The sequence below is a fragment of the Erythrolamprus reginae genome, chromosome Z, assembly GCF_031021105.1.
Source record: "Erythrolamprus reginae isolate rEryReg1 chromosome Z, rEryReg1.hap1, whole genome shotgun sequence".
Lineage (NCBI taxonomy): Eukaryota > Metazoa > Chordata > Lepidosauria > Squamata > Dipsadidae > Erythrolamprus > Erythrolamprus reginae.
In genome coordinates this window covers 146967109-147098605 of record NC_091963.1, presented here as the reverse complement: position 1 = coordinate 147098605, position 131497 = coordinate 146967109, and the positions used below count along the sequence as shown (strand labels likewise).

The following is a 131497-nucleotide window of genomic DNA, read 5'->3' as shown; positions in this document are numbered from 1 at the left end:
CGGAGAGGGGCGGCATACAAATCCAATTAAACTTGACGGATTAAATACAAATCCAATTAAACTCACAGGAGGTCTCGCTGAGCAGGAAGGTGGGACTCAATTGTGGTCCTATTTATTTATTTATTTATTTATTCATTTATTCATTCATTCATTGATTCATTCATTCATTCGATTTTTATGCCGCCCTTCTACTTAGACTCAGGGCGGCTTACAACATGTTAGCAATAGCACTTTTTAACACAGCCAGCCTATTGCCCCCACAATCCGTGTCCTCATTTTACCCACCTCAGAAGGATGGAAGGTTGAGTCAACCTTGAGCCCTTGATGAGATTTGAACTGTTGACTTACAGATCTACAGTCAGCTTCAGTGGCCTGCAGTACAGCACTCTACCTGCTGCGCCACCCCAGCTCACTATGCAGTGAAGGGCTCCCCGTCGCGTATGATGTGTGTGCCCACAAGCACTGGCACCACTTTCAGGCTTTGCGCATGTGCGAGAAGTTGGATCTCGTGTGAGGACCCTCATGCGTGAAAGATTTTGCCATTGTTTTGGGCAATTTCTTTGCTTCCATGCATGCCCAGAAGAAAAAACGTTGAAAATTGGCAAAGCAACCGATGATATTTCCTTTCCTGCGCATGCGCAGAAGCTGAATCTCATGCAGGCACATGCGGGCAAGTGTCGGGGACGCGGAGATGCATGAGCATTTCCATTTTTCCTACCAGGACGCCCTAATGGACCGTCCATGCAGCAGCCCACTACTGGTCCTATGTTGAGGATCACCTGTGGGGTGACTGGCAACATTTTTTTTTTTAAATAGTTTTTATTAAATTTCTCTTTTTAAAAAATACATTTATATTTTATGTAAATTTTATTATATAGCTATTGATAATTGTAATAGAGAATGGTTTATTTTTCCTCCTCTTAAAGTATAAGTTCACCTATTATTCTGATTTTGTTTGTTGTTGTTACTTTTGTTGTTTTTGTATTTTTGTACTGTATTGGGTTTTTTTTTTTTGGATATATGTATTTTTTAAAAAGACTGGCAACATTTTCAATGGCTTACGGATGTCCATGAGGTCTAGAGCGGGCGGGTTTTCACTTAAATTTCTATTTATTTATTTTTATTTATTCGATTTTTATGTCCCCCTTCCCCTTAGACTCAGGGCGGCTTACAACATGTTAGCAATAGCACTTTTTAACAGAGCCAGCCTATTGCCCCCACAATCCGGGTCCTCAATTGACCCACCTGGGAAGGATGGAAGGCTGAGTCAACCTTGAGCCGGTGATGAGATTTGAACTGCTGACCTACAGATCTACAGTCAGCTTCAGTGGCCTGCAGTACAGCACTCTACCTGCTGCGCCACCCTGGCTGTTCGCAAACGTGAGGGCACGCAACTCTACGGACGCGGCTTGGTGGAGGTGGCAGGGGAAGGGGTCTGCAAAAATCCCATTCCCACCCCACTGTGGGGCCAGCCGGAGGTGGGATTTGCTGGTTTCTCTGAACTACTCAAGACAACTCAAAGTTTCCTGGTTCTCCAGAACCTGTCAGAACCTCTTGAATTTCACTATTTACTATTGTCTATTCCCTCCCATTCCCTTCCCTTTCCTATATTCTATTCTATTCTATTCTATCTTATTCTCCATTCCATATTTTCTACTCTATTCTACTCTACTCTACTCTACTCCATTCCATTCAGGGATGGGCCCCACCTGATACGGATGGGATCGGTGATCCGTTAGTGTGGGGTTTTTTGTTTTTTGTTTGGATGGGTTCTGGAGGCTGTCCCTACATATGTGCGCCCTACATGTGTGTGCATGTCTCTGTGTGAGATTTCGCCCAAAGTGAAATCTCGCACAAGGACGCTCGTATGTGCGTGTACAGAAGCTAATAAAAGGGCAAAAATTGCCAAAATCCCACCTGCACGAGCATCTTCGCGTGAGATATCAGTTTGGATGCATGCACAGAAGCAAAATCTCACATGGGAGTGCACACATACACATTAGGTGTGCATGCACCAGCCTCAGGATCCCATATTGGTAGGAAAAAGTGGAGCCCTTTGCCCATTCCATTCCATTCCATATCTTCTCTCCTCTCTGCTCTCTTCTCCTCTCCCCCCTTCCATTCCGTATTTCATCTCCTCTCCTCTCCTCTTCTCTTCCCTTCCATATTTTATCTTCTCTTCTCTTCTCTTCCCTTCCATATTTTCTCTTCTCTTCCCTTCCCTTCTCTCCTCTTCTCCTCCCTTTCATTCTATATTTTCTCTTCTCTCCTCTTCTCCTCCCTTTCATTCTATATTTTATCTTCTCTTCCCTTCCCTTCCATTTATATTTTCTCTTCCCTTCTCTCTTCCCTTCCCTTCTACATTTTCTCTTCTCTTCCCTTCTCTTCTCTCTCTTCTCCTCCCTTTCATTCTATATTTTATCTCCTCTCCTCTTGCTTTCCCCTCTACATTTTTTCTTCTCTTCTCTCCCACTCTCTTCCCTTCTATATTTTATCTCCTCTCCTCTTCTCTTCCCTTCCATATTTTCTCTTCCCTTCCCTTCTCTTCTCTCCTCTTCTCCTCCCTTTCATTCTATATTTTATCTTCTCTTCTCTTGCTTTCCCCTCTACATTTTCTCTTCTCTTCTCTTCTCTCCCACTCTCTTCCCTTCTATATTTTCTTTTCTCTCCTCTTCTCTTCCCTTCCATATTTTATCTTCTCTTCCCTTCCCTTCCATTTATATTTTCTCTTCCCTTCTCTCTTCCCTTCCCTTCTACATTTTCTCTTCTCTTCCCTTCTCTTCTCTCTCTTCTCCTCCCTTTCATTCTATATTTTATCTCCTCTCCTCTTGCTTTCCCCTCTACATTTTTTCTTCTCTTCTCTTCTCTCCCACTCTCTTCCCTTCTATATTTTCTTTTCTCTCCTCTTCTCTTCCCTTCCATATTTTATCTTCTCTTCCCTTCCCTTCCATTTATATTTTCTCTTCCCTTCTCTCTTCCCTTCCCTTCTACATTTTCTCTTCTCTTCCCTTCTCTTCTCTCTCTTCTCCTCCCTTTCATTCTATATTTTATCTCCTCTCCTCTTGCTTTCCCCTCTACATTTTCTCTTCTCTTCTCTTCTCTCCCACTCTCTTCCCTTCTATATTTTCTTTTCTCTCCTCTTCTCTTCCCTTCCATATTTTATCTTCTCTTCCCTTCCCTTCCATTTATATTTTCTCTTCCCTTCTCTCTTCCCTTCCCTTCTACATTTTCTCTTCTCTTCCCTTCTCTTCTCTCTCTTCTCCTCCCTTTCATTCTATATTTTATCTCCTCTCCTCTTGCTTTCCCCTCTACATTTTCTCTTCTCTTCTCTTCTCTCCCACTCTCTTCCCTTCTATATTTTCTTTTCTCTCCTCTTCTCTTCCCTTCCATATTTTATCTTCTCTTCCCTTCCCTTCCATTTATATTTTCTCTTCCCTTCTCTCTTCCCTTCCCTTCTACATTTTCTCTTCTCTTCCCTTCTCTTCTCTCTCTTCTCCTCCCTTTCATTCTATATTTTATCTCCTCTCCTCTTGCTTTCCCCTCTACATTTTTTCTTCTCTTCTCTTCTCTCCCACTCTCTTCCCTTCTATATTTTATCTCCTCTCCTCTTCTCTTCCCTTCCATATTTTCTCTTCCCTTCCCTTCTCTTCTCTCCTCTTCTCCTCCCTTTCATTCTATATTTTATCTTCTCTTCTCTTGCTTTCCCCTCTACATTTTCTCTTCTCTTCTCTTCTCTCCCACTCTCTTCCCTTCTATATTTTCTTTTCTCTCCTCTTCTCTTCCCTTCCATATTTTATCTTCTCTTCCCTTCCCTTCCATTTATATTTTCTCTTCCCTTCTCTCTTCCCTTCCCTTCTATATTTTCTCTTCTCTTCTCTTCCCTTCTCCTCCCTTTCATTCTATATTTTTTTTCTCTTCCCTTTTCTTCTCTTCCATTCTCTCTTCCCTTCCCTTCCCTTCTATATTTTCTCTTCTCTTCTCATCTCTTCTCTTCCACTCTCTTCCATTCTATATTTTCTTTTCTCTCCTCTTCTCTTCCCTTCCATATTTTATCTTCTCTTCCCTTCCCTTCCTTTTATATTTTCTCTTCCCTTCTCTCTTCCCTTCCCTTCTACATTTTCTCTTCTCTTCCCTTCTCTTCTCTTCTCTCCTCTTCTCTTCCCTTCCATATTTTATCTTCTCTTCCCTTCCCTTCCATTTATATTTTCTCTTCCCTTCTCTCTTCCCTTCCCTTCTACATTTTCTCTTCCCTTCTCTCTTCCCTTCCCTTCTATATTTTATCTTCTCTTCTCCTCCCTTCCCTTCCATTTATATTTTCTCTTCCCTTCTCTTCTATACTTTCTCTTCTCTTCTCCTCCCTTCCCTTCCATCCCATTCCATTCTATTCTATTCTATTGCAGATTTTCTATCCTATCCTATCCTTCTAACGTCACTGGGTTCTAAACAGTCCCACTTGCTCCAGACTCCCTCGTCCCAACAAGACACAGTGCTAAGATGCTACCTGCTGATCTTCTGCACACAACCAAGTGCAATCCCCCCCCCCCCCGGTGAGCATTCACAGAAATAGTTATGGCCAGCTCTTGAAGGACCGAACAAGACTTCCAGCTCCTCCCTGTTGCGAAGGTTTAAAAAAAGAGTGAGCTCGCCTATGGCTGAAATACAGGCAGTCCTTGAATTAGAACCCTTCGCTTAGCGACCGCTCAGAGTTACAATGGCACCGAAAAGAAATGATGACTTAGGAATGGTTTACACGCAACCACTGCCACGTCCCAGCGACTACGGGATCAAAATTTGAGTTGCTCAGCAACTGACTTAGTATTTACGACGGTTCACGCTGTCACATGAGCCCCCTTAGCAACCTTCTGACAAGCAAAGTAGACGGGGAAAGCCAAATTCGTTTAACAACCTCTAAGGACTGCAGCGAACCAACTAGCAACTATGGCGAGAAAAGTCATAAAACGGGGCAAAATTCACTTAACAACAGTCTCAAGCGATGGAAATCTGAGGCTGTTTTCTTCATAAGCAGAAGACTTCCTGTACATACCGGTATGTTCCTTTTAAAAATATATACATACCTGTATGTTCTTGTTCCTTTCTGTTTGTTCCTTTTTTTAATTTAGGGGGCAGGAAAAGATACCACTGTATTTTTGGCTTTGTGGCGCCCTCTGCAGGGACTGAAGGATACTACATTCCTCCACCGTGAGCCACCATTTAATCAGGTTTTGTTGAATAAACCAGACCACACCAGCCATCATCATTTACCAGCCACAACAGGTGATAGAGTAGAAAGGAATATAATTTTTTAATTGGCCAAGTGTGTTTGGACGAACAAAGAATTAGTGTTGGTGCATATTTTTATTTTTTTTATTTATCAAAACATGTAGAAGATAGCAGGCATTCGTGTGCACATAAACAAAAGCAAAGTAGCTACAGGTACATTTGGACAATAGGACAGTAAGACAGAGACGATATGCAGTGAAGGGCTACCAAACGTTTTACTACCACACTGTGGGCGTGGCTTATGCAGGACGCCCTGCATTTTCTTTCAACATCTTTCAGTGAATAAACAAATTCTCACAGCCAACCCACACTCAATAAAAGACCTTGGAATACTAATATCAAATGACCTAAGTGCTAAAGCCCACTGCAACAATATCGCCAAAAAGGCTTCTAGAGTTGTCATCCTGATCCTACGTAGCTTCTGCTCCGGCAATCTCACACTACTCACAAGAGCCTACAAAACCTTTGCCAGACCCATCCTTGAATACAGCTCATCTGTCTGGAACCCATACCACATCTCGGACATCAACACCCTTGAAAACGTCCAAAGATATTTCACCAGAAGAGCCCTTCACTCCTCCACTCGAAACAGAATATCCTACGAAAATAGACTAACAATCCTGGGCCTAGAAAGCCTAGAACTACGGTGCCTAAAACACGATCTGAGCATTGCCCACAAGATCATATGCTGCAATGTCCTACCGGTCAATGACTACTTCAGCTTCAACTGCAACAACACAAGAGCACGCAACAGATTCAAACTTAATATTAACCGCTCCAAACTTGACTGTAAAAAATATGACTTTAACAATCGAGTTGTTGAAGCATGGAACTCATTACCGGACTCAATAGTGTCAACCCCTAACCCCCAACATTTCTCCCTTAGACTCTCCACGATTGACCTCTCCAGGTTCCTAAGAGGCCAGTAAGGGGCGTACATAAGTGCACTGGTGTGCCTTTTGTCCCCTGTCCAATTGTCTCTCCTTTATCTCATATATCATATATATTTTCTTCCTTTCATATATCTTCTCTTCTATTTTTACATATTATCTTTATATATATTACTTCATGTCTATTCTCTTCCATATGTATTGTGTATTGGACAAATGAATAAATAAAATAAATAAGTGCAAATTGGGTACTCTGGGGTGGAGTCCCATTTTCGCTACCCCACTACGTCTCCTCCACCGTCCAGGCAGTAGCCTATCCCTGGATGGTAAGCACAATGCACACTGCTTACAGACCTCTTAAAAACAGGAGAGGTCGACTAGATAGTCTAAGGTTAAAGTCTAAGGTTAAAGTTTTTGGAGTTTGGGGGGGGAAACCATAGAGCAGAGGTCTTCAAACTTGGCAACTTTCAGATCTGTGGACTTCAATTCCCAGAATTCTCCAGCCAGAGAACTCTGGGAATTGAAGTCCACAGGTCTGAAAGTGTCCAAGTTTGGGAATCCTTGCCATAGAGTCAGGTTCCAGACATAGATCACTCTATTGCTGAAGTCGTGTTTTCTTCAGTCAAGTTTCGAGTGGTTAACCTTGAGTTTGAATCTATTGTATGCTCGTATATTGTTGTGGTTGGAGTTGAAGTATTCATTGACAGGTAGGACATTGTGACAGATTATTTTATGAACTACATATAGGTCAGATCGAAGATGACATAGCTCTCAGTGTACATAAAAGAAAAGATAAGTTGATCAAGAATCATAATCATCTTTCAGCTGTGGCGAGGGGGGGCTGGTGCACCAGTTGCGGCCCTATTTGGACCGGGAGTCATTGCTCACAGTCACTCATGCCCTCATCACCTCGAGGCTCGACTACTGTAACACTCTCTACATGGGGCTACCTTTGAAAAATGTTGGGAAACTTCAGATCGTGCAGAATGCAGCTGCAAGAGCAATCATGGGCTTCCCCAAGTATGCCCATGTTACACCAACACTCCACAGTCTGCATTGGTTGCTGATCAATTTCCGGTCACATTTCAAAGTGTTGGTTATGACCTATAAAGCCCTTCATGGCACCGGACCAGAATACCTCCGGGACCGCCTTCTGCTGCACGAATCCCAGCGACCAGTTAGGTCCCACAGAGTTGGCCTTCTCCGGGTCCCGTCGACTAAACAATGTCGTTTGGCGGGACCCAGGGGAAGAGCCTTCTCTGCGGCGGCCCCAGCCCTCTGGAACCAATTCCCCCCCAGAGATTAGAATTGCCCCCACCCTCCTCGCCTTTCGTAAGCTTCTTAAAACCCACTTCTGCCGTCAGGCATGGGGGAACTGAGCTATTCTTTCAGCCTAGGCCTTTACAATTTACGCATGGTATGTTTGTTTGTATGTATGTTTGGTTTTATAATAAGGTTTTTTTTAATTTTAATTGCTTTCGTATTGAATTGTTACATGCTGTTTTTTATCACTGTTGTTAGCCACCCCGAGTCTGCGGAGAAGGGCGGCATACATATCCAATCAATCAATCAATCAATAAATAAAAAGGTACAACCCTTAATGTTAGTCCGGATACCAGTCAATATAAATCGTAAGGATAAAAAGAACAAAGTTACAGTCATACATCCATTTGTGGGAGGAGGTGGGTGATGGGAATGATGAGAAGATTAATAGTAGTGCAGACTTAATAAATAGTTTGAAAGTGTTGAGGGAATTATTTATTTAGCAGAGTGATGGCGCTCGAGAAAAAACTGTCCTTTTGTCTAGTTGTTCTGGTGTGCAGTGCTCTGTAGCGTCGGTAGGAGTTAAAACAGTTTGTGTCCAGGATGCAAGGGGTCAGTAAATATTTTCCCCGCCCTCTTTTTGAATCGTGCAGTATACAGGTTCTCAATGGAAGGCAGGTTGGCAGCCATTGTTTTTCCTGCAGTTTCTGCAGTTTCTGTAGGTTCATTCAAAGTGATGTTTGGGAAGATCCAGATGACCCAAAACGTAGGTCGAGGGCAGTCCAAGATTCCTGAAGGGCGATGTCCAATTTGGCTAAATTGGTCGAGTGGATGTCTCTAACGATGTCAGCAGATTCAGGCCCTAGCCATGCTACCATATGCATAATGTTCTGCCAGTAGCAGCCTTTTTTGCTGGACAGGATGGAAGAAGTTGTGCTTCCATAGCATGTATCTTCTCCCTGGTATGTCTGAGAATTTCGCCATCCCACTGGCTGCCAGAACCACCTTTGCCCGTCGGGGTGCCCATTCAATGGGTCCATTCCAGGTGGGTGCAGATTGTATATTGGCGGGACCCAGGAGAAGAGTCTTGTCTTCCTTCAACTCTATAGGGTTGGACTTGGGGGTAACGTTCTGGATCTCCTCCTGTAGAGCTGTGGCTCTTGCTATCTTTAGCCTGGCTTCCTTTTCACACTGGAAAAAGTCAAGTTCGGCTTGTGCTCTGACCATCTCTTCCACTCGTTTAGCCTGTACTCTGGCTATTTCTTCCTTTTTAAATTGCTCTTTCTTCGCCAGCTCCAGGGCTACCTTAGCTCCATGTGCTTCAACTCGTGCTGTCACATCTTCGTCAGCCAGACTCTCTGCTCTTGAGGTTTTGGATAGAAACATAGAAACATAGAAGACTGACGGCAGAAAAAGACCTCATGATCCCTTATACTATTTTTTGTATTTTATCTTAGGATGGATCTATGTTTATCCCAGGCATCTTTAAATTCAGTTACAGTGGATTTACCAACCACGTCTGCTGGAAGTTTGTTCCAAGGATCTACTACTCTTTCAGTGAAATAATATTTTCTCATGTTGCTTTTGATCTTTCCCCCAACTAACTTCAGATTGTGTCACCTTGTTCTTGTGTTCCCTTTCCTATTAAAAACACTTCCCTCCTGAACCTTATTTAACCCTTTAACATATTTAAATGTTTCGATCATGTCCTCCCTTTTCCTTCTGTCCTCCAGACTATGCAGATTGAGTTCATCAAGTCTTTCCTGATATGTTTTATGCTTAAGACCCTCCACCATTCTTGTAGCCCGTCTTTCGACCTGTTCAATTTTGTCAATATCTTTTTGATACATAGATACATAGATTGTTATGAGACGCTGCTGCTCACACGAGACCAGGTTGTCTTGGAGTGAAAGGAGGAGGCTTTATTTGGGCGATGGGATGCCTCTGATGTGGGCTTCTCATATGTTGTGCCATGTGGGTGTGCAGATGAGGATGTCTCAGAGACATGTGCAGAGCTCAAAATTGATTAGGGCCGTCAGCTCTTCTTGGGTTAAAGCCTCTGCCAGGCTTTCGGAGGCAGTAGCTGGGAAAGAAGTGAGGGGGAGATTTCCTTTCTCTTATTCTTTTCTAATAGGCTGATTTCTTCTTTAAGGCGGTAGTAATTACTTTGAAGGCTTGCAGTTGTGCCGGGGGAAACTCTTTTTACTATACTCAACCCTTCCCAGTCGGATAACTCAGTACAACTAGATATTGCTGATAATTTTATTGCAGACAACCACACAATAACTTCCCCCAACCCCAAAATCTTCAACCTTACATTATCTACAATTGACCTCTCCCCTTTTCTTAGAGGTCTGTAAGGGGTGTGCATAAGTGCACTTATGTGCCTAATGTCCCTGTCCTACTGTCTTATTATCCTTTTATTTATTTATTTTATTTATTTATTTATTTTGTCCAATACACAATGAGGGTTTTAGTAGGTATATATATATATTCATAGTAAAATACATGATGAAAGTTATAGAGGAGATACTCATAGTAAAATATATCTATGAAAGAATAGAAAAGAAGATATAGTAATAGAACATATGAATGAAAGAATAGAAGAAGAGATATGGTCACCTAACATCAAAAACATCATCAAAAAAGCACAACAAAGAATGTTCTTTCTGCGCCAGCTCAGGAAGCTCAAACTGCCCAAGGAGCTGCTGATTCAGTTCTACAGAGGAATCATTGAGTCTGTCATCTGTACCTCTATAACTGTCTGGTTTGGTGCTGCAACCCAACAGGACCGACACAGACTTCAGAGGAGAATCAGAATTGCAGAAAAAACAATTGCTGCCAATCTGCCTTCCATTGAGGACCTGTATACTGCACGAGTCAAAAAGAGGGCGGGTAAAATATTTACTGACCCCTCACATCCTGGACACAAATTGTTTCAACTCCTACCCTCAAAACGTCGCTACAGAGCACTGCACACCAAGACAACTAGACACAAGAACAGTTTTTCCCCGAACGCCATCACTCTACTAAACAAATAATTCCCTCCACACTGTCAGACTTTCTACTAAATCTGCAGTTCTATTCTACTAGTTTTTCTCATCATTCCTATCACCCATTTCCTCCCATGTTGACTGTATGACTGTAACTTGTTGCGTACAGTATATCCTAAGATTTTTTATTAATATTGCTTCTTCATTGCTTATTTGACCCCTATGACAATCATTAAGTGTTGTACCACATGATTCTTGACAAATGTATATTTTATTTTATGTACGTTGAGAGCATATGCACCAAGACAAATTCCTTGTGTGTCCAATCACACTTGGCCAATAAAAAATCTATTCTATATAGGAATAGAAGAAAGGTATAGGAGATATAGGAGAGCAATAGGACAGGGGACGGAAGGCACTCTACGGCACTTGTACTCGCCCCTTACTGACCTCTTAGGAATCTGGAGAGGTCAACCGTGGATAATCTAAGGGTAAAGTGTTGGGGGTTTGGAGATGACACTATGGAGTCCGGTAATGAGTTCCACGCTTCGAAAACTTGGTTACTGAAGTCATGTTTTTTACAGTCAAGTTTGAAGCGGTTAATATTAAGTTTAAATCTGTTGTGTGCTCTTGTGTTGTTGTGGTTGAAGCTGAAGTAGTCGCCGACAGGCAGGACGTTACAGCATATGATCTTGTGGGCAATACTTAGATCTTGTTTAAGGCGTCTTAGTTCTAAGCTTTCTAGGCTCAGGATTGAAAGTCTAGTCTCGTAGGGTATTCTATTTCGAGTGGAGGAGTGAAGGGCTCTTCTGGTGAAGTATCTTTGGACATTTTCAAGGGTGTTAATGTCTGAGATGCGATATGGGTTCCAAACGGATGAGCTGTATTACTACGTTCTACTTATGCTATGTTATGTTAATATGTACTATAATCCTATACTTGTTTGACAAATAAATAAATAAATAAAAATAAAACTCACGGTTCTTCTGCAACATAAACATTCTCATTGCGCAGGTAAAAAGAGTTTGAATGGACCCCGGCTCTAGGCTTTAGCGTCTACTACAGTTTCCCAACCTTGGCAACTTGAAGATATCAGGACTTCAATTCCCAGAATTCCCCAGTCAGCATTCTACTGTATATGCTGACTGGCTTAGTGAGGGAAAACAAAAGGCCTACAAGAGGCCTGCTGGAATGTTCTCTCCAATTACCCATCATCCTAACTCAAAGCCAATAGTAACACATAGATGTGGTCACATGTGAAGCTACATTACCCAAATTTCTTAAAGAGAGATGTCTAAATACAGTACAGTCTAACTATGCTATTTCTGTGGTGAGAGCACAGGTGTCCATTTTAGATCTTGCGTTATGGCAGAACCTTGAAATTTCAAGGTCTCTACTGTTTGTTTGTTTGTTTGTTTGTTTATAGTTAGTTAGTTAGTTAGTTAGTTAGTTAGTTAGTTAGTTAGTTAGTTAGTTAGTTAGTTAGAGTTGAAAGGGACCATGAAGGCCATCGAGTTCAACCCCCTGCCCAAGCAGGAACCCTATAGCACACCAGTCAAGTGGCAGTTCAATCTTCTCTTAAAAATGTCCAGAGTGTTGGAGTTCACAATGTCCGCTGGTAGGTTGTTCCATTGGTTGATTGCTCTGACCATCAGGAAGTTCCTCCTTATCTCCATGTTGAATCTCTCCTTGGTCAGCTTCCAGCCGTTGTTCCTCGTCCGGCCCTCTGGTGCCCTGAAGAATAAAGTGATCCCCTCCTCTCTGTGACATCCCCTCGTATACTTGTAGACTGCTATCATGTCCGCTCTGGGCCTCCTTTTCTCTAGGCTATCCATGCCCAGTTCCCTCAGTCTCTCTTCGTAAATCTTGGTTTCAAGTCCCCTAATCATCTTGGTTGCTCTTTTTTGCACCTTCTCCAGAGTGTCAATGTCTCTTTTGAAGTGTGGTGACCAGAACTGAATACAGTACTCCAGGTGTGGTCGGACCAGGGCGTAGTAGAGTGGTATTAAGACTTCCCTGGTCTTGGAGTGTATTCCCCTGTTGATGCAGCTTAGGATTGTGTTGGCTTTTTTAGCTGCTGCTGCACATTGTTGGCTCATGTTTAGTTGATTATCCACCAAGACTCCGAGGTCTCTTTCACAGCCGCTACTGCTAAGAGGGGTTTCTCCCAGGTTGTATGTGTGCCCAGGGTTTTTTCTGCCTAGGTGAAGGACTTTGCTCTTGTCGATGTTAAACATCATTTTGTTGATATGGGCCCACTGTGTTAATCTGTCTAGGTCTTTCTGTAATTTTAGCCTGTCTTCTAGGGTATTGGCTACCCCTGCCAGCTTGGTGGTGTTGATATGGTGTTGTCTAGTATTGTAAGAGGTGGTAGGATGGGAGGGTTTCTCCTAAATGATGCGAAAACCAAGCCTCATTATACATCTGTGCAATCTGTGGAGCTAAGCAAGTATGATTAATAGAAGAGAAGAGAAGAGAATTAGAATAGAATGGAATTCTTTATTGGCCAAGTGTGATTGGACACACAAGGAATTTGTCTCTTAATTTAAGAGAAAGACAAGATAACCACAGCAGGCCTTTTCCAAAAAATAAATAAATAAGGACCTCTCTCACTTCCTTGACAAAAAATGAGAATTTGTCAGCCATTGAGATGACTTTGAATTGAGCCGGGGTGGCGCAGCAGGTAGAGTGCTGTACTGCAGGCCACTGAAGCTGACAGTAGATCTGCAGGTCAGCAGTTCAAATCTCACCACTGGCTCAAGGTTGACTCAGTCTTCCATCCTTCCGAGGTGGGTAAAATAAGGACCCGGATTGTGGGGGCAATAGGCTGGCTCTATTAAAAAGTGCTATTGCTAACATGTTGTAAGCTGCCCTGAGTCTAAGGAGAAGGGCGGCATAAAAATCGAATAAATAAATAAATAAATGACTGAATGAATGAATGAATGAACCCCCCAAAACAAATGCAGACAATTTTATTTTATTTATTTATTATTAGAGTTGGAAGGGACCTTGTAGACCATCTAGTCCAACCCCCTAGTGGTGCAGGAAACCCTATGCCACTCTAAACAAATGGCAGTCCAACCTCTTCTTGAAGGTTTCTAGTGTTGGAGCGTTCACAACCTCCGCAGGAAAGCCGTTCCACAGGTTGATCGCTCTGACCGTTCTTCCTTATTTCCAGTTTGAATCTCTGCTTGGTCAGCTTCCACCCACTATTCCTTGTCTGGCCTTCTGGTGCTTTGGAAAATAACATGACCCTCTCCTCCCTGTGGCACCTCTCAAAATATTTGTAGACTGCTATCATCAGTAATGGGCAGCTGAAATTTTTACTGCCACACCGTGGGTGTGGTTTATTTTGTGGGTATGGCTTGATGGTCATGTGACTGGGTAGGAGTGGTTTGTCGACCATGTGACCAGGTGGGAGTGGCTTGAATGATCAGCAGTTTCGCTCTCTGGGGGTGACAATTTGCTTCGCGCTTCCCATGCTCTCTTTCCTGGGTCGTCCCCTGCCTCAGGCTGGGTAGCTAGGCGAATGGGTGCTGATCAGTTGTTCAGAAAAGAAGGGGGGTAGGAAATGGGCCCCTTGCAACTCCTCCTGGTGCTGGTCTCCCTGCCATTTTCTGAGCAGGAGGAGGAGAATGGGAGGGTGGGATGGTCAGCTGGAGCTGGGCACACAGCTTCATTTATGTTGCGAGCCGCCCCGAGTCCTCGGAGAGGGTCGGCATACAAACCCAATAAATAAATAAATACATTTCCGCTGGAGGAACTGCGTTCCACTCTGTCCTGTCTGCTGCCCACCCCTGGCTATCATGGTCCTTCCTGAACCTCCTCATCGCTAAACTATTCATGCCCAGTTCCTGCAACTTCTCTTCATATGTTTAATTTCCAGTCCCCTAATCATCCTGGTTGCTCTCTTATGCACTTTCTCTAGAGTTTCAATGTCTTTTTTGTAGTGTGGTGACCAAAACTGAATGCAGCACTCTTAAATCTGATCTAACTAGGGCTTTATAGAGTGGTATTAGTACCTCCCTAGTCTTAGAATGTATCCCTCTGTTGATGCAATTCAGGATTGTATTGGCTTTTATAGCTGCCGCTGCACATTGCTGGCTCATATTTAGTTGGTTGTCCATCAAGACCTCAAGATCTCTCTCGCAGTCGCTGCTGTTGAGTGTGGGTTCACCCAGTTTACACGTATGTCTTTGGTTTTTCTCACCTAGGCGTGGGATTTTACTTTTCTCTGCGTTGAACTTCATTTTTTTTTTTTTGAGGTAGGCCCTGTTCAGTTCCAGCTTCTCAAAAAAGTCCTTCTTTACATCTTCGTAGATGTAAATTCCCTCCATAGCTGGATTACAGCATTCCTGTCAAACAGACAACAAGTGGTCAAAATAGGAAGCACCATATCCACCCCCGCCCCAGTTAAAAGCGGTGTTCCCCAAGGTAGTGTACTGGGACCAACGCTCTTCATTCTCCTCATCAATGACCTTTGCGATTACATCACAAGCAACTGTGTCCTCTTCGCCGATGATGTAAAAAACTCTTCAACACCACCGATAACACAACTACTTTCCAAAAAGACCTTGATGCTGTTTCTGAGTGATCTAACACATGGCAACTACAAATCTCAACTAGCAAATGCTCTGTCCTACACATTGGGAAGAAGAATCTGAACTCCAAATATGAACTGAATAATCAAATTATCACAGATAATCCCCACTCGGTTAAAGACCTTGGTATACTAATAACAAAAGATTTAAGTGCCAAAGCCCACTGCAACAATATAGCCAAGAACGATTCAAGAGTTGTAAACCTAATCCTATATAGCTTCTGCTGTGGCAATCTCTCACTACTTACCAGAGTTTACAAAATTTTTGCCAGACCCCTCCTTGAATACAGCTCATCTGTTTGGAACTCATATCGCATCTCAGACATTAACACCCTTGAAAATGTCCAAAGATACTTCACCAGAAGAGCCCTTCACTCCTCCACTCGAAACAGAATACCCTACGAGACTACACTTTCAATCCTGGACCTAGAAAGTTTAGAACTAAGACGCCTTAAACAAGATCTAAGTATTGCCCACAAGATCATATGCTGCAACATCGGCAACTACTTCAGCTTCAACCACAACAATACAAGAGCACACAACAGATTTAAACTTAATATTAACCTGCAAGTTATAAATAAAATATAACTTGACTGTAAAAAATATGACTTCAGTAATCGAGTTGTCGAAGCGTGGAACTCATTACCGGACTCCACAGTGTCATCCCCAAACCCCCAACAATTTACCCTTAGATTATCCACGGTTGACCTCTCCAGATTCCTAAGAGGTCAGTAAGGGGCGAGTACAAGTGCACTAGAGTGCCTTCCGTCCCCTGTCCTATTGCTCTCCTATGTCTCCTATACCTTTATTCTATTCCTATAGCTCTTCTTCTATTCTTTCATTGATATGTTCTACTCCTCTATCTTCTCTTCTATTCTTTCTTAGATATATTTTACTATGAGTATCTCCTCTATAACCTTCATCATATAGATATATACCCACTAAAACCCTCATTGTATATTGGACAAAATAAATAAATAAAATAAAATAAATCTTGCAAATTTTTGCTTTGGAGGGCTGGATGTGTGGCGATACTCAACACTCAACCGAGGTAGGATTGAAAAAAAAAATATTGAGACATCTCTGGAGCTTCCCTTGCAAACGGGAACCTGCAAGTTTACCACTTGGCTGGAAGTCACAGTTGTCGAAAAGAGACAAAAAGGTCTCCACCAGGATTCTGAAATGGGGTCAGTGGGTGGGCGTGAGAAGCCAGACAGGGCCTATTAGCCCCAGAAGAACAGCAATGACAATGAAGGATACTTCTTCTTGGGATGTACCTTGCGTGACAGGTTGGGAAGCCAAGAACCTCCAGGTTGAGAAGAAGACACTGCCTGGCTAAATTGGCCTTTTTTGTTTTGTTTGGGGTTTTTTTTTTTACGAGCAGGGCTGGGGTGCAGCATAGAAAGAGGAAGGAAGGGGCAGGCAAACAGAGAAAAAAAGAGGGAACTGAGGCGAGATAGGTAGAGCTAAAGGAAGAAAGGAATTCAGCAGAGACAGGGAGAAGAAGACCCACCACCACCAATCTCCCCAAAAACCCACTTGGACATCTGGAGAATTGGTGCCCTACTGAAACGAGAACAAAGACAAGGCAATCCCACCAGAAGAAAACCAGAAGAAGATCCATCCAGGAGAAGAGAGAGAGAGAGAAATAACGACATCCACGAAAAGAGGTGGCTAACCGAGGAGACGTGGGAAGCGGAGCAGAAGGTGCCCGTAAAGACTTCCGAAGGTCGGGAAAAAAGAGGAACTGGCATTGGGTCTTCTACCATGTCCCAAGGAGGGTACTTTGAAGGCGAGAGGCACTACCAAGCTCTAGAAATGGCTCCCCCCAGATCTGTCGGCACCGACTTGGCTCCTTTGTGCGAATCGGAGTTGGCGACCTACATCGGGGAAGAGCAGCTGCTCTCGGAGTTGCTGCAAGGCAACCAGCAAAGGCTGCCCAAGGGGGCCTCCTTCCCAAACTTCTTCCCCGCCGACCCGTACCCCTTCCTCTCCTTCGGAGGCGAACGCAAAGGCCTGCCCCCCTTTGACCCACGGTCGGTGGCTGTCAAGGAGGAACCTAGAGGGGGAGAAGCTGGACGAGGGGCCTCACGCCACCCATATGGCCCGGTCCACCTCCCAGCTGCCCACTGTGCCCAGGTGACCCTCACTCAACCAGGACCGCGGACCGGACCAGCTCTGAGAGTCCTCAAGGTAAGGATGGAGAAGATCTTCCTGTTATCTTCCTTCTCTAGCCTGGAGACCTTCCCACATTCTACCCTCCAACGAGAAAGAACAGGTGGACTCGCTGGGGAGACCCAATTAGTAGCCTTCCAATATTTGAGGGGCTGCCACAAAGAAGAGGGGGTGCAAGTTATTCTCCAAAGCACCTGAAGGCAGAAAAAGAAGCAACGGATGGAAACTCCAAGACCTCCAAGGTCCCTTCCACCTCCATTCAGATTGAGGTTGGTTCCTAAAGTTGACCTGCTAGAACAGGGGTAGGGAACGTTGGCTCTTCTATGACTTGTGGACTTCAATTCCCAGAATTCCTGAGCCAATCATGTTAGCTCAGGAATTCTGGGAGTTGAAGTCCACATGTCATAGAAGAGCCAACATTCTCTACCCGTGTCCTAAAATGTTACTACTGCAAATAGAGAGAGCCTTTAGAACTCGCCCATGGTCCTCTTCATCCTGGAGAAAAAGAACAGAATAACAAGAGTTGGAAGGGACCTTGGAGGTCTTCTAGTCCAACCCCCAGCTTAGGCAGGAAGCCCTACAGTACAGAAAGATGGTTATCCAATATCTTCTTAAAGGTCTCCGGTTTGGAGCAACCACAACTTCTGGACGCAAGCTGTTCCTCTAATTGATTGTCAGAAAAATCTCCTTAGTTTTAAGTTGCTTTTCTCCTTGTTTAGTTTCCACCCATTGCTTCAGGTGCTTTGGAGCATAGCCTGACTCCCTCTTCTTTGTTGCAGCCCCTGAGATATTGGAAGACTGCCATCATGTCTCCCCTGGTCCTTCTTTTCATTAAACTAGCCAGGCCCACTTCCTGCAACTGTTCTTCATATGTTTTAGCCTCCAGTCTCCTAATCGTCCTTCTCGCTCTCCTCTGCTCTTGCAAAATACTTGGAAAGTGACCTGTTTTGCTTCTAGTTTGACTCATTGACAAACCCATCGCTCAAGGGCAGGTTCAGTAGTAGGTTGCTACCGATGTGGTAGGCGAATCCGCACCAATAGTGGCCATCACATTGCACAAAGTGCACACAATCGCTCCAATGTCAGCCCTTTGGGTGCCACCATCTTTTTTTTCTTGAATTTTTGGTCTTTTTTTGCTTGCGCAGAAGCAAAACCTCACAAGGGAACACTCGTACTCGTGAGATTTCAGCAATTTTTTTCTTCTGCGCATGCGTGAAAGCAAAAAATTCAACAAAATCTCTCAGGCACACATGTCCCCTCGCAAGATTTCAGGGCGTTGCACAGGCACAGAAGCAAAATCACGCTGGGAACATGCCTATGCGCATAGTATGCACACACACGAGAACCCTCATGCTGCATGCACAGCGCACCGGTAGCAGCAGGTAAGAGGAATCTGCCCCTGGGCAAGTAGATCTGTGGGAGAGCAGAAGAAAATAGCTGCCGTTCCCTGAATTGTGCAGACAGGATGGGATGAGAGAGGAGAGGACATGTGTTGTGATCCCTGTGGGTTTTCCACAGCACAATTGATTTCATGGGGGAGGACTGAAAGACAACCTACTCCTGAGCCCATCCTGGTGAACCTATGGCACCCCTGCCAGAGGTGGCACGAGGTGGCACACAAAGCTATTCTTCTGGTTTCCGGCACGATGCACAGCGGGTCTTTGCGGCCGACAGAGTGCCAGAAATCAGCCTGAAAATGACCCAAGAAATGACCCAAAAATGGCCAAAAACCCACCCCCCAAAGTAGGCATGCCCGCGCTGGTCTTTGAATTTCTGGTGTTCTGGCACACACACGTCCTGCTTTGGGCACAGGGGGCAGAAAAGGTTCGCCGTCACTATCCTAAGCTGTCGATGCTCTATCATTGATGATTATCCACAAGAAGATAGAAGAACGGAGGTGAGAAAGTTGTGTTTATCAGTGCTGGTAACTTTAAGATTGGTGGACCTCAACTCCCAGAATCTTGGGAATTGAAGTCTTCTCGTCTTAAAGTGTTTTAAGGTTGAGAAGCACTGGATTAAAGAATTAATTTAGAGGTTATAGCTGTTTGGTAGTGGAGGCAAATGTTTAATAGAAAGATAACATTTCAAGGAGTTTTGAATCCTGATCTGTTTTCTTTTTTCCAGAGTCCCTGTTTTTAATTCCTTTCCCCTAACAATCCAGATTATGTAATGGCCCCATTTTAGGAGAATAGAATGGAATGGAATGGAATAGAATAGAATGGAATGGAGTGGAGTGGAGTGGAGTGGAGTGGAATGGGATGGGATAATGATAATGATAATGATAATAACAACAAACAACAACAGGTCTTCTAGTCTCATATAACTGCACTTTGACTTCCAACTCTGTAAAATTCTTATTTTTTAAAAAAAATATTTGCCTTCTCCTCTCTCTCTCTGTGGGGTTCTCTAGTCTTTCTCCCCTCATCAAAGGAGCCCAGGAAACTATGAAAATAGGACATTTCACACACCGAGGGTAAAACCCTCATGGCTGTTTTGGTTTTTAAAGATAGGTCGGCCAAGCCAAAAAGATAAGCAGAACAACGTAGCACAAAGACCTGCCTAAGAAAAATGGAGGTGCTAAGTGGGCATTTTAAGAAAACTGTGGTGTGTACGTGTTGCTAAGGCCACAAGATCAGGCAAAGAAGTGCTCTGAGAAGCAAATCTTGTCAAGGCTCAGATAAAGATGGCTTGTTCATGGTGGACCTTGACACCACCAGCTTGTCTTGATCACCGTAGATAGCATGACAGTGGCGTCTAATAGCTCATAACAACCCCAATCATGGCTTATCACGGTAGGTGAAGAGGCCCATGATGGGTGATAGATGGAATTCTCAAGAACTTCTCAAGAACTTCTTAAGAACACAACTTGAGCCATTCTTCTCCTATAAAACCACGAAAAGAGGGATTCCCCCCCCCTGTTTCTTTTGAGGGCCACGTTGTAGATGAAATGGGTTGCATATAATTGCAGAAATAGGAGAAACGTGGAGGATTAGAATTAGGGTCCCCAACAGTGCACCTCAACCTGAAGAACCCTTCTTGTATAGCTATCAAAATGTAGCTGTTTCTGCAGGCATTTTGAAGTCTGTAAAGGTAGAACCGGTCCTTTAGGCAGGGAAACGTTAGTCAATTAGAATAGAATAGAATAGAATAGAATTCTTTATTGGCCAAGTGTGATTGGACACACAAGGAATTTGTCTTTAGTGCAGATGCTCTCAGTGTACATAAAAGAAAAGATACATTTGTCAAGAATCGTGAGGTACAACACAATGATTATAGGGGTCAAATAAGCTATGAGGAAACCATCAATATTAATAAAAAATCTTAAGGATACAAGCAACAAGTTGCAGTCATGCAATCATAAGTGGGAGGAAATGGGTGATAGGAATGACAAGGAAAAAACTAGTCGTAATAGTAGTGCAGACTTAGGTAAATAGTTTGACAGTGTTGAGGGAATTATTTGTTTAGCAGAGCGATAGCGTTCAGGGATCAATAAATTATTACATTTTTATGTAATAAATTTTTATTCATTTTTAAAAATATATAGGATTTTCGAACCACCTTTCCCCCCCCCCCCCCCTGGATTAATTATTGCCTCAGCTGTTGTTACAATTTTCCATTTTGGGAACCTGGGAATGAGCGCCAGGAGACGGAAGGGTGGCTCAGATAAATAAACCGGGGCCACAGTCAAATATTTTGTGGTGCGGTCTAGAAGCAGTGCTTGTGTAGATCAAACACAGCAAAAGGATGCCGTTTCGGATGTGATTTTAGACAGATGGAAGAGGGGAAGCCGCGGGCTGCAAAACTAGGTGACACTTCAAGGGGAGAGAGAGAGAGAGCTTGCGAGGGCCAGTTGAGGAAAAACATTCAAACCCCCTTTTGCTGAAGATCTAAAGAAATATTATGAAAATATTTATCAGACATTTTGCAGGCCTGCAAAACATGAGCCAAACGGCCGAGTGGGGAAACGCTAAAATCCAGGACAATGGAAGGAAACTCGACCATTCCTGTAGGAATTAAAAAGTCTAATCCCACATAGTTGAAATTGTGACGTTCAGACCGGGGGGATTTTTCATGTTGGCTTGAGATAAATATAATTTCGGCAACTGTCGGAGGAAGAAAATGCCTACTCTCTCTGATAGTAATTTAACAAAGTCTTGGAATAATTGGAAATAACAGAAGAAGGGACCTTGGAGGTCTTCTAGTCAAAGCCTCTACCATTTCAGACAAATGGTTGTTCAATCTCTTCTTCAAAACCTCTAGTGTTGGAGCACCCACAACTTCTGGAGGCAAGTTGTTCCATTGGTTAATTGCTCTAATCATCAGGAATTTCCCCCCCCTTCATTCTAGGTTGCTTCTCCCCTTGGTTAGTCTTCATCTGATGCTTCTTGTCCTGTCTTCTAGTGTTTTGGAGGATACGTTGACCACCTCTTCTTTGGGAGAGCCCCTCAAATGTTAGAAGACTGCTATCGTGTCAACCCGTAGTCCTTCTTTTCCCCAAACTTTCTAATTTCTGCAACCAAGTTTTCTTTCTCCCCATCTAAGTTGAGTTGCCGTTTAGGAAATGAATTTTCAACAGACTCTTATTTATTTTATTTTATTTTTACATCTGTACTCTTTCCATCTCTCATTTTATCTCTGGAAGTTTTGAAAAATAGAGCAGACAACTATTTGACCAAAATGGCATAAGATTTCCTGCCTCGAATAGGGGGTTGGATTAGAAGACAAAAAGGTCTCTTCTAATCCATAGTATTCTTGGTTGTATGTTCTCTGTTTTTTTAAATTTATTTATTTGTTTATTTGATTGATTGATTGATTTTTTTTAATGCCGCCCTTCTCTGTAGACTCAGGATGGCTTACATGTTAGCAATAGCACTTTTTAACAGAGCCAGCCTATTGCTCCCACAATCCAGGTATTCATTTTACCCACCTCAGAAGGATGGAAGGCTGAGTCAACCTTGGGCCAGTGATGAGATTTGAACCGCTGACCTACAGATCTAAAGTCAGCTTCAGTGGCTTGCAGTACAGCACTCTACCTGCTGCGCCACCCCGGCTCTTTCCATGTCCTTTCCACCCTCTTAGCACTTCTCCTAAAGTTGGAGGAAGGTATGTGGGGGTAAGACCTACATACAAACTGGGTGAAACCACATTCAAAAGCAGTGAATATGAGAGACATCTTGAGTCTTGGTGGACAACCAACTAAATACCGTGTTTCCCCGAAAATAAGACACTGTCTTATATTAATTTTTGCTCCAAAAGTTGTGCTACGTCTTATTTTCGGGGGGTGCCTTATATTTCTCAAATAAGACAAATTCACAGACAGAAAAGCTGACACCCCCAAAGTAAGTGATTACGGTACAGTACCTGTCACTATGGCACCCCCACACACAAACGACGGCACTTATATGGTACAACAGTATACTCCCGCTATTGCAGCTTCCGGCCACCAGAGGAACGACAGTCTACACACTGTAGCGGAGACTGTAATGGCGGTGAGACAGCAGCAGACTGTGTCTGCCGTACTGGACGATACAAAGGGATGGAAGGGGCCAGCAGGGGACGCCACATTATTACAGTACCGCTATGAACAGCTTTGAATGGTACCGTATGTTTTTCCACCGTGCCGTATGTAAACTTGACTACGCCTTATTTTCGGGGGGTGCCTTATATTAGCAAATTCTGCAAAACCTCTAACATGCCTTACTTTCGGGGTACGTCTTATTTTCGGGGAAACAGGGTATGAGGCACCAATATGCAGCAGTGGACAAAAAACCCAATACAATCCTAAATTGCATCAACAGAGGCGTACAATCAAAGACTAAGGAGGTACCACTCTATAAAGCCTTAGAGTACTGCATCCAGTTTTGGTCACCACACTAAAAAAAAAGACATTGAAACTCTGGAGAAAGTGCAGAAAAGAGCAACCAGAATGATAAAGGGACTGGAGACTAAAACATATGAAGAGAGGCTGCAGAAACTGGGCATGGATAGTCTAGTGAAGAGAAGGACCAGAGGAGACATGATAGCAGTCTTCAAATATTTGAGGGGCTGCCGCAGAGAGGAAGGGGTCAGGCTGTTTTCCAAAGCACCAGAAAGCCAGACAAGGAGCAACGGATGGAAGCTGACCAAGGAGAGATGCAACCTGGAAATAAGGAAGAACTTTCTAACGGTGAGAACGATCAACCAGTGGAACGGTTTGCCTGCAGAGGTTGTGAACGCTCCAAAACTAGAGACTTTCAAGAGGAGATTGGGCTGCTATTTATCTGGGGTGGTATAGTGTCTCCTGCACCAGCAGGGGGTTGGACTAGATGACCTACAAGGTCCCTTCCAACTCTAATAATAAATAATACTGAAATTAATTTCCCCATGGCTTTACTGACTACACAACCATAGTTTGAAACTGCACAATTCAAACCTCTTTTGCATGGAATTGGTCTTGCAAGTTTGGGCCAAAGACAGTGGCGGGGTTCAATTTTTTTTTACTACTAGTTCTGTAGGCGTGGCTTGGTGGGCGTGCTGTTACTTGGTGGGTGTGGCTTGGTGGGCGTGGCAAGGGAAGGATACTGTAAAATCCCCATTTCTTCCCCATCAGCTGGATCTAGGGAGGCAGATAATAGATGGGGGCGGGGCCAGTCAGAGGTGGTATTTACCATTTCTCTGAAGTATTCAATATTTCAGCTACCATTTCTCCAGAACTGGTCAGAACCAGGGTTGAAATGCTCCTGGTTCACGTGTGCCTTTCAGTCATTGGAGAGCTGGTCACAAAGGGAGCGCGAGGCTCCACCTACCCACCTGCTTAAATGCCACCATTTAGGGGTTTTTACCCTTCTGCACATGTGCAGACCGTAAAAAAACCCAAATGGGAGTGTCTGGGTGGGTGGGCGGAGCCTCATGTTCCCTTCACGATTGGCTTTCCTACGACTGACAGGCATGAGCAAACCGGGAGCATTTCATCCCCTGGTCAGAACCCGCTGAAACCCACCTCCGGTTCAGATCGAATCTGAAATCCATCCATTAAAAAATAAAATAAAATCACTCTTTAACTTTTTTTCCAGCTGAGTTTATAAAAGAAAAAAAGGAAAAAGAAAGAAATGGTTTTGTATTCTTGAAACTTCTGCTTTTCACAAAGAGCGTTTGGCATTTCAACTTCTCGTCTCCAAAATTTCTGGAAGAAGCCAAGCTTTCCTTATCATAAGCTTTTTTTCCTTTAAATTAAGTCTTGGGGAAGGAGGGGGCAATCTGCTGGGGGGTCTGGGGACCAAAATTAAATTGGATGGGGAACAGGGGCTGTAACAGGTTAGTGAGCAAGAAAAAAACAGAAGAAAAAGACCCAGCTGAATTTGTCTTTTTTCAATGTTTGTTTTATTCTTTATATTTTTATTATTACTTTTTATTTTATTTTTCATTAATTAATTTATCGTTCATGTCAGAAATCTGGACAAAGTCACCCTTGACTGCATATTTCCTGCATTTCAGAGGGAGCTTAAATATATCTTGCTGTGACTTTCAACTCCCTCCCCACCCCCCAAAAAATCTATTTTATTATTTACTTTATTGAATCCGGTTTCTAGGCTGATCCGGTCACTTGCAGATTCCTATTTTTAGGAAGCGTGCTACAGTTTTTGTGTGGTTTGAACATCAAACTGATGAGAAACTGTAGTTATGAGTTTTGAATGCTTTTAAAAGGGGGTCTTTGATGTGTGTATGAAGGGGGGTGAAAGAGAAATAGAGACAGAGAGAGGCAAGAGAAGGGAGAAAGGAAGAGGGAGAGAGAGAAAGAGGAAGGGGAGAGAGAAAGAAAGGGAAGGGAGGAGGGAATGAGGGAGGGAGAGAGAGAGAAAGAGAGAGGGACGGAGGGGAAAAGAGAGGGAAGGAGAGAATGAGAGAGAGGGAGGGAGATAGCGCCGAAGATGGCAGTCTTTCACTGGTCAGAACCTGCTGAAACCCACTTCTGTTCCACAGGCTAATCGTTCAAACTCTCGGGAAAATTTGTTCTCGGTTGCTTCTTTCCTTGACGAGTTTCCATCCCATGCTTCTTGTTCTTCCTACCTTTGGTCAGGGTTCAACCCACGCTTCTCTAATCTCTTATTCTCCCTGCTCTCAGGGTCCGACCTGCAGCCCGTCTCCTTCTTGCGGCACACCCAAGGGAAAGAAATCGGTGAATAAGGACAGCCTGGAATACCGGCTGCGCCGCGAACGCAACAACATTGCAGTGCGCAAGAGCCGCGACAAGGCCAAGCGCCGGGTGATGGAGACGCAGCAGCGCATGGTGGAACTCCTGGGGGAGAACGAGCGGCTGCGCACCCGGGTGGAACAACTGATGCAAGAAACCGAGACCCTTCGGGATATTTTTCGTCAAGTGCCTGAAGCTGCTGGCTTGATCAAGGGTCTCGGGAGCTGCAGTTGAAGCTGGCCAGGCGGGGTTGGCATCCAAGGTGTTTAAAAAAAGGGGGGGTAACTGGAATCTAGAAGAACAAAGCTTTTGCAAGGTGTAAATAAATATTTTTTTTGGCTTGGCTTTAACCATCCTTAAGGTCACTATCCACTTCTGCGCTATCTTCTTCTCTTTTTTTTAATTATATCTTACTCCCTTGGAGTTTTTTCAATTTTTCCAATACTGTGCAAACACAATTCTTGCTGCAATATTAAACACAAATTCCTTTTATTATATTTTTCTGGTACTATCCCTAACGTGAATATTTCTGGCTTACAGGATGTAGCTTTAACATTTTTTTCTAACCATATTTGCATTTTTAGCCAGTAATTCTTTCTTTGCTTTCACACAAGCCCACCTCATGTGACAATATGTGCCTGGTATCAGATTGCATTTCCAGCATTTGGTGGAAATGTTTTAAAAACATCTTTGCTAATCTTGCCATGGTAATTGCTACCTATAAAACATCTTAAATTTTAACACACCCGGGGAGATTTTGCAGGCCAGTTTTAGATTCTTGCAAGCAAAGGATTGAAATCTGGGTGTGAGGAAGATGTGGAGAGACTTGCAAAGGATGTAGAAGCTAACAGTGGCCATGCAGAAATGGTGTGTGTGTGTGTGTTTGTGTGTGTGAGAGAGAGCGAGAGAGAGAGAGTGTGAGTGTGGGAAGGAGGCAACAGTGCTCTGGTGATATCTATGGCCCAGACTTACCTTGGTGACACCGTTCTTCTGTGCTGTTCCTAAACACGGTTCTCCAACCTTGACAACTTGGTGGACTTCAAATCCCAGTATTCCCTAGCCAGCATGACTGGCTGGGGAATTCTGGGAGTTGTAGTCCACATGTCTTAAAAGTCGCCAAGGTCGGAGTCCCGTATCTTAGCTGATAGCTCACACATCCTTAGGAAGTTCCTCCTAAATTCTAAACGCTAGGTTTCTCAACTTTGGAAACTGTCACGTGTCTGGACAGGCTGGGGGATTCTGGGAGTTGATGTCCAAACATCCAAAGCAGGGATGGGTTCTAACTGACCTTGCTGCTGGTTCACTTCCTGGCCGTGCTTCGTAAGTGCACGGGCACTTTTTGCGCATGGGTATGCACAGTGCTGAAAAAATCACCCAAAAATAAAATATTTTTTTTTAAAGCAAAAAGCAAGATGGTGACCACATACACAGTGCCGGAAACTCAGTTTCTGAACATGATCAGGAGAAAAAGAAAATTAAAAAAGGAGAAAGAACCTGAAAACAAGATGGCGACCACCTGCACAGCGCAAGAAACTTGGCTTCTGCACATGCTCAGAAAAAAATAGAAAAAAAGAGAAAAGATGCCGTCAACAAGGTGGAGACCACACGCACGGCGCAAGAAACTTGGCTTCTGCACATGCTCAGAAAAAGAAAAATTTTAAATTAAAAAAAAAATTCAAAAAAATTATTATTACTTTTTTAAAGATGGCGGTGCCAACAGACTGGCACCGACCAAAACCGTTCTGTAACGTCATCGTGACATCACCAGTAGGTCACTACCAGTACTTGCAAACTGCTATGAACCGGGAGAACCAATGATGGGCAGCAGCCGGTGTGGTCAGGTGCTCTGTCCCAGTAGGAAATTCTGGGATGCATGTGCAGCTGTGCACCCCAATGCTTGCACACAGGACCCTGCATGAGATTTGGTTTCTGCGCATGCGCAGCAAGTGAAATCTTGTGTGAAGATTCACTCACATGAGCGAGATTTTGGCAATTTTCGCTTATTTTTTACTTCTGAGCATGCGTGGAAGCAAAGATATTGGCGAAAATTGTCAAAATCTCACTTGTGCGACCATCTTTACAAAAAATTTTGCTTGCTGCACATGCGCAGACTTTGCGCCGATGGCGTGCACGTACCTGGGACGGCTTCGGATGGCGTGCCAGTAGCACCGAAGACGGCAGTCCTACGCTGGGGAGAACCCACCTCTGATAAACACCATCCTAAAAAGATCCGATCTTTTCCTCTCATTTCCGCTGTGGATTTCTACCTGCAAGTTGAACAAGTAGACAAAAGAAAACAGACACACAAACACACTTCCCAGAGGGTGGGGACATTCCCCATTAGCCAAGATAAAGCCTGCAGGTTTTCAAGTCAGCTGATCAATCAGATCTGGAAAGGATGTTGCTATAATGAAGCGAATGATGGTTTAGGCCAGGGGTAGGCAAAGCTGGCTCTTCTATGACATGTGGACTTCAACTCCCAGAATTCCTGAGCTAGCATGATTGGCTCAGGAATTCTGGGAGTTGAAGTCCACAAGTCATAGAAGAGCCAACTTTGCCCACCCCTGGTTTAGACCTTTCTCAAGCTTTGTTTGCTTGGAGAATTGTGTACTTCAACTCCCAGAATTCCCCAGCCGACCATGCGGGTTGGGAATTCTGGAAATTGAAGTCCATGAATTATTTATGCAAATATATCTTTGAGACTGTCTAACAAGCTTTTTTTAATATAAGAAAATGCAATGTAATGGTCAAGGTGATATGAATATGGTATAGATTTTGAGCTCAAGTATTTATGATATATTATTCATATGGAAGATTTCTTGAGAAATTATTTTTGGTTTTTGGTTTATTGTTTTGTTTTTTTTCTCTTCTTGTGCTATAGATGGGTAATTTTTAATTTGATAACTATTAAATTAGAAATGATTTTAATTGATGTGATAAGTAATATATGAAAAATATAATAAATTAATGATGAAGATTATTAATTATGAGAAAAAAATCTAAATGAAATTTGATGGTTGGTTATGTGAAAGCCTGACATTGTACAAATGATTGGTTATTTTAAAAATATGTTTTTAAAATTAAAATGAATGGAATATAATAGATTGGATTATATATTTAAAGGTGGGGTGGAGGTTTTTGGTTACAGTGATAGAGGGAATAAAAGAAAAATAGATATTGAGGAAATTATCAAAGAATGGGCCCAAAAAGGAAGTTATGAGAGATAGCCAATAATGCTGGAAAAATAAGTGATAATGATTAATTAAAAGAACTTATTGATTGGACTAATTTGGTTGGGAAGCCAGATGACAAAATTAGAACTTTTATATTAGAGGTGGGGTTATTTCCACCCCCCTTATATATGCTTTTATATACCGTATGTCGTTTAAAACAGTGGTCCCCAACGTTTTTCCCACCAGGGACCAGTTTCAGCAAGACAATTTTTCTATGGCCCAGTGGGGGCGGAAAGGGGCGTGGTTGGGGGCGGGATTAAGCATGGGGGTGCTGGTCCTCCCCGCCCCTCTTTCCCGCCATCGTCCTGTGGCCGGCAGAACCTGCCTCCCAAGCCCTCTTGCCCAGCGGGAGCTAAGCGCTGGAGAGAGGGGGTCAGGCTGGCCCTCCTGCCTCCCCCCAGCCAAAAACGCAAAAGTGCCCCGCGGCAGAAGCCAAAAGAGGCTTGAGCCTCTCGGTCCTTCCCGCCCCTCTGTCCCATCCATCGTCCTGTGGCCGGCAGAACCTGCCTCCCGAGGCCTCTTGCCCGGCGGGAGGCGAAGCGCTGGAGGGAGGGGGTGGCGGCATGAGGGCCGGCAGCTGCTGACTCCACGGACCGATGCAACATACCCCGCGGCCCGGTACTGGTCCGCGGCCCGGTGGTTGGGGACCCCTGGTTTAAAAGATTTACTGAAGATTTAGAAAGACATAAAGAATAATAACAGTAAAAAAAGAATCTCTTTTATTTTCTTCTTTTGGGGGGAATAGTTAAGGGAATTATATAATACCAGTCTGCAAATTTGAGAGGGGAGATACTCTAGAAAGGCTTAAGAAGGTGAAAGAGGAAGTAGAAAGTGAGGAAGTGATGGAGAGATAGATAGAAGAGGAATGAAGGTACAAGTAGATAGATGGAGGAGTTGATGAAAGATAGAAGGGAGTTTGAGAGAGACTGATGGAAAAAATAGATTGGGGCAGTAAAAGAAGAAGGGAATTTTTGATTAAATGATAAGAAATGTGTTTTTTATGTATGATTTCTGTAATATTGGATGGCATGGTATGTATATATATATATGTATGTATGTATGTATATATGTATATACATATGTATATATATATGTCTGTGTGTATGTGTGTGTGTGTGTGTGTGTGTGTGTATGAATTAGTGTATGATGTAGAAAAAAATAAAAAACATGCCAAAAAACCTTTTTTTTCATCATGATTTTTTTTTTCATTTTCATTTTCAAAATTGAAGGGGTCCAAAGACGGGCTACAAGAATGGTGGAAGGTCTTAAGCATAAAACGTATCAGGAAAGACTTCATGAACTCAATCTGTATAGTCTGGAGGACAGAAAGGAAAGGGGGGACATGATCTAAATATTTAAATATGTGAAAGGGTTAAATAAGGTTCAGGAGGGAAGTGTCTTGATTTTCGAGCTTTCTTATAGTTAATTAGGCATGCTGGTTTCAAAACTGTAGTTAGTTTTCTTTTACCACGTCAGGTTTTTTCTCTACACCTTCTATCAGTGGTTCCCAACATTTTTTAGCCATGTGCCACCTAAGCATCTTTAAAATCCAGAAACCTCCCCACCATGACATATAATTCTTATTATTCAAAAAGTGAACTACTCACACAGAGGAAGCCTAGAAACCCATTAACATGTTTTAAACAAGGTTTCAATTGCTCCCATTAAAAATCAAATTACCTCCCTGTGGGGTGTGGGCCCCAAGTTAGGACCAGGGCCTTATATATATACAGTATATAATATAGTTAATTAGGCAACATGAGCATCAAATTGCATTTTTTACATAGCCATTTTGCTAATTTCCTGGAAAATCTTGGTGCAGTGAATGATGAGCAGGGCAAGCGATTCCACCAAGATTTGAAGGTCATGGCTGACTATTGTTGGAATATTGTTGGAAAAAGCTATAAGCAAAAAATGTTATGTTAATATGTATAATTACCGTGCGGTTAAAAAAACAACTATTTGTATGAACACAATTTAACTTGCATTAACTATTATAGCCTCTGTATGAATAAAATTATTCTTTGTAAACAGTATACTGTATTTGGTAAGTTTCTATTTACTGTATTTTCTTTTATATGCACAATCCTGTTAACAGTGGTGTCCGTCAAGGTAGTGTTTTAGGACCCACACTATTCATACGATACATAAACGATCTTTGCAATTGCATCACTGGCAATTGCATTCTCTTTGCAGACGATGTCACACTATTTAATACCACCGACAATGCTGCTACCCTTCAAAAAAACCTTGACCACGTAATAGAATGGTCTAAAACCTGGCACCACTAAATGCTCTGTCTTATACATTGGTAAAAAGAATCAGAATACTAAATATAAACTTGGAGGAATCGAACTTATTGATAACCCTCAATCTGTCAAAGACCTTGGAGTACTCATATCCATTGACCTAAGTCCTAGAGCCCACTGCAACAACAGTGCCAAAAAGGCTTTAAGAGTTGTTAACCTAATCCTTCGCAGCTTCTTCTCTGGTAATTTTGAACTGCTAACAAGAGTTTACAAAACATTTGTCAGACCAATCCCAGAATACAGCTCACCTGTATGGAACCCACATTGCATATCTGACATCAACACAATTGAGAGAGTCCAGAAATATTTCACAAGAAGAGTCCTTCACTCCTCTTCTCTCAACAAAATATCTTACTCCGCCAGACTTGAAATTCTTGGTTTAGACAACTTACAACCTTGTCTTCTCCGTTCCAACTTAATTATAGTTCATAAAATCATATACCAAAATGTCCTACCCGTTAACAACTACTTCACCTTCAACCGCAACAACACACAGCGACCAATGAGGTCCCACAGAGTTGGTCTCCTTAGTGTCCCGTCAACCAAACAATGTCTGCTGGCGGGACCTAGGGGAAGAGCCTTCTCTGTGGTGGCCCTGGCCCTCTGGAATCAGCTCCCCCCAGAGATTCGCACTGCACCCACCCTCCTTGCCTTCCACCAGAGTTTAAAAACACATATTGCTGCCAGGCCTGGGACATTGGACCTTCCCCTGTCCAGCAAATGTTGTTAGTGTGATTGCTGAATGAATGAAAATGAATGTTTTTAAAGTTAGAATTTCAAGAACTTTTTAGTATATTAATTGGATAACTGTACTGTTGTGTTTTGCTATATGTTGTGAGCCGACCTGAGTCCACGGAGAGGGGCAGCAATCAAGTCCAATTAAAAATAGATAGATAGATAGATAGATAGATAGATAGATAGATAGATAGATAGATAGATAGATAGATAAATAAAATCCAGCTCAATCTTTGGAGTCTGTATTGACTGTTTCCTTATTCCATGGGTGGGTAAAGTTGGCTCTTCAATGATTTATGGACTTCAACTCCCAGAATTCCTGGGCCAATCATGCTAGTCCACATGTCATAGAAGAGCCAACTTTGCCTACCCCATGCTTCTTTCCAAAGACGGTTGGGTGGGCCATCCTTATGAGACGACCACCCAACCATCCAAGAGAAGGTCAAGTAGCAGAAGTCCTAACTTGAAAGATTCCCTGTTACTTTTTCCATGACCCTCCACCACACACAGAGAAAGAGAGAGAGAGACTCGCGCACACACACAAGAGTTGTGCAAGGCAGCGGTTGATGTGACAACCTCCGGAGAACTACTGAGGGATGGAGGTGTTGTGGTGAGGTGAGGAGAAGAACTTTTCTCCTGCTCCTAAGATCTCGTGACCACCTCAGACGCAACCAACAGGCGTTTGAAGAGAATATGCCACTCCAAACCAGGTCCCTCCAGCTTTTGAGTGTCGGCTCCTTTGCTGGCCACGGTTTCCACGTCGGGAAGGTCTACCTTCGAGACAGAGGTAGAAACCAGCTAACTTTTCAAGGTAAGCCACTACCCTTATTGCATTGTCTTGTGAAATCGACTGTTACACCATCAGGAAGGAGAAAGAAGTCTACCGCAAACCACAACGCGCACCCTTCTCTTCTCTTCTCTCCTTGCCCTCTGCAAACTCCATCAACCCATCCCTGGGGGCCCACCTTGCAACCTAGGGCATCTGCTTCGAAGTACAGACCAAGCCCCAGCCCCAGACTCTGAAGAGGTTGGCTGGTACCCTCTTCCACCAGTTCGGTCCTGGAGCAGAAGGCTCCATCGGTGGTCTGAACTCACTCACCAGACCACTTTTGGAGGGTGTGTGTGTGTGTTTCATCATCGTTGCGGTACTTCTCTGTTTCTTGGCCACGGAGGTACACCTTTTCCCGTTCCTCACACAACCTTCTCGGGCACGTCCTGCAACGGGCACATTTGCGCAACTCTTTCTGCCGGTCTGGAAAGCTTCCAGGAGCTGACGGATACGGTCCACCATGACCCAACAAAGGGAGAAGAGGCCCTTTGGTGATGAAGGTCAGGATAGCAACCCTCAAGAAGCTGGGCACCCTAAACGCACACACACACACACACACACACACACATACATATATTATTTTGCCAGACACATCCTCGAATACAGCTCATCAATTTCCGGTCACAATTCAAAGTATTGGTTATGACCTATAAAGCCCTTCATGGCATCGGACCAGAATATCTCCAGGACCGCCTTCTGCCGCACGAATCCCAGCGACCGGTTAGGTCCCACAGAGTTGGCCTTCTCCGGGTCCCGTCGACTAAACAATGTCGTTTGGCGGGACCCAGGAGAAGAGCCTTCTCTGTGGCGGCCCCGACCCTCTGGAACCAGCTCCCCCCCGTAGATTAGAACTGCCCCCACCCTCCTTGCCTTTCATAAAGTTCTTAAGACCCATCTCTACTGTCAGGCATGGGGGAACTGAGACATCTCCCCCGGGCCTATACAGTTCATACATGGTATGTCTGTGTGTATATTTGCTTTTAATAATGGGGTTTTAGTGTTTTTTAAATTATTAGATTTGTTCTTACATTGTCTTTGTTATTGTTGTGAGCCGCCCCGAGTCTACGGAGAGGGGCGGCATACAAATCTAATAAATAAATAATAATAATAATAATAATAATAATAATAATAATAATAATAACCCATATCGCATCTCAGACATCAACACCCTTGAAAATGTCCAAAGATATTTCACCAGAAGATCCCTTCACTCCTCCACTAGAAACAGAATACCCTACGAGACTAGACTTTCAATCCTGGGCCTAGAAAGTCTAGAACTAAGACGCCTTAAACATGATCTAAGTATTGTCCACAAGATCATATGCTGCAACGTCCTGCCTGTCGGCGACTACTTCAGCTTCAACCACAACAACACAAGAGTACACAACAGATTTAAGCTTAATATTAACCGCTCCAAACTTGACTGTAAAAAATATGACTTCAATAACCGAGTTGTCAAAGCATGGAACTCACTACCGGACTCCGTAGTGTCATCCCCAAACCCCCAACACTTTACCCTTAGATTATCCACGGTTGACCTATCCAGATTCCTAAGAGGTCAGTAAGGGGCGAGTACAAGTGCAGTAGAGTGCCTTCCGTCCCCTGTCCTATTGCTCTCCTATATCTCCTATACCTTTCTTCTATTCCTATATCTCTTCTTCTATTCTTTCATTGATATGTTCTATTACTATATCTTCTTTTCTATTCTTTCTTAGATATATTTTACTATGAGTATCTCCTCTATAACCTTCATCATGTATTTTACTATGGGTATACATTCGACACAAAAATACGTAACCCTTCCCTAGTGCAGAGCAGAAGGGATTGGATACTGTAGCCTAAAGGATAATTCTCTGTCTTACAAGGCAAAGGTTGCAGGTTCAAGTCTCAGTGGGTATGGCTAGCTGATGAGGCCAAATTAAGGCCGAAATAGATGTATCCTATTCTCCCTTAATTTTCAAATATGTCTATGCGACGTTTCGGTGAAATCACATTCACCATCATCAGGCTGAAGTTCCAAGCTTCGTGTTGTTGTAAAATGGAATGTTTGCAACTGTCATTTCAGCCTGATGATGGTGGATGTGATTTCACCGAAACATCGCATAGACATGCAAAATATTACACAGGGCAAAACCCGAACTCAGAACAATCTACATACATATACCCGTGAAAATTTACGAATATATATATATATATATATATATATATATATATATATATATATATATATATATATATATATATATTGTTCTGAGTTCGGGTTTTGCCCTGTGTAATATTTTGCATTTTTATGCGACGTTTCGGTGAAATCACATCCACCATCATCAGGCTGAAGTTGTAAGCTTCGTGCTGTTGTAAAATGGGGAGTGTTCGATGCAGGGGGACAAAATACTCCCCAAATCTAGTTTTGTGTTCCCTCCCAAGAAACAGATCTGAGCAGCTGCACTGTTTGCTTGTTTTTAATATATTTTTATTATTTACATATAGATATATTAAATACAGTGTAATTATTCTGGCATTCTACTTGCCATGAAACAAAGATTTTTTAAAAAAAAAAAACTATTTTTAACAGTGCTAGTGTTGTACAGTTATTTATGGGACCGTATTTTGGCTAGTGTTATTACAGTTATTTACGGGACCGTCTTCTGCCTCATGTGTCCCAGCGACCAGTTATGTTTCAGGGAGTCGGACTTCTTTGGATCCCGTCGGCCAATGCCAACTGGCAGGTCCCTGGGGAAGGGCCTTCTCTGTTGCAGCCCCGGTGCTCTAGAACCACTCCCCCCCCAAGATTGGTACCGTCTCCACTCACCTCACCTTCCGAAAGACATCTATGTCAGCAGGTCTGGGGCCATTAGTGATAGTTTCCGCTCTGGACAGTAGTATGAATGAGGGATGATTGATTGTTTTACATTGGGTTTTACATCTACTTTTCTTAATGTTTTAACTGTATTGTCCAATTTTTATCTTTCTTTATATTTTATCCTGTAAACTGCCCTGAGTCCACAAGGAGAAGGGAGGCCTATATATCTCACTGCACACCAAGACAACTAGACACAAGAACAGTTTTTTCCCGAACGCCATCACTCTACTAAACAAATAATTCCCTCAACACTGTCAGACTTTCTACTAAATCTGCACTTCTATTCTACTAGTTTTTCTCATCATTCCTATCACCCATTTCCTCCCATGTTGACTGTATGGCTGTAACTTGTTGCTTATATCCTAAGATTTTTATTAATATTGCTTCTTCATTGCTTATTTGACCCCTATGACAATCATTAAGTGTTGTACCACATGATTCTTGACAAATGTATATTTTATTTTATGTACGTTGAGAGCATATGCACCAAGACACCTTGTGTGTCCAATCACACTTGGCCAATAAAAATTCTATTCTATTCTATTCTATAAACAAACAAACGAACAAATTTTGTACCATCATATTCTAGAGAATGTCAACTTATCTATCTCTCATTCTAATACCTACATTCTAATACATACATAGTATCTCTTTCCATGTCCACCTAACCCAGGGGTCAGCAACCTGCGGCTCAGGAGCCGCATGTGGCTCTCTCATCCCTCTTTTGCGGCTCCCTGTCACTCAAAATGCATGCCAATATGTGATACCTACCAGCACGCAATCTATTGAGCTTTTCGAACCCCCGGTAGGCCAACCATGGATAAATCCCCCCCCCCAAAAAAATTCCGAAGAAAACAGAACATTTAATTCAACTACATATGCTAGTTCTGCGGCCGCTCAGAAAAGAATTAGGCCTAACCTGATTCCAATGTCTACTTTGCGTTTCTAGCTATGGATAGAATCTATTCCATGTAGTCTTCTGTATCTCGTTTATCTTTTATTTTTAGCATTAGTCTGTCCATTTCTGCACAGAATAGAAATAAGATTGACGGCAGAAAAGGACCTCATGGTCCATCCAGCCCTTATACTATTTCCTATATTTTATCTTAGGATGGATCTATGTTTATCCCAGGCATGTTTAAATTCAGTTAGTGGGTTTACCAACAACGTCTTCTGGAAGTTTGTCCAAAGCATCTACTACTCTTTCAGTAAAATAATATTCTCTCACGTTACTTCTAATCTTTCCCCCAACTAACCTCAGATTGTGGCCCCTTGTTCTTGTGTTCACTTTCCTATTAAAAACACTTCCCTCCTGGACCTTATTTAACCCTTTGACATATTTAAATGTTTCCATCATGTCCCCCCTTTTCCTTCTGTCCTCCAGACTATACAGATTGAGTTCATGAAGTCTTTCCTGATAAGTTTTATGCTTAAGATCTTCCACCATTTTTGTAGCCCGTCTCTGGACCCGTTCAATTTTATCAATATCTTTTTGTAGGTGAGGTCTCTAGAGTCTAGAACACAGTATTATTCCAAATGGGGTGTCACCCGCGTTCTATACAGCGGGATCACAATCTCCCTCTTCCTGCTTGTGATACCTCTAGCTATGCAGCCAAGCATTCTACTCGCTTTCCCTACTGCCTGACCGCACTGTTTCCCCATTTTGTGACTGTCAGAAATCACTACCCCTAAATCCTTCTCTGCTGAAGTTTTTGCTAGCACAGAATTGCCAATAGTATCTTCCTTACCATCTCCTCATCTCAAGGGGTGTGTTCACTCTTCCACTGCTACACGTACACAATTCTTGCTGCGTGTCAAGATGTGTAATATTAGGCATATTGTCCCTTTTATCATAACTGTCTGATATAACGCCTAATAAAAATAATTCTAGCTTAACCTCTACATGATGTCCAGTCATTTTTTCAACCACATACGAATTTGTATCCAACATTTCCTTGCCTTTAAACAAGTCCACCACATGTGATAATATGTGCCAGGAATTTGTTTACCTTTCCAACAGTCTGGGGACTAGAGACAGGTTCCACCCGGTTCGGACCGGTCCGTCCGAACCGGTAGCAACCCAATAGTGACATCATAACGACGTCACAGAAGCAGTTCAGTCGGTGCTGGTCCATGGAGGCCGCCATCATTTTTTAAAACAAAATTCTGATTTTTTTGGGAGGGCGGAAAGCAATGATCATTTCAAGGGGCAGAAAAATGTGGACAGGTGTTGGTGTAAACAAGATTTTGCTCCGTCCTTTTTAAAAAAAATTCTGTTCGCCTGGCTTTAATTTCTTTGGCTTAGAATTTCTTTTTTTCTTCTTCTTCTCATGTTTATAAGGAAGTGGTATCAGGTAACTCGTGATGCTACCAGGCAGAGATGACTCTTAGTAGGAGAAGTTACACAATCTATATAATTCATTGCCTTATGATACGGGTGACACAGGGGTGAAAGTCAGCTGGTTCTGACAGATTCTGGAGAACCGGTAACAGAAATTTGGAGAAATTTGGAGAACCATCAAATTCCACTTCAGGTTGGCCCCACAATGGGATAGGAATGGGCATAGAAATAAAATAAATAAACAAATAAACAAATAAATAAATAAACAAATAAATAAAAACAAACAAACAAACAAACAAATTTTGCATTGCCTTTATATATATATATATATAATTTATTTATTCAATTTTTATGCCGCTCTTTTCCTTAGACTCAGGGAGGCTTACAACATGTTAGCAATAGCACTTTTTAACAGAGCCAGCATTATTATTATTATTATTATTATTATTATTATTATTAATAATAATAATTAGACTTGTCTGCTGCCCCTCTCCAAAGACTCGGAGTGGCTCACAACAAGTAATACATGAGATACAAATCCAATATTAAAAACAATTTTAAAAACCCTTATAAAAAAACAGTCATACAATCCAAACAAACCATACATAAAATGGAACAGCTGGGGGAATGTCAGTTTCCCCAGGCCTGGCGACATAGGTGGGTTTTCAGAAGTTTACGAAAGGCAAGGAGGGTGGGGGGCAGTCCTGATCTCCAGGAGGAGTTGATTCCAGAGGGCGGGGGCTGCCACAGAGAAGGCTCTCTCCCTGAGTCCTGCCAGACGACATTGCTTTGTTGATGGGACCCAGAGAAGGCCGACTCTGTGGAACCTAATAAGTCGCTGGGATTCGTGCGGCAGAAGGCGGTCCCAGAGATAGACTGGTCTTTATAGGTCATAACCAACACTTTCCTCCCACCAAGCCATGCTACACCTACCAAGACACATCCAAAGAACCAGTAATACTAATAAATGTCACATAGGCTGGATACAGCCCTCTATCCGAACTCTAGAAACATAGAAGACTGACGGCAGAAAAAGACCTCATGGTCCATCTAGTCTGCCCTTAAACTATTTCCTGTATTTTATCTTAGGATGGATATATGTTTATCCCAGGCATGTTTAAATTCAGTTACTGTGGATTTACCAACCACGTCTTCTGGAAGTTTGTTCCAAGGGTCTACTACTATTTCAGTGAAATAATATTTTCTCACGTTGCTTTTGATCTTTCCCCCAACTAACTTCAGATTGTGTCCCCTTGTTCTTGTGTTCACTTTCCTAACTCTAGATCCAGAAACGTATTCTGAAAGAGAACAAAAAATTGGGTATAGGTAGTATGTGCCGTGAAGGGTTGCCGGCTACTGCTGCTATCAGTGCATTCCGCTCTGTGTTTCCAGCTGGAAAATTCTGGGAATTAAAAGTCCACGAGTTTCAAAACTTTTAGACTTGTGGACTTCGACTCCCAGAATTCCTCAAGCAGCCATGTTGGATGGGTATTTCTGGCATCTAAAGTACACAAGTCTTAAAATTGCAAAAAAACCCATTCTTTTAAGAATTTCCTTGCTAAAGTACAATTTGCACAGGGAATGTCAAAAGAAAAAAAAAGGAGCAGGCTTGGATTACATTTGTGGTGGCCATCTTGACTTTTCTGACCTCTGTGCCTCTAAGAAAGCAGTTTAGTATTTCAGAAACCCAGTCCTGTTGATCAAAGGATCTTGTTCCTTGAACAACTACAAAAATAAGGTAATAACTTGAGTCAGTGTTTGGGTTGAGCTATGCTTTATTATTTATTTATTTATTGGATTTGTATGCCGCCCCTCTCCGGAGACTCGGAGCGGCTAACAGCTACAATAAAATAGTGTACAATAGTAATCTAATACTAAAAACGATTAAAAACCCATTAGTATAAAAACCAGACATACATACATACCATGAATAGAATTGTAAAGGCCTAGGGGGAAAGAGAATCTCAATTCCCCATGCCTGACGACAGAGGTGGGGTTTAAGTAGCTTACGAAAGGCAAGGAGGGTGGGGGCAATTCTAATCTCTGGAGGGGAGTTGGTTCCAGAGGGCCGGGACCATCACAGAGAAGGCTCTTCCCCTGGGTACCGCCAAGCGACATTGTTTAGTTGACGGGACCCGGAGAAGATCCACTCTGTTGGACCTAACTTTAACCATAATGTATCAAATAAACCCCAATTGGCTGGGTTTGCATGAAATCATGATTCACCCAACCTATTAAACCATGATTCGCCCAACATATGCCAAAGGCCAATAAATCCTATGTTGGCTTGATGCGTCTGATTAATCAAATATTCTTTGTAAGAAAGCCCACCCAGCCTCATTCAGCTGGGTGGGAATGGGAGAGATACTCCAGATGTTTACCCTTGGACTAAAATCCCCATAATCCACAGCCAAGGGAGCTATAGTATAAAAGACACCAATAAGTTTGGAAAGGCTGATCTACAGAGCTATGCTCCATGTTGGCTGGTGAGGTTATCAATTAAAGCAGTGTTTTACAAATATGGCTACTCTAAGACGTGTGGACTTCAAGCCCCAGAATTCCCTAGTCAGCTTAGTTGGCTGAAGAATTCTGGGAAATGAAGTCCATTACATCTTACAGCTGCCAAGCTTAAAAAACACTGGGCTGAAGACTCAGTAGGGCCTCTAGTGGCCAGAACTGAATATTACCCACCAGAGGTGAATTTAACCCATATCTAACGCATACATTATTGCCTATGCAGTTTCCCCACCACCACCCCGAACACTGCTAAATAAATAATCCCCTCAACACTGTCAAACTATTTCCTAAATCTGCACTATTATCGTTCTTATCACCCATCTCCTCCCACAAACTATGAGATTAGACTTTCAATCCTGGGCCTAGAAAGTTTAGAACTAAGACGCCTAAAACAAGATCTAAGTATTGCCCACAGCCACAAGATCATATGCTGCAAGGTCCTGCCTGTCGGCGACTACTTCAGCTTCAACCACAACAACACAAGAGCACACAACAGATTTAAACTTAATATTAACCGCTCCAAACCTGACTGTAAAAAATATGACTTCAGTAACCGAGTTGTCGAAGCGTGGAACTCATTACCAGATTCCATAGTGTCATCCCCAAACCCCCAACACTTTACCCTTAGATTATCTATGGTTGACCTATCCAGATTCCTAAGAGGTCAGTAAGGGGCGAGTACAAGTGCACTAAAGTGCCTTCCGTCCCCTGTCCTATTGCTCTCCTATATCTCCTATACCTTTCTTCTATTCCTATATCTCTTCTTCTATTCTTTCATTGATATGTTCTATCGCTATATCTTCTTTTCTATTCTTTCATAGATATATTTTACTATGAGTATCTCCTCTATAACCTTCATCATGTATTTTACTATGTGTATATATATACCCACTAAAACTCTCATTGTGTATTGGACAAAATAAATAAATAAAAATAAATAAAATAACTATATAACTGTAACATTGTTGCTTGTATCCTTACAATTTATATTGACAGGTTCCTAATATGATTTGATTGTTTATTTGTACCTGGACTATCATTAAGGGTTGTACTTTCTGACTCTTGATGAATTTATCTTCTCTTTTATGCACACTGAGAGCATATACATTAAGACAAATTCCTTGTGTCTCCCATCATACTTGGCCAATAAAATTCTATTCCATTCTATTCCATTCCATACAATCTTATTCTCTATTCCATTCCATATGTTCTATTCTGTTCTGTTCTAATTCTATTCTATTCTTTCTAATTCTATTCTATTCTAATTCCATTCTAATTCTATTCTATTCTAATTCCATTCTAATTTTATTCTATTCTAATTCTATTCTATTCTAATTCTATTCCTTCTAATTCTAATTCTGTTCTGCCGGGCTCTCTGGTATGAGCCTCCCGAAAATTCAACGGTACAAATTTCAGACACACACACATTTGAAAATTCAAAACAATGTTCTTTATCAGAAAAGTCAAAATAAACTAAGCACTCTTTTTGTATTACAAAGAGCACTGGTCCCAAAACAACCTGGTAGTCTGTACAATTCCTTTAATCAGTCCTTAAGTACTTAGCTTGCAGCTGTGAAGAAACGTCACAGCCCTCCTTCTTCCACGAAGTTAAACACACACACACACTTTGCTCTGCTTTGGTTTCAAAGTCATGAAAAATCAACAAATAAAGTCTAGAAAACAGCAAAGCATGGTCCTGAAGAACTACGATCAGATAATCTTCCACAACGGCCAAACCCACACGCTGCTATTTATATCAGCAGCCATAATTGCTGGAGCCCCACCCAAACACAGGTGGCCTCTCTTATCTCCTGTAATATGCCCTCAATTGGTCTCTTCTACGCATAATTCTGCAGTTGCGTGTGTCCAAGACTTCTGCATCCGAATCGACCGAAGATAATGGAGATTGGCTTCCTGGGCTGTGTGCCAAGCCCCCCTCTTCCAAGTCACCCCCACCTTCTTCTTCGTCCGAGGAAACTGAACTACCTGACTCTGTCGGCAATAACACAGGCCTGTGACATGTTGAAGTTTCCCCTGCATCCACCTCCACATTCCCTGGGGCAGGAGCTGGGCCAGAGCCAACCACAACAAATTTTAATTCTAATTCTAATTAATTCTAATCCTATCCCATCCTATCTTCTATTCCAGTGGTTCTCAACCTTCCTAATGCCGCGACCCCTTAATACAGTTCCTCATGTTATGGTGACCGCCAATTCTCCCAACAGAGCTTTCGGCTGATTGGCAGGAAGGTCAGAGGGACACCCCCCATTTTAAACGCCTGATTGGTCAGATTGTAAAAACATGTTCCAAGGCGCCAGAATAGAAGCTTCAGTTACTAACACCAGGGGTAATTTGTCTTTTCCCACGGTCTTAGGCGACCCCTGTGAAACGGTTGTTCAACCCACTGCTCTATTCCATACCATTCCATATTTTCTATTCTCCATTCTATTCCATTCCATTCCATACCATGTATTGTACTGTACTGTATTCTATTCTATTCTATTCTATTATGTTCTATAATCTATTCTGTTCTATAAGACAGAAAGTTAAAAGAGACAGTTAATTATTATTATTATTATTATTATTATTATTATTATTATTATTATTTATTAGATTTGTATCCCGCCCCTCTCCATAGACTCGGGGAGGCTCACAGCAATGATAAAAACAATATATAATGACGAATCTAATAGTTAAACTCCAAAATAACAATAATACATTTAAAAAGTCTAAAAAGTTTAAACCTTTTGGCTTCTGATTTCTTAGGGACATTTTGCAAAGGGCAAAATAATGGAGAGGCCTTCTCCAGGCCTTGGGCCTTTAGATCGCTCAGTTCACCTAATTAAACCCTAAAATTGGTTGCTTCCATTGCAAATTTTGTTGGCTTTTTAGGCCATTTAAAAACATAGCGTCTCTCTATAGCTTGCCCACGAAAAGGGGCTATTAGAGACGGCACCCCCCCATGCTTGATTTTTAAATTTTTTTTTTTTTTAGGCTGAGGAAATCCCGGTCAAATCTAAAATTCAATTACAGGGTGTCCTCGACTTATAGTGGTTCATTTAGTGACTGACGGCACTGACAAATGTGGTATTTTTTCACACTTATGACCGTTGCAGCATCCTCGTGATCACGTGATCGAAATTCAGATACTGCGTTTCAACCAATTCGTATTTATGGCGGTTGCACTGTCCCGTAAGTCACGCGACCCCCTTTTTGTAACAAGCCAAGTTGACAAAAGGAAAAAGCCGGATTCCCCAAACCACCATGTAACTCACAATGTCTGCAGTGATCCACTTAATAACTGTGGCAAGGAAGGCCATAAAATGAGGCAAAATTTCTGTCGCCTGGCTTCACAATGTAATTGTCAGGTCGATTGTGGTCGTAAATCAAGGACAATTTGCATTAAACATCTGAAGAAGACGGTTCTAGCATAGCAATGAATGGTTGGCTCTATGATCAGAGTCTGGGGGTTTTGGTTTTGTTTAATTTCACGGGAGGTTGAAACCAGAATAGCGTCTCAATAATTAAGATTTTCTGTGCTGATAAATCTCACTTAGTGATTTATTCTTGATAGATATCTGAGATGACTATTCACCCTTATCTAAAAAGCTAAACTAACAATTTCCAGGCCCCCAAATAATATATCCAACAATTTGTAACTGACTGACACTGAAAAAATATAATTTTCACGGCATTTTAAATCCCTTGCTAATTTGTTCTTGGCTATATTCCTTCACTTACAAAACTTTTGCCAGATCTATCCTTGAATACAGCTCATCTGTCTGGAATCCATACTGCATCTCGGACATCAACACCCTCGAAAATTTTTATTTATTTTATTTTTATTTATTTATTTAGTCCAATACATAATACACATTGAAGAGAATAGATATGTAGTAATATAAAGAAAAGAATGGAAGAAAAGATATAAAAGTATAGGTGAACATATTTGAAAGGAAGAAAAGGTAAATGAGATAAGGAGAGACAATTGGACAGGGTCAATTGTGGATAGTCTAAGGGGAAAATGTTGGGGGTTAGGGGTTGACACTACTGAGTCAGGTAATGAGTTCCACGCTTCGACAACTCGGTTGCTGAAGTTATATTTTTTACAGTCAAGTTTGGAGCAGTTAATATTAAGTTTGAACCTGTTGCGTGCTCTTGTGTTGTTGTGGTTGAATCATTTACCATATTACAAATTGGTAAATGGAAGACAAATTCCTTGTGTGTCCAATCACACTCGGCTCATAAAGAATTCTATTCCATGAACCCAGAATTCTATTTGCTAAACAATATTTTATTTGCACATTATTCAAAGGTTGCAACACAGAAAGACCTTTGGCCAAGCTTTAACAGCAGCTGGCTAAAGACGTCCAGAGAAATCAATATTCCCCCTCCCCAAATAAGTGGGGGTGGAGAGCAGTGACATGGAAAGGAGGGAGCCGCAGCCCGCTTTAGACTTGTCCGGCAGTGGCGGCCACTTCTTGGTAAAACCGTCCGGCCAGCTCCGGTATCTGCTCTTCCATCTGCCGGATAAACTCGTTGCGTTCGGCTTCCGACCAGCTACGGAACCACTGGTCCCAGAGGCGCATCTGACACTCGTAGAGGGACGGCGGCTTCCCGGGGCTCAGCTGGAGCCTGGTTAGGGTCTCCATCAGGGGAAACAGCTTCCAAGGGACGGCCTTGTCCACCAGGTCTCGGAGGAAGTGTTCCCGCTGAGCCAGAGTCCAGCCAGACAGCCAATGCAGAAGGCAGCGCATCTCTTGGGAGGTAACGTACGACAAAGGCATCGGCTCCGACATCCTGCAGGGGGCAGCAGAGAAACAAGGGTGGGTGGGTGGGAATGTCAGCCAGTTCTCAGCTTATGATAATATTTCCCTCCCTCCCATCTTTTCTTCCCTTCCTTTCCCCTCCTTCCTTCTTTTCTTCCCTCCCACTCTTTCTCTCCTCTTTTCCCTCTCCTAATTCCTTCCCTCTATCCTCCCTCCCTTTCCCATATTCTCTTCCTTTCCTTTGTTCCCTGTCCTCTCCTTCCATTCCTTTCTTCCTCCTTCCTCTATTTTCTTCTCTCCCTCCCTTTCTTCCCTTCCTTCTCCCCTTTCTTCCTTTTCTCCCCTCCTTGCTTCCCTTCCCTCCTTCCATTCCTCCTCCCTCTCCCTTTCCTTCTCTCCTCCCTCACTTTCCTATCTTCCTTCCCCTTCTCCCCTCCCTTCTTTCCTCTCCTCCCTTCTCTCCTACCCCCCTCCCTTCCTTTCCCTCTCCTTCCCTCCCCTTTCTCTTTCCAGTTTTCTCTTCTTCCCTTCTTCATTCATCCTTCTGAGCAGGCAGCACCCAAAATCATATAGTATATTGAATAACTTTGGAAAACAAACTTGGAGAGCCGATGGAACGAAGAACTGCTGAAGGTGCAGGAACCAGAAAAGCTAGTTTAGGGAGCAAAAATTTGGGCAAAATCCTATCCTTGCCTGAATATATTATAGGACCAGATTCCTAACTAAAAATATCACAGTGAACATATGTCCTGAAAATAAATCCGTTTATCGGCACATCACATTCGCCAAGGATGGTTTTCATACAGGAAACATCACCAAGAGTTTGGGAGGCCAAACATTTACAATGAAAAGTGCTAAAGGAAAGAAGGAAGGAAAAGGAAGGAAAACAGCAAAGAATGGCAGGGAGAATGAAGAAGGCTAGAAAGGGAAGAAGGAGGGAAGGAAAAAAGGTAGGCAGGAAAGCAAGGACGAAAAAAGAAGGGTTAGCGGAAGAGAGAAATGGAGGAAAGAAGCAAGGAAGGAGGAAGGCAAGAAGGGAAGACAAGAAAGGGAGGGAAAGAAGGAGATGAAGGAAGAAAGAAAGGGAGGGAGAGATGGAGGAAAGGATTAGAAGTCCTTCCTTCCTTTCTTTTCCCTCCCTTTTTTCTTTCTGTCTCTTTCTGTCCTTTGTTGTCCCTTTCCTTCCTCCATCTCCTTCTGTCTATCAGCTCTTCCTCCCTCCCTCAGTCCTCCCTTCTTTTCCTTCCTCCTTCTCCATCCCTTCTTCCCTCATCCCTCCTTCCTATTTCTCCCTCCTTAATAATTTTTCTCTCTCCTTTAGTTCTTCCTTCCAACTCTTCCTTCTCCTTCCTTCCTTAATGACTTTTCCCCTCTCCTTCTGTCCTTCCTTCCGTCTCTCTCCTCCTTTTCTCCCTTCTTCCTTCCCTCTCCTTCCTTAATAACTTTCTCCCTTTCCTTCCATCCTCCTCTTTCCTTCCTTCCATCTTTCCCTTTCTTAATAAATTCCTCCCTTTCCTTCCTCCCATTCTTCATTCCTTCCTCCTTTTCCTACCTTAATAATTTTCTGGCTCTCCTTCTGTCCTTCTCCATCCCTTCTTCCTTCCTTCTTTCCTCCCTCTCCTTCCATCCTCCCCTTCCTTAATAACTTCCTCCCCCTTCTTCCTTCAGTTCTTCCTTCTTTCCTTCTCCTTCCTTAATAACTTTCTGGTTCTAATTCCGTCCCTCTCCTTCTCTTCTCCCGTCCTTCCTTCCCTTCTTCCTTCCTTCCTTCTCTCCCTTCCTTCCATTCTTTTTCTCCTTCCTTCCTTCTTTCCTCCCTCTCCTTCCATCCTCCCCTTCCTCAATAACTTCCTCCCCCTTCTTCCTTCAGTTCTTTCTTCTTTCCTTCTCCTTCCTTAATAACTTTCTGGTTCTAATTCCGTCCCTCTCCTTCTCTTCTCCCGTCCTTCCTTCCCTTCTTCCTTCCTTCCTTCTTTCTTTCTTTCTCCCTCCTTCCTTTCCTTCAACGCTAGCAATTGAAGCCCAACCATCTTGGAAGTTGCCAAAGTTGGGAAAAACCGTCCGAAAAACAACGGGGAAGGCTTTCTTCCAACGGAGCGGATACGTGAGTATACCCCCCCGCAAGCCAGCTTGAGCAGAACTCGGCTGGTGCAAACCCACAATGCTGGCTAGCCCTGCCCCAACCTGGTTTGCACCTGGGTGCGAGCAAGCAGAGCAGAGCCCCTCCAGGCAGGTCATACGGCCACTCCCCGGGCCTGGGTCTCGCCCACTGTCGGAATGCACCCACCCCACTCCGAGGGACATGTCACGAGTTCATTCAGCATGATGGGGCTTGTAGTCCACCATGCCAACGATCGCACCACCTAGCAAAGATAGGCGCGGCATTTTGCAAGCTCAGAAATCCCCTTTTTCCTCGCAACGGGTGGCTGGAGCCGAAGACAAGCCAGCATTTCCGCCTTCTCACCTGCTTGGGCTCAGATCAGGGTTTGTCCCATCGCCGCCAAACAAACTCGGCGTTTTAAGCCGCTCCGCCTTCGGGCGTGGCGACGGAAATCGGCGACGATATCCGGAAAAACCCGAAGACAAACTCAGCCGCCGGGCTTCCGAATGAAGGCGCTTTCACTTTGGCGCTGGGCGGAAGTTGCCCCGATAGTTTCCGTCACCGCCCCCCTCCCCTCCATTCTGATGCCGAAGATCTCCGGAAATTTCCGAATCCTTCTCAGAAATCACTTCCAGGTTGGGAAGCCGCCTCGAAAGACCCGGAAATGCCCGGAGTAGGCCGGAAATAACCGCCCGAGCGAGAGCGACCCCCCCCCGCTCCGCCTCCTTCCGAACGTCAAACGGAAGTCTCCGAAGACGGACGGCGCTTGACGAAGAGCAGCCGGACGTCTGCGTGACGGCGCGAGCGCGGGGCTCGGAGGTGACTTCCGAGCGCCGAGGCCTTCTCCGGAAGTTGCCGAACGTTCATGAAAGCTCCGGGGAGGGCAGGCAGCGGCGCCACACAAGATGGCGGACGGGGAGGAGGTTACTCTGGACGGGCGGCCGCTTCAGGCGTTGAGGGTCGCCGATCTGAAGGCAGCTTTGGAGGAACGGGGCCTGCCTAAGAGCGGACAGAAGAGCGCCTTGATCAAGCGGCTCCGTGGGGTGAGAAAAAAAAAAAGGGCCCGGCGGGAAGGGGGCCCGGGGGCCCTGTGGCTTCGCGCATGCGTAAACCAAGAACGGGCAAAATTTTGCCCCCTCCCATTTCTCAAGCAATGCGGGCCCCTGGCCCTGGGATGCCTCCGCTGCTACGTCTGCGAGGGGCAGTAGCCCGCTACTACCACCAAGCGGAGGGGGAAGGAAGAGATCCCCGTCGGCTAAAGGGAGAAATGCGGGAGGGGGGAGGGGAAAAGGAGAGAGTCCTATTGGCGGGAGAAACTATTTGACATCACTTTGGGGGTTGCCCTATAGAAATAGGGGAAGGGGGGAATCTCCTTTTAAAGTGAGTTGGGGGAAACCCTTGCAGAAGTTTAATAGCCTGTTGCTGCTGTGGGGAAGGGCACTTCCTGGTTCCCAGCAGTGGGGGGGGCATGGGGGCCTAATCCTATCTCCCCCGCCCCCAGTTTGGCAACTTTTGGGATGGGGTGGGTGGGAGAGAGTCTCTCATTCATCTCTTAAGAGCCCCTCCCCCCACTCCTCCAGCCCCATAAGTTTTTCAAACATGTGGATGCAGCAGAGGGATGAAAAAGCTGCATGTGGCTCCAGAGCCCCAGGTTGCTGACCCTTGAGATAGCCAGCTGGGTGGGTTCTGGGTTTAATTCAGATTTCAAAAAGTGTTCAGCTGGGACAATTAGCTCTTTGCACTCATAAGGCTTTGCTTAGTGACCAAAATTATAACAGTGACTGGGGTGGGGGAAAGGGGGAGTGTTTTCCCTTCCTCCCGGTGTTTAATGATCATCACCGTGTTTCTACCCATCTACTCACCAAGGGTCGCAGGGATTTATGTCCAGGTGCCCGACTCATAATTAGGATAGTTTGCAGTATTGAGTGTGTAAATGTGTGACTTTTGGAAAAGCAAAAAAGAACAGTAGGGGCGGGACCCAGATTCGAAACAACCAGGCAGCCTGATTTAAGGACCGGAGTGATTCGCTTGACACGAAGGTGGCCAGAAATGTCATAAAATGGAAGGAGTTCCTTTGAGCAGCTTATGTTTTTTGGTTCCGTCATGATAGGGTGGAGTGGGGGAAGATGGATGAACTCAGGTTCAGGGTAAAGATCCTGCTTTGAATGATTTGGGGGTTGACACTGTTTGTGGGCTGTGGAACAGCTTGCCACTATAAGTTGTGGGTGCTCCAACGCTGGAGGTTTTTAAAGAAGAGACTGGACAGTCGCTTGTCTGAAATGGCAGAGGGTCTCCTGCCTGAGCAGGGGGTTGGGCTAGAAGACCTCCAAGGTCCCTTCCAGATCTGATAGATTGATGTCCCAATCTGGAATTTAGGAATTAACTTCCTAACCATGAGAGCCGTTAACCAGTGGAATGGCCTATTACCAGAAGATTTGGGGGTGCTTCGTCTCGGGATGTTTTTAAGGAGAGATTGGACGACCATTTGTCTGAAATGGGATAGTATCTCCTGCTTGAGCAGGGGGTTGGACTAGAAGACCTCCAAGGGGCCCTTCCAGCTCTGTTCTGATAGCTTGAGCTGGCACGGCCGTGCAGAAGGAGGTGCTTTGAAATCCAGGTCATGCACCGAACTTCATGGCAGGGAAAGCCAGAAAGTGGGGTACAGATAGCCTTCGACTTAACAACTGTTCATTTAGCGTCGTTTGAAGTTACAGCAGCACAGGGGGGGGGGAACTAGACTTGTGACCATTTTTTCACCCATTAAGACTGTTGCAGCATCCCTGTGATCACATGATCAAAATTCAAGATGCTTGGCGACTAGTTCACATTTATGGCGGCCGCAGGCTCATGAGAATCCCCTTTTGCAACCCTCTGACTGACAAAAGTCGACCAGAAAGCCAGATTTGGTTAACAAGCTCTGTGACTAATTTAACAATGTTGGTGATTTGCGTTCCGATAAAGGTGGTAAAATGGTGGCAGAGATTCACGGAACAAGTGTCTTGCTCAATGGTGAAAACCTGGGGATCGATTGAAGTCATCGGTTGACGACTACACGTATGTGGCAGTCTGCAAATGGTGTGGTCCATGCTATGACTGTTGAGGGTTTTTTTGACGGGTGGATTTTGGAAAGCTGGCTCCGCAGAAAAAGTTGTTTATTTGTATATGCCACTTTTATTACTTTTACAAAAAAAACCCCCAGACCTCAAATCTAGTACTCTTTTTTTCTTCTGTTTTCCCAACAGCAACTCTGTGAGGTGGATTGGGCTAAGAGACGTTGACAGGCCCAGGATCACCTGCAGGTAGCTTGGTTGCCATGGTTAGGGCGGTACTAGAACTCCCCATCTCCTGATGATTGGCCGAAAGTCACCCAGTTGTCTTTCATGCTTAAGGCGGGACTAGAATTCATCATTCTCCTATGATTGGGCCAAAGTTCCCATGTCTAAAGAGGGACTTGAAGTCCCTGTCTCCTGGTGGTTGGACCAAAGTCACCCAGCCATCTCTCATGGCTGAGGTACTAGAACTCCCCATCTGTTGCTGATTGGCCCAAAGTCTGTCAATTGTCTTTCATGACTTAAGGCGGGACTAGAACTCTATCTCTTGGGGATTGGTCCAAAGTCACCCAATTGTCTTTTATGACTAAGGCGGGACTAAAACTCACCATCTCCTGTGATAGGGCTAAAGTCATGTCCAAGGTAGAACTTGAACTCACCACCTCCTGCTTTTTAGCCTGTTAGAGCCTTCACCACTAGTCCCAAATTTGCTCAAACGTGAAGTTGTTACCTTCTTGTTTTATAACCAGGTTGTGTTTTTTTGGGTGGTGGTGGTTTGCACTGAACTCCTGTCCTTGCCTGAGGCTGTCATTCCTTCCTCGGGAACGTATGGCTTGGGACGATCAATATTAAATATAATGATAATCAAACGGAATTGAAACTGTCAGTGTAGCATCCTAGTCAGTGGTGATTTTGCACACATGGTAACGAAACCGAACCTTGTCCCTAGACAGTTTCTCTCCAAAGGATACGTTGTACAGGAAGTCCTCAACTTACGGCCGCAACGGAACCCTAGATTTCTGTCGCTAAGCGAGACATTTGCACAGTGAGTTTGGCCCCATTTTACAACCTTCCTTGTGGCAGTGGATAAAGTGAATCACTGTGATGTTAAGTCAGCAACATGATTGTTAAGTGAATCTGGCCTGTCGGAAGGTCGCAAAATGGGCTCATCTGACTCCGGTCCACTGTGACCATCATAAGTATGAACCACTGGCCAAGTGTCGCATCTTGATCAGAACAGAATAGAATTCTTTATCGGCCAAGTGTGATTGGACACATCTTTGGTGCAGATGCTCTCAGTGTACATAAAAGAAAAAGATACATTTCTCATGTGGTACAACACTTAATGATTGTCATAGGGGTCAAATAAGCAGTAAGGAAACAATATTAATAAAAATCTTAAGGATACAAGCAACAAGTTTCAGTCATACAGTCATAAGTGGGAGGAGATGGGTGATAGGAATGAAAAGGGAAAAAAACTAGTAGTAATAATAGTGCAGAATTAGTATACAGTTTGAAAGTGTTGAAGGAATTATTTGTTCAGCAGAGTGGTGCTGTTCACGAAAAAACTGTTCCTGTGTCTAGTTGTTTTGGTGTGCAGTGCTCTATAGCGACGTTTTGAGGGTAGGAGTTGAAAAAGTTTGTGTCCAGCATGCGAGGGGTCAGTAAATATTTTCACGGCCCTCTTTTTGACTTGTGCAGTATACAGGCCCTCAATGAAAGGCAGGTTGGCAGCAATTGTTTTTTTTTCCTGCAGTTCTAATTACCCTCAGAAGTCTGCGTCTGTCTTGTTGGGTTGCAGAACCAACCACACAGTTATAGAGGTGCAGATGACAGACTCAATGATTCCTCTGCAGAACTGGACCAGCAGCTCCTTGGGCAGTTTGAGCTTCCTGAGCTGGCGTAGAAAGAACATTCTTTGTTGTGCTTTTTGGATGACATTTTTTTATGTTAAGTGACCATTTTAGGTCTTGAGATATGATAGAAGCTAAAAATTTGAAGGTCTCTGCTGTTGAAGGTCTCTACTGTTGAAGATATGATTCAACCTAGAAATTTGAAGGTCTCTACTGTCGAAGGTCTCTACTGTTGAAGATATGATACAACCTTGAAATTTTAAGGTCTCTACTGTCTAGTATTGTAAGAGGTGGTAGGATGGGGGAGTTTCTCATAAAATCTCCCACCATTTCTACGGTTTTGAGTGTGTTCAGTTCCAGATTATTCCAGTCGCACCATGAGGCAACTAGACAACTAGTTCAACCTCGTCTGTATGCAGTTTCATTGTTGTCTCGAATGAGACCAATCTCAGTTGTATTATCTGCAAACTTCAGTAGTAAGCCCATCATGGTATAGCTGCAAGTGTGAAAAAAAGGGTTGTAAGTCATTTTTTAAAGGGCCGTGGTAACTTGGGTCACCAGGCGAACTCTTTGAAATTGAGGACTTCCCCATATTAGGGTGGGATTTGAACGCAGATCTTAAAAACATTTGATATCTTGTTTGTGCATCGTTGGCTGCTTATAACGCAATTCTGAAATTATTAAAGTTGTGATGTGGGGGGGCATTGTACTCTTTTTTAATTCTTTTTTTAAAAAAAAAACTTTTTTGGGAAGTAAATTGATTTGGACTCTGAAGGCTGCATAGTTCAGTGGTTAGAGTCTGCACTGAGGCAGGTGGAAAATCTTTGAAAAATAAAATGACCCAGGAAAGGGTGGCATGCTGTTAGTCTAGAACTCTTAAAGAAATAAATAGAAACATTAAAAAATAAGTACAAGTGGCCCTCGATTTAAGACCACCATTGTTCCCAAAAAATTCTGTCTTTAAGCAAGACATGTGTTAAATAGGTTATGCCCCGTTTTACGGCGTTGCTTGCCACAATGGCTAAGTGAAACACAACAGTTGTTCAGTTACCATAATTGATTTTTTTTTCTCATAAGAAAGTCTCAAATATTGATCACGTGACCTCAGGATACTCCAGCCGTCATAAATACGAGCCAGTTTGACAAGTGTCAGAATTTTTATCATGTGAGCATCTTGCAAATGTAAGTTTGAGAACCGGTCACAAGTCCTTTTTATTTTTTCTTCAGTGCCGTTGTAACTTTTGAATGGTCACTAAACGAATGGTTGTAAGTCGAGGACTACCTCTATTCGCTTGGAGGAACCAATGTGGCTCAAGGAAAGTGGATTTCAAGTCTCATAGCTTTTAGCGGGAGCTGCTTTTTTATTGTTATTATTATTATTATTATTATTATTAATATTATTATTATTTATTAGACATGTATGGTGCCCTTATCTGGTCCAAAATTATGGTTTCTCAGTGGAACACACAGGGAATCCTCAACGTACAAGTTTCAAGTTTTATTGGATTTATATGCCGCCCCTCTCCGAAAACTCGGGGCGGCTAACAGCAATCATAGACAGTATACAATAATAATCCAATACTAAAAGCAAATTAAAACCCCTTAATATACAAGACCAAACACACATACAAACATACCATGCATACCATTGTAACGGCCTAGGGGGAGAAGAAATCTTAATTCCCCCATGCCTGGCGTCAGAAGTGGGTTTTAAGTAGCTTATGAAAGGCAAGGAGGGTAGGGGCAATTCTAATCTCTGGGGGGAGTTGGTTCCAGAGGGCCGGGGCCGCCACATAGAAGGCTCTTCCCCTGGGTCCCACCAAGCGGCATTGTTTAGTTGACGGGATCCGGAGAAGGCCCACTCTGTGGAGCCTAACTGGCCGCTGGGATTCGTGTGGCAGAAGGCGGTCCCTGAGGTAATCTGGTCCGATGCCATGAAGGGCTTTATAGGTCATAACCAACACTTTGAATTGTGACCGGAAACTGATCGGCAACCAATGCAGACTGCGGAGTGTTGGTGTGACATGGGCATATTTAGAGAAGCCCATGATTGCTCTCGCAGCTGCATTCTGCACGATCTGAAGTTTCCGAACACTTTTCAAGGGTAGCAACAGTTGGCCACTCCCTCTGCCCCACAAATTTCTGCCGATGAGCAAAGCAGTCATTGAATGAGCTTCGTCCCATTTTACGATCTCTCTTGCCACAATTGTTCAAAGAATATCACTGTGGGTTTGGGGTTTTTTTAAGTTAGTAACACACTGGTTAAGTGAGAAATATGGTTTTTCCCATTGTCTTGACCTACCGGAAGATTGTAAAAAAATAGAAACATAGAAGTCTGACGGCAGAAAAAGACCTCATGGTCCATCTAGTCTGCCCTTATACTATTTTCTGTATTTTATCTTAGGATGGATATATGTTTATCCCAGGCATGTTTAAATTCAGTTACTGTGGTAGATAAATCCACAGTAACTGAATTTAAACATGCCTGGGATAAACATATATCCATCCTAAGATAAAATACAGAAAATAGTATAAGGGCAGACTAGATGGACCATGAGGTCTTTTTCTGCCGTCAGACTTCTATGTTTCTATGTTTCTATGTCTGCTGGAAGTTTGTTCCAAGGATCTACTACTCTTTCAGTAAAATAATATTTTCTCACGTTGCTTTTGATCTTTCCCCCAACTAACTTCAGATTGTGTCCCCTTGTTCTTGTGTCCACTTTCCTATTAAAAACACTTCCCTCCTGGACCTTATTTAACCCTTTAATATATTTAAATGTTTCGATCACGTCCCCCCTTTTCCTTCTGTCCTCCAGACTATACAGATGGAGTTCATGAAGTCTTTCCTGATACGTTTTATGCTTAAGACCTTCCACCATTCTTGTAGCCCGTCTTTGGACCCGTTCAATTTTGTCAATATCTTTTTGTAGGTGAGGTCTCCAGAACTGGACACAGTATTCCAAATGTGGTCTCACCAGCATTCTATATAGCGGGATCATAATCTCCCTCTTCCTGCTTGTTATACCTCTAGCTATGCAGCCAAGCATCCTACTTGCTTTCCCTACCGCCTGACTGCACTGTTCACCCATTTTGAGACTGTCAGAAATCACTACCCCTAAATCCTTTTCTTTTGAAGTACTGTATTTGCTAACACAGAACTGCCAATACAATACTCAGATTGAGGATTCCTTTTCCCCAAGTGCATTGTTTTTCATTTGGAAACATTAAACTGCAGTTTCCATTGCTTTGACCATTTATCTAGTAAAGCTAAATCATTTACCATATTACAGACGCCTCCAGGAATATCAACCCTATTGCACACTTTAGAGTCATCGGCAAATAGGCAAACCTTCCCTACCAAACCTTCCCCTATGTCACTCACAAACATATTAAAAAGAATAGGACCCAGAACAGACCCTTGTGGCACACCGCTTGTAACCTGACTCTGTTCAGAATACTCGCCATTAACAATAACTCTCTGATGTCTACGCTTCAGCCAGCTGCAAATCCATTGAACTATCCAGGGATTAAGTCCAATCTTCACTAATTTATCTATCAGCTCTTTATGTGGAACCGTATCAAAGGCTTTGCTGATGTCCAGGTAGGCAATATCCACGGCACCACCTTCATCCAACACCTTTGTGACATAGTCAAAGAAATCAATGAGATTAGTCTGACATGATTTGCCTTCAGTAAAGCCATGCTGATTTGGGTCCAATAAGTTATTGTTTTTTAGGTGCTGATTTATCCTCTTTTTGAGTAGAGTCTCCATCATTTTAACTACAACTGATGTCAAGCTAACTGGCCTGTAGTTACCAGCTTCTTCTCTACTGCCCTTCTTGTGGATAGGCACAACACTGGCCATTCTCCAATCCTCAGGAACATCTCCTGTTAACAAGGATTGGTTAAACAAATCAGTCAGGGGGGTAGCAATGACAGATCTGAGTTCTTTAAGAACTCTGGGGTGGATGCCATCTGGACCCATTGCCTTATTTATCTTTAATCGTTCAAGTTCTTCTAAGACATCAGCTTCTAAGATCACTGGAGCTGAATCCGTACAGCTGGAAGCAATGCTATATCCCTCTATAGTATTATTTTGTAAGGTGTCTTTTGAGAAAACTGAACAGAAGTAGCTATTGAAATGGTCAGCGATCTCCTTATTCCCATTAATGCATGTATTATTCCCGGTACTAAGCTTCGTGATGCCGCAGTTTTTCTTCTTCTTATCACTAATATATCTGAAGAAGGTTTTATCCCCCTTCTTTAGAGATTTGGCAATTTCTTCCTCTTTTGAGGCTTAATAATAATAATAATCCCATGATCTTTGGACAACGCAACCGTCATAAATACAAGCCTGTTGCCAAGCATTTGAATTTTGATCGCGTGATCATCGGATGCTGCCAAGGTCCGAAGGGTGAAAAATCCTCCTAAATCACATTTTTTCCAGTGCTGTTTGTAACTACGAACAGTCACTAAACAAGCAGCTGTAAGTCGAGGACTACCTGTATACAACCTCTAAGCCAGCGGTCGGCAACTTTAAAAGCTCAAAGAGCCACAAAGGGTTTAGGTGGAAGTACTCCCCATTCAATTCTGAAGCCAACCAGAAATCTGCCTTCGATTGGAGAAAAGCCAGCTTGATTTAAATCATGGTTTATCGAGTGTTATGCTTTGAGGTGCTTGGCGGGTCATGAAAAAAAAAGGTACGGTGTGATAGAGATGACAGTTAGCTCCACATCTCTCAGCCAGAGCGTTTAGATCAGGGGTCAGCAACCTGCGGCTCTGGAGCTGCATGCGGCTCATTCATCCCTCTGCTGCGGCTCCATCGCCGGTGGACTCCACAATTTTGAGAGGAGCTTCTGGGGGTTTTTTTGGGGGGGGGGAGGAAGCGGGGCATGCCTGGAGGAGACACTATGGCAAGGGGCGGGTTTTATCTATTTATTTTATTAGATTTATATGCCGCTCTTCTCATGGACTCAGGGCGGCTTATAAGCATAAAATACAGTGTTCCCTCGATTTTCACGGGGGATGCGTTCTGAGACTGCCCGCGAAAGTCGAAATTACGCAAAGTAGAGATGCGGAAGTAAATACACCATTTTTGGCTATGGACAGTATCACAAGCCTTCCCTTAACACTTTAAACCCCTAAATTACCATTTCCCATTCCCTTAACAACCCTTTACTCACCATTATTACTGATACTCATCATTGAATAAGACACTTAGTGATCCTGATATTTATAAACATAATTATTTATTAACAATAATTATTGTTTTTGCGATGACAACGCTGATTGGCCGAAATTTCGGCCAATCACCAATGGCAGATGAAAGTTTGACAATGACATATGATGTCATCAGGTGGGAAAAACCGTGGTGTAGAAAAAAAAACCATGAAGTATTTTTTAATTGATATTTTTTTAAAAACCGTGGTATAGGCTATTCGCGAGAAAATCGAGGGAACACTGTAGAGACAATAAATAGAATTCAAGTCATTACAATTAGATTTTTAAAACCCACAATAAAAACAATCAATCATCCTTCTTTCATGCAATGACTAGAGCGAGACTGTGGCTCACGGTTCCCAGGCCTATCGGCACAGGTGTGTCTTTAATGCCTTCTGAAAGGCAAGGAGAGTGAGGTGGGGGGCGCGAATCTTCGGGGGGAGTTGGTTCCAGAGGGTCGGGGCCGCAGCAGAGAACGCCCTCCCCCGTGAAGCTGCCAGCCGACATTGGTTGGCTGACGGGGCCTGGAGGAGGCCAACTCTGTGCAACCTAACCAGTCCCTGGGATGTATGAGGCAGAAGGCGGTCCCATAAATAATCTGGTCCAATGCCATGTAGGGCTTTATAGGTCATAACCAACCCCTTGAATTGTGTTCGGAGACTGATATGTAGCCAGTGCAGCTCGGTTGAGTGCTGGACTTATGTGGGAGTATCTGGGTATGCCCAATACACCTCTGGCGGCTGCATGCTGGACTAATTGAAGTCTCTGGACGTTCTTCAAGGGGAGCCCCAAGTAGAGCGCATTGCAGTAGTTGAGCCTAGAAGTGATGCGGGCATGAGTGACCGTGAGGAGAGACTCCCTGTCCAAATAGGCCCGCAACTGGTGCACCAGGCGAACCTGTGTGAAAGTCCCCCTGGCCACAGCCGAAAGGAGATGTTCTAACCTCAGATTTCCCGGTCAGCTGCACAATTGATAGGGTTTTCGGTTAGGACTGGTAGGGGAAAAGACGCCACACTTAGGAAGAGACTGATGGGAGAACCAGATATCTGGTTGGCGCCAGAATTGAATGGGGAGGACTTCCCGCTAGGGCCTTTGTGGCTCTGAGCTTTTAAGGTTGCCGACCGCTGGCTTAGAAGTTGTGTATAGGTAGTCCTCGACTTACAGCCGTTTGTTTAGTGACCATTCTTAGTTACAAACGGCACTGGAAAAAATGTGATTTAGGAGGATTTTTCACCCGTCGGACCTTGGCAGCATCCAATGATCACGCGATCAAAATTCAAATGCTTGGCAACAGTATTTATGACAGTTGCGTTGTCCAAAGGTCGTGGGATTTTTTTTTTTACAATCTTCCAGTAGGCCAAGACAATGGGAAAAAACAGATTTCTCACTTAACAATTGTGTTACTAACTTTAAAAAAAAAAGAAAAAAGACCATAGCGATATTCTTTGAACAATTGTGGCAAGTGAGCGATTGTAAAACGAGACGAAACTCACTCAAAACGACTGCTTTGCGCATCGTCAGAAATTTGTGCTACAGGGAGTGGCCCACCGTCGTTGGAATTTGAGGATTCCCTGTATGTAGTTCCGGTGAGAAATCATAAGTTTTGGACAGGGGTGTTTAACTAACTTTGTGGCCAATGCCGCAATTCTAAATTTTAGGTGTGCAGGTGGGAAACTTGTAGAAGCCTCTGAATTTTTCAAGCCATAACCGTGAAAAAAACAGCCATGTCCTTTTCTTTCACCACTGTTGTCACTAAATGGAACTGTCGTAAGTCGAACTGCCTGTATTCTTTCTGATTTTTCCAGAGGTCCCCCCCCCCTTCCAGTGTTGCTGATCTTCAGCCAAGGGAACGGTATGAAATGTTTTGAATTAAACAATGTACAGAAATCATAGCCATTCAGAAATGTCCCAAAGCAGATTTGACTGCAATTTTTTTCCTACAGCTTTGTTTTAGCCTCACACAAACACTCACAAAGGCTTTAAGATTATTTAATGAGCTTGCAGAGTGAGAAGAGGGAGGGAAATTTGGGTCTTTCTAGTTTCCTTTTAACCCTTCACTTTCTTAGCCTGGTCGATGTTTATTATTTCATTTATTTATTAGATTTGTATGCCGCCCCTCTCTGTACTTATTTATTACTTATTTTATTATTTGGATTGCTATGCCGCCCTTCTCCATACATTCAGGGTGGTTTACTAAAGAGGAACTATACAAAAAAGGACATGTAAGAAACCTAAAGTTAAAACAATCTAAAACTAGTCTAAAACTGCAATTATTAAAAAACAGTCACTCACTTTCATTCTGTTTACATTCGTATGTACAGTGTTCCCTCGATTTTCGCGGGTTCAAACTTCGCGAAAAGTCTATACCACGGTTTTTCAAAAATATTAATTAAAAAATACTTCGCGGGTTTTTTCCCTATACCATGATTTTTCCCACCCGATGACGTCACATGTCATCACCAAACTTTCGTCTGCCTTTAATAAATATTTTTTAAAATAAACTTTAATAAATAAACATGGTGAGTAATAATCTGAATGGTTGCTGAGGGAATGGGAAATTGCAATTTAGGGTTTTAAAGTGTTAAGGGAAGGCTTGTGATACTGTTCATAGCCAAAAATAGTGTATTTACTTCCACATCTATACTTCGCGGAAATTCGACTTTCACGGGCGGTCTCGGAACGCATCCCCCGTGAAAAGTGAGGGAACATTGTGTATGGCCAGAGCAGAATACCTATGTTCAACAGCCCCAAGCGTGCTGGCAGAGATGAGTTTTTAAAGCCTTATGAAAGGCCAGGAAGGCAAGAGGTGGTACGAATCTCTGGAGGGAATTGATTCCAAAGGGCCGGGGCTGCCACAGACAAGGCTCTACCCCTAGGCCCCGCCTGGCAGCATTCCCTACCTGATGGGACCTGGCGAAGGCCGACTCTGTGGGACCTGGGATATAGTGCAATATTGCCAAAACGGGAGCGTGTGCATATGCTGGAAGCCAGAAGAGCCAACTGTCTCTTCTCAACACACACATGCGGACTGGGCGGTTGCTCTTCTGGTTTCCGGCACTCCCGTGCACAGGAAGACCAGTTGGTCAGTATGCCGGAACCCGGAAGAGTAACAATCGACGGCTTGGGTGCCTGGAGAGACGGCACAGTAGTGGTAGCGAGTTGGCCTGTAGTAAGTTGGTCGTGGCGAGTTAATTGTGGCAAGATGGTTGTGGTAAGTTGTCCCTTTCTGTCAAAGTGATGGCTTCGGTTTTGCCGCTGAGCTTCACTCTTTTTTAAGACCCCAAGTAAAAAGTTTAGATGAAGGTTGATTGTGTGAAATGCGGATGTGCCGTAGCCAATTTCTCCCAAACAGGATCAGTTCCGATTAAGTTTTAGGTTTTCAAATTTGTTTTCGTACTCCTTGGCTTACAACAGTCCCCTTAGCGATCGTTCAAAGTTACAACAGCACTGAAAATTGGCACTTACTCCCATTTTTCACACTTGCGACTATTGCAGGGCACTCCCCCACCCAGGCACGTGATCAAAATTCCAACACTTGGCAACTGGCTCATATTTACGGCGGTTGAAGTGTCCTGGAGTCACGCGGTCCCCTTTTGCGACTTTCTGACAATGGGGGGAAGTGTTCCTCACTTAACAACTGCCATGACTTCACTTACCAACTGTGTAAAGAAAGTTCGTAAAACAGGGCAAAAATTTGCATAACAAATACAGTAATACCTCGTCTTACGAACCTAATTGGTTCCAGAAGGAGGTTCGTAAGGCGAAAAGTTTGTAACACGAAACAATGTTTCCCATAGGAAACAATGTAAAAGAGATTAAGGCATGCAAGGGGGGGGGGAAACGCGCCGCGGCTCGGCTGTCACCTTTTAAAACAGCCGGGGGGCTTCTCGGCGTTCTCCCGAACCCGAACTTTTGCTGAACTTTTCGGAGGCCGCCGAGAAGCGCCGCCGCCCGCCTGTCGCCTTCTGAAACAGCCAGGGGGCTTCTTGGCGTTCTCCCGAACGCTGAACCTGGAAGTTCGGCAAAAGTTTGGGTTCGGGCTCCAGAGGCCGCCGAGAAGCGCCCAGTTGTTTCAGAAGGTTACAGCCGGGCGGCGGCGCCCAGTGGAGCGCCGTTTTAGCGATCGGCGGTGGCGTTTTCGGCTGATCTGGAGGCTGAAACGGAGGTGGGTAATCCCAGTAGGGAATTCCATGGGCGCAGCTTTGATGTCACAAAGACGTCCTTCCTGGTCGGCCGAAACGTGGCAATTTTGCGATCTGTGGTGGGTTCGTAAGTCGAAAAAAGTTCGTAAGAAGAGGCAAAAAATTTCCAAACCCCAGGTTCGTATCTCGAAATATTCGTATCACGGGGGGTTCGTATCACGAGGTACCACTGTACCTTGCTTAGCAACAGAAATTTTGGGCCCTATTCTGGTCCGAAGGTGAGGATTACCTATATAAAATGAAGCAATGCAATATTAATATATATGTATATAGGTACACAGACAGACAGATAGATAGATAGTAAGCCGCTTTGAGTTGCCATGTGCGAATAGCCCTGGTCAACACAAAAAAAATCATCAGCACAGGTAATATGTCTGTTTTATGGCGTTCGATGTGCTTAGTTTTGCTCTATCATGTACATTTCTGATATAGAACCATTTTTGTTATTATGTTATTTCTACATTTTCAACGTATGTGGTAATTACTGTTTTCTTAATGTCACTAGTGTATTTCCTATACCTTATAATAATAATGCTGCTCCATGGAAATTATACCTGCTGCAGAAAAACTATATACATTTTTGAAATCAGAGCAAAAGAAATGATCTATTTCCCCCTATTTTGAAGATGGGAAATACATCAGCTCTTTTCCAGTCCTCTGACAGTTCCCCATGAAAGATATAGTTCATTGGTTTTGAAATCTCACCTGTCAGTTACTTCAGAACTTTGAAGTATAATCCATCTGATCCTAGTGTTTTGAATTTGTCTAAGGTGTTCTCGTACCATTTCCTTTCCTTTTAACTTGTGTTCCTGATATGTTTTTTGTGATGTTAATGAGAATTAAGTCCAATGTGGCTGATCCCCTTGTTCCCTTGTCTACTTTTTGGGTAACTTAAGTTAAAATCCCCCATTACTGTGGTGATGGGCTTCCCCCATACCTTAGCTCAGTGTTTCCCAACCTTGGCAACTTGCAAATACTTGGACTTCAACTCCCAGAATTCCCCCAGCCAGCGAATGCCTTAGCTGACTAGCAAAATGTTCATCTACTTCCTCTATTTGGTAGGGTGGCCTATAGTATAGATCTATGGTAATGTCATCCCCCCCCCCCTTTTAATATTGACCCTAATGCATTTAAAATAATTTTCATTATTGTTGTGCTCTATTTCTATAGAGATGTAGTTATTTCTTGTATATAGTGCAATTCCACCTCCTCTTTTATTTGGTCTACTTCTTTTAAATAATTTAAATCCCTCTAGCTGTATGTTCCATTTGTTGGTTTCATCCCACCAAGTTTCCCACCGCGAATTGAACGGAGATCAAAAGGAAATGCTTATTTTGATGAGGGTTCTGCCTTGAGGACTCAGCATTGCACAGCTAACACAGTCTGTCTGGGTCCTAATACAGGGGTGTAAAAACACCTTACCCACGGCCAGATCCAACTTGCAAGATGCTTAGATCTGGCCCGCAAGGCAGCCCTGGAAACACCCAACGTCCGGCCCTCAGTGCCGCTGTCAGGGGAAACAGCTCAGGAAGAAAAAAGTTCCTTTTTTTGCTGGCAGACGGTTGCAAGAGCCGGCGCAGCCAAAAGCGGATCTTGGGAGTCCATTTTCACTGGCAGAACACTCAGGCCACCACAGGGATCCCCGACACGAGTGATGTCGAGCTGGCCATGCCCCCCCATCACCCCCACAACAGGTCAAACGCAACTCCGATGAGACCCTCAGTGAAATCAAATCTGACATCCCTGTGAGGCCTTGTTTGATAATGTTGTGGCTCGCCATCAGCCCATGCAGCTCATAGCGGGTCCCACTCAAGACAAGGCCGACAAGCTGATGCACCCATGGCCTGCGCATTTGGCACCCGAGTTGGATAGTGGGGAGGGTGGCAAGGACTCGGTGCTAGAGGCAGAGGTTCAGCCAGGGCTTTCAGAACCTCCAGCACCTCAGAGCAGCAATGAGGAGGAAGAGGCTATTCATCTTCTTGATGCATGAGCGCACAGAGCTGCCAAGAGACAGGAATGGTTACTCCAGAGGAGGTCTTCTCGGGAGTAGGACTGGGGGCTAATTGGCCGTGCCCCTAGTCTATTTAAGGACATCAGAGGCAGCTAACAAGCTGCAGAGAACAACGTTGGGGAAACCTGTCTGATCATTGTGTATTCCATGTCTGAAAGACGTCTTTGTGTTCTCTGCTGCCATTTTGGTTATCAAGAACTCCCTCTAGGCAATTTGCCAACTCTCTTTAAGCTATGTAAGATATCAAGACCTAATTGCTCTTCTTGGCTTCAAAACTCTTTGGACTGATACCAGCTATTAATGAAGATTAATTGTAGCTGGTTGCTTGCCAAACAAGCCTGGCTTGTCTCGGACAGTAGGGAGGTGACACAAGGCTGGCTCCAGGTGTTAGTCAATGCTTCCTTGAGCAAGGGGCCCCTTCCGCAACCATTAAAGGAAGTGATTGTTAGGCCCCTTCTCAAGAAGCCTTCCCTGGATCCAGTTTATCGAACAACTATCATCCAGTCTCCAACCTGCCCTTTATGGGTAAGGTTGTAGAGAAGGTGGTGGCGCTCCAACTCCTGCGGTCCTTGGAGGAAAACAAATTATTTGAACCCTTTTCAATCTGGCTTCAGCCTCAATTATAGCACAGAAATCGCTTTGGTCACGCTGATGGATGATTTATTTATTTATTGGATTTGTATGCTGCCCCTCTCCGCAGACTCGGGGCGGATAACAACAATGATAAAAACATGTAACAATCCAATTTAATAAAACAACTAAAAACCCTTATTATAAAAACCAAACATATACACAAACATACCATACATAACTTGTAATGGCCTAGGGGAAGGAATATCTTAACTCCCCCATGCCTGGCGACAAAGGTGGGTCTTGAGTAATTTGCGAAAGACAAGGAGGGTGGGGGCCGTTCTAATCTCTGGGGGGAGTTGATTCCAGAGGGCCGGGGCCGCCACAGAGAAGGCTCTTCCCCTGGAGCCCGCCAAACGACATTGTTTGCTCGATGGGACCCGGAGAAGGCCAACTCTGGGACCTTATCGGCTGCTGGGATTCGTGCGGTAGAAGGCGGTTCCGGATGTATTCTGGCCCAATGCCATGTAGGGCTTTAAGGGTCATTACCAACACTTTGAATTGTGACCAGAAACCGATCGGCAACCAGTACAGCCCGCGGAGTGTTGCAGAAACATGGGCGAATCTAGGAAGCCCCACGATGGCTCTCGCGGCCGCATTCTGCACGATCTGAAGTCTCCGAACACTTTTCAAAGGTAGCCCCATGTAGAGAGCGTTGCAGTAATCGAACCTCAAGGCGATGAGGGCATGAGTGACTGTGAGCAATGACTCCCTGTCCAAATAGGGCCGCAACTGGTGCACCAGCCGAACCTGGGCAAACGCCCTCCTCGCCACAGCGTGCCTGAGATATTGGTCACTCCTCTATCCTGGTGTATCTTGACCTATCAACGACGTTTGATTGACCATGGTATCCTTCAATAACTGGAGGGATGGGAGTGGAAGGCACCGTTTTCAGTGGTTCTCCTCCTATCTCTCCGGTTAGTCACAAGTCGGTGTTAGTGGAAAGACAGAGGTCCTAGGCCCCTCTTTTGCGGGGTCCCGCAGGGCTCAGTCCTCTATTCTCTCCTTTTCAACATCTACCTGAAACCACTGGATGAGATCATCCGAAGGCACGGGACAAGGTACCAGCGGTACGCTGATGATACACAGCTGTACATTTCCACCCCGTGTCAGTTCAGCAAAGCGGTAGAATATGCCGGTGCCCGGAAGCCATAAGGATCTGGATGGGAGTCAACAGGCTCAAGCTCAACCCCGTCAAGACTGAGTGGTTGTGGATTTTGCCTCCCAAGGACCATACCATCTGTCCGTATCTGGTGCGGAGCGGGGTGGGGGGAATAATCCTCTCAGGGTCCTCTTTTTTTTAATAGTAAACTTTATTAATTTTTCATAAAAATTGACAGAGATACATACAAACATTTAACATATACTTGGGGTTTCAGTTTCCCCTCTTATCCAAGAAGTCTATTTTTTTACAGAAAAAGAATACACTATTAATACCTTAAATCGACATACTAATTTGAATGAAAAGAAGAATTTTGTTCAAACCTTACAATAAAAAGAATTTAAAAAGGAAAAGAAAAAAAGAAGGAAAAATCGTTTTAGTATATTTATAGTTTTCCATGGTGTTTACGTTTTATTTTTATTTTTATTTATCCATATATACACCTTATTCCAAATGATATAAAATTCTGATTCCTCTTGATTATTTAACTGCCTTGTCATCATATCCATCTCTGCGCAATCTAATATTTTCTTAGTTACCTCTTCTTCCTTGGGAGTACTTTCTCCCTCCCAATTTTGTGCATAGACTATCCTGGCCGCTGTCAAAATGTGAATAACTAAATACAGTGATACCTTGTCTTACAAACTTAATTGGTTCCGGGATGAGGTTCTTAAGGTGAAAAGTTTATAAGACAAAACAATGTTTCCCATAGGAATTAATGGAAAAGCAATTAATGTGTGCAAGCCCCAAATTCACCCCTTTTGCCAGCCGAAGCGCCCGGTTTTGCACTGCTGGAATTCCCCTGAGGCTCCCCTCCGTGGGAAACCCCACCTCCGAATCCCAGCATTGCAAAAACGAGCGCTTTGCTGGCAACGGAAGTCCGGAGGTGGGGTTTCCCAGTTAAGGGAGCATCAGTGAAATCGCAGCATCACAAAAACACCGAAGTCCTCGAAACCCCACCTCCGGACCTCTGTGTTTTTGTGATGCTGTGATTTCACTGAGGCTCCCCTCACTGGGAAACCCCACATCCGGACTTCCGTTTCCAGCAAAGCATCCATTTTTGCGCTGCTGGGATTCCCCTGCAGCATCAAAAAAACATGGAAGTCCGGAGGTGGGGTTTCTCATGGAGGGGAGCCTCAGGGGAATCCCAGCAGCGCAAAAACAGGTGCTGGCAACGTAAGTCTGGAGGCGGGGCATCCCAGCGGCGGCGGTGGGTTTGTAAGGTGAGAATAGTTTGTAAGAAGAGGCAAAAAAATCTTAAATGCCGGGTTTTGTATCTCGAAAAGTTTGTATGACGAGGCATTTGTAAGATGAGGTATCAATGTAGAGGATATTTTTCTTGTATTTCTGCTTTGTTATACCCTCAACTTGGATATTCTCCCAGGTCTGCAGCTGAGACTGGATCAACATCTCAGCTGTGACTAGGGGGACCTTTGCACAGGTTTGCCTCATGCACCAGTTGTGACCCTACCTAGGCCAGGAGGCTATACCCATGGTCCCTCACTCTCATCACCTCACGTTTTAACTATAGTAACATGCTCTACATGGGGCTACCCTTGGGGTACAGCTGGTTCAAAATACACCCGCCCGATCTATAATGGGTGTACCAAGGTACATCTGTATCACCCCAACTATCCGCGAGCTGCATTGGCTATCAGTCAGTCTCTAGATGCTATTCAAGGTCATGACAGCTGTCAGCCTGGATAGCTTCAAGGCCGGATAGACAGATTCATGGATGCCAAGTGTATCCATGGTGGTTATTGAAACGGGTGTCCATGTGCCGCCTCTATGTTGGTTGAGGCGGGCAGGAGCCCCTTGAGCACCATTTATTGGGGGTCCGGGGAAAGGGAGGGACTTGCCTTCTCTTTCTGCTCAAGATCCCCATGGACAATTGGTGGGCCACTGTGGGACACAGAATGCTGGACTCGATGGGCTTTGGCCTGATTCAGCTTGGCTCTTCTTAGGTTCTTATGTTTTATGTATATTCATTGGATTGTTTATTACTGTTTTTTTATATGCTGTGAGCCGCCCCAAGTCCTCAGAGAGGGGTGGCATACAAATCCAATTAAACTTAAACTTAAGGTGTTGGTTATTACTGTACCTTTAAAGCCCTACACGGCTTAGGACCAGACTATTTATGGGACTGCCTGCTACCTCATCCTTCCCAGCGACCAATTAAGACCCACAGAGTTGGCCTTCTCCGGGTCCCATCTACCAAACAATGTTGGTTGGTGGGGCCATGGGGAAGGGCCTGTACGCTTTGGAATCAACCGCCCCTGGAGATCCGCATTATATCCACCCTGCTGGCTTTCCGGAAGGCCGTTAAGACCTGGTTTTTCCGGCGGGCCTGGGACCATGAATGATTGAGAGTATGTATAGTTTTTATAGGCTATTATTATGTTTTTGTATTTTTACTGTTGTTGATATTAATAATAATAATTTATTAGATTTGTATGCCGCCCCTCTCCGCAGACTCGGGGCGGCTCACAACAATAATACTAATAACAATATACAATGTAACAAATCTAATATTAAAAGTATTTTTAAAAACCCATCATTTAAAAAACATACAACACAAGCATACCATACATAAAGTCTATAAGCTTGGGGGAGATGTCTCAATTCCCCCATGCCTGGTGATATAGGTGGGTCTTAAGCAATTTACAAAAGGCAAGGAGGGAGGGGGGCGTTCTAATCTCCGGAGGGTGTTAATTCCAGAGGGCCGGGGCCACCACAGAGAAGGCTCTTCCCCTGGGTCCCGCCAGATGACATTGTTTAGTCGACCCGGAGAAGGCCAATTCTGTGGGACCTAATTGGTCACTGGGATTCGTGTGGTAGAAGGTGGTCACAGAGATATTCTGGTCCGATGCCATGTAGGGCTTTATAGGTCATGACCAACACTTTGAATTGTGACCGGAAACTGATCGGCAGCCAATGCAAGCCCCGGAGTGTTGGAGAGACCGTGGGCAAACCTAGGTAACCCCACAATAGCTCTCTTGTTACTTTTGTAAGCCACCCAGAGTCCACTGGAGTTGGGCGGCATATAAATTTTACAAATAAGCAAACGAACAAATAAATAAGGTGTTTATTAGTAGTGGTGTTTGAATTAAATATAAATGTGTACAAACTGTGTGGAGTGTTTTGTTCTTGGCGGGGACAGAACAGATAAGCTTCAGAGTCGGTTTTCGCAACAAAAGTGCAAGAATAGATCAACTAAGACTATTAAGGGCCTGGAGGCTTAAAACATGTGAATTACAGTTGCAGGAATTCAGTATGGCCAGTGTAAAGAGAAGAAGGATTTGAGGTGATATGCTAGCACTCTTGTAGATTTTGAGGGGCTGCCCCAAAGATTTCATTCTTCAAAGCACCAGGAGACAAGACCGGGGGGGGGGGGAATGAAAATTCAAGGGTACAAATTTCAGACACACACACACGTTTGAAAATTCAAAACAGTGTCCTTCATCACAAAATTCAAAAGAAACAAAGCACCCTTTTTCTATTGCAAAGAGCACTCTTCCCCAAAACCACCTTGTCGGCTGTACAATCCCCTTAATCAGTCCTTAAATACTTAGCTAGCAGCTGTGAAGAAACGTCACAGCCCTCCTTCTTCCCACGAAGTGAAACACACACACACTTTACTCTGCTTTGGTGTGTCAAAGGCATGAAAAATCCACAAAGTTCAGACACAGCGAGGCACAATCCTGAAGAACTGCGATCAGATAATCTTCCACAACGGCCAAACTAGCACGCTGCTATTTATAGCAGCAGCTCCAATTCCTGGAGCCCCACCCAAACACAGGTGGCCTCTCTTATCTCCTGTAATATATCCTCAATTGGTCTCTTCGATGCATAACTCTGCGCCTGCATGGGTCTAACACTTCCTCATCCGAATCGACCGAAGATAATGGTGATTGGCTTCCTGGGCTGTGTGCCAAGCCCCCCTCTTCCAAGTCAGCCCCACCTTCTTCTTCCTCCGAGAAAACTGCACTCCCTGACTCTGCCGGCAACAAAACAGGCCTAGGACATGTTGGCGTTTCCCCTGCCTCCATCCCCACATTCCCTGGGGCAGGAGCTGGGCCAGAGCCAACCACAACAGAAACTGATCAAGGAGTGAAGCAACTGGAATAAAGGAGAACTTCCTAACAGTGAGGGCAATTAATCAGTGGGACAGCTTGCCACCAGATGTTGTGGGTGCTCCCAACACGGGAGGTTTGTAAGAGGAGATTGGACAGGCGGGTGGCAGGAATGGGGTAGGGTCTCCTGCGTGAGCAGGATTAGAAGACCATCAACTTTATTGTGTAAGAAATTCTGTAAGTGGAAAATGATTTCAGGATTTAGACCCCTAGAGGGCACGTAGGGGCTGTCTCTAATTTTATCTCTTGTTTCTAGGCCCTGATGCTTGAAAACCTGCAGAAGCATTCAACCCCTCACACCACGTTCCAACCCAATTCCCAGGTAAGACATGCCAGCCCATCATCCTTTGTCTGTGGTTGAGTCAGTCCTGGTACTGCGTATTTCCTTCTTGTGTGTATGTGTCCTTCCCTCTCTTCTTTCCCAGTTGACATGGAAATTAATTATACCCTTCGGCCTCCTCCTGGTGGTAAATAGAAGATTTAATTACTAGTTATCTCTTGCATCCCTTCCTCTGTGGCTTCCATGCCTGAGTAAGCCTCACTCTGGATCTGTTCTCCAAATTTGACAACTTTTCAGACATATAGAATTTGATTCCCATCATTCCACAGCAAAGCTGGCTGAGGAATTCTAAGAGTCGAAGTCGACAAGTCTTTTTTATTTTTTAAATATTTTTATTGAATTTTTTTTAAAGGACAAAGACACACAACATTGAACACTCAAGGAGTTGCCATTGCTCCGCTTATCTTAGAAGTCTAACTACTACAAAAAATAAAAACCTAACTATAGTCAGATCAATAGAAAAATAGCATACATTTGTATTAGATATTTATTAAATTTGACTCTATATGTTAATTAATTACTTTGTCTGTAAAATACTTATTCAAAAAAATATAATATAGTAAATTCATTCTACTGTAAACCTTTTTAAACTATTAAACTCTAACTTATAAAATTTCAAAACTATAGGTTCAAAAAGTTATAATTTCTTGTTACTTTAACTTGTAATATTATTTTTAAAATCCCTCCATTCATACAATTTGTTCCATATTTTATAATATTCTGTTTCTACTTGATTATTCAAGCGTTTTGTCATCATATCTAATTCTGCACATTCCATAATTTTTTTATAAACTTCTGCGTCCTTTGGTATTTCCTTATCTTTCCATTTCTGCCCAAATGTAATTCTTGCCGCAACCAATATATGTATTATTAAATAATAAATTTCTTTTTTATGCTTAATATTTGAAATACCCAATAAGAAAAAGTCAACAAGTCTTAAAGGTTGCCACGTTTGGAGATCCCTGCTCTAGGTATTTCCCAACGGTAATCATTTCAAGATGGGTGACTACTACTGTAACACTCTCTACATGGGGCTACCTTTGAAAAGTGTTCGGAAACTTCAGATCATGCAGAATGCATCTGAGAGAGCAATCATGGGCTTCCCTAAGTATGCCCATGTTACACCAACACTCCGCAGTCTGCATTGGTTGCTGATCAGTTTCCGGTCACAATTCAAAGTGTTGGTTATGACCTATAAAGCCCTTCATGGCATCGGACCAGAATATATCCGGGACCGCCTTCTGCCGCAAGAATCCCAGCGACCGGTTATGTCCTACAGAGTTGGCCTTCTCCGGGTCCCGTCAACTAAACAATGTCATTTGGCGGGACCCAGGGGAAGAGCCTTCTCTGTGGCGGACCCGACCCACTGGAATCAATTCTCCCCAGAGATCAGAATTGCCCCCACCCTCCTCGCCTTTCGTAAGCTCGTCAGGCATGGGGGAACTGAGATATGCCCTTCCCCCTAGGCCTATACAATTTTTGCATGGTATGTTTGTGTGTATGTTTGGTTTTTTAAATTAGGGTTTTTAAAATTATTTTAAATATTAGATTTGTTATATGTTGTTTCACTATTGTTGTTAGCCGCCCTGAGTCTATGGAGAGGGGCGGCATACAAATCAATCAAACAAACAAACAAACAAACAAACAAGCAAACAAATAAATAAATAAAAACTAGAAAATTCTTGGGAGCCAGGCACTCAGGCAAATTTGTATTTGTATTAGTATTTATTAGATTTGTATGCCGCCCCTCTCTGAAGACTCGGGGCGGCTAACAACAGTATAAAAAGACAATGTAAACAAATCTAATATTAAAAACAATCTAAAAAACCCCAATTTAAAGAACCACTCATACATACAAGCATACCATGTATAAATTCTATAAGCCTAGGGGGAAGGGAAATTTCAATTCCCCCATGCCTGACGACAGAGGTGGGTTTTAAGGATTTTAAATCAGCCATTAGTGGACACAGTGAGATAAACAACGTCTACATACCATTCAAAAGAGACAATTGAAAAGCCAAAATGGAAACAGCATTCAGCCCCCAGATGAGCAGAGATTAACACCAAGGTTAACACTAGAGGCTAGACCGACAATCAGGAAGCAAACAATGCCCTACTCAAGGACCGACAAACTCGTTGTTAAGCTACAAACAAGTTTTATCGGTAAGCATCTCAAATCAATGAACCACCAAGAACATTGCCAGCAACACTTACAGGGTAAGCCCTTAGTGTATTAACAGTGAGTAAACCCTTCTAGCACTGATGCCATTACCTAGTTGGGTCATAAAATGTACACAAGAAAACTCACCAAGAACCCCTTAGCTCTCTTCCTTCTCTTGTCTGTTTATATACTAGGGCAGTGATGACAAATCTTTTTTGGTTTGCGTGCCAAAAAGAGGGGGGTCGCATGTACACCCCCACCCATAATTCCATGTGCTCACCCCCGCAGCATAGAAACATAGAAACATAGAAGTCTGACGGCAGAAAAAGACCTCATGGTCCATCTAGTCTGCCCTTATACTATTTTCTGTATTTTATCTTAGGATGGATATATGATAAAATACAGAAAATAGTGCACGTGACACCCCGCACACACTAGTGGCATGTGATGGTACATCCCTCTTTTGCTCTACAGGCTTCAGAGTCTTTCTAGGAGGCCGAAAATGTCCTTCCTCACTACCAGTCCCGGAGGCCCTCCAAAGGCCAGAAATGGCCCGTTTCCCAAAGGTTACCCCCCTTTCCCTGTGGGGGGAGAGGCCATTTTCACCCACCCTAGGCTCCTAGAAAGACTCTGAAGCCTGAGGAGAGCAAAAACACGGGACCTCCAGTCCACTGGGTCTGTTTAGCAACAATATACTGCTCCAACCCGAATCTGAATCCGATTAGATAGATAGATAGATAGATAGATAGATAGATAGATAGATAGATAGATAGATAGATAGATAGACAGACAGAATTTCTAAAATGTTTCCGTCTGTATCGCCTATTTGTTGGAAATGTAAAAAAGAAATCGGTACATATTATCATGCGTGGTGGACATGTTCTGAGACAAAAATATTTTGGAACAAAGTAGAGAATTGGATAAATGAAATAACAAAGGAGAAGATCAAAAAATCTCCAGAATTGTTTTTATTGGGTATTTCAAATACAAAAGTATAAAGAAGAAACTTATTTTTTAATAATACATATATTGGTTGCGGCTCGAATAGTATTTGCACAGAAATGGAAAGAAAAAACAATACCAAAAGATACTGAAGTACAGTGGAACCCCGTCTTACGAACTTAATTGGTTCTGGGACAAGGTTCGTAAGGTGAAAAGTTCGTAAGATGAAACAATGTTTCCCATAGGAATCAATGAAAAAGCGAATAATGCGTGCAAGTCCAAAACTCGCCCCTTTTGCCTTATGACAACCGGCATTCTGATCCTTGTTTGGGGACAGGGGGAGGAGGGAAGGGGGACACAGCAGAGGCTGCGTATGGAGCTTTGTGGGTGATTAACACACGTGGGAAGCTGCCTCGCAGCTTGTCAGCCGGCAGGGCTTACACCCTCCTTGAAAGTGTTTTCGGAGGTGGCAGCAAAGGGGAATCCGGAGCTTCGGCTTCAGACAAGGCTCCCTGGCTCTCACTCTGCTGTGTGTGTATGGGTCCCTGAATGCCGGTAGAGAACAGGGGGAGGCTCTTTTCCTTCCCCTTTGCTCAGGGGGACCAAGCCTCTGAGCTCCGGTCCTCAGCGAAGCGCAGGCAATGGAGACGCGGTGTATAGAGAGGTCAATCTGTCAACTAAAGAAGAGGAAAACTGGAGCGCTGGGGGCTCTGAGGATGGCAGGGGGGCACATTTCTTCCATCAGGTTTGGGGCTGCGTGGTTGTTTAGTGCCCTGAAAACTTCACGAGGAAGTTGAGATACGGGCACTCACAGTCTCCTAATCCCCCCGTTTCTTTAAGGCTGCCCCCTTCTCTGGCAAGGGAGGGCAAGGGGTGGCTGGCTCTCCTACCCTCCTCTCATCTCTGCTACAATACATTTTCCCTGCAGTTGATCCAAGCGCTGGCAGGGAAGGAACAAATTTCAGGCGTCCTGGAAACCTAACAAAAAGGGGCTGGTAGAATAATCATTGGGAGTGGGCTGTCCTGTACAGGCTCTCACAGCCTCCTCATTTACACCCTCCCCCGTTTCTTTAAGCCTCCCCCTCTCTCGCAAGGGAGGGCAAGGGGTGGCCGGCTCTCCTACTCTCTCGGCTCTGCTACGTACATTTTCTCTGTAGTTGATCCAAGCGCTGGCAGGGAAGGAACGAACTGAAATGCGAGTCAGGAGTCCTGGAAACGTAACAATAAGGGGGCTGGTGGAATAATCATTGGGAATGGGGTGTCCTGGAAGTTGGGATACAGGCTCTCCCAGCCTCCTCCTCATCCCCCCCCCCCCCGTTTCTTTAAGGCTTCCCCTCTCGTGCGCAAGGGAAAGCAAGGGGTGGGAAATGCGAGTCAGGAGTCCTGGAAACGTAACAATAAGGGGGCTGGTGGAATAATCATTGGGAATGGGGTGTCCTGGAAGTTGGGATGCAGGCTCTCCCAGCCTCCTCATTCCCCCCCTCCCTCGTTTCTTTAAGGAGTCTACGGAGAGGGGCGGCATACAAATCTAATAAAGAAAACTTAAAGAAACGGGGGGGGGGGGAATGAGAATGAGGATCATTCTCAATGATTATTCCACCAGCCCCCTTATTGTTACGTTTCCAGGACTCCTGACTCGCATTTCCCACCCCTTGCTTTCCCTTGCGCACGAGAGGGGAAGCCTTAAAGAAACGGGGGGGGGGGGGGGAATGAAGAGGCTGGGAGAGCCTGTATCCCAACTTCCAGGACACCCCATTCCCAATGATTATTCCACCAACCCCCTTATTGTTACGTTTCCAGGACTCCTGACTCGCATTTCAGTTCGTTCCTTCCCTTGCAGTGCTTGGATCAACTGCAGGGAAAATGTACGTAGCAGAGCCGAGTTAAAGACATGGCTTTCCAGGAGCCTCCCGAAGCCGAACGCCAAACCCGAACTTCCGCTTTCGGCGTTCGGAGGCTCCTGGGAAGCCGCCCGGCTGTTTTAAAATGTGACCGCCGGGCTGGGGGGCTTCCAAGCACCCCGCCCGAACCCCGAACTTTTGCCGAACTTCCGGGTTCGGGGTTGGGGGGGTGCTGGGAAGCCCCCCAGCCCGGCAGTCACCTTTTGAAACAGCCGGGCGGCTTCCCAGGAGCCTCCGAATGCCGAACCCGGAAGTTCGGGTTTGGCGTTCGTAACTCGAAAAAAGTTCGTAAGAAGAGGCAATTTTTTTCTGAACCCCGGGTTCGTATCACGAGTTGTTCGTAAGACGAGGGGTTCGTATCTTGAGGTACCACTGTATTTAAAAAAATGATAGAATGTGCAGAACTAGATATGATGACTAAACGTTTAAATAATCAAACTGAAACAGAATATTATAAAATATGGGATAAAGTATATGATTGGTGGAATTTTAAAAATGGTATTAATAATTAATTATAATATAGAATGTAATAGTAAATAGTATTACTAATAATCTTTTTTCTTCCTTTTCTTTTGTATAAGCATAGAATATTTTAAAATATAAAGAAATTTAATTAATAAGTTTAATATTAAAAATATAGAGTTAAATCTAACAAGAATGTAACTTACATGTGTGGTATTTCTGCTTTGATCTGATTACAGTTAGGATTTTTTATATTTTTGTATTAGTTAGACTTCTACGACAAGCGGAGCAATGGTAGCTCCTTAAACGTTTAGTGTTGTATGTCCTTGTTTGTCCTTTTGAAAATTCAATAAAAATATTTTTTAAAAAAAAGATAGACAGACAATCTCAATTACTACTTGTATCTCTGGGCTCTCCGCTGGATATCTACCACCTCCACGTTTCCTCTGTGCCTCCTTGGTAACTCAAGGGTTACTCTGCACACTCCTTAAGTGTAACACTATTGTATTATTTATTGGTGTAGACCACCCTGAGTCCCCTGGAATTGGGCGACATAGAAGTCAATTAAACTAAATTTAATTTAATTTAATTCCCTTCTTGCCCTGATAACGTTACCTAGCTCAGTAATGAAACTGGTCTGCAAGGAAAAAAAACCCAAGTTCAGATCGCACCAGGGACCCCCTCGTGTTAATCCTGAGCTACAAATCTTTTATTGGCATTTTAAAAATGCGTGGACTTAAAACTCCCAAAATATAGAAGTCCTCTCCCCCCCCCCTCCATTGTCTTGAAGTGTTTTAAGGTGGGTGGGAAACGCTGTTCCCGGTCGGGAATAATAATAATAATAATAATAATAATAATAATAATAATAATAATAATAATAATTTATTGGATTTGTATGCCGCCCCTCTCCGCAGACTCGGGGCGGCTAACAACAATAATAAACACAACATGTACAATCCAATCATAAAAACAACTAAAAACCCTTATTATAAAACCAAACATACACACAAACATACCATGCATAACTTGTAATGGCCTAGGGGGAAGAACTATCTCAATTCCCCCATGCCTGGCGGTATAAATGAGTCTTGAGTAGTTTGCGAAAGACAGGGAGGGTGGGGGCAGTTCTAATCTCCGGGGGGAGTTGGTTCCAGAGGGCCGGGGCCGCCACAGAGAAGGTCTTCCCCTGGGGCCTGCCAAACGACATTGTTTAGTCAACAGGACCCGGAGAAGGCCAACTCTGTGGGACCTTATCAGTCGCTGGGATTTGTGCGGTAGCAGGCGGTTCCGGAGGTAATCTGGTCCAAAGCCATGTAGGGCTTTAAAGGTCATGACCAACACTTTGAATTGTGACCGGAAAGTGATCGGCAGCCAATGCAGACTGCGGAGTGTTGGAGTAATATGGGCATATTTGGGAAAGCCCATGATTGCTCTCGTGGCTGCGTTCTGCACGATCTGAAGTTCCCGAACCTTGTTTCCTTAGAAACATAGAAACATAGAAGTCTGACGGCAGAAAAAGACCTCATGGTCCATCTAGTCTGCCCTTATACTATTTTCTGTATTTTATCTTAGGATGGATATATGTTTATCCCAGGCATGTTTAAATTCAGTTACTGTGGATTTATCTACCACATTTGCTGGAAGTTTGTTCCAAGGATCTACTACTCTTTCAGTTCTCTTTGGGGGCTGGATCGAAGACAGGCTTTGTTTGGGCCCTTCTAAAGTCTTTTTTTCTTCTCTCTCTCCAACCACAGATCGGGGAAGAAATGAGCCAGAACACCATCATTAAGCAATATCTGGAAAAGCAGCACGAACTGCTGAGCCAGCGTCTGGAACGGGAAGCACGGGAGGCTGCCGACCTGGAAAGTAAGTGCCGTTTGTCTCATATTATTCCTTCCATCCCTCCTGCTCTTAAGCCATCATTAAGCCATCATTCATGGGCTGGGCGGGGAAACCAGCCTGTGGTTTTGTTTGGTTTTGCTTTGTTTGGTTTTTTGAACCACACTCATCACCTTCACAATGTGTCAAGCTTCCTTCTGGGTGCCTATCGGATCAAGGAGATGCAAAAAATGACCTTGCCACAAACTGGACATTGTATTCCATCGCTCGAGTGAGTGATTTGTATCCCACCTCTGACAGTCTCAGAATGGGTGAACAGTGCAGTCAGGCGGTAGGGAAAGCAAGTAGGATGCTTGGCTGCATAGCTAGAGGTATAACAAGCAGGAAGAGGGAGATTATGATCCCGCTATATAGAATATTCCATTTGGAATAGTGTGTTCAGTTCTGGAGACCTCACCCACAAAAAGATATTGATAAAATTGAACGGGTCCAAAGACGGGCTACAAGAATGGTGGAAGGTCTGAAGCATAAAACGTATCAGGAAAGACTTCATGTCTTCGGAGAGGGGCGGCATACAAATCCAAATAATAAATAAATAAATCTGTAGAGTCTGGAGGACGGAAGGGAAAGGGGGGACAGGATCGAAATATTTAAATATGTTAAAGGGTTAAATAAGGTTCAGGAGGGAAGTGTTTTTAATAGGAAAGTGAACACAAGGACAAGGGGACACAATCTGAAGTTAGTTGGGGGAAAGATCAAAGGCAACATGAGAAAATATTATTTTACTGAAAGAGTAGTAGATCCTTGGAACAAACTTCCAGCAGACGTGGTAGATAAATCCACAGTAACTGAATTTAAACATGCCTGGGATAAACATATATGCATTATAAGATATAATACAGGAAATAGTATAAGGGCAGACTAGATGGATCATGAGGTCTTTTTCTGCCGTCAGTCTTCTATGTTTCTTTATTACTTATTCAAATAACTCAAGGCAGCCGACGTAATTCAACACAACTTCCTTTTTCTTTGCAACAACAACAACTACCCTGTGAGGTGTGTTGGGCTGCGAGAGGGGAACTGGACCAAAGACACCCACAGGCGGTTTGGATGCCTAAGGCGGGACTAGAACTCCCACTCTTCTGGTGATTGACCCAGTCACCCAATCAGGTTTCAAGCCAAGGAAGGACTACAACCTAAAGTCTCTTGGCAATGGTCCAAAGTCACCCAGCCAGCTTTCATTGCGCGGCAGGACTAGAACCTGTTGGGAATTGGCCAAAGTAATCCACCCATCTCTCTCTCTCTCTCTCTATGTGTGTTTCTGTCTCTGTTTCTTTCTCTCTGTTTTTCTCTCTCTTATTCTGTTTCGCTCTGTTTCTGGCTGTTTCCTTCTCTTTCTGTTTTTCTCTCTCTTTATCTGTTCTCTGTCTCTGTTTCTCTGACTCTCTTTCTCCGTTTCTCTGTGTGTGTCTTCTCTGTCTTTCTGTCTCTGTTTCTTTCTCTCTGTTTCTTTCTTTCTTTCTCTCTGTCTCTGTGTGTGTGTGTGTGTGTGTGTGTCGCTGTCTGTTTGTTTTCTGTTTCTGTCTCTATAAGAACCTAAGAAGAGCCATGCTGAATCGGGCCAAAGCCCATCAAGTCCAGCATTTTGTGTCACACAGTGGCCCACCAATTGTCCCTGGGGATCTTGAGCAGGAAGAGAAGACAAAACTTTCCCTTGACCCCCAACAAATGGTACCCAAGGGAATCCTGCCTGCCTCAACCAACATAGGTGGATAAAATGAGGACCCGGATTGTGGGGGCAATATGCTGGCTCTGTTTAAAAGTGCTATTGCTAAAATGTTGTAAGCCGCCCTGAGTCTAAGGAGAAGGGCGGCATAAAAATCAGATAGATACGGTAGATAGATAGATAGATAGATAGATAGATAGATAGATAGATAGATAGATAGATAGATAGATAGATAGACGCGGCACATGGACATCCGTTTCAATAACCACCTATGATACATGAATCTGTCTAATCCTGCCTTGAAGCTATCCAGGCTGACAGCTGTCACAACCTCTTCTGGAAGGGAATCCCATAAACCAACGACCCTCTGGTCTGGGTGAATAAATATTTCCCTTTATTTGTCCTCACTTTCTTACCTATGAGCTTTAGGGAGGGCCCCTTCATCCTAGTATTGTGTGATAGAGAAAATAATTTTTCTCTATCCACCTTTTCTATACCATGCATGATTTTATACACTTCAATCAAGTCACCCCTTAAACGCTGTGTTTCAAGGCTGAAGAGAGAAAGGCGTTGCAACCTGGTTTCATAAGGGAGGGGCTCCACTTCCTTGATTATTCTTGTTGCCCTTTTTTGCACCTTTTCCAGTTCCATTATATCCTTGAGGTGAGGTGACCAGAATTGTACACAGGACTCCAAGTGTGGTCTCACCATCGATTTGTACAGAGGCAATACAACACTTACTGTTGTATTTTCGATTCCCTTCCTAATCAGGCCAAGCATGGAATTTGCTTTTTTTACTGCTGCTGCGCACCGGGTTGACATCTTCATTGAGCTGTCCACCAAAAACCCAACATCCCTTTCTAATTTATAATTGGGGTTCTTTGCCCTGATATGCAGAGAGAGTTGTCTTCTTGAAAAATAAAAATTAAAAAAACATCTTTGTGGAACAACGGAGAATCTCCATAGACAATCAAGCTTATCTACCCAAGCAGCTTACATAGTTGAAATCCCAATAAACCTCCATGTGACCAGAATCAGACCAGCCATTTGGTAGGGTTCATATCATCTTGGCTGGGCCGGGAGGTTGTCGTCTCCAGATCCACTGGGAGAACCACATCTACGGGACTTTGCAAAAGGACGTCAAAGTGGGGGCAGGGGGGCAATTTGATCTATGCGAGGATATTTCTTCAGAGAAGGAGCCACCGTGAAGAAGGCTCTTTTCCTTGCTCCCACTAGATCAGTGAGAGTGAAGCTTTTTTCCACCTTGTGTGTTCAAAGGGCATGCGGGGCAGCAGGCACATGTCCTGATACCCATAATGCAATGTGCCCATCCTGTGCATGCATGCACGATCCTCCCATGCTCCCCCCATGCACACAACCCCCACACACACGCTCTCCCCCATGCATGCACGCGCAACCTATCCCTTCCACCTCCGGTTTGGGCTTAACAGGCTTACTTGCAACCTCCTTAGAACAAAACCCCCCACATGCCTTGTTTTGGGCCTAGCTGGCCTCCCTGCAGCCTCCTGGGACCAAAAACAGACCATGCAGGGTGGGTGCTGCACTTTCACATACCTTATTTTGGGCCTCGCTGGCTTCCCTGCAGCCTCTTGGGACCAAAACAGGCTGTGGCGAGCACCGCACACAAACACACACACACACACCATACCACATTTTAGGCCTAGCAAGCCTCCGTGCAGCCTCCTGGGACCAAAAATGGGCACCATGGCCTCCGCACTCCATGACACCCCCCCCCCCATGTATGCATAAATTACCCCCACATATGCCCCTTCCATATATCTTGAAAAATCAGCCAGTTGGCAGGAGGCATCTGCTGTGAGGCTGACCTGGGCAGTGGCTTGCGTGCCCGAGAGAGGCTCTGCTTGCCAGCTGTGGAATGTCTTTCTGTTTGTGATGTCAAATCACAAGCAGTCCTCCACTTACAATCTCAATTGTTTCCCCCCCCCCCAAAGGGTCTGTTGCTAAGCGAAACAGTCCTTAAGTGAGTTTTACCCCCTCCATTTACGACTTTTCTCACCCTCACTAGTTGTTAAGCGAATCCCTTCATTTGTGAAGTTATTCATCTCCCCTCTGGTCATTAAGAAACTCTGTCTTCCCTATCGACTTTGCTAGTCAAACGATTGCTAAAGGGGATCGCGTGACTCTGTCACCCGTCATAAATGCGAGTCACTTGCCAAGTGCTTGGGTTTTGATCACAGGGCCGTGGGGATGGTAAGTGTGTTAGTTGTAAGTGTGAAAAGCACAACCGAGGCCCTCCACCCCCCCCAGCAGCGTGGTAACTGTGAACATTCAGAAAACGAACTATTGTAAGTCGAAAATAAATTTATTTATTTATTTATTGGATTTGTATGCTGCCCCTCTCCACATCCTCTCAGGAAAGAGAAAAACATTGGCAATATTTTCCAAGGTTTTGTTCTAGTAAGCAATGATGGCTGGTGCCATTAAACCGTGAAAATAAAAGATGTCAGAATTTGGATGATGGTTATTATGATCCAAAAAATCTGGAAGAGGAGTTATGTTCTAGCACCGAGTCCCCCAGAAAACAGATGCGCACCACCGGTTTTCAATAATAAAGGGATTTACTATTGACAAGAATTATTTACAGTTCAAGTTTGTTCAATTTAAAACTAAAGCGTTTCAAACGGCTTAGCCGAAATGTTTAAAGAGTCTTATCAGCTGGCTACAGTCCCAGTAGCAGATAATCAGGAGAATAAATACCCGGCTGTAAATAATATTCAGAAGCAGAGTCATCCAAGAGAGTGAACTTGAATTCTGGAGATCGTAAAAAAGCTAAGAACACAACTGAAATATCACAAACTAGCTGCTAGAATGAAACACGTTCTCTGCAACTAGGTGGAACTCTGCTCACTTTTAAATACCCTGACAGTGTGACCTATCAGCCAGTGGTACTATTCATGAGTGACTCTTCTCTTAACCATCCATTCCTGTCTTCTGGATGCCCTCTGAACTCTTGCGCCCAGAAGAGTCTCCTCCTCTTCTCGAATCACTCATTAACAGGAAATGCAAAGTCATTCCTGACAGGAAGTGCTGACCCACTCATGCCAGGAAGTGCAGAAGACCCTGGCTGTTTTGATTCTGACCCCTCATCACTTTCACTGTCACTCTTAAGTGCCAGGAATACATGACACTTGCCTCGCCCCTCCACAGTCTCTGCATCCTCTGAGTCCATAACTATTTGTGTAGGTCACGAGCGAACCATTAAAAGAGGCCACTGAGAAATTATTTTCTCCAAAAGGAAAAAAAAATTATCCAAAAGAAAAAATTGATGATCACTGGTTTGGGAGGGGGGGATAGTAAAAAGAAAAAAAGAAAGGGAAAAAGGGGGGGGAAAGGAGCAGGGAGAAGTTTGTTGCCTGTTCTCCCGACTTTGCTCTCATTCGCCTTTAAATAAAAAATTATACATATAGTCTTGGGATCTGCAAGAAAACCACCAAGTTCAGCACCAAAGATCTCCTCCTCCTCCTCTCCACATACATGACTCCCCTCTAACACTGATAATGTTACCTAGTTGGGTAATAAAAGTGTCTGCAGCAGGGAAGGACTGCCATCACCACCTGTTTACTGGATCCGTGTCCCTCTTGGTTGGTTTCGGCCAGCCGAGAGGTTACACGGAGCTGGGTCCAGGAGATTGTCATCACCTCCTTGGGGAGGGGGTCCTTCCTGGCTCCTTATAAGGAGGCACTTGTGCGCCCCCTCCTCAGGAAGCCTTCCCTGGACCCAGCCATTCTTAACAACTATTGTCCAGTCTCCAACCTTCCCTTTATGGGGAAGGTTGTTGAGAAGGTGGCGGCGCTCCAGCCGTCCTTGGAAGAAGCTGATTATCTAGGCCCTCAACAGTCAGGATTCAGGCCCGGCTACAGCACGGAAACTGCTTTGGTCACACTGATGGATGATCTCTGGCAGGCCCGGGACGGGGGCTTGTCCTCTGTCCTGGTGCTTCTTGACCTCTCAGCGGCTTTTGATACCATCGACTATGGTATCCTTCTGCACCGGCTGGAGGGGCTGGGAGTGGAAGGCACTGTCCTCCAGTGGTTCTCCTCCTACCTCTCTGGTCTGTCGCAGTTGGTGTTAGTGGGGGGTCAGAGGTCAACCTCTAGGTCTCTCCCTTGTGGGGTGCCTCAGGGGTTGGTCCTCTCCCCCCTGCTATTTAATATCTACATGAAACCGCTGGGCGAGATCATCCAAGGGCATGGGGTGAGGTATCATCAGTATGCTGATGATACCCCGTTATACATCTCCATCCCATGTCCAGTCAGCGAAGCAGTGGAAGTGATGTGCCGGTGTCTGGAGGCTGTTGGGGTCTGGATGGGTGTCAACAAGCTCAAACTCAACCGTCAAAGCTCCACCCATGGAATTCCCTATTGGGATTCCCCACCTCCTTTTCAGCCTCCAGATCGGTCGAAAACACCGCCGCCAATAACAAAAACGGCGCTCCGCCGAGCGGCAGCTCCTAGCTGTCACCTTCTGAAACAGCCGGGCGCTTCTCAGTGGCCTCTGGAACCCGAACCCGAACTTTCGGGTTTGGGAGAACGCCGAGAAGTCCCCCTGCTGTTTAAGAAGGTGCCAGGCGGGCGGCGGCGCCCAGCGGAGCGCCATTTTGTGATCTGCAGTGGGTTCGTAAGGCGAAAAAAGTTCGTAAGAAGAGGCAAAAATTTTCTGAACCCCGGGTTCGTATCATGAGGTACCACTGTAATAAATAATAAAATTAAATAGATAAATGTAAAAAGCTTGAAAACATGCATCTTAGAGAAAATTAAAATAATAATAATTAAATAAAATAATAATATAAATAAATAAATAAATCCTGGAAACATACAGCTTGAAGAAAATTAAAAGTATTTGTCAAATGATCTCGGGGGGGGGGATGAGGGGACAGAAAAACAGGCAATCCTCAACTTACGACCATAATTGAGGCCCAGATTTCATTTCTTGGCACTGTTGATAAGTGAAGCGTTGTATTTTTTTAGTCATGTCACCTGATTCTTAAGCGAATCCAGCTTCTGCGTTGACTTTGTTTGTCAAAAGGTCGCCAAAAGGAGATCACGTGATGCCCCCCCATCCCCCCGGAACACTGCGACCGTCGTAAATACGAATCTGGTTTTGCCAAACACTTGAATTTTGATCGCGTGGCTGTTGAGAATGCTACCAAGCTCCTAAATGTGAAAAATGGCAATGAGGCGCCTTTTGTTTTTCAGGGCCGTAATCTGAACACTGCCTGAAGCGAAATAACCCTTTTTTGTGGTTCCCCTCTTGCGACCTCCCGACGAGCCAAGTTAATGGGAAAAGCCCAATTTGCTCAACGATCGGGTTACGAACTCGTCCGACCGCCAGTGATTTCACTTAACGGCTGTGGCGAGAAAAATTCGTGAAACAGAGTCAAGTTCGCTTCACCGATGTCTCGGCAACAGAAATCTTGGGCTCCATCCTGGTCATAAGTCAAGACCTACCTGTAAGGTCCAGGTAGGCCTCGACTTACAAGAGTTCATTTAGCAACCATCGTGGCCATAAGTTGAGGACTGTCTATGTTTTACGAGCGTAAGGCACCCCCCCCTCCCGAGCTATCACGTAGTAAGATGAGCAGCCAATAAATTTTATTTTAAAATAATATTTAGTTTTAATTTAATTATTAGACTTATAGGCTGCCCTTCTCGCAAACTCTAGGGCGGCTAACAAGGACATTTGTTATTTTGCCAGGCAAAAGTTGTGCCATCTCGCGGAAGAGGGACGAATCGGATGAAGAGGAAACCCGGAAACCAGAAGAACATCTCTCCCGGGTGAGGCAGGTAAATGGCAGGAGCACAGGTGGGGCGGGAAGGTTCAGCCTGGCCAGAGACCACCTGCCTCTGAAGAGGGAGGCGGAAGGGGGTCGATGGGGGCGAGGGGACTGGCGGGAACAAATGAGGGTGGGCTCCCCGCCTTTCTGGCCACGTTTGGGAAGCCATCAAGTAATATCATGATGATGATTATTATCATTATTATTATTATTATTATTATTATTATTATTATTATTCCTTTTGTGCTTTCTACAGGCAAGAAGGTGGGCTTAACACACCTGTTATCCTTTCATTCCTCTTTGGAAATAGGTGACAGTTGGCACCACTATTATTCAAGGTGGTGGGGTGGCTGCTGTTTCTATTCATAAACGAAGGGTTTTTTAGATGGAAGAATGGAATAGAATAGGAGTAGAATATAGTAGGAATAGGAATAGCAAAATCGATGGAATGATAGGATAGGAGACAGAACAGAACAGAAAATATGGAATGGTACGGAACAGAACAGGACAGAATAATAGATTAGAATAGAATAGGAATAGAATAGAGAATATATGGAATAGAATAGGAAATATGGAATAGAATATAGAAAAGAAATAGAATAGAATAGGACAGAAAAGAACAGAACAATAGAAAAGTGGAGTGGAACAGGATGGAATGGAATAGAAGAGAATAAAACAGAGGATAATAGAATAGTATACAGTGTTCCCTCGACTTTCGCGGGGGATGCATTCCGAGACCGCGCGCAAAAGTCGAATTTCCGCGAAGTAGAGATGCGGAAGTAAATACTGTACACTATTTTTGGCTATGAACAGTGTCACAAGCCTTCCCTTAACACTTTAAACCCCTAAAGTGCAATTTCCCTTTCCCTTAACAACCATTTAGATTATTACTCACCATGTTTATTTATTAAAGTTTATTTTAAAAAATATTTATTAAAGGGGGACGGAAGTTTGGTGATGATATATGACGTCATCGGGCGGGGAAAAACGTGATATAGGGGAAAAAACGCACAAAGTATTTTTTAATTAATATTTTTGAAAAACCGTGGTATAGACTTTTCGCGAATTTCGAATCCGCGAAAATCGAGGGAACACTGTAGTCTCCCCATCTGTCATTGTATAAGGGAATTATTGAGTCTCTCATTTTGCACCAAAATGCAATGCGAGCGCCCCCCTGCACATGCCTCCCCGCACATGCACCAGTGCTGAGAAAACAAGCCAAAAATAACACATACACACACACAAGTTCAAAAACGAGATGGCTGCACGTGTGCCGTGCCAAAGCAAACATCAGTACCTTCCCCCTTTAAAGAAAAACCACCACAAAAAAAGATGGTGGTGTCCATGGAGTGGCACCAATAGAACCGGCTATGTGACGCCACTACCGGTTCACTATCAATCCTATAGATATACACATGTATCCCCCTGCGCATGCGCACAAGTCCTCCACACATGCACCCCTTGCCCAAGTTTGGCTTTCAAGTTGGTGCAGGCAGCCTTCCAGGCTCAAAACAGGACGTGGGGGTACATGTGGATACCACCCAAAACTCCCCAAAATGCAATGCGAGCGCCCCCTGCGCGTGCGCCATGCTCCGCATGTGTTCCCTTTTCCACGCATACACGGCAGAGACCAAACGACCAGCTGGCTGGCAGGAGGCACTCACATAGTTTCACCATTACAGGTGTAGAGCCTCCTGCTTGAGAAGCGGGTTGGACTAGAAGACCTCCAAGGTCCCTTCCAGTTCTATTTTGGTGGATTGAATTGAATAGTAGTATTGGGGTTTTTTTATTTTTATATTTATATTTATTTTTTTGACATACAAACATTTAGACATCATACAATACAACATTGAACATTTACGATTTACAGTGGTGATCCCTCGAGTATCGCGAGGGTTACGTTCCAAGATCCCACGCGATACTCGATTTTTCGCAATATAGTGGTGCGGAAGTAAAAACACCATCTGCGCATGCGCGCCCTTTTTTTCCATGGCCGCGCATGCGCAGATGGTGATTTTACTTCCGCACCTGGGAAGACCCAGGGAAGGTTCCTTCCGCCGCCCAGCAACTGATCTGCTCTGCAGCGCCGCAGCAGCGAGGAGCCGAAGATCGGGGTTTCCCCGCCGCTGCCGCAAAGGGGAAACCCCGATCTTCGGCTCCTCGCTGCTGCTGCGCCCGCCGCTTGTCTGCCCGCCGCTTGTCCGCCCGCCGCTTGTCCGCCCGCCGCTTGTCCGCCCGCCGCTTGTCCGCCGCCTGCCTGCCCGCCGCTCGGTGCACGAGAGAGGGAAAGTGAGAAAAAGAGGGAGAGCAAGAGGGGGAGAGATAGAGAAAGAGAGAGAAGGAAAGAAAGAAAGAGATGAGAAAGGAAGGAAGAGAGTGAGAGAGAGGAAGAAAGAGAGAGAGAGAAGAGTGGAGTATTTTTTAATTAATATTTTCTGAAAAATCGCGATATAGCGTTTCGCGAAGATCGAGATCGCGAAACTCGAGGGATCACTGTATATATTTACAAGGTTTATCTTTTACAATTCTATTTGCTATACCTTTTTCTTAACTTCCACCCAGTTGTATATTTTTCCCCACACGTTGTAATAGTCCTTATTTTGTTGGTTTTGTGTCTCATGTTAATTTGCTAAATTTGGCGCAGTCTAATATTTTTTTAATCACCATTTCTTTGTTTGGAGTCTTTTCTTGTTTCCAAACTTGTGCATATGCTAATCTTGCAGCAGTAAGTAAGTGGTTTATTAAGTAGTAATTTTCTTTGCTATGTTTGCCTCTGATTATGCCTAATAAATACATTTCCGGTTTTATCTCAAGTTTATAGCCCAGTATTTCTTCCATCCATGTCCGAATTTGGATCCAGAATTTTTTTGCTTCCTTACATTGCCACCATATGTGGTAGTATGTTCCTACCTCTTTTTTACACTTCCACCATTTGTTACTAATATTTACATTCATTTTGGCTAAGCGGTCTGGCGCATAATGCCATCGGAAGAACATTTTATAAAGATTTTCTTTGTATGGTGTTGACAAAGTCATCTTATAGTTAACTGACCATAGTTTTTCCCAGTCTTCTAGTTGAATTGCATAGCCGAAGTTGGTCATCCAAGCTATCATATTAGGTTTAACTATTTCTTCGATGTTTTCATGATTTAGTAGATAAGTATACATTTTGGTTATAAATTTTTTATCAGATCCTATCAATATTTTGTCTATTTCATTTTGTTTTTTACATATTCCGGATTTCACCAAGTCCTTTTTGTATCTACTTTGAATTTGGTAATATGGCAGCCAATCTATTACTATGCCTTCCTCTTTAAGTCTTTCTCTAGTTGTTAGACTTCCTTTGGTATTTAATAGGGCTTCATAGGTTATTATTTGTTCTTGGCTAATTATATTTGGATGAATTTGGGCTTCTAATGTAGATAGCCATCTGGGTATTTCGTTATATTGTTTTTTCCTAACTTTCCGCCAGTATGTCAACAGTGTATTCCAAATTTGATGTTGTTTAAAATGAGTATTGTTATCCTTTTTGGAGGGGAAGGGGGGGGCTGTTATAATTTTTTTTTTTAAATTTCTCCGACATAAAAACATACATAAATGAAAATACATATAGGCTTAAGCCCTCAAGGCTTAATATACATAGATAAGAACGCAAAGGCCTTCTTATATAGAAAACTAATAAAACATCTTTAATTCATTTCAATAATATTTGCTCCATCTTTCTAGCAGCTTTAACTAAAAAGTGAAGATTTTGTATAAAAGGAAAAAAATATTATTTATTTATTTTTATTTATTTATTCATTGTTAGGGTTGAAAGGGACCATGCAGGTCATCAAGTCCAACCCTGAGCAGGAATCCTAAAGCACCCCAGCCAAGTGGCACTCCAATCTCCTCTTGAAAGTGTCCAGAGTTGGGGAGTTCACAACCTCCCCAGGCAGGTTGTTCCACTGGTTGATCGCTCTGACCGTCAGGAAGTTCTTCCTTACTTCTAGGTTGAATCTCTCCTTGGTCAGCTTCCAGCCGTTGTTCCTTGTCCAGCCCTCTGGTGCTCTGGAGAATAGAGTGGCACCCTCCTCTTTGTGGCAACCCATCATATACCTGCATACAGCTATCATGTCCGCTCGTTGGGAGGGATACGTTTCCGTGGCTCAGTTGAAAACAAGAGTGCAGAAAACGGATAGCAGAGTGTTTACTGGCTGGATGCCCTTCCTGTCACTAACGCAGAGTTATATTCAGCAGATACCTTCTCAGTATGCCCAGATGGAGAAATATCTGCCTCTACCTAGAATCAAATTCGCAGCCTGCTGATTCGTGAGGCGAGAGCTCCCACCTCTAGGCCACTGCACCACTCTTTCGGGGCTCTTTCAATAAAGTAATCTATCCTACCTTTCTCCTTTAGGCCCGAACGGTGAAGACCGCAGGAGGTGGCCATGCGCTGGTGAGCGAAGAGCGGGAGACCTCCCTTCGGAGCCGGAGAGCTGCCCAGCGGGTGCCAGTCAAAGAGGAGGAAGAAGAGGAGGAGGAGGAAGAAGAGGAGGAGGAGGAGGAGGAAGAAGAAGAGGAGGAGGAGGAAGAAGAGGAAGATGCGCCCCCATTGCTGGTTGGCCAGACACCCATGAGGCCGGAGGAGCCGGGCATGCCAGCTCCCCAAGAGACGGGCATGTTCCAAGCTTCCCTGCCCATCGTTCTGCAAGCCCAGCAAACGGAGACTCCCTCTCAGACGCCAGACAGCCCAAGCGGCGAAGCCGCCATGCCTGTCCTCGCGCACTTAAAGAAGTCAGAAGACGAGGAGGCTCAGCCTCTGGAGACAGACCCCGGGGAAAAGCAGCAGGTGGCTCCAACCCCGGAGGAATCCCCCAAGGAAAAAGATCCCCTCCCGGATCCCGCGAAGGAGGTTGCGCCCCCTTTACCCGAAGCCTTAAAAATGGAGACGGAGGAAGACCCAGGCCTTCCGAAGGAGCCGAGGTCGACCGAAACTCCCCAAGAGGAGAAGAAGGAGGAGAAGAAGGAGATGGAGCAGGGGGAGACCCCGGTGGCTGTTGTCTTGCAGAAAGAGGGCAAACCCCAGAGCGGGGGGACCCCAGAAGAGACGGGAGCCCAGGTGCTGCACAGCCTAGAGGAAGAAGCGGCTGCGGCCGCTGCGGCGCTGGTACAAGCCTCGCCATCTCCCCCGCAGCTGATCGAAGCACAACAGTCCCAACAGGATCCACGGGGGGACGAGCCGCCACCACCACTCCTAACTAAGGAAGCTCCCGCGGAACTCGCTCCCGCAGAAGATGAAGCCCCTCCTCAGCTCTCTCAGCCATCTCCCCGCGCTCAGGAAGCACCCGCCGCAGCCAGCCTGGGAGCCTCGCCATCCCCCTTGGCGCTCCCGCTACACCAGCCTGGCAGCTCCCGCTCCTCGTCATCATCGTCCTCCAGCTCCTCCCGCTCTCGTTCCCGCTCTCCGGGCAGCTCGCCACCTCGCCCCCGGGGTAGGAGGACCCACTCTGCCTCCTCTGAATCACCGGCTCGGAAGCGGCCAGCTTTGGAATCTCGATCCCGCTCAGGCTCGGAACGTCGTAGCAGTTCGGGCTCCCATTCCCGTTCCAGCAGCAGCAGCAACAGCAAGGTGAGTGGGTTCGGGAGTGGGGGTTGTTTGTGCCCAGGTCGTCCTTGACTTACAACAGTTCAATTAGTGACTGTTTAGAGTTGCAGCGGCACTGCTAAAAAGGATTTATGTTTTTTTCTTTAATACCTTTTCACCATCCTCCATAATTACGTCGTCAAAACTCGGGAGACTTGGCGACTGGTACATATTTATGAAGGTCACAGCATCCCAGGGTCACGTGACCGACCCCCCTTTTGCCTTTCCGATGCGCAAAATCAATGGGGAAAGCCTGATTCACTTAACAACCGGGTTACTAACTTAAAAACTGCAGGAATTCACCCCACAAATGTGGCAAGAAAGGTTAAAAACTGAGGCAAAACCCCCTTAATGAATCTTTCACTCAGCGACAGAAATTTGGGGCTCAATTAATCATAAGTTGAGGGCTACTCGTATCATCATCATCATCACCCTCTCCTTTTAATAACCCCATAATCCCTTGTGGGGTGGAGTCACAGTTGCTCAGATAATAAATAAATAATAATAATAATAATAAGAACAACAACATCCACAATATTATAATAATAATAATAATAATAATAATAATAATAATAATAATTTATTAGATTTGTATGCCGCCCCTCTCCGTAGAATCGGGACTGCTCACAACAATAATAATAACAATGTGACAATGTAACAAATCTAATATTTAAAAAACATCTAAAAACCCGTCATTTAAAACCATGCAATACAAGCATACATAAAACTATGTTGCTGAGTGTTACATAGTTGCTGAGTGCTTACTAGCCAGATGCTCTTCCTGTTGCCATTGCGGAGTTTTGTTTGGCAGATATATTGTGGCCAGGGAGAGAGAAATATCTGCCTCTACCTAGGATGGAATACCTGCATACAGTTAACGGCAGAAAATTTGCTGTTCGGTTGTGCTTTTAAGCCAAGCATAGCTCTTTGATAGCAAGGCCGCATTTTGAACCCAAGGCCCTGGAGTAGTCATGGTGAACCTGTTTTTCCTTGGGTGCTGAAAGCGTGCGTGCCCTAGCATGCTTGTGCCTACACCCATAATGCAATGTCCTTTCACATGCTTCACCCCCCTGCGCGTGCATGCGTGACAAACACGCACCTCACGCTGCTCTGCCGCCTGCACATTTCCCTAACCCTGAAAATGGCCCATTTCCCGATTTCTGGTAGGCCCGTTTTTCACCCTCCCCAGGTCCAGGAGGCTTTCTTGGAGCCTGGGTAGGATGAAAATGTCCTCCCCCCCCCCAAGGCACTCTGGAGGCCAAAAACAGCCCATTTCCTGACTTCTGGTGGGCCCACTAGGCCTGTTTTTCATCCTGCTCAGGCTCTAGAGGCTTTCTAGAGGATAAACATATCCATCCTAAGATAAAATACAGTGGAACCCCGACATAAGAGCTGCTCTACTTACGAGCAACTCGAGATAAGAGCTGGGAGGGGAGAGATATTTTTGTTCTACTTACAAGCCCAAATTCGGAATACAAGCGCCAAGGAGCTGTCTCCTGAAGCCGAACGCTAACTTCCGCATTCGGCTTCAGGAGACAGCTGCGAAGCGGCGCGCGTGTTTTAAAAGGTTGCAGCCGGCCTGGGGGGCTCGGGGGGTGCTTGCAGCCAGCCTGGGGGGCTTGCCAGCCCCCCCCCGAGCCCCCCAGGCCGGCTGCAACCTTTTAAAACACGCGCACGGCTTCGCAGCTGTCTCCTGAAGCTGAACGCGGAAGTTAGCTCTTTTTCTTTCTCTCTTTTACCTTCCCTTCCTCTATTTCTTCTTTTCTTTCTCCTTCCCACCTTCTTCCCTCCCTCCCTCCCTTCACTCATTCCTCTCTTACTCTCCCCTTTCATAAGTTTCCTTGCTTCCTTCCTCTGTTCCTGTCCCTTCCCTCTTTCCTTCCTTCCTTCCCACCCTCCGTCCATTCATTTATCCCATTCCTCTCTTGATCGCTTAAAGCCGGTCCCTGGTGCAAAAAGGGTTGGGGACCTCTGTCCTACAGGATTGGGTGGCAGAGAAGTTGAACATATGTAAATTTAAAAGTTTAAGAAAGTTTACAAGTTAAGTGAAAGAAACTTCATTATTCATTTATATGTACATGTACATTTCTTCATTAAAAACTTGTCTTTCTGCATAATTTAGACTAACTTTGTGAGTTTTTTGAGGGCTGGAACCAATTAAAATTATTTACATTAATTCCTATGGGGAAAAGTCGTTCGAGATAAGAGCTGCTCGACTTAAGAGCCCAGGTCAGGAACGAATTAAACTCGTATCTCGAGGTACCACTGTACAGGAAATAGCACAAGGGCAGACTAGATGGATCGTGAGGTCTTTTTCTGCTGTTAGTCTTCTATGTTTCTTGGAGCTTGAGTAGGGTGAAAATGGTCCCTTTGGAGGCCAAAAATGGCCCATTTACCGACTGGCCCATGTGAGCCTGGTAGGGCCGTTTTTCACCCGCCCAGGCTCCAGAGGCTTTCTTGAAGCCTGGTTAGGGTGAAAATAGCCTCCCTACCCCAGCGGCCCTCTGGAGGCCCAAAACAGCCCATTTCCCGACTGGGCCAAACTCTTTTTGAAAACAAATCTATATTTCCAGCTCAGAACAAGTTGGGTTTTTTTTCCCCCTCAGCAGATAATGTGAACATTTGAGGTAAAGAAATCATCGGATTTTAGACACCTTCCTGCTTCGCTTCCAGTCGAGCATTTTCAGGTTTTTTTCTTTAAAAAAAAGATGCACTTCCTGTCCCCCCCAAAAAAAGGAAAACGAGGTGGGGAGATTATTAATTAATTAATTAATTAATTAATTAATTAATTAGATTTGTATGCTGCCCCTCTTCGTAGACTCGGGGCGGCTCACAACAATAATAAACAATATATGACAAATCTAATATTGAAATAACTACAAAACCCTTATTAAAAAATAAAACATCCACACAAGCATACCATGAAATTGTATAGGCCTGGGGGAAGGGAATATCTCAATTCCCCCATGCCTGACGAAAGAGGTGGGTTTTAAGGAGCTTACGAAAGGCGAGGAGGGTGGGGGCAATGCTGATCTCTGGAGGGAGCTGGTTCCAGAGGGTTGGGGCTGCCACAGAGAAGGCTCTGCCCCTGGGTCCCGCCGAAAGACATTGTTTAGTCGACGGGACCCGGAGAAGGCCGACTCTGTGGGAACTAACTGGTCGCTGGGATTCGTGCGGCAGAAGGCGGTCCCGGAGATACTCTGATCCGATGCCATTAGTTAGATTAGTTTAAAGAACTGCAGGATTGGTCTTTCCTAATAATACTGGGTTTACTATTAATTTACAGACTCAAACTCAACACTGATAAGATGGAGTGGCTGTGGGTTTTGTCTCCCAAGTACAATTCCATCTGTCCGTCCATTACCCTGGGGGGGGGGAATTATTGACCCCCCTCAGAGAGGGTCCACAACTTGGGCGTCCTCCTCGATCCACAGCTTATATTAGAGAAACACCTTTCAGCTGTGGCGAGGGGGGCATTTGCCCAGGTTCGCCTGGTCCCTACCTGGACCGGGACTCACTGTTCACAGTCATCCATGCCCTCATCACCTTGAGGTTTGACTACTGTAACGCTCTCTACATGGGGCTACCTTTGAAAAGTGTCCGGAAACTTCAGATTGTGCAGAATGCAGCTGCGAGAGCAATCATGGGCTTCCCTAGGTATGTCCATGTCACACCAACACTCCGCAGTCTGTATTGGTTGCCGATCAGTTTCCAGTCACAATTCAAAGCGTTGGTTATGGCTTCGGGCCAGAATATCTCTGGGACTGCCTTCTGCCGCACGAATCCCAGCGACCGGTTAGGTCCCACAGAGTTGGCCTTCTCCAGGTCCTGTTGACGAAACAATGTTGTCTGGCGGGACCCAGGCGAAGAGCCTTCTCTGTGGTGGCCCCGACCCTCTGGAACCAGCTTCCCCCGGAGATTAGGACTGCCCCCACCCTCCTTGCCTTTCGTAAACTCCTTAAAACCCACCTCTGCCGTCAGGCATGTCGGCGTCTTCGGAGAGGGGCGGCATACAAATCTAATATATATAAATATATAAAATTGAGACATCTCCCCCGGGCCTATACAGTTTATACATGGTATGTTTGTGTATATGTTTTGCTTTTAAATAAGGGGTTCTTAGATATTTTTAAATATTAGATTTGTTACTGTATATTATTTTTATTATTGCTGTGAGCCGCCCCGAGTCTGCAGAGAGGGGCGGCATACAAATCTAATAAATAAATAAATAAATAAATTTAGTTTTTTAAATTAATTGGATTTAGATGATTATATTATATTGTTCTTCTTCTTCTTCTTCTTCTTCTTCTTCTTCTTCTTCTTCTTCTTCTTATTATTATTATTATTATTATTATTACTATTATTATTTATTAGATTTGTATTAGATATTATGTGTTGTAAGCCGCCCTGAGTCTTTGGAGAGGGGAAACATATAAATCCAATTAAATAAATACAATATGAAACACCTGCAAGAAAACCACCCCAGCTCAAGAACTTCCCCCCCTGATCTTCATAATTTAAATTTATTAATTTAATTTAATTTATTAAATTTGTATGCTGCCCCTCTCCAAGGACTCGGAGCGGCTAGTCCTTGACATACGACCACAACAGCCCAAAATTCCCGTTGCTGTGTGAGACGTACCTCCATTTTACAGCTCCTTCCCACGCGTTGTTAGGTGAATCATTGCAGTTCTTCAGCAAAATTTGGTTTTCCCGTGGTTTGTGCTGGCTGGACATTGGCAAGAGCGGGTGCGGGGTGGGATGTCATATGACCCTGGGATCACACAAACAGTATAAATACAAGCCAGTGGTCAAGCATTGGAATTTCGATCACATGATTATGTGGGTAAGTTGCAACCGTGTGAGAAATGGCTCTTGAGTCACTTTTTCTCCCCAGGGCTCTTGTAGGTTTGGTCACTAAATGAACTGTCGTAGGTTGAAAACTGCCTGAATTTGTGTTTATAAAAATTGAATGAATGACTTAAAAAAGGAAGGAAGAGAGGAAAGAGGAAGAGGAGGAAGAAAGGAGGGGACGGGCGGATGGAAGGAAGGAAGGGAACGAGGAAAAAAGAAAAGAGGAAGAAAGGGTGAGGAAGGAAAGGGAAAAAAGTGGAAGGAAGGAAAAGAAGGAGAGAAAGGAAGAAAGAGGAAGGAAGGGGGAGGGAGGGAGGACGGAAGGGGAGGAAGAAAGGGGGGAAGAAAGAAAGGAGGAAAGAGGTAGGAAGGAAGGAAGGAAAGGGGAAGGGGAGAAAAAAGGACGGAAAGGGAGGAAGAAAGAAAGGAGGAAAGAGGTAGGAAGGAAAGGAGAAAAGGGAAAGGGGAGAAAAAAGAAGGGAGAGGAAGGACGGAAGGGGAGGAAGAAAGGGGGGAAGAAAGAAAGGAGGAAAAAGGAAGGAAGGAAAGGAGAAAAGGGAAAGGGGAGAAAAAAGAAGGAAGGGAGGGAAGAGAGAAAGGAAAAAGAAAGGGAGGAAAGAGGAAGGAGGGAGAGGAAAGTAGGAAGGAAAGCAATGAGAGGGGAGGAAGGAAAAGGGAATAACATAGAAGGAGAAAGAAAGGAAAGAAAGAAAGAAAGGAAGAAACCCAGCCTTTTCAGAGAACAGCAGAAGAACCTAGACGTGTCAAACATTTCTCTTTGCCTTTCTCTTCTCTTTTTCCCTCAGTCTCCCAGCCGTGATGCTTCGCGGGACAGCACCAGCTTCCCCCCTACCAAAGAGCCCTCCCTGCCCGAAGCGCGGTCCCCGCCCCACAGCCCCACTGCCCAGCACCAAGAGAGCCCATCAAGCCCCAGGGAAGAAGAGAGAAGGAGGACCCCCTCCCCTCCTCTGAGGCAACACAGCCACACTCCACCGCAACAACAACAACCAGCAGACAGCATACAGGCCAAGAGCACATTTCCAAAACGAGTACGGGGGCGTTCCGGGGGACGGGGAGTGTCCCAGCTCTGCTTCCGCTGAGAATTCAGGGGGGGGGGCAGTCAGTGGACCTGGCCCTGTGGCCCCTTCCTGCTAAATTAAGCCTTTCCGCCCCACAGGACAGCCCAGAGCCCCTCATTCCAACGGAGAAGCCTGACCAAGAAGTCGGGGCTCTCACCTCGGAGCCTTCGCACACGGTGGAGCCGCCGCGCAGCAAAATGTGAGTATTGGGGTGGGTGGAGGGCTGAGCCAGGATGGGGTAGCTGGTGCGCCGCCTGCAGTGGGCCCCGACTTGGGAAGGCCGAATCAATTTGGGGGGGGGAACGGGGCACCCCCAAAGCCCAGGAGATAATGCTGTGCTGCCGAGCACGGGTGGGGTACAGTCTCTCATAACGGACAAGTTGCAGGAAAGAGATGAGGTTTGTGACACAATATGGCTAAGAAAGTGACTGTGGTTTTTTGATCGCTTTAAAGGTGTACCTGGAAAGGTGGATGCCATACCCTCTGTCCTTTCTCACATCCCAGAGCTGTCTTTCACGAAGGGATAGAGAGAGAGATGATAGGCAGGCAGGCTGGTAGAGAGAGATAGATTAGGTGTAGATTAGAGAGAGAGAGAGATCTGTCAATCTAACTATCCTATCATTTATCATCTCTTAATATAACAATTAGATTAATAGATAATAGAATGATAGGATAGAGAGAGAGATTGATTGATAGATTGATAGATTAGGTAGTAGGTAGACAGACAGACAGACAGATAGATAGATATTGATAGATGATAGAATGATAGATTAGAAAGATATTGATGATGGATAGACAGACAGATAGATATTATTAGATTGATAGATGATATGATGGATGGATGGATAGAGATAGATAGATAGATGATAGAATGATAGATTAGAAAGATATTGATGATGGGTGGATAGACGGAGACAGATAGATGATATGATAGATTGGATAGATAGATGGATGGATAGATAGATAGATAGATAGATAGATAGATAGATAGATAGATAGATGATATGATAGATTGGATGGATAGATAGATGGACAGAGAAAGATAGATAGAGGTAGGTAGATAGGTAGATTAGATAGATAGATAGATAGATAGATAGATAGATAGATAGATAGATAGATAGATAGATAGGTAGATATTTTTAATTCATTCCACTACAACTATTTGCAATTTTTAAAAGGATTTTTTTCCATCCAGCCCCTCCCCCCCAACTCTAGCCCAAATTAAAGGATTAGAAGGTTGTGAAAAGAGCCCCTCCCAACCCTCATGCTCCAGATCCCAGTGTCCTTTGGATGGGCCCTGTGCTCAGAGTGGATTCTGGACTGAGGGTATATCTTCATACACACACACACTGCCCAAGAGCATACAGACCCCACCCTCTTCTGAAAGGTGCCCTTCTCATGTGCCAGGCTTAATACTCAACCTGGGTACTGCAGGCTGTTTGGGGGAAGGGCACAGCTGACCTGCTATAAGCAGCCACATCTCTGCTGGGGAAAGGGGAAAGGGGGGGGATTGTTTCAGATGGGATGAGCAACAGGCCTCTTAGCTCTCTGGACACCACACACACACACACACACACACACACACAAAACTACTTTCCAAAATGTGGAGCATTGGTTGCTTTCAATGCCCTTTGTCTGGAACCATCCAGCGCGCTCGGCCGGTTGGATGGGGAGGCTGACTTATAATAGGGATGGACTCTGCCAGCCTGCTAAGGAACGGTTCCTGCTGGACACTTGACCAGTTGGATTTTTTTAAAAACAATTATTTATTTTGTCCAATACACAATGAGGGTTTTAGTGTGTGTGTGTGTGTGTGTGTGTGTATATTTGTTTTCATAAATTTTCACGGGTATATGTATGTAGATTTTGCCCTGTGTAATATTTTGCATGTCTATGCGACGTTTCGGTGAAATCACATTCACCATCATCAGGCTGAAGTTCCAAGCTTCGTGCTGTTGTAAAATTCCATTTTACAACAGCACGAAGCTTGGAACTTCAGCCTGATGATTTGCCCCGTGTAATATTTTAAATTTAAAAATATTACACGGGGCAAAACCCGAACTCAGAACAATCTACATACATATACCCGTGAAAATCTACGAAAACATATACTGTGTATATATACACACACACACACACACACACACACACACAGAGTAAAATACATGATGAAGGTTATAGAGGAGATACTCATAGTAAAATATATCTATGAAAGAATAGAAAAGAAGGTATAGTAATAGAACATATCAATGAAAGAATAGAAGAAGAGATATAGGAATAGAGGAAAGGTACAGGAGATATAGGAGAGCAATGGGACAGGGGACGGAAGGCACTCTAGTGCACTTGTACTCGCCCCTTACTGACCTCTTAGGAATCTGGATAGGTCAACCGTGGATAATCTAAGGGTAAAGTGTTGGGGGTTTGGGGTGGGGGGGAGTGTTTGGCCTTTAAAGGGGGGAGGCACGTACTCTAATGGAAAATGTTTGACTGGTTGGATGGGAGGGGAGGGGGCCCGTCCTATAAAAAGGATGCAGCTTGCGAAGAGAAGGTTCCTGCTGTGCGTTTGATCGGCTGGACGGGCAGGTGGGGGGGGGGGGTAGGGGCTGCCCTGTAAAAAGAATGCAGCCTGACAAGGGAAGGCGCAGCCGCGTGCTCGACCGGTTGGATGGATCTTGCCTGCCTGCAATGGAAAGTCCCGGCGTTGTTGGGGGGGTTTTTTTGACCGGCTTGGATCGGGGAAGTGGAGGGCGGGGACGGGTTGCCTCCCGCAGCGCCCACCCACCCACACGCCCTATTGATGAAAAGGGGGGTGGGGGTGGGTAATCGAAGTCCCCCCCTTTGCCCCGCCCCTCCGGAGCCCCTCCCCCCTCTTCCCCCTCCCCCCTCCTTTATGTCTTCCTCCCCCTCCCGGGGGCTGCCGGGAAAAAAGCCTCGGCGCCGGCAAGATGGCCCCGTCGCCCGCCCGCGGCTCCTCCGTTGCGCCGGGGGTCCCTCCGTCGCCCGGGCCGCCCTCCGCTGCTTCTCCTTCGCCGCTGCGGCGCCCGCGGGACTGCTGAGAGGAGGCGGAGGCCCCCCCTCCCCAGGAAGGCGACCCCGGCCCCTCCACACCCCCCACCACCCGGCCATGCTGCTCTCCGAGAGCAAGGGAGGGTGAGACCGGGAGGGCCCCGGCCGGCCTCCGCAAGCCCCCTCCCCAACCCCGCCTGCCTTCCTCTCCTGCGCCATTCTCTCCCCTCCATCCATCCATTCATTCCTTTCTGCGGCCTCCCCCCTCCCTTTTTTCCTCTGCCCCCCCTCCTCCTGCCCTCCATTTTCTCTCTTCCCTCCACCCGAGCCCCCTCTCCCCCCACCCAGCGCCTCGGCCCCTTCCCTTTTGACAGCCCCCCCCCCCCACTCCTCGCTTTCCCTTTCTTCCCCGGAGCTTCGGTTGGGGAGGGGGGTGTTTCCTCATTGCTTGGCTGCCTGTTCTTCCCTTCCTTCCTTCTCTCCCCCAACCCCCCATTCTGAGTCCTCTGCCCTCCAGTTTCTTCCTCCTCCTCCTCCCTTCCTCTCTATATCATCCATCATTCATCCCTCCCTCTCTCATCTATCTCTCATCCTCTCTCTCATTTATCTCATCTATTTTTCCTATCTATCTAATCAATCTCTACCCCCCCCCGTCTTCCAGATGCTTTCTCTCTCTCTCTCTCTCTCTCTCTCTCTCTGCCCCCTCCCCAGGATTTCATTCCTCTGCCTGTCTTCCAGCTGCTTTCTCCTCTGCCCCCTCCTCCCCCCACCTCTCTGTCTGTCTGTCTTCCCTCATCTATCTAGCCATCTCATCCATCCATCTCTCCCTCCCCAGGAGTCCAGGTTTTCTGTCTGCCTTCCAGCTGCTTCCTTCCCTGGGTCCTCCTCCTCCTCCTCCCCCCATCTTCCAGGGCTCAGCCACCCATCCTTCTCTCTCTCTCTCTCTCCCCCCCTCTACCTCTCTCTCTCTCTTTCTATCCCCCCCTCTCTCTCTACCCCCCCAGGAGTCCAGTCCTCTGCCTGCCTTCCAGCTGCCTTCTCCTCTACCCCCTCCCTTCTCCCTCTCTACCCCCCCTTTTTTTACCGCCTGCCCTTTTCTCTGCAGAGATTTTTTTTTCCCCCTTCTCCTTCCCCCTCCCTTCCTCGCTCCCTCTTTCCATCCATCCTGCACGTGTGTCTGCCTCCTTCGCCTGCCTTCCTTCTGCCTCTCTGGCTACTGCCGCTGCTTTTCTGCTCTTGGCCCTTGGGCAGTCGCCCCTCCCCCCAGCAACAGTGGGGGGGGCTGGGAAGAGGCGGAGGGAGGTGTGGGTGGGTGGGCTCTGAGATGGAAAGGCTGTGGTGTAATTGACCAGGAGATGGAACATGCGACATGAAAGGAGGTTCATGTGGGTGGTTTGGCAGGGGAAGGGCCTTGACCATTGGGGGTCTCTTTTTAAATTTGGATTCTTCCCCTTGTGGGTCAGTTTGCCGCCGGCCAGAAAAAAAAAGGCCTTTCTCTTTTGTTGTGTTGTGCATGGGTGTTACTCTGAAACTGGGGGGGGGGGGGAGCTTACTCCGAGGATGCTCGGGGACAGAAAAGTCACCTTTAGATGGGCCGCAGCGGAAGGGAGAGCAAGGAAAGGCCGCAGCTTGTAGCCAGGAAGGAAGGCGGAAATGAATGGGAGCCGGTGCTGCTGTGGTGTGGCAGAGGTTTCTTGGGGGGACTGCGCTATAGGGGGGCAGAGACCGCTTTTTGTATTGGCTGCAAGCGAGGCGCCCCCATGTCCTCCTAGCGACCCCCAGCCCCCCCTCCCCACAAGTGATCGCCTCTCATTATCTTTTCACGCAGCGAGGAGAAGCAGACGATGTCCATGGAGATTTCGGAGCCCCCGCCGGAGAATGAGGGCCTGGAGCCTGGTGGCCCCGAGGATCAGCCCTCCGCAGACCCCCCAGGCCCCGAAACGGGCCCCGAAGAAGAGGAGAAGAAAGAGGTAGGGTCTCGGGAGGCGCCCCTCAGCGTAGAGGCAGGGGGCCCTAGAGTGCACCCATACGAGCGGGTTGGGAGGATGGGGCTTTCTTGGGGCAAGTGAAGGGCTATTCCCCACTGTCCTGGAGGAGGGGGGGGTGTACGATGGGAAGAAAGGCCCGGCAGGGTGGGGGTGGGGTATTTCAGAATGCTTGGTGGTCTTTAAGCCCCCTCCCCCTGCAAAATATTTGCACTAAGGACTTACCTTTTGGTGTGAGGGCCCATTTTTGTGCAAGAAATTCTTGAAGGCAGGAGAGTGTGGGGGCACCTACAATTCCCCTTCTCGTCCCCCCCACCCACCCAATTCTGCTTTTCCAGAGAATTTCTACTTGGGTGTGCTTGGGAAAAATCTTATTTTTTAATCTCTTCCCCTTCCCCTTAATTTTACACGATAACCCACTGCAGTTGGAAAATACGTTAGGCCTCTCAGGCTGAGAACGAGCAGAAACGATGAATTAAGCCTTTGGTGGTATTGTTTTGGGGTTTTTTTTTTCAACTGGAGTCACTTTTAAGACGTCTGGCCTTCGATGCCCAGAATTCCCCAGGCAGCAAGTCAAAACCCATCTATCTATATAACTTGTGGACTTCAACTCCCATAATTCCTGAGCTAGCATTTCAAGAATTTGAAAACGTATTTATGCCGCCAGGCTTGGGGTCACTAGACCCTAGCCTCTGGCCAAAGACAGTGTGGTATGTTTGTGGTTTGAAGCTGAATGAATGATTTTTTAATATTTTAGGTTTTTTTCAATGGTTTTAGATATTACATTAATTGGATCTCTAATGTGTCATTGTATATTGTTTTTCTTGGTATGTTGTCAGCCGCCCCAAGTCCACAGAAAGCAGCGACATACAAGTCAATTAATTAATTAATTAATTAATTCTGGGAGTTGAAGTCCACAAGTCATAGAAGAGCCAACGTTCCCTACCCCCTTTTTTAAAAGCATGCCTGCTGAGGATTGGGAGTTGAAATCCATTTCACCTTTAAAAGCAAGGTGGCCGGAGAATTCTGGGAGTTGAAATGCAGCCATTTTAAAGCAGGCCTTCTGGAGGATTCTGGGAGTTGAAGTCCTACCTTGAAGCATGCATGCTGGGGGCATTCTGGGAGTTGAAATCCACACGTCTTAAAGTGGCCACATGGTTGACTAACCCTGCACTGAAGGTTATTAGCACAGGGAAAAATATCATTTCTAGCCCTTTTTTAAAATTTTTCTTAGCTGGCAAAGTACCTGCATTCATGTCCCAATTTAGCACCAAATTATACCAATAAGAGGAAAAAAAATGCAATATTGACATGGAAGAATTCAGAATCCCAGGGGTATTTAGGGTTACAATATTTTTATTTATTTTTTTGGTCCAGTCCGGTGGCTGCATTCTGAGCTTAGTGCTTCTCACATTCGCCCTGCTTTAAGCCAAGACTGGTTTGAATTTTTTTTCAAAGCAGTGAATAACACTCCCACCAACCCACAGCCCTCCAGCCGGAGCCCTTAACCAAGATTCCTGCTCTCGAGCTACATTTTGGCATGCTTCAATTTTTTTGTATGTGTGGTGATGGTTGTTTACTAAACTGGATCCATTGCAAAGATTTGGTTTACCCCTTTGGCCACTTCTGATGTTTTGGCCTCTTTCCCCTCTGTTGTGTAAAGATGGGGGTGGGTTTTGTGATAGGAGGGTGCGGGGCTGGGAGGTTGGAATGGAGGGGGGTATTGAATACATTTGTGCGCCTGCACGTACATAATTCGCACTCACGACTCAGATCCTGGCTTTTCTGTGCTGCTGAGGAAGAAGGGTGGGCAGGGACAGGCCTTGCTTCTCCCCTCACCCTAAAATATAGCTTCCCCGCATAACCCCTCCTCCCTCTCCCCCTACCCCCGTTGACATTCTCCTCTGGACTCGTTTGTTCTGATCCCCGTTTTAAAGAGGCATCAATCTACTGGGAATGCGAAAGAGAGAGAGAGAGTGAGAGAGAGAGAGAGAGAGAAAAACCGGAGAGAGAGAGAGCGTGGACACATTCGAGCAGGCCGCTGCCAGGCGTCCGTGAAGGTGGACGCAGGGGAAGAGATACGGGGGAAAAAAACAGAGATTTTGGAGATGGGTCTTCTCCCTTGACCCTTCCTGGAACTGTTTTTCTGCCTTCGTTTGGTGGAAAGTCCTCTCGACTCCTGTGGCCACGTGTCTCGTGGGTCCGAAAGACATGACGATGCGCCTCAACTGGTTCTGGGTTCATCTCCGCCATTTGTGAAGGCTGCAGCTCTTGGAAAGGCCACCTGGTCAAAACTCGAACCGGCCTTCAAAACGTGGGGGGAAACACGTCGACCTGTTCTTGTCACCTTCCCCGAGGGAGGTCTGAAGCCACATCTCCTTCACCATCCCAAGGAAGGCTTCCGTTGATGCGGGATGAATTCCTGCCCTAAGACGAGATATCCAAATTATTATGATCCCGCCAGCTTCCCTGATTTTGGAGGGGGGAAGTTTCGGCGCCCAAGTGACTTTTCCATCCGCCAATGGGTCCCGTCCCCTGAGGTCGCCGATTTACAAATCCCTATAGGAATCAGATCGACACCGGATCTGGACGTTCCATCGACCGATCCTGAGACCGGGCTACTGAGAATTTTGGGGAGAAGCGTCTCTGCCTCCCGTAACGCTGCGGGTATGCAGAGGTCTCCGCCCCCTTCCGCCAGTCTCTCGCGCAAGTCCTGCTTCCTTCGCCAGTGCCATGAAGGACCTGTATTTTCGGGAGGCGCTGAAGGTGGTGTGTGGAACATCCCGCCGAACACGCCGGTCTTTCCTCATCAAGGACAACCTTTGCGGTGTGTTATTTCTTCCCCGCTCAACGAAAAATAAATAAATAAAAGGACTTTCCGTTCCTGTTTTCACCTGTCGAACTTGGGGTGTCTGCCCCAATTTGTGAATTTTGGTTTTCGTGGACATTTTCTTTAAAAAAAAAAAAAAAAAGAACCCCTGCCATGAAACGGGGACAGTGCCACATTCTGCTGTCCCGACGGTCCACCTGCCGAGAACTGACGATGCCTTGATCCTCGTGATGGCTCCCCCCCTTCCATCTGCCCTTGTGTGTGGCGGGGAGCCGACTTCTGTCTCGCCCTCTCTCTTCCTGGACACTTTGACCTCCGACCACCAGCCAATCAAGCGCTAGGTTCCTACCTACCTACCGGCCAACCAATCAGCACCTCTCTTGTCACTCAGCCCAACCAAGCACGCACCTTTCAGGCCAGGGAGGGCTCGTTCCGATTGGACCAGCCGTTGCCTAGATACAGCGCACAACACACTGAGGTGTGATTGGCTGATGAACAAGAAGACCCTGCCCCAGGTGTGAGAGGGTACCTGGAGCGCTTGTCCTAATTTTGTTTTTTTCTTTTCTTCTTTTTCTTAAAAAAAAAGGTTTTGTTTTGGCTTGTTTTCTTTCGTGTTCTTAATTTAAATAGGGAAAGAAAGGAAGAATTGGAATGGCGGGCGGGTGCAGGGTGGGATGGATGGGTCCCATTGCAGTTTAAAATGGAGGGGGTATCCCCCCCATCCCTCATCTTTTTTTGTTTCTTAAATGACGGGGAGTCTCTGGTCATTAGCTTAGGACAGGGGTCCCCAAACTTGGCAATGTTAAGACTTATGGACTTCAACCTCAGCTGGCTGGAGAATTCTGGGAGTTGAAGTCCACTAATCTTAAAGTTGCCAAGCTTGAAGACCTCTGGCTTAGGAGGTATGTTTCTCCACCCCCTCCCTCCCCAAATCCTTGACCCCAGTGTTCACATTGGGGTGGCACCTGGTTCCCATTCACCTCCCCCTTTCCAGGGACAACCACTGTTCAGCCATGAAGTGGAGAATAACAAGAATTGGACCTCTTAGAGGTCTTCTAATCCAATCCGTTGCTCAGAGAGAGAGCGGGGCTAAATTAAAAGAGGGTCAGAAAAGGGAGAAGGGCCACAAATCCAGGAAAGAGTGAAATATATATTTTTAAAAAACAGAAATGCAAATATATGGGTCTACATCCAACTTGGTACACTGACATAGGTGCTGTGTCCATTGCCAGAGTTTAGCTTGGTTGGTTTCTTGCAGATGTTTCATTACTGAAAACTAGGTAAACCTGAATCAGCCCGTTCATTTAGCAACCATGCAAAAGTTACGACGGCACCGGGGGGGGGGGAATTGACTTAAAGGCCTGTATTTCACATTTAACGACCACCGTAGCATCCTTCATAATCATGTCATAATTCAGATGCTTGGCAACCCGGTCGTATTTATGACCGTTGCTGCGTCCCGAGGTCACGCGATGCCCTTATGTGATGACCTCACGAAATTCACTTCACAGCCGTGTCAGTAAGTGAAACCACTGCAGTGATTCCGTCAGGGTTTGCGACCTAGCTGTTCCAGGGGAAGGAGGGATCGCTGCTTAATAGCGATTCCTTCTTCCGGCTCCATGAGCTCAACTCAAGGCACTGGTGACGAGTGTAACTCTGGCCCTGGGCTCAGGCTGCTGCTACTCAATGTCAGGTCAGTGGTAAATAAAGCTCTCCTCATCCGGGATTTGATCTTGGATGAGGAGGCTGACCTGGCATGTGTGACCAAAACCTGGCTGGGCCCAGAGGGAGGAGTTCCCCTCTCTGAAATTTGCCCAGCTGGGTTTCGAGTATGACATCAGCCCCGACTCTAGGGAGAACCTTTGCGTGTGTACACTCGTTGCTCCAGAGATTGCGGGTTGCGAGTCCCTCCTGGTGAAGTTGGGCTTAGGGGTTCAGGTGGGCTTGTTACTCACGTACCTGCCTCCTAGCTGCGTGTCAACAGCCCTGCCTGTGCTGCTCGAGGAGGTAGCTGGGCTGGCGGTGGGGTTCCCTAGACTTATTGTCTTGGGGGACTTTAACCTACCATCGCTCGGTGAAACCTCTGGGCTAGCGCAGGAGTTCATGGCCACCATGACAGCCATGGACCTGACTCAAGTAGTACAGGGTCCAACTCACGGGGGGCACGCACCCGACATGGTATTCCTCTCTGAGCAATTGAGTAATGGTCTGAGACTAAGGGACTTAGAAGCGTTGCCTTTGTCATGGTCAGACCATTTTCTATTGTGGCTCGACTTCTTGGCTCCATTCCTTCCCCACAGGGAGGCGGAACCGACTAGGTGGTTCTGCCCCAGACGCCTGATGGACCCAGAGGGCTTTCAGAGGGCGCTTGGGGTTATTCCAGATGCACTCGTCCACAGTTCGGCAGAGTCTCTTGCTGAGGCCTGGAACAAGGCTGCAGCAGAGGCTCTTGACCATATTGCGCCGTTGCGACCTCTCCGCGGCACTAGACCCCGTAGAGCTCCATGATAGATAGATTAGGCAGGCAGGCAGGCAGGCAGACAGACAGACAGACAGACAGACAGATAGATAGATAGATAGATATTGATAGATGATAGATAGATTAGAAATATATTGATGATGGCTGGATAGACAGACAGACAGATAGATGATATGATAGATTGGATAGGTAGGTAGGTAGGTAGATAGATAGATAGATAGATAGATAGATAGATAGATAGATAGATAGATAGATAGATAGATAAGAAAGATGTTGATGATGGATGGATAGACAGAAAGACAGATAGATGATATGATAGATTGGATAGGTAGGTAGGTTGATAGATAGATAGATAGATAGATAGATAGATAGATAGATAGATAGATAAGAAAGATGATGATGGATGGATAGACAGACAGACAGATAGATGATATGATAGATTGGATAGGTAGGTAGGTAGGTAGATAGATAGATAGATAGATAGATAGATAGATAGATAAGAAAGGTGTTGATGATGGATGGATAGACAGACAGACAGATAGATGATATAGATTGGATAGGTAGGTAGGTAGGTAGGTAGGTAGGTTGATAGATAGACAGACAGACAGACAGACAGACAGATAGATCCAGAAAGTGGGCAAAATATAAGACCCTGTCTTATATTTTTTGAATCCTGAAATAAGCATTTACCTTATTGCCATGCATTCAAAAGTACGATTGGACTTATTATCAGGATAATAAGCCCAATACTTTTGGGGCAAACAGGATATATATTTATTGTTTCCTCCATAATATATATAAAATGTTGCAATTTTAAAAAAAGAAACAGGATATACTAAAGAATTGCTAGTGGTGACTTTCCCCTAGATTTATGTGGGCATCCCATCATTTCAGAGTACAAAAGGGTTGGCTGGCTGGGGATAATGGTACCTTGAGTCCCAAGGATTTGGGCTTCAGCCTTTGCTGTCACTACGGCTCCTTTATGGTTTTTTTTCCCATTAAAAACACCCAGTCTTTTTTCATAATACAGAAATAAATATGGAGGAGAAACTATTAAAAGTAGGAAATATAATCCTAAGAGTTCTTTTTTTTTTTTACAAAAAACAAATGTATGAAAACAATAGTTTCCCTGTTAAAAACATTGCTAAAATCATGAAAACCGGCTTGCGGTTTCCAAATCAAATGAGGATTTGAATGTTCCTTAATTTGGTGCCACAACTAACAAGACCCTGTGTGTGTTTTGCCCAGGATGTGGACTTCAGTCTTAAATAAATGGTGTGTCATTTCTCAATTACATTTCCTAATCCTAGAGTAGTTTTAGCTCTGTGCCCATAAAAGAGAATATTTACAACTCAAGATTGAACTGTCTGGTCAATGCTGCAAACCCACCCTGCTTTCTAATACTGATGATGTTACCTAGGCTGGGAGCGAAACGTCTGCAAACCCACAGAACTGTTGCAATTTCTCGTACCCGTGAGGACTAGAAACCCTTTATGGGACGTTTTTATTTTCTGTTTGACCTCCGAGAGGCCAAACAGCATGTTCTAAAAAAGGTTTCTAGTCCTCGTGAGGGCCCTTCCAGGGAATCCCACTCCAATTGTAGACATCTTGTCCAGATTTTTGTGAACTTGCAAAGCTTAAGGAGGCAGGATTCTGTCCTCTCCACTTCATTGCTGACGCAACAGGAGACCCCTTTGCCCGTCCCCACCCTTTCATCTGGGCCCCTCCATTATTTAGGTCTTCTCTCCCCGTCCCCACCCCTTGATGTCCCTCAGATGCGACGGCCGCTTTCCAAATCCCCGATACTGACTTGATTTCCCCCTCTCCACGGGGTTTTCTTTCTTTTGTCTGTCCTTCTCCCATTTCTCCCTCCCTCTTTCTTTCTCTCTCTCTCTATCTCTCCCTGTGCCCTTCCTTTCTTCCTTCCCGTTCTCCACAGGGTTCGGCTCAGCCCAAGACCTTCAAGAGGAAAATCTCCGTCTGTAAGTAAAAAGGGGCAGGTTGCCCACCTGTTGAGCTCATCCTTCACTTTGACACCCGAGGTGGGTTGGAGGTCCTCTGGAGGTCCCACCTCCCAGTCCCGAAAGCTAAGGTCTCCCTGGCAAGTTTTAAGATTTGTGGACTTCAACTCCCAGAATTCCTCACCTCAGCATTGCTGGCTGAGGGATTCTGGGAGTTGAAGTCTGCGAGTCCGCAAATTCCTCACCTCGGCATGGCTGGCTGAGGGATTCTGGGAGTTGAAGTCCACGAGTTGCCAAGTGGTCAAAAACTGGCTGAGGAATTGTGGGAGTTGAAGTCTATGAGTCTTAAACTTGCCATGGTTGGAGACCGGCTGAGCCATTCTGGGAGTTGCCTGAGCCAGTCCTCAACCATGGCAGCTTTTGTGGACTTCAACTCCCACAATTCTTCAGACAGCCCATCATTTGCCATGGGTCGCAGACTGGCTGAGGAATTGTGGGAGTTGAAGTCCACAAGTCTTAAACTTGCCTTGGTTGGAGACCGGCTGAGGCCTATTGGGAGTTGAAGCAGGGTGAAATGCTACCTGTTTGGATGCACTGGTAGCGGCGGCCGGTGGTTTGGAGAACTGGTAGCTGCGGCAGCGCAAGGCTGCCCACCCATCTGGATGTCACCATTTTCATTCACATTTCAGAACCGGGAGGAAAGGTAAGTAGGTTTCACTGCTGAGTTAAAATCCACAAATTGCCATGGTTGGAGACTGGTTGAGGCTTCCGGGGAGTTGAATTGTGGGAGTTGAAGTCCACAATTGAAGTCCACAATTGAGGCTTCCGGGGAGTTGAAGACTGGTTGAGGCTTCCGGGGAGTTGAAGTTTAATATTGCCAAGTTTGAAGACCTCTGGTATATAGAGTTACATTAAATCCACTAAATATCCTTTATGAAATAAACACACAGGAATACAGGCAGTCCTCATTATTATTATTATTATTATTATTATTATTTATTGGATTTGTATGCCGCCCCTCTCTGCAGACTCGGGGCGGCTAACAACAGCAGTAAAACAGTACAACAAAATCCAATACTAAAAAAAAAAAAACAGTTAAAAACCCATTATATAAAAACCAATCATACATACAAACATACCATGCATAAAATTGTAAAGGCCTAGGGGGAAAGAGTATCTTAGTTCCCCCATGCCTGGTGGCAGAGGTGGGTTTTAAGCAGCTTACAAAAGGCAAGGAGGGTGGGGGCAATTCTAATGTCTGGGGAGAGTTGGTTCCAGAGGGCCGGGGCCGCCACAGAGAAGGCTCTTCCTCTGGGTCCCGCCAAGCGACATTGTTTGGTTGACGGGGCCCAGAGAAGACCCACTCTTTGCAACCAGCTGAAGTTACAACTGACCACCTCAGAAGGTGCCTTACTTAAGGTCTTTAGCCCGATTCTTTATTACTTCATAAGTAAGTAAAGATGGTGAACATCCCTGATGCTCCTTCCTTCCTCGTGCCAAAGGCAGGACTAGAACTCACAGTCAACTGGTGATTGGCCTAAAGTCGCCCAGCTAGTTTTCATGTTCAAGATGGGACTAGAACTCCCAGATTCCTGGTGTTTGGCCCAGTCACCCAGCTGTCATGCCTAAGGCAGGACTAGAACTCCCAGTCTGCTGGCGATTGGGCCAAAGTCACTCAGCTGCCTTTCATTCCTAAAGTGGGACTAGAACTCCCAGTCACCTGGTTTCAGAGTCAACACCTTCACCATTAAACCCAACTGGTTCTTGTGAGAACTGGAAACTGCGTTTTTGGGAGATTGGGTTATCATCTCGCCATTTATGCCTGTTTGCAGCATCCAATGGTCACACGACCCGTTTCTAGTGTTTACGTCTGCTTTCCGGCCAAATTTTTTTTTACCATCGTGTGTAATGGATTTGTTTATCAACCACTGTGCCCTCCAAAAAAGCTTGTAATAACGGACAATCACACAGTCACTTGCTTTTAACCTCAACTTATGACAGTAATTCTTGGCTTAGTTTTGGTTGTAATTTGAGGATTCCCTGAATGCATTTGATGGGATTTAATGCATATTTCTTTATTCTTAAAGATATGCTAGTAAAATACACAGTGGTACCTCTACTTAAGAACTTAATTCGTTCCGTGACCAGATTCTTAAGTAGAAAGATTTGGAAGTAGAAGCAATTTTTCCCATAGGAATCAATGTAAAAGCAAATAATGAGTGCAAACCCATTAGGAAAGAAATAAAAGCTTGGAATTTGGGTGGGAGGAAGAAGAAGAGGAGGAGGAGGACAGTTGCTGCGGAAGGAAGAAGGTGAGAGGAGGGGAATCAAAAAAACCCAAATCTTTAAGGCTAAAAAAAAAAGAGGGACTCTCAGGCAGCAAGGAGGAGCATGCAGCTCCCATACAACCGGCGCAAGGCCGCCTCCCATGCACTGCGCCAGAGAGAGAAACCCAGGGGAAATGGCAGGAAACTGGCTGGGCCTTCATGCCACTCTCAAATTTCCTGGAAATTTTTCTGGGCTCGGGTTCTTAAGTAGAAAATAATTCTTAAGAAGAGGGGGGAAATCCAGCAAGCCTGGAAATCAAGGAATTATCAGGGAACTCATGAAAAAAAAAATGGAATAAATCAGGTGAAAAATCCAAACTATTAAAATGTTTAAAAGTACGGGGGAAATCATGTAAAACAAAACAAAACGGATCGCGCTGCCTGGCATAGTCAAGCAAAAATAATCATAACTGCGGCAGCAACTTTATTATTTATTATTTATTGGATTTGTATGCCGCCCCTCTCCGCAGACTCAGGGCGGCTAACAACAATGATAAAAAACAACATGTAACAATCCAATTTAATAAAACAACTAAAAACCCTTATTGTAAAACCCAAACATACACACAAACATACCATACATAACTTGTAATGGCCTAGGGGAAGGAATATCCTAACTCCCCCATGCCTGGCGACAAAGGTGGGTCTTGAGTAATTTGCGAAAGACGAGGGTGGGGGCCGTTCTAATCTCTGGGGGGAGTTGATTCCAGAGGGCCGGGGCCGCCACAGAGAAGGCTCTTCCCCTGGGGCCCACCAAACGACATTGTTTGGTCGACAGGACCCTGGACACCCTGTATATGTAGCATTGGGGTAGCCGAAACATAATTTACTTAATGCCTGTAGTAACGAAGGAAGCTGTGATTTTACTAGGAAAGGGCTAGCTCAGTGTTTTTTAAAATGGGTGGACTTCAACTCCCGGAATTCTATGCTGTGCTGGCTTGGGAATTCTGTGAATTGAAGTCCAGCTATCTTAAACGGGGTGGGGGTGGGGGGTTGAAAAACACTGGACACTTTTTCATCCCAATAGATAACTCGGCTTACAATAATACATTTAGTTACTGAAGATACAGCAGCATTCAGAAAGAGTTAACTTACGACCATTTTTCTGATGGCCATTGTTCACACGACTGCTGCAGCAAGGCCCGTGATCAGCATTCGGACACTGGCCATCAGTTCATATTTATGATCGCCGCGGCATCCCAGGGTCACAACATCTCCTTTTGCGACTTCCTGGCAAGCAGCGGGGGGAGCTGGATCCCTTAAACGGCCAAGTTACTGAATTAACGATTGCAGGAATCTGCTTAATCCGCTGTGGCAAGGAAGGTCATAAAATGGAGCAAAACTCAGTTCTCTCGCTTAGCCAGAGAAATTTTGGGCCGTAAGTCAAGGACTGCTGTAGTGGCAGAAGAAAGCCATGGGAGTTAGGGAAAGAGGGTGGATGTGAATTGGCTCTCACACGAGCCACCTCATAAGCCAAGCTACCCCAACTGTTAAGAAAGGTCGTAAAATGAAGCAAAACTCAATTGTTTCACTTAGCCAGAGAAATTTTGGGCCCCATTGTGGGCCATAAGTCAAGGACTGCTGTACTGGCAGATCATGCAGAAGAAAGCCATGGGAGTTAGGGAAAGAGGGTGGATGTGAACTGGCTCACTTACATGAGCCACCTCTTGAACCAAGCTGACCCACCATCAAGAAAGGTCGTAAAATGAAGCAAAACTCAATTGTTTCACTTGGCTACAGAAATTGGGTGCCCTGGGGAAATTGCTCGTGTTTTAAACACCTTTCCTTCCCCCGTCCTTCGTTTTAGCATCTTCTGTAGCCAAAGGGGCCGTCACCACGAAGAGTGACACTGAAGGAAGCCAGCCGGCAGGCCGTAAGCGGCGCTGGGGTGCCAGCACCGCCACAACCCAGAAGAAACCTTCGATAAGCATCACCACCGAATCCCTCAAGGTAAACGGCTAGCCGGGACAGAGGTCGACTCCGGGACAGCCGAGAGCTGCTGACCCTAATGTGCTTTCCTCCTTCCTCTTCCTCCTCCAGAGCCTGATCCCAGAGATTAAGTCTCCGCCAGGAGGCCAAGAAGCTGTGGTGGACCTCCACGCTGACGACTCCCGTATCTCCGAAGACGAGACCGAGCGCCACTTGGAAGAGCCGGCTCACGAGAAAGCGCTCAAGATCTGCCGTACCGTCACGCAGGTTGGTGCTGGGGGAGGGCAGCGGCCACTTCTCATTGGCCCCTCTCAGGCTCTGATGCCCCTGAACTGAGAAGAGAGGAAACTCTTTCCTCGCCTTCATCTGCAGCACCCAGGATCTTCGGGTCAAGAACGGCCACGGTTAAGTTCAAAAATTTTGGAAGGAAGTACAGAATGAAATAAGTAACATGCTAAACATTAATTGGATAATCACTAAAGAATTAGCAACACTAGTTAAACATGGGGAATTACGAGAATTTAAAGAAATCAAAACAGCAGCTTTGGAAAGCGCTCAAGCAGTAGTGGTACTAGGGTGGGAGGATAGCAATAAATGGACAATCCAGAATTGGTACTGGTACATGGTGGACCACATCCACTTCGAAATTATGGAAATAAGACTAAATAACCTTGATGAAAATAAATTGCAGAAGCTGATGGCATGATGGAATAAGGTGAAAAATTATATCTTAAGTAGAATTTACGACGACAATGTGAAAAATAAATTCCAATCACTTTTTGTATGTAAAGAAATGTAAACCGGAGCTAAGGAAGAAATTGAAACTTATTGCAAATAATTTAACCCCCTAAATGGTGGTGGGGTTTTTATTGGTGTTGGGCACTTTTTCTTTAAGTATTTTTTTGTTTGTTTGTTGTAATAAAATTTAATAAAAATTTATTTAAAAAAAAAAAAAAAAAGAACGGTTGTGGGGTGGGAAAAGGGTCCTCCACAAATCGGATTTAGGGCAGCACCAGTCCTGTAAAAAAACCCAGCCGTTTTGTCAAGTTCAGCCTGGTCCCTTCTCAGGTGGTCCCTGTCGAAGGGCAAGAGAATGGCCAAGGGGAGGAAGAGGAAGAGGAGGAGGAAGAAGAGAAGGTCCACGAGGAAGAGCAGCCAGCGTTGCCGCCCATCATCGCTGTAGAGACGGTGGTTTTGCCTCCCCCGGTAGAGCACGAAGTCAAAAAAGGTACCCGGGTAGAATGGGAGACGACAGGCTTAAGGCAGTGAGCCATTGACTCCCGACAGGTAAGGCTCACCTGTGGGCTTCTGTCTCCCTTTGCCTCGCAGTCGTACTGAGCGACACCCTCACCCGGCGGTCCATCAGCCAGCAACGCTCGGGGGTCTCCATTACCATCGATGATCCCGTCCGCACGGCCCAGGTGCCCTCGCCTCCGCGGGGCAAGGTCGGCTGTATTGTTCACATCTGCAACCTGGTGAGTGTTTATTTTGGGGGCGCGGGTTGTAACCGTAACCGTTTGGTTGGGGGAGGCATTGGGTGGCCCAGTGGTTAGAATGCTGCACTGCAGGCTACTTCTGCCGACTGCCTGCAATTTGGCAGTTTTGAATCTCACCAGGTTCAAGGCGACTCAGCTTTCCGTCCTTCCGAGGTGGATAAACTGGGGGCCCTGGTTGTTGGGGGCGAGAGGCCGGTTCTGTAAACTGCTTAGAGAGGCTTGTAAAAGTACTGTGAATATACCGTATTTTTCAGACTGTAAGACGCACCTGGTTATAAGACTCAGAATCAAATTTTGAAGAAGAAAACACCAAAAAGTGTTTGGCCAGTGTGCGCCTCTTTTTGGTCCTTTTCTAGCCGTTTTTTATTTATTTTATTTGTTTATTAGATTTGTATGCCGCCCCTCTCCGTAGACTCGGGGTGGCTCACAACACAATAAAACAGTTCGTGACAAATCTAATAATTTACAATTTAAAATATTTTTAAAAAACCATTATTAAGCAGACATCCATACAAACATACCATACATAAATTGTATAGGCCCAGGGGAGATATCTCAGTTCCCCCATGCCTGACAACAAAGGTGGGTTTTGAGGAGTTTACGAAAGGCAAGGACAAAAAAAGTGCATTTTAAAAGTCTAAAAAATCCGGTAAGTCTGAAGTGCCATTGCTTTTGGGAGCCTTTCTTAAACCCTCGGATGTTTGTCCACACGTATAGGTCAGGCCCTTCACCCTGGGACAACTCAAGGAGCTGCTGGGCCGGACAGGCACCCTGGTGGAGGAGGCTTTTTGGATCGACAAGATCAAATCGCATTGCTATGTCACAGTGAGTCTTTTGGGGGTTCCTTCTCCGGAAAATTTCTCCTTTCCAAATTAAAAAATTTTTAAAATCCACATTTCTGCATCAATTCCAGCTCTGCTCAGGCAGGCAAAAGCTACATGAGGCCACTCCAGGCCATACCCAGGTTCTTAAACCGGAACTTAGAAAGGAATTTTAAAGCAAGCTTCCCGCTTTGGGGGAATTTTAAGCGGAATTCTCACCTCATCCCAAGTCACGGTTGTCCCAAAGGTGTTTTTTCAAAAGGCAGCTGGACTTTTCCTGGGGGGTGGGAGGTTCCCCCCTAATCGAGGAAGCTTCTTTGGTTCAGTCCAGAAATAATACTTCAGTATTTGGGGAACAGGGGGGAGAAATAGCTGGAAACATCTCTCTTCTGTTTGTTTTTTTTCCATCCCCACCTCTCACACACCCCCTTTCTTTCTCCTCTCTCCTCTTTTTCTTTTCTCCCCTCTGTCTTTCCCTCTCCCGCTTTCTTTCTTTCTCTCCTCTTTCTCTCTTTTCTCTCTCCCCTCTTTTTCTTTCTCTTCTCTTTCTCTCTTTTCTGCACACTGTCCTTCTTTTACTTCCCGTCTCTTTCTTTTTCTCTCTTTCTCTTCTCCCTCTTTTTCTTTCTCTTTCCACTCTTTCCCCCCCATTTCTCCACTTTTTTCCTCCCCTTCTCTTTTTCTTCTCTTGCTCTTTCTTTCTCTCTTTTCTCCTCTCTATCTTTCTTCCTCTCCCTCTCCCCCTTTCTTTCTGACTCTCTTCTTTCTCTCCCCTTTTTCCTTTCCCTTCCCTTTTTCTCCTGTCTGTCTCCACTTTTTTCTTCATCTTTCTTTCTCTCTCTGTCCCCTCATTTTCTTTCTCTCTTTTCTCTGTCTACACTATCTTTCTTTCTCTCTCTCTCTCTCCTCTCATCTCATTTTCTCCTCTTTTTCTGTCTTTCTCTCTCTGTTCCCCCAATGTTGCCTTTTCAGTATTCAACGGTGGAAGAAGCCGTCACAACACGAAATGCCCTTCACGGGGTCAAGTGGCCGCAGTCTAACCCTAAGTTTTTATCTGCTGATTTTGTGGAGCAAGATGAGGTAAGGAGCCTAACACGAAAGAAAGGTGTGGGACGGATGTAGGGGGGGGGGTTCTGCCCCCCCGTGCACTGAAGGAAGAGAAAGAAAGAAAGAAAGAAAGAAAGAAAGAAAGAAAGAAAGAAAGAAAGAAAGAAAGAAAGAAAGAAATCCACCCAGCCTTTTCAGAGAACTGGAATACATGCTCCAAAAAGGATGGAGGATTTTTTTTTAAGACAGGTCTCTCTGGCTGTAAGCCATACAGGTAGTCTTCAACTTACATTTAGGTGACCCCCTTGAGCCAAATCAATGGGGAAGCTGGATTCACTTAACAACTGGTGTAGGTAATCCTCAACTTACAACCCACCTCTAAGCCACTCGGCATAGCTTCATTAAATGAGCCGTTGTGAATCCAGGATTCCCTGTGGTGATTCACTTAACCACCATCTCGCTTAGCCAGCAAAATTTTACAGTCAAGGGGAGGAACTGGATTCACTTACTGATCGTAAGTCGAGGACTACCCGTAAAGTGGACGCCGCAAGATTATCTCGCAAGTGTGGGTTTTGAGTCGGGTGAGCTTCCACCTACCTGAGAACGTTCCTTTTTCTCCTTCAGCTGGATTTCCATCGCGGTCTCCTAGCCGACCGTCCTGCAGAAGCCAAGACAGATGAAGCGCCCACCTTCCCCGGGGTGGGCCCAACTACGCGGGGGGAACGGGAGCTGTCCCGGCGCTCAGAGGCGCGGGAGCGGGAGGCGGCCGTGCGGGAGCAGTGGGCCGAACGGGAGCGTGAGATGGAACGCCGGGAGAGGACCTTGGCAGAGCGGGAGTGGGATCGGGACAAGGTGCGCGAGGGCCCCCGCTCTCGTTCTCGGTCCCGAGACAGACGCCGCAAGGAGCGGCCCAAATCGAAGGAAAAGAAAGCAGATAAGAAAGGTAAAGGGAGAGACAGTTTGGTCTAGTGGTTAAGGCACCAAGCTAGAAACTGGGCAACCATGAGTTCTAGTCCCACCTTAACCATGAATGCCGAATGGGTAACCTTGGGCCAATCACCAGGAGATGGTGAGTTCTAGTCCCGCCTTAGATTTAACCAAATATTTAACCCAGTGTTTTTCAACCAGTGTGCCGCGGCACACTAGTGTGCCGCGAGACATGATCAGGTGTGCCGTGAAGTTCAGAGAGAGAAAGAAAGAGAGAGAGAAAGAAAGAGAGAGAGAGAAAGCAAGAGAGAGAAAGAGAGAGAGTAAGAGAACAAGAGAGAGAAAGAAAGCAAGAGAGAGAGAGGGAGGGAAGGAGAGAGAGAGAAAGACAGAGGGAGTTAGGGAGGGAGAAAGAGCAAAAAAGAGGAAGGAAGAGAAAGAAAGAGGGAGGGAGAGAGATAATTTTTTTGTCCAAACTTTTTTTAGCCTCCCCCCCTCCCGCTCAATGTGCCCCAGGGTTTCGTAAATGTAAAAAATGTGCCGCGGCTCAAAAAAGGTTGAAAATCACTGATTTAACCAAATATTGCTCTTTTCAGGTGGCTGAGCTATTGTCAGACCCGGCCATTTTTTCAGCCCTCTTTTTATTTTATTTCATTGTTTGCACAAACCCCCCCCCCCCTCAGAATAAAACCCAACTTTCTTACTTTCCTCCTCCCCCCAACAGAAAAGGCCCAGGAGGAACCTCCCGCTAAACTTCTTGATGATTTGTTCTGCAAAACCAAGGCAGCCCCCTGCATTTATTGGTTACCCCTGACGGACATTCAGGTGAGACGGGGTGGGACATTGGGGGTGGGGGGGAGGGGCGACGTGGTTGTCCTGATACGTGGTTTCTCTTCAGCCCTGAGGATGAGAATGTGCTTTCGGGACGCACGCGGGGATGCAATTCACAGTGGTCCTCAATTTTAGGATCTCAATTGAGCATCGCTAAGCGAGACGGATGTTATATGAAATTCCGCCTGATTTTCCGACCTATCTTGCGTCCATTGGTTAAGCCAGTCGCTGCAGGGGTTCAGTTATGAACCCCGCTTGTTAAGTGAACCTCACTTCCCCGCTGACTTTGTCAGAAAGTCGTAAAACCAGTGAAGGGCTGCCAAATTTTTTACTACCGCACTGTGGGCGTGGCTTATGCAGGACACCCTGCATTTTCTTTCAACATCTTTCAGTGAAAATTGGGTGTTCTGGGGTGGAGCTCCATTTTCACTACCCCACTGCGTCCCACCCTGTCCAGGCAGCAGCCCACCCCTGCCTAAAATCCATGCGGGGGATGCTGCAATGTGCCGTCGTAACTTCCAACAATCGCTAAATGAACTGTTGTATATCAAGGAGTGCTTTTTTTGAGAGACGAGAATTGTAATTGTCAGTGGTGGTGATTTTTAACAAAACGCATTTTAGAGCACATAGAAACATAGAAGTCTGATGGCAGAAAAAGACCTCATGGTCCATCCAGTCTGCCCTTATACTATTTCCTGTATTTTTATCTTAGGATGGATATGTTTATCCCAGGCATGTTTAAATTCAGTTACTGTGGATTTATCTACCACGTCTGCTGGAAGTTTGTTCCAAGGATCTACTACTCTTTCAGTAAAATAATATTTTCTCACGTTGCTTTTGATCTTTCCCCCAACTAACTTCAGATTGTGTCCCCTTGTTCTTGTGTTCACTTTCCTATTAAAAACACTTCCCTCCTGGACCTTATTTAACCCTTTAACATATTTAAATGTTTCAATCCTGTCCCCCCTTTTCCTTCTGTCCTCCAGACTCTACAGATTGAGTTCATGAAGTCTTTCCTGATACATTTTATGCTTAAGACCTTCCACCATTTTTGTAGCCTGTCTTTGGACCCGTTCAATTTTGTCACTCTCTTTTTGTAGGTGAGGTCTCCAGAACTGAACACAGTATTCCAAATGGGGTCTCACCAGCGCTCTATATAAGGGGATCACAATCTCCCTCTTCCTGCTTGTTATACTTCTAGCTATGCAGCCAAGCATCCTACTTGCTTTCCCTACCACCTGACTACACCGTTCACCCATTTTGAGACTGTCACATATTCTGACAAAAGATTTTACAAGCTTTTTTGCAAGCTATAATTTAGTAAAATTGCAAGCTGCAAATTTTAATGAAAAATGTTCCCAGATTCTTTTTTGATTTCCAGTCACAGAGAAAGAAAGCAGATTTTGATGACTGGGCATTGTTGGGTCTTTTTTTTTTTGTGCTGACCCAGAAACTTTGGGTGGAGACAATAATTCCTATGTTTGGAGAAATATTTCATATATAAGTAGTCCTCGACACATTCGTTTAGACATCACTCAAAGTTACAATGGCACTCAGAAACGTGGTTTATGGCCATTTTTCACCTATAGCGACCACTGCAGCAACCCCCTTTGGTCACCTGATCCAAATTCACCTTGACAACTAACTCGTATTTACGACGTTTGCAGTGTCCCGGGGTCTCGTGATCCCATTTTGTGATCTTCTGACAAGCAAAATCAATTGGGGGAGCCAGATTAACTTAACAACTCTGTTATAGGTAGTCCTCAACTTACAACCACTTGAACTCAAAAATTTCTGTGGCTGAGCAAGATGGTTGTTAAGTGAGTTTTGTTCCATTTTGTTGTTAAATGAATCTCTGTGGTTGCTGAGTGCATCTGGCTTCCCCATTGTTTCAGTTGTCAAAAGGTAACCCCATATCTCCAGGACAACTATCATTAACACAAGTCAGTTGCCAAGTGTCTGGATTTGGATCATGTGAACACAGGAGGTGCTTCAACGGTCATAAGTGTGGAGTCACAAGTCACTTTTTTCAGTTTCATCATAGCTTTATTTAAATCATCTTTTAACAACCCCAAAATCCCTTGGTTGAAGTCTTCAACTGAATGGAGCTGAGTGTTTTACTGGCCGGATGCTTGTCCTGTTGCCAATGCGGAGTTATATTCAGCAGATCTATATTCTCAGCGTGGAACAAACTCACAGCCTCCTGATTGTGAGGCAAGAGCTGCAGATCTAGGCCACTCGTTATAGTTTCATTACATGAACAGTTGTAAATCAAGACTTCCTGCAACAGTTCACTTAACAACCAATCTCGTTTAGTAAGTGAAGTGTTGGAGTTGCCCCCGTAAATTGAGAACTGCCTGTACGTGTGGCTGTCCTTCAACCGCTGCTCTTCCCTCCTCCTTCTCTCCTCACAGTGTGTCCAGAAGCAGGCAGAGCGAGCGGCTCGGGCTCGTGAACGGGAACGCCGGCGCAAGGAACTGGATGCTGAGGAAGCCCGTCAGCGGGAACGCAAACGCCAAGCCGAGCGGGACAAGCGGCGGGAACACAGCAGAGAGCGAGAACGCGAGCACCCCAACGCCACCAGTGGCGGTGGGGCCAGTCGAGCAGGCGAACGCGGCGGCCGAGGTGACCGCGAAAGGCGGGAAGCCAAAAGCCGCCACAGCCGGAGTCGGAGTCGGAGCACGCCTGTACAGGACAGAGGGGGGCGCCGCTGAGCTATGACCCAGCCTTTCTTTTGACCTTCGGGTTGGTGGAGGGGCACTTTCCCCGAATCGAGCTCCTGAGTTTTGCTGGCAAGGAAGAACGAGGAGGTGGTGGGATTGAGTTTCTTTGACCACCACCTGACGGGCCGAGAGGAGTCCGGTGTGGCTGTCAGGGCCCCCGAATTGGTAGGGCTCTCCCCTGTCCCCTCCCTCCCCTTAACATGGGGATAAGTTTGATTCCCAACCCCTCCTGCCCCCCTCTTCTAAAGCCAGTGTCCTTCCCGTTGATTTGTATTTTATTTTGGGAAAATGTTTTTTTTTTATTCTTGTGATGATACAGGAAACAGAGAGCATAATAAAGAGATGGCGTTAGTTTTAATGCTGCTGTCCTGCTGCTTTGGGGGGATGCGGGGAAAAACAGCTTACTCTCTTCTTGTATTCAAGACGCTTGAATCCTGTTCTGGTACATTGGGCTCAAAGAGGAAGTGAGACACCGCCTCCAGCAGGTTGTAGAATTGGTTCCCAAGCAAGCAGTAAAGTCGCCAAGCTCAGAGAGGGCCCCACGGTTCAACCCTGAGATACAAATATTCCTTTTTTTTAAAAAAATCATGCATAAATGATAAAACGAACAAACAGATAAACAAAACAGTAAATAAAACACAACAGTAAATAAAACGAAACATATAAATACAACATTCAGGGGGGGAGAAGTTTCGCCACGCTTTCTAGAGTGTTCGATCAGAGAATTTTCCCTCGTCACTAAATATTCTTTTATTGACGTATTGCTTTGCTTATGTTTTAATCCGTTGTCTGAAAGTTTATAATTTGTTTATTGCACCATTATTCTTTTCTCTAGCCAGTCGTAGAGGTTTCCCCATATCTTATAATTGAGTCTTCTTTCCCCTGTAATTTTTTAGACATCCTGTCCATCTCTGCACACTCCAGCACTTTTTTGATTATTTTTTATTTATTTATTTATTCAATTTTTATGCCGCCCTTCTCTTTAGACTCAGGGCGGCTTACAACATGTTAGCAATAGCACTTTTTAAACAGAGCCAGCCTATTGCCCCCACAATCCGGGTCCTCATTTTACCCACCTCGGAAGGATGGAAGAATGAGTCAACCTTGAGCCGGTGATGAGATTTGAACCGCTGACCTTCAGATCTACAAGTCAGCTTCAGTGGCCTGCAGTACAGCACTCTACCTGCTGCGCCACCCCGGCTCATTTTATTATACTTTCTTCCAGTGTTTTATCGGATTTCCATTGCTGCGCGTAGGCTATCCTAGCAGCTGTCAATATATGAATGGCTAAATATCTTACCTCTTTTTTAATTTTTTTATTAAAGATGCCCAATAAATATAATTCTGGGGTTTTTTTCAAATTCTTCCTTTGTTATTTCTTTTAGCCAATCTGCTGTCTTATTCCAATAGCTTTTAGCCTCCGAACATGTCCACCATTGGTGGTAGAATGTGCCTTTTTCTTTTTCACATTTCCAACAGAGTGGTGAGACTTTCGGGAACATTTTGGAAAGTCTTTCCGGTGATAGATGCCACCCATAAAACATCTTAAACTGGTTTTCCTTGAATGCAGTCAATTTTGTCACCTGCCAATTGTAAATCCAAAGTTTTTCCCACTTTTCCAATTCAATTGCGTATCTGAAATTTCTTCCCCAACTTAATCATGTTTTCTTTTATAATTTCCACTTCTGTTTCGGAGATACAAATATTCCATTGTTGCAAATGATGGCACTTTTAGTACTGATGATATTGCCTAGTTGGGTCACAAGACGTCTGCAGGAAACCAACCAAGCTCAAGAGTTCCAAAGAAAGGATGGTATTCATACTAAAAAATTCCCTTTAGAATTGAACGTTGAATGCGAAGAGCACTGGGATTTCTATGTATTATATTTCATATAGTTATTTAAAACATTTCTAAAGCCTGGCCCTCTTCTAACCAATTCCCAACCCAAAGTTAAAAACGAACCGCTTAAAACATATATTAAAACTATAAAATGAAACTGATTTTTTTCTTACCTTTTTCCTATTGAGGTTTCAGAACCAACCCACCAAATTTTCCTTCATTGGGCCTTTTAGCTGTCAAAATAGCTCCATCCATTAAATGTCTGTGTTGAGGGTTGGCTACCTTAAACGCTCAAAAGATCCATTTCCCACAGAAAATAAAACACCAGGAGCCACAAAACACTTCCTGTGCCTGACTCTTTCATGAGCGGCCACAGAACTAACATATGTACTTTATGTTTTCTTCCTAAACTTTGATTGATTGATTGTTAGAGTTGAAAGGGACCATGAAGGCCATCGAGTTCAACCCCCTGCCCAAGCAGGAACCCTATAGTACACCAGTCAAGTGGCAGTTCAATCTTCTCTTAAAAATGTCCAGAGTGTTGGAGTTCACAATGTCCGCTGGTAGGTTGTTCCATTGGTTGATCGCTCTGACCGTCAAGTTCCTCCTTATCTCCATGTTGAATCTCTCCTTGGTCAGCTTCCAGCCGTTGTTCCTCGTCCGGCCCTCTGGTGCCCTGAAGAATAAAGTGATCCCCTCCTCTCTGTGACATCCCCTCGTATACTTGTAGACTGCTATCATGTCCGCTCTGGCCCTCCTTTTCTCTAGGCTATCCATGCCCAGTTCCCTCAGTCTCTCTTCGTCAGTCTTGGTTTCAAGTCCCTTAATCATCTTGGTTGCTCTTATTTGCACCTTCTCCAGAGTTTCAATGTCTCTTTTGAAGTGTGGTGACCAGAACTGAATACAGTACTCCAGGTGTGGTCGGACCAGGGCGTAGTAGAGTGGTATTAAGATTTCCCTGGCCTTGGAGTGTATCCCCCTGTTGATGCAGCTTAGGATTGTGTTGGCTTTTTTAGCTGCTGCTGCACATTGTTGGCTCATGTTTACTTGATTGTCCACCAAGACTCCGAGGTCTCTTTTGCAGTCGCTACTGCTAAGAGGGGTTTCTTAGCAGTAGCGACTGCGAAAGAGACCTCGGAGTCTTTTTCCTTTAGCTTTATCCATGATTGGCCTACTGGGGGTTGAAAAGCCCAATAAATCGCATGCCAGTGAGTATCACACATCCGCGGTTTTGATGCAAGTTTTGAGCAACAGCCGCAGCAGAGGGATGAAAGAGCCGCATGTAGCTCCAGAGCTGTGGGTTGCTGACCCCTGGTGTATGGTGGATTCTTTGTCATCCAAGTCAGGGTTTTTTCAAGAGGCAACTGGGCTTTCTCTAAGAAGCTTCCTCGGCTCTTGACTGAAATGGTGGGGAGGATGGAAGGTTTGTCTGCAAGGAATATAACATACCTCTTTCCATTCCACACCGTCCAGAGCTTGAAGAAACTTCTTGGAGCAGAAGCGAAACATCTTCAACTTCAGAAAATCCAGTTGACTCTAGGGGGGGGGGGGTAAAATGAGACTCCCACCGGCTGATTTGGCTTTCGCGGATTATACAGTTTTTATTTATTTTATTTATTTATTTATTAGATTTGTATGCCACCCCTCTCCGTAGACTCAGGGCGGCTAACAACAGTAAAAAGACAATATGAACAAATCTAATATTAAAAGTAATGGCAAAAATCCCAATTTAAGAAACCAATCATACATACAGATGTACCATGCATAAATTTTGTCAGCCTAGGGGAAGGGAATATCTCAGTTCCCCCATGCCTGACGACAGAGGTGGGTTTTAAGGAGCTTACGAAAGGCGAGGAGGGTGGGGGCAATGCTGATCTCTGGGGGCAGCTGGTTCCAGAGGGTCAGGGCTGCCACAGAGAAGGCTCTTCCCTTGGGGCCCGCCAAACGACATTGTTTAGTTGACGGGACCCGAAGAAGGCCGATTCTGTGGGACCTAACTGGTCGCTGGGATTCATGCAGCAGAAGGCGGTCCCGGAGATACTCTGATCCGATGCCATTAGTTAGATTAGTTTAAAGAACTACAGGATTGGTCTTTCTTAATACTGGGTTTACAATTAATTTACAGACTCAAACTCAACACTGATAAGACGGAGTGGCTGTGGGTTTTGTCTCCCAAGTACAATTCCATCTGTCCATCCATTACCCTGGAGAGGTAATGGCTAAATATTTTTTAGTTTGGTTCACCCAAACACGGAGCACAGAGCGCAGAATTCAGCAGACGGACAACTATACCCCCCCATCATATTTGTTCTGACTTTGGATTCCACAAACCACGAAGCAGACAAAATTTGTCCCGATAAAAAAACCTTTTTTGTTAAGTTACTGTGAATTCTTCTCCAGCAAAGTTTTTCAAGGCCAATTCCCATTTGCACCCCTTTTATTCCTTGTGGGAGGGGCCGTTCATCATCCACCTGTGGCTTTACTTCCAAGTCGATCCTTGTTCCTCAGCTCCTCCATCTGGCAGCTCTATGCCTGCGCCCACTTGGAACAGGCTCCAGCTGTTGGTCTGCCTCACTGATGCCTGACTCCGAAGGCAGCTGATAACTGTCAGACGGCCCTAGCCCTGTCTCTGCCTCGGATGTAGAGTCCTCATCAGAGCCGACTCCAGGACTGGCCCATGTTCCTCCCCAACCTCTCTGACTGTCCAAATCTGCTGTCAGCTCCGCTGGCCACATACTATTTGTCAGTGTCCCAATTAACATCTGAGAAATAAATCAAGAGTCCAAACCTTGACCTTTTTCCAAGTTCCAATTTATTAACAGCCATGTTGGATACAAACTGTCGTCAACCCGATATTATTCCTGCAGTTCACCCAGGTTCATCCCTCATCCCCACACCCACAAGTTATAACAAGCAGGAAGAGGGAGATTATGATCCCACTATATAGAATGCTGGTGAGACCACATTTGGAATACTGTGCTCAGTTCTGGAGACCTCATCTACAAAAAGATATTGACAAAATTGAACGGGTCCAAAGACGGGCTACAAGAATGGTGGAAGGTCTTAAGCATAAAACGTATCAGGAAAGACTTAATGAACTCAGTCTGTATAGTCTGGAGGACAGAAGGAAAAGGGGGGACATGATCGAAACATTTAAATATATTAAAGGGTTAAATAAGGTCCAGGAGGGAAGTGTTTTTAATAGGAAAGTGAACACAAGAACAAGGGGACACAATCTGAAGTTAGTTGGGGGAAAGATCAAAAGCAACATGAGAAAATATTATTTTACTGAAAGAGTAGTAGATCCTTGGAACAAACTTCCAGCAGACGTGGTAGATAAATCCACAGTAACTGAATTTAAACATGCCTGGGATAAACATATATCCATCCTAAGATAAAATACAGAAAATAGTATAAGGGCAGACTAGATGGACCATGAGGTCTTTTTCTGCCGTCAGACTTCTATGTTTCTAAGTTCATCACATGGACCACTCCAGTTCTCTCAACATCCACGTTCCTCCCCTTTGCTTCCAGCTGGTGCCGAACAAAGGATGATCTTGAATCTCTGGAAATAATGTGTTGTGGCTAGTATTATTCCTTTTCATGCAACTACCCATCCCCAATTCCCACATCATTATTCTACTTGCGGCAGGTCAAAATCTCTTAACTGAAAATGATGGCTTCGGCCTGACGCTATTCTTTTTTCAGCGAAACCGACATTAAGCAAAGCAGGGGAAATAAAATTTGGAGATCCAGTATAGGTCGTTCATTGGGACGAGAAGTTTCGGAACTTCTCTGTACCAGAGTGTGTGCTTTGGACTATTCTCTTTTGCAGCTACTCAGATTGTTGGCCGAGCAAGGACAAAAAACAGCTGGGGAAAAATCATTGAAGCGTGGGAAACAGCCCTTCCTCAATCACCTGGCTTATCAAGTACTTAGCCTCTACAACAAGCAACAACTGAAAAAAACCCAACCTACACAACAATATAAAGGGAGTCCTCGACTTAACAGTTGGTTTAGTGACTTCTAAGTTAACAATGGTGCTGAAAAATGACTCACAACCCTTTTTCACAGTTGTGTCCTCCCCATGTTCTTGTGATTAAAACTCAAAAGATGCTTGGCAACTGGTTCATACTTAACTACTGTGGTTGTGCCCATGGTTATGTGATCCCCTTTTTTGCGACCACCTGACGAGCAAAATCAACAGGGAAGCCAGGTTCACTTAACAGCTAGGTTACTGACTTACTGACGGCAGCGACTCACTTAACAACCATGAGCAGAAAGGTGGTAAAATGGGAGCAAGCTCACTTCCAAACAAAAAGGTTGGGTTCCATTGTGGTTGTAAGTCAAGGACTACCCATAATCACCTTCAGGCCCCCCACATCCTGTTCTGTCGGGCTTTCTGGTAGACTCCTCCCAAAAATTCACAGGTACAAATTTCAGATACAAACACGTTTGAAAATTCAAAACAATGTTCTTTATAATGAAAATTCACTTAAACCAAGCCCTCTTTTGGTATAGCAAAGAGCACTCATCTCCAAACAAACTGGTAATTGGTACAAGTCCTTTATCAGTTCTGTGATACTTAGCTTGCAGCTGTGAGGCAATTTACAGTCCTTCTTCTTTCACAAAGTGAAACACTTTGCCCTGGTTTAGTTTCAAAGCGGGGAAAAATCAGCACACAAAGATCAAAGTCAGCAAAGCAGTCACGAAACACAAGATCAGATAATCCTCCACAATGGCCAAACCCACAGGCTGCTCTTTATAGCAGCATCACTAATTACCACAGCCCCACCTAACCACAGGTGGCCTCATTTTCTTTGATAATAATCTCTCAATTGTTGCTGCCTATGCATCGCTCTCCGCATGCGTGGCTGTATCATTAACTCTTGTTCTGAATCCAAGGAGGAGCTAGAGAATTGATCTCCCTCTGAGCTGTCTGCCACACTCTCCTCCTCCCTGTCACTCATGTCTTCTTGGTCAGAGGAGCCTTCATCAGCAGATTCCACCGGGGGCAAAACAGGCCTGCAGCATGTGGATGTTTCCCCCACATCCACAGTCCTTGGTGCAGGAGCTGGGCCAGAGCTAACCACAGCACATCCCAGCCCCATAAGTTTCCCAGCAGATGTTCCTACAATGATATGAGCCAGCAAGGTTATGCTCTCACTCTGGTTTAATTCAGACTGAAAAGTTTCAACTGGGATAGGTAGGTGCTCGAGTTACAACAGTTCACTTAATGACTGAAGTTAAAACGCCACTGAAAAAAATGACCTAGGAGCCTTTTTTTCACACTTAGCGACCATTGCAGCATTCTCCTCTCCCCAATGGTCACATGATTTAGATGCTTGACTTCGCAGTATAACGACAATCGCAATTTATTTATTATTTAGATTTCTATGCCGCCCCTCTCCGCAGACTCGCAATGTCCCAGTGGTCACATGATCTACCTTTTGTGACTTTCAGGAAAGCAAAGTAGACAAGGAAACAGGATTCCCTTACTAACTTTATCAACGGCAGCTATTTCCTTAACAACTGGGTCCAGAAAGGTTGTAAAATGGGTCAAAAACTCACTTTACATCAGAACTTTGGGGCTTCATTGTGGTCATAAGTCGAGGACTGCCCACATTTGCCTCTCTTCGTGAAAATTTTGAGAATTCACCTGCAAAGGAAATTAAAGGCTGGGGGGAAATATATATATACAGTATTTGAAAAAAAATGGAATTTTAAAATTGGGAGTCTTCAAATTAGGCCACAGCGTTAAGAAAGAAGCTTGTAGCGGTTAAAAAAAAAAAAGCTTCCAAAAGCTTCACTTGATGTCTTAAGACTGTTTAGAAACTTACGTAAACACGATTAGCTTTAATGTTCCAATAAGATCCAAATATAGCCGTATGTCTTAACGGGAGGGCTAAACTGAAAAGATTTGCAGCGGGCTTGGAATTAGCTTGCAAATGCACTTTCTCTCTCTCTCTCTCTCTCTCTCTCTCTCTCTCTCTCTCTCTCTCTCTCCCCAAGTGGAATATTTTTTTTAAAAAAATACATTTCCCTTTTTTTGCACTATTTTCTCCTTCGCGGGTGGGGGGGGGTCCATGTCTTTTTCCCCTTTCCGTTTTCCCGCTCTGCTGTTGCAAAAGGATCGAAAGGCGAATGATTGATGGGCACGACAGAGCTTTCCGGCTAGGATTTGCACAAAGCACAATCCGGCCTTAACATCAGAATGACAGATGATGATTTACAGAAGGTTTCTTTCTCTCTTCACTCTGAATGAAAATAAAAAGACACTTGCTAGGATGGAGCCGAGGCGATTGTTCCCTTCTTGGCAGATAGATGGCGCCGGTCTTCCACCCAACCTAATCAAAGGATGGAGGCAGTTCACGTCCTCTGGGTACCAAAAAAATACACATACACAAACGCAGGCCAAGGGGGCAAATTGTACAAAGGGCTGAAGAAGAAGGGACAATATTTCTGCTCTCAGATCCTGGTCTCTTTCATCTTCTAACCTCCCCCACTAAATCTTGGTTTGTCGTCATCCCCCCTTGATCCAAAGCCGCAAGATGCTTGACTAGCCCCCAAGGAACATCCACAGCTGTGACCCAGTCCTTTTTCCTACTTTCAGACATCTGTTTTGCTTTCGCTCCGTTGTCGTGTCCTCTTTCATTTTCCTCGCACAAACCTAGCATCCCTTCCCCAACAGCCCCCCATCCTGCTCTTATTTTTCTCCCCCCCCCAAGCAAAATTTCCGTGGAGGATGGGAATTGTCATCCAATTTTTTTTACTCCTGCATCCTAGATCTTCTATCTCCCATTTCTAGGATGCCGACATTTGGTGTTGGGGATAGTGGGGGGGGGGAGAGTGTGAACCAAAGGAAGCATGTTTTGAGGGGCTTTAAGGGAACCCCCCCTTTCTTTCAGCTCCCAAACTGCCTGGATCATAGAAACATAGAAGTCTGACGGCAGAAAAAGACCTCATGGTCCATCTAGTCTGCCCTTATACTATTTCCTGTATTTTATCTTAGGATGGATATATGTTTATTCCAGGCATGTTTAAATTCAGTTACTGTGGATTTACCAACCACGTCTGCTGGAAGTTTGTTCCAAGGATCTACGACTCTTTCAGTAAAATAATATTTTCTCATGTTGCTTTTGATCTTTCCCCCAACTAACTTCAGATTGTGTCCTGCATGCACAGGGCTGCAAACCATCTACCGTATTTTTCGGACTACAAAATGCACCACTGTGGCGAAGGGGACATTTGCATGGGAACATCTTATGCACCAGTTGCGGCCCTATCTGGACAGGGATTCACTTCTCACAGTCACTCACGCCCTTATCACCTCAAGGTTCGATTACTGCAATGCTCTCTATATGGAGCTGTCTTTGAAGAGTGTCTGGAGAACGCAAATTGTGCAAAATGCAGCCGCGCGAGCTATTGTGGGACTCCCAAGATCTACCCACATTTCAACAACACTCCGTGAGCTGCAAAGCAAGACAGTGGTTATGTGAGACAGTGGTTAGGTGAGTATAAGAAGCACCTTCCTCCGCCCCAAAAGAGGGTAGAAATGTTGATGTGTCTTATATGCCGAATGCAGCCATTTTTGGCCTCCCAAGGCCCCCCCTTTTTTTTTTTTGCAAAAATGAGTGTTTTTGCCTCCCCCCCAGCCCCCAAAGCACTTTGCAGGCCTTCCAAACACTCAATTTTTTGCAAAAATTGGACACGCAGCCTCGCTGTGGGAGGCCAAAAATGGCTGCACTCGGCATATAAGATACACCAACATTTATTTTATTTATTTATTCATTTGTCCAATACACAAATACATAGGAAGAAAAATAGACATGTAGTAATATATATAAGGGTAAAAGTGAACTTAGAGGAGAGGATATGTGAAAGGAAGAGAATATATATGATAGGTGAAAGAAAGGAAAGACAATTGGACAGGGGACGAAAGGCACACCAGTGCACTTATGTACGCCCCTTACTGGCCTCTTAGGAACCTGGAGAGGTCAATCGTGGAGAGTCTAAGGGTAAAGTGTTGGGCGTTTGGGGATGACACAATTGAGTCCGGTAATGAGTTCCACGCTTCGATAACTTGATTGTTGAAATCATATTTTTTACAGTCAAGTTTGGAGCAGTTCGTATTAAGTTTGAATCTGTTGCATGCTCTTGTGTTGTTGCGGTTGAAGCTGAAGTAGTCATTGACTGGTAGGACATTGCAGCATATGATCTTGTGGGCAATACTCAAATCGTGTTTTAGGCGCCATAGTTCTAGGCTTTCTAGGCCCAGGATTGTTAGTCTATTTTCGTAGGGTATTCTGTTTCGAGTGGAGGAGTGAAGGGCTCTTCTGGTGAAATATCTTTGGACATTTTCAAGGGTGTTGATGTCTGAGATGTGGTATGGATTCCAGACAGATGAGCAGTAGTCTAGGATGGGTCTGGCAAAAGTTTTGTAGGCTCTTGTGAGTAGTGTGAGATTGCCTGAGCAGAAGCTGCGTAGGATCAAGTTAACAACTCTAGAAGCTTTTTACTACCTTCTTTTTGGGGTGGGGGTGGGGGAGGGAAGGTACTTCTTATATTCACACAACAACTGTCTCACGTAACAACTGCCCTCATCACCTCGAGGTTCGACTACTGTAATGCTCTCTACATGGGACTACCTTTGAAAAGTGCTCGGAAACTTCAGATCCTGCAGAATGCAGCTGCGAGAGCAGTCATGGGCTTACGTAGGTATGCCCATGTTTCACCATCACTCCGCAGTCTGCATTGGCTGCCGATCAGTTTCCGGTCACAATTCAAAGTGTTGGTTATGACCTTTAAAGCTCTTCATGGCATTGGACCAGAATATCTCCGAGACCGCCTCCTGCCGCACGAATCCCAGCGACCAATTAGGTCCCACAGAGTGGGCCTTCTCTGGGTCCCGTCAACTAAACAATGTCGGTTGGCGGGCCCCAGGGGAAGAGCCTTCTCTGTGGCGGCACCGGCCCTCTGGAACCAACTCCCCCCGGAGATTAGAACTGCCCCTACTCTTCCTGCCTTCCGTAAACTCCTTAAAACCCACCTTTGCCGTCAGGCATGGGGGAACTGAAACATCTTCCCCTGGGCATGTTTAATTTATATATGGTATGCTTGTGTGTATGTCTGTTAGTATATGGGGTCTTTTTTTAAACTTTAATATTTTAAATTGTCAGATTATTTATGATTTGTTTCCACGTGTTGTGAGCCGCCCCGAGTCT

The 131497-nt window shown here is 44.9% G+C and overlaps 3 protein-coding genes across 9 annotated transcripts; 2 read left to right on the top strand and 1 right to left on the bottom strand.

The window, feature by feature from the left end:
* Positions 1-11735: 11735 nt before the first annotated feature.
* Positions 11736-25734, top strand: CEBPE (CCAAT enhancer binding protein epsilon). Of its 2 annotated transcripts, none has more exons than XR_011556791.1 (2): positions 11736-11815; positions 25303-25349. XR_011556791.1 is itself a non-coding variant. In XM_070727069.1 (2 exons), the coding sequence occupies exons 1-2, from the start codon at positions 16794-16796 to the stop codon at positions 25603-25605; spliced, it is 729 nt and encodes a 242-aa protein (XP_070583170.1). In that variant the 5' UTR covers positions 16510-16793; the 3' UTR covers positions 25606-25734. The 2 variants fall into 2 exon arrangements, 1 of the variants encoding a protein (XP_070583170.1); XM_070727069.1 differs by lacking the exon at positions 11736-11815 and adding an exon at positions 16510-17219 and having other exon boundaries at positions 25303-25734.
* Positions 25735-44468: 18734 nt separating this feature from the next.
* Positions 44469-47570, bottom strand: CZH14orf119 (chromosome Z C14orf119 homolog). 3 transcript variants are annotated; one of them, XM_070726850.1, is made up of 2 exons: positions 47429-47570; positions 44469-44995 (listed from the first exon to the last, which is right to left on the bottom strand). In XM_070726850.1, exon 2 carries the CDS (start codon positions 44992-44994, stop codon positions 44647-44649), a length of 348 nt encoding a protein of 115 aa, XP_070582951.1. In that variant the 5' UTR covers position 44995; positions 47429-47570; the 3' UTR covers positions 44469-44646. The 3 variants fall into 3 exon arrangements, with proteins under 3 accessions (XP_070582951.1, XP_070582949.1, XP_070582950.1); XM_070726848.1 differs by having other exon boundaries at positions 47252-47430; XM_070726849.1 differs by lacking the exon at positions 47429-47570 and adding an exon at positions 47160-47228.
* A 256-nt stretch (positions 47571-47826) lies between these two features.
* ACIN1 (apoptotic chromatin condensation inducer 1) lies at positions 47827-120791 on the top strand. 4 transcript variants are annotated; one of them, XM_070726844.1, is made up of 18 exons: positions 47900-48108; positions 69583-69648; positions 76887-76998; positions 84434-84513; positions 88912-90123; positions 95799-96041; positions 96170-96270; positions 100906-101047; positions 108311-108353; positions 112467-112609; positions 112700-112855; positions 113657-113816; positions 113918-114063; positions 114802-114909; positions 115878-115985; positions 116577-116895; positions 117604-117704; positions 120125-120791. In XM_070726844.1, the coding sequence occupies exons 1-18, from the start codon at positions 47971-47973 to the stop codon at positions 120422-120424; spliced, it is 3678 nt and encodes a 1225-aa protein (XP_070582945.1). In that variant the 5' UTR covers positions 47900-47970; the 3' UTR covers positions 120425-120791. The 4 variants fall into 4 exon arrangements, with proteins under 4 accessions (XP_070582948.1, XP_070582946.1, XP_070582945.1 ...); XM_070726843.1 differs by having other exon boundaries at positions 84434-84522; XM_070726847.1 differs by lacking the exon at positions 116577-116895 and having other exon boundaries at positions 47827-48108.
* The last annotated feature ends 10706 nt before the right edge of the window (positions 120792-131497 follow it).

Coding starts and splice junctions, on each gene's coding strand:
- CEBPE (XM_070727069.1), top strand. CDS start 16,794: ATGTCCCAAGGAGGGTACTTTGAAGGCGAGAGGCACTACCAAGCTCTA. Junction 17,220..25,302: donor CAGCTCTGAGAGTCCTCAAG/GTAAGGATGGAG, acceptor CCCTGCTCTCAG/GGTCCGACCTGCAGCCCGTC.
- ACIN1 (XM_070726843.1), top strand. CDS start 47,971: ATGGCGGACGGGGAGGAGGTTACTCTGGACGGGCGGCCGCTTCAGGCG. Junction 114,910..115,877: donor AATCGCATTGCTATGTCACA/GTGAGTCTTTTG, acceptor TTGCCTTTTCAG/TATTCAACGGTGGAAGAAGC. Junction 116,896..117,603: donor AAAGAAAGCAGATAAGAAAG/GTAAAGGGAGAG, acceptor TCCCCCCAACAG/AAAAGGCCCAGGAGGAACCT.